The sequence below is a fragment of the Typopeltis vanoorti genome, chromosome 20 (assembly GCF_054136105.1).
Source record: "Typopeltis vanoorti isolate ZY-2024b chromosome 20, IOZ_Tvanoo_1.0, whole genome shotgun sequence".
NCBI classification, from domain to species: Eukaryota; Metazoa; Arthropoda; class Arachnida; order Uropygi; family Thelyphonidae; genus Typopeltis; species Typopeltis vanoorti.
Genome location: NC_143568.1, coordinates 11,931,075 through 12,075,253, shown reverse-complemented (window position 1 = coordinate 12,075,253; position 144,179 = coordinate 11,931,075). Strand labels below are relative to the sequence as shown.

Genomic DNA, 144,179 nt, shown 5'->3' with positions numbered 1-144,179 from the left:
TAGTCAAAAAACTATAGTAGAATAAATCTGAAATCAGCGGGAGAAGAAGAAGAGAACACTGCTCACTGGAAACACGGAAATAGAAGGAGTCCGTAGAAAAGTCATCTTGCTCATGGCTGCTACTAGATAGGACACTTAGTGCCCAAATACGAAGAGCAAAAGAAACAAGCAGAGTGGGAGGTTTGCTGAGAGCGTCTCTGTGCTACCTCTAGGCAAATGAAGTAGAAATGCCGAGAATTGTTGAATTTGTTTCTTCTGATCTTTCGGTGTCATTGTTCGCGGATGAATTTTGCGGAGTTAGGAGATTGCTGTGGATAGCGACTGTCGAAGTCTTTACATGTAGATTGTTAATTATCTGGTGGGCTTCTAACTGATTAAGAAAATGGCTGTAAGTTGGTAAGAATACCCGTTGAATAAAACTATGAAAATTTGGCGGAAATAATTGAATTCTGGGCGCATTTTGTTATATTCTTAAGTTTGACATTGCTTTTACTTTTCTATTTTTTCAGAGTTATCAAAGTCAATATATTTTTCAAGGTTGATGATATTTCGTAGGTAGCTCCCATAACACATTTACGTACAGAAGGAATAATAACTCGATATTACAATGGACTGAAATTACTAAATCATTATTAATGCAAGAAGCAAGTTTACCATCTGCTTGTTCCACTGTGGGTTTGGTTTCTTGTTTCGATGAATAGGAGCGTGCAAGCCAATGCCTGAAGTAGGCAGATGGTCCTTCTGACGTCCTATATTTTGGAAATCAGAAAAATATAATTTGTTAAATATATAATTTGTCAATTATAATTTGTAAACGTAAATTTACAAAAATATAATTTATATTTTGCAAGTGTTAGTGTAAATTTAAATAAATAAAACGCGCTGTTTTTTAATACTAAAAACATAATATAGTACCTCTTTCTATCCAGATGCCATAAAGCAACGTTGGCTCTGACATAGCAGTTTAAGTTTCATTGTCCTACAAAAGATTATTTAACATCAGCGCTTCCTCGTGTCTTCATGCAGTTGGTTACTTAATCATTTTAAGGTAGATTTTTTTTTTACATTAAAAAAAAGTAAAATCACGACGACACAGCTTTTTGTCTATGACTTTCCATGTATTATTCGTGCGTGCGCGCGCGCGCGCGCGCGCGCGTGTGTGTGTGTGTGTGCGTGCGTGTGTGTGTGTGTGCGTGCGTGCGTATGTGCATGCGGAACTCTTTATTCTTGCAAATATTAGATAACGGGGAATGTGCTGTTTCCATCCTGTTCCACCCTTTTTAATTATATAACACACATCAGACATGAAAATGATACAGCAAAATAATAATTAAAAAATACAGAGGAAAGGCGGATCTTTTTTTCAAACCAACCTAGAAAACTATCTCACAATTGAAGAGAATTTGAAAATGTGTTAATCACTGAGACAAAAATATAAAATAAAATTAGCAGTAGAGAGAAATTTGATGTGAATGGGAAGCGTTCACTTATGTTATACAAAGCAAGGAGAAATTATAATGCAATTAGCTTTAATAGTAATAATAATTTAATCATATTCTCGTGAATAACTCCTGATTTGTGGAAGTTCAAGTGCTGAAAGAGACATCAATTTTTCTGCATAAGTCTCAGAATTATTAGCATTGGTGCTGGAGGCAAAATGGAGTCTATTGTTAAGATACATATAAAGGGGCAACTGGATAAATAAAATTCATTCTCGAATAATAGAATGGCTGTGTTAATGATAGTTCTGTTTAACACACTTGATTAATTCTTATAACATCGTCCTAATGTAACAAAGATGGATCAGAAATGAGTAAAGCAATGATTCGAGAATTTTTATATATGTTTAAGTGATTGTTCTTCACTTTGTCTTCTTGCCTCTTTTTTAGATGAAAACATTTTCATCCTAAAAGGGTTTTCGGGAGTCAACTGAAGTTTTTCGATAAAAAAAAAGTTATTTCTGCATGTAATCAATTAAATCAAATTTCAGTTTAAAATGATGTAGAAATGTTCTCTGTGTCCTGAATGGGATTCAAGCCCATCCTCAACGGTTAGTTGAAGCTTGTAAGCGATGTTAATATTCCATTCAAACGCATGACTAAAAGAGTGAACAGTGTCATCAATCTTTTCAACACTGGCGTAGATGAATTTAGAAGTATTACAGCGAATCATGAAAAAAGGGTCAAGCTGTGGAACAATCTGTTATAATCTTCAGCACTGTGAAAGGGTATCAGATGTCTTCACACCGGATCCTTAAGTTTATGATTTAAAGTAGTGCTAAATTGGCATGGTTCCAACAGAGTTTACGAAAAATGTGTAATGGCACTTCATATCAAAAAGATGAGAAAATAATTTGAAAAAAATATATAGTTATCTTTTCTTAGAAACCATTTTTCAAAGACTATTAAAAACGGCATTAATGATTTTTTCGAGATAAAAAAACCAACTTATTTTTTAAGAAGCTCTTCAGATCAAGTTGAAAATTAGCTACAAGACACCGGACTTCGAAACTTAGTTTCAGAAGGCGTTAGAGATGTTTCACTAAATCAAACTGTTTAAGTAATTTTTTTTTAGGAAGAGAAAAACTAATGGAGTATATGCAGGGTGATCAATAATCCTACTTAAGACCTTGTGGAGCGCTACCCAGTGATTCAAATGCTTTGCAAGAATACATTGTGCGTCATCAGGAAAAGATATCTGAGGGGAAAAAAAGTAGTACCAAAATTCACCGCCAGAGGATTTCTAAACACCAAATGCATGGAATTTGCATATCACACAACTCGGCAGGTGCCAGGAGGATTTAAAAAGATGGACACGGGATTTTTCACTGCATTGTGGTTGTTTATATCGTCCGCACTGATGACACTGACCTTGCCCTAATGTGCTTCGCTGGCGAAGCTGTACTATCTAAGCAATTGCGGAGTATTGTTGCTGTACTCCGGGAATTTCGTGTTTGAACAAATGTCAACACGGTCCGCTATCTCCATATGCTCTGCGATGAATAATTAGTCATTTTGAATAAACGGGATCGTTGGGAGTTAGACTTGGCAAAGGGCACAAACCAAACAGTTCACAAGTGAATCAAGTTGCTTTTGCCGTTGTGAAGCAGGTCACGAATAACCGCTTTGGTTCTTTCGGGGCGCGTGCTGTATCATGACCGATGAATGTGCCGTACAGAACTGTCTGAAAAATTCTGCCGAAGACTCTGCATTTCTACCGATTCAAGATGAACTCTGACTCAGGAGTTGCTCCTGCACGACTTTGAAAGTTATCTGACATTCGCTTCAACATTCCTTGAATGGAGTTGGATGCTCCGCAGCCGTGGATGATTTCGTGGGGGAGATGAGGCTCCATTTCACCTGAACGAAGCTGTGAATACCCACAATTGCGGGTGTGGACTACTCAAAACCTGTATGCAAATCAACAAATACCTTTTTATTCACCCAAATTTACTGTTCTCAAGCTGTTTACATCTTCGTTTACATTGGCAATTCTTCTTTGCCAGCTGCATTCAGCGCTGAACACGCCGCGCAAAAGATACATTTTGTGACATCATACTGGGAAGATATATATATATGAGGGCCCAAAATAAGCACAACTGTGTCCGGGTGAAATGGCTGACAGAAGGGAACCGACGTAGTTTGAAAGAGGAGTTGTGATAGGATGCCATCTTGCAGGCTTATTAGCTTTGGAAAAATGTGTTCACAACGTGGGTCTTCACAGGTCAGCAAATCAGGGATACCACACTGAGATGGAAGCGAAGGGAGTTAGCTTCAATTGATGCCCGCAGTGGACGATTGAACATGATCCGCGACTGAACATGATCATATAGTGCTACGTCGGATAATATGCAAAACCTGTCTTTCGTCTGCCGACTTGCTGAATTCGGAGTCCCAGGCAACAACTGGACCACTAATCTACAAATTTACATGGAAGCTCAGAACATGGGCGTCCATGGAAGAACCTCAATATGCAAGTCCCACATTACCAGGACAAACATGCAGCGTCGTCTTTAGATAAATGTGGAACGTGGAAGCTTGTAAAGCTGTGTTATGGAGCGACAAATCAGGCCACAATCTCTACGAGCAGATGGATGGGTGTGGGTGTGGTGGATGTCTCTCAGTGATAATTCTAACTATCAACATCGGAGAAGGCGCTGTGATTGTATAGTTCCTGTTTTTCTTTATTTGTCTTGGACCTTTCTCTTTGTGGTGCAGTCAATTCCGAGAGGAACATGGACATCGTGGACAATGCAATACTTCCTAATTTGTGGCATTTCTACGGAACTAACCATTGTCACTTTCAGCGGGACACCGTGTCATAACCCCGCTGCTTGCGTTGTTTTTGGACACGAACGTCACCACACTTGACTGGCCTCTACACAGCCCTGATCGCAACCCTACTAAGCATCTGTGGGATAAACTGGCGCGTGCTGAGATCAAGGGACATCTGCCCCATAACAGTCCACGACCTCATTACATCTATTGATGACTATCGTACTGAAATGTATGATCTACATCTTATTATGATGGATGCCACGGCCGTTTGTTGTGCACACTATGGTGTTCGCTTGCTTCTTTCCAAGCAGTGTATATAATCCATCGCTGCCACGCTTATTGGTGATCTAAAGTGGCTTGAAGAAGCTTCGTGTTAGGTCCCTAGGTGGGGGATACAGGATGAGCTAAGCTATGTATCTGATAAATATTTTTTATTGAGTAATGCAAACTTTTTAAATTTTTCATCCGGATACTTTTATATGATTGTAACTTTAGAACGGATTCAAACTAGAAGTCTACGGGAATGAAAATGTGGAAGCTTATACTTACGAACAGTTAGATTAACTTGCATGATGAGCATCATTAAAACAATGAATTAAAATGTGTTTAATTTCTTCAATGACAGACGATCGGTTAATAAATTTAAGCATTATTTCAATGGATAATGTGAGTAGAAAACTTCATTTTTATTCTACTTCAAATGCCACTTCAAGTGTAGAAAAAAATCGATGTAACTTCCACAACATCATTATGATCACCTAAAGCAGGTCGGTAATTCTCTTGGAAGATATTCGATCTTATACGTGCCAAGGATGAGTACGAAAAGAGATACCAAAGGGAAATGATAGCTAAATGTCATTTACGGGAATCATCTGTACGTCCTCTTGCAAAAGAATCGGATTCCACAATCAGCAAGGGTCACTAAACTCCAGATACGACCGCATAGGTTAATATACTACTCTTGAAGGCGACGCCATCATTTTGAGATCACATCAAGAAGCATGGAATACAAATTGTCGGTTGGTAGATAAAGCATACAAACACCTGGACCAAGGAGTAATGCAGGTTAGTGTGTGTTCCCTGTAAAACGATGTGTTAGGCTCATTGAGTTGCGTTGACGTATTGATGTCTTGAAAAAGTCCCTTGAAACAATCCCTTACATCTTTCAATATGATAATGTTCTAGGTCACAAAGCCATGACTAAACACGTGACCAGAAAAGAAATGACAAACGAACTGTTAGAATGATATTCTTTATCAGTGGAATTTGCTACTTCAATAAATGAGGAGTAGAACATAATACCACTTATCGTCTACTAGAAATTAGAAGAAAGAGCCTTCGACGACATCATTAATTTTGATCGATGACGACATAGTACATATTTGCGCTAATAAAGAGCAATTGAAGTTGTATTTGTCAAAGCAAGAATATTTAGTTTATAAGCACATGCTTCATGTGCATCTCCATTTGCTCTTTATTTATCACACCGTTCAAATAGATAAAACCCTATACATCTTTGCACTTATTTTATTTTAATTTTCTAGGCTACTCAAATGGCTTGTTTCGGCTCTTGATGTAAACATTCGTACAGTTTTATTATCGTAAACTCGAGCAGAATCTAAATGGAAGCCTCCAATTTATGTAAAAATAAATGAATACCTATTCTAACTAGGAATAAATTGCTTATTTCAGTAGGATGACATGAACACAGCATCTACTTGGCTTCAAATCATTTAATAATACATCCATATTAAGAAGACACGAAATATGAAGGCTAATTCTGCGCGTTAGCACATAAGAAATATGATTAGTAGGGTGCTTAAGTAGTTAACCAACAACCAACTTAATGTAAATGTGGACATTATTGGATAATCGCTGTTGATCTTCCTGTTTTGAGGATTATCTTGTTGTCTATAGATAGTTTAGGTGCATTTTATCTACAGAACTGCATGGAGATGTTTACCAATTGATCTATTTTCATGTTGTGCACTCTGTTGATTTGTGAATAATTTAAAAATTTTGATGCTGATGATTTTACTTTTTAAGAGATGTAGCACTAATTGGTTGACATGATTTTTCATCGATCCTCTGCACAACATCCAGGATCATAAACGAGATAGCTGTCTTAGGAACTGAAGGCTGATCTTTGAGAACTAGGGCCACTTCTAAGGCATACAAAGGAGATGCACGTGACTCCAGCTTATGTAGACGTCGTGTATTGACTTATCAGCTCAATACACGTGTGTTCAAAATCCTGGTAAACCTATTTAATAATTGACTACAGATAGACGTTTTTCCCGTTTGGTGGTTCCTAATCCTGAGTCTGATCTAATCTATATTAGTTTGATGACGTTCATCACGTTCATGACGTTCATTTCAGCTGGTTCTGACATTAACTCATGTTAAACAATGAGGCGCGTGTGGATGAAGTAAGCTTCGATTCGAATGAGAAGTATAAAGCCAGAGAACTTCTGATGAGCTCATTCAGTAAGTGAATCCTGTTTAAATGGCTTTAAAAATCTGTTGTGTGAGACTGTGTGACTCCCAAACTCAGTCAGAAAACGGTAGCCATCCTTTGAATGCGAACTGAGTTCAGTCCTGTTTGAAACGATAATATCTAGGCGATTTCAGATAAATGTGAGTTTAGCGGACGACCCCTATGGTTGTATTAGGGGGCTTTCCTGGCCATAAAAACAAGCCAGTGGATGAACACGGGATTCCAATCAACAGACACAACATTCACTTCACTTTATCCACCTTTCAATGTTAATTTTTCTTAAATATTAATTCATTTAAAAAGAAATTAATATCCATTAATATAAACTAGGTAAATAAATTAAATTTATTTATATTCACTTTTTTCCCCTTCAATTTGAATGCAGAAACTTAAAATTTCAAAACATGCAAACGGTGTTTTGAAATTCTTGAATTCTGTTTCTTCTTATTTTTGCTTATTTCAGGAATGACTAAGAAGAATTTGAAGGCGTCATCAAGCTTGGAGAAAACAATTTTCCGCAAGAGATGCTTCAGGAAGATCAAGAAGTAAATTAACATTATCTTCTGAAGTTGGGAAACAAATCCGCGTTGTTGACAATTCCGTTTACGGCTTGTTCCAGCGTACTTCTTTTCGATGGATGTTAAGTGATCGCTTTGTTAAATATCTTATTGCAGTTGTCATCAAAACCTTGACAGTCACTCTCGTTTGCAACTTTGTTTTCGATCTAAGCAACTCGTTGTATCTGGTATCATATAATGATGTTATGTAATTGAATATAAAAACAAATCCATCAATCTCGTGGTGTAACACTTTCACTTACTATAGCAATGGTTACCTCACCGAATATATGTTAATTGCGAAACTGGCCTTCAGATTAGCCGAGCTGCTGAGTTAGTGCAGTGCTGTGAAACCATACTCACTGAAGTGAGCAGCTCGGAAGTGCTCAAGTGCGATTTTACAATCGAGGACAGTTGACAAAGGGAGAGGTTTTCTTTCCACGAAATCAGGAAACTGTGATGACTTATTGTCTTCAGACTGATGTTTTTATTGCTTTTGTTCATTGACAAACAGGGCTATCCTGATGTCAGTTTTTCCCTCTGCTCCGATATGAAATTGAATAAAATAAAAATGTGACGTCATTTCCGTTATTTTTTACAAAGAACAAAAAAAAACCATCTTAAAGTAATTATTTAGAATGATACAGAGTGAGCTTTTTCGGTAAATACGCTAAATAAATTAATAAAATTAATATTTGCATTATATATTTTTAAAAATCAGATTTTAGGATTGGTTCTTTCCCATGTTTTGTATAAGCACCTTCTATGTAAGGCCTTCTTTACTTTTCGTTTTCTTAGAAGTGGGTAACATATTTTCACGGTCATCTGCTAATCGTATCACCAAAACATAGTAACCCCCCATGTGGATGTAAAAATTACTCCGTTAAAACCACACTGGTCAATCTCTCATCGCTAGTGCTATCGCCTGATTTGCATCTTTCGTTGTGGTTTACATTTGGCAGTGGGAATGGGAGCAGTGGCAAGAATAACTGACTCGCGATGACTGCTTAAAAGAAAAACAGAGCATATCGAGAGCACTCGTGTACTTCCTGCAATTTTTAAATGATCCAAATTCAAATGAATTGGAATCATTTGAATTCAAAAGAATCTAATGAATGTAGATGTAGGTGATACAAATTTCCATTATTAGTTTTTACACACACACACACACACACACACACACACACACACACACACACACACACACACACACACACACACACACACACACACACACACACACACACACACACACACACACACACACACACACACACACACCACAGCTTGGATAGGCGTCAACAGACACCCTCCACGAGCAATGTGCATCTGGCCATGTAAAAAGTCATCACGTGTTTGTTGCCGGTAAAAATTTGAGGAATTTGATACTCCCAAGTCAGTGCAACTGGGTCCAAGTGAAAGGGCTGCAAAAAAGGAACTGATGGATTTCAAAGAGGCATTGAGATAGGATGCGATGCTTCATGACTATGTGTTCGGCAAATAGTTGTCATCTCAGGTCAACCATCAATGATACCATGCTGAGATGGAAGTGAAGAGAGTCAAGTATAAGTGCTACCCTTAGTGGACGAACCCCCACACTTACGGAACGTGATCATAAGGTACTACGAAGGATAATATGTAAACACCACTATTCGTCGGCCGACACTCTGAATGCGAAGTTCTTGGCATCGACTGGAACACGAATCTGTACAAATACATTCAGATCCGAGCTCATCACGTGGATTTCCATGGTAGGACCGCAGTATCCAAGTCACACATTACCTAAACATGCAGCGTGGTCTCCTGTGGTGTGAAGAGCGTGTATACAGTGGGTCGTGAAATATTGGAAAGTTCTGCTATGGAACAAAGAATCGCGCAGATTCTTCTCTGAAAGGTTTAAATCACATACTGATCATGCAGTAATTTGTCATTTCTTTTAAAATGTTTCCACTTTGTATTTATTTATTTATCCATTGGTCACCAAGTGGTGACACATTTAATTACATTTGTTCTTATAAACTTGTATCTTAATCTACGAAAAATAAAGTTGCATTTATGGATTTAATAAGCTATTTTGTGAAATAATGTTTGAGGAAGGAATAGGTAGCGGTGACTACGATGATTCAGTTTGTAAATAAGATCTTCGGTAGGTCATTCCTTAGCGTTCTTTCTTTCGAAAGACTACAGTTACATTCGTCTACAGGAAATGAAGAACGTTTATTAAAGCTTTGTAGATGTGTTAGGCTTTTTCTTCGGGAAAATCCTGTTTTTTTTTCGATAAACAGATAAACCGGACAGTAGAACACACATAAGAGACAGAGAGAGAGAGTAACTTATCTAGTATTCATAACGTTTCTTTGATGCAAATTTACTTGCACGTGACGGGACATTCAGTCTAATGTTTTGAGGAAGATATGACGAATTCGATCTTAATTCGAACACTTTTTTTTATGTCAGTCCCATAAGCGGAATACTGTTCATCCACCCTATTCATAAACACTTTGCTCATCTCATACTGGGCAATGAAGGGTATCCATCACCTAGGATCATTCATAAATATCGTATTGATAGTGTGATTCGAGCCCTAAACGTGTTAGTTGCAAACATTACCCAAACAGCCGACTAAGCTTGCAGAAAATATTGAAACTTGTTAAGATATTTTGCTTGCAGATACTTTATCATCTCAAGCGCTCAAAGATTTTCGAATTCATAAAACCAAGTCTTATTCTTTTCAAATCCCTGAAATATTTTTGCTGCCAGAAACTAAATCCTAAATTTACTTTGTCTATACTCCAATTATTGTTAACAACACTCTACTTTAGGATATAATTTAAACCACACTAGAAGATTTATACAGACGATGAGTTAAAAAAAAGCTATTTTTACAAACATCAATACGATTAGAGGTATGCCTCCTTCACTAGGTAGGCGTTCCTTAAAATGTTGATAAACAGAAACAAGTATTTTCGTAATTTATCTCAGTAAAATATTAGTGAGTGCTCACAGTGAAATTGGTTGCTTTTCTTGACGACAACCAGCTGATGTTTCAATTATTCCCAAAGGCATCGTAGACTTCGGATAGGAACTGATATGTTGTCAAGTCTAACTTTTTACACTCGTATTTCAGCAAATGATGTTGCCGCAACTATCAAAATAAGACATTATTTCATCTTATTGATAGTCAACTAGATATTGGCAACATCGATTTACTCCTGATGTCATTTTTCTCTCTTGGTTAGGAGGAGTCCTATTCTGAACCGGAAGTAAGATTTCCTTAACATAATAAACAGTTTGAAATGAGTACAGTGCGTTATTTTTTTATTAGCAGCAGCGATGCTCAATCACACACATGGGATTGGCGTTTTTCCACCATGCCTTTGCTTTTAATATCCTACTGTCCAATCACTGCCAGTTCTCTACAATGCTAGACCAGCCCAGGTCTATTGTTCAGGATTGCGGTTCGGCTTGCATACAACAAAACAATCGAGAATGAATACTTATTTTCTGAAGGACGAGGTTCCACAATTTCACCTGGTGGAAAGAAATTTCCTAATGGTTGTGAGAATGATGGAATAATCTCATCTTGATTGCGTAAATTAAGTAACTTAACAAGCAATGACAGAACGGTGGTAGAAATTATTCAAGCAAAAGCAGTACTTCGGGAAGATAAAGCTCTTGAAGTAGGTGATATTTGACTTAAATACGAAAGTATAAAAGTTCTACAGTGGCTACACTGCATAATCCAAAAGGTCTGGTCATAGGATTGAATTCTGAATGATTAGAGAACTCGTATAGTTCCCATCTATTAAAAAGGGATCACAGGAATGTGAAAATCTCAGAGGAATTTCCATAGGGAGTGTTCCAGATAAGATGTATGCAAGAATGCTTAAGCAATTTTAGACTATTGTTAAGAATAATCTAAAAATTGTGGAAGCGATTTGGATTCAGCCCAAATAAGGGTTGTCAAGATCAGATTTTCACTTTAAGACAAAGTTTAAGAAATTATTAGAACATAACAGAATATAATAAGGATCTGTATTTACTTTTTAGGTAAAGACATATGACAAGGTGTCAAGAGAAAATCAGCAGTTAGAATTAAAAGAACTACACGAAGATGGTTTGATGTTAAATCAGGTTTGAGACAAAGATGTAACCTACTCTCACTCTTATTCTTCATGTATATGGATCACATTATAAAGGAAAGTAATATTAAACTTGATATTAAACTTGGAGATGTTAATCATAGCTCTTTACTTTATGCAGATGATGTTCTACTCCTAAATAAATCCAGTACACTTCTTCACACTTTGCTAATCACTGCTGTAAAAAATGTATCATAAAATCAGCAATAAAAATACGGAGACTATGGAAATAAGCATAAGCAGTGAAAGCATCAGCGATATCTCGATTGGAGCCTGTTATAAATTTTAATATGTCAAAGATGTGAAGATTTTCGTGGTCTTCTATTAATTTATTTTTGTTAGTAAGCAAAAAGAAATAAAAATCGCCCATGTAAATATAGAAAAATGCAGACACGCATTGGAGAACTAATTCCTTTACAGTCCATTCTTCTTTCTCACACGGATCTATGGAAACAACATTTACTGCAGTAATCATAAATGCCAAGGAAACTATCATAATAGGCATAGAGCCGCTGGAATGAATCCATTCAGAGGGGGGGCGGTAATTGAGGAGGCGTACTGAATATTGGCTTTCCATTTACTACAGTAAACATCGCATTAAAGGACGGTAATCATATGATGAGTATCGATTATGGGTCGTTTAAAGGAATATCATAAAAAAGCACAGACGTGCCAAAAGCGAAGTCGAGCTATATAATCATAGGCAATATAAGCTTCCAGCGCGCACACACATTCTATTTCTGTGAAAGAAATGGTAAGAGGGTTACAAATCCACTTTGCTTGACGCTTTGAAGTCCACTGTTGAAGCTTGATAAGAATATTTGTTCTTTAGACAGCGGATATCCTCTCCATCAGACAGTGGTAAGGCCCAAACATTTTAATCACTTATAAAGGGATCCGTATGAGCTTCTGTGAAAGCATTAATCTACCATCATTTAGTAGAAGTTTTTCCACGTAAAAGAAATTAAGCGATTATAAATCTCACATGCACTCGCTATATTGAGGTATTCTGTAATCACTGGGTATAATGCACGTCTTTTGGTTAATAAACCAAAAGACGTGTAAGAACATAAATAATAAATAAGATCAAATGCATGCGAGAATATAAATAATTAAGATAGCCAGATGAACATTACGCTCTTAGGATGCGGTGCATATCCCGAAGGAGCGAATGAAATTATTTTCACTTAAGGGTAATTTCAATGCTTGATTCACTCGCCCATTGAAATTAATTTGTCTTGGTCATTACGTAATATGCAGTTCCAACAAGAATTAAACTAACTTAACGAAGACAGGAGAATAATATTGTTTTCTAACGTGTTCAAGAAAGTCGAGTTTGCTTGCCCAACACGTTGTGGAAGAAATGACGAAAGCAGGCTAAGAATATTAGTTTGTAGAATTGATATTTCTTAATCTCACACAGATAATGGATATTAAAGATCGAATTTAAAAGTCGAATACATGTAGAAACTTCGGAAGCTTCGAAATATTGACCTGACAGCTTACGAGAATACAATCCTTATTTCAATATTTGAAATCTTTATTAGCATTTACAGTTATTGCGCAGATTTTGTTTAAACGTTTGCTTAAACTAGTTCAATAGATTTTGTGATACTTTCTTGGAGTACTTTTATACTTGTTTGTTCAATGTTCCGGACTCATTTGTTCGAGATGAAATATCTTTAGAAAATATTTTAACTTCCGAGAATGTACTTGAACTGAAATAAATTTCGTACGAAGGAAATGCTGAAATAGAATCCAAATTCATTTTGAATGTTTTTGATGGTTTTTCCGTTAGTTCAATCTCGCAACAATGCACTAGAAGAATGATAAAATATTTACACGTCACAGAGCTTCATCCTTTCCCAGTAGGGGGGGGGGAGGCATTGGCAAAACAAGCGATTACTGTTTAGATGTCACTCCATATAAACGTGCAGAATCACTGCTAATAATTAGAGATAACATCAGAAAAGAACTTTCTTCTACGTTTCTTTTGGTGAACAAAGCAGCATGAAGTAATGATATAAATAATTCCTGCAAGAATATATTTTCCATAAATCATTTCAACGCATCCCTTGCTCGGACGACATCGGATTTACACCAGGTAAGGCTCGTTAACGCTGATCCAGATTTGTGGCATTTTATTATTAGTCTAAAATTAAAACTTCCTTTATTTAGATGAATTGTAAACAAAGAATTTTGTGCTTTTTTGAGCGAGTGAAATCTTGTTCACTCGCTGGTTTAGCTGTAGTGCAACAACTGTTCTTCGCTATATGCAACAATAGACAACGAGACTGAAGTAGCGCGAGGAATGTGTAGTTCGAGCTGGGTTTTATTTTAAAATGAATTTCTCTTTAACGCCACCAAATTTGAATAAAAAAATGTCAAATTCCTGATGAGAAGGGAGGGAGAGTATTCTATAGTCAAAAATGCGAGAGATACGAATAAAAATTAAAATAATAAAATAATATGATGAGACCTCAAAAAAGGTCGAACCCGGTCTGGGTAGTGACTTTCTCTCATAATGTAGAACAGTAATACATCTCCTAGGAGCTGTGTTTTATATTATGGGAAAATACTAAGAACAGTGATCGGAGATTGCTCCACCTTTACTACGAGTTGCCCTAGCATTGCACTACCAGGTGTTGGCTTACGCTTGGTCTCGCCGAACTTTGTATAGTTTTCTATATTCGACATGAAACTCTTAGATTAGACTTTCTATCTTTGAATTTCTTATTCGGCTAAGAAATAATGTGGTATTCAATACACACTTAATTTTGAATGAAATAATATTTCATTATATTATTTTGTACAACACAAAATTTTTTAGTTCATTAAAATGTATAAATTTTAATCTATTTTACATCATACTTTTGCTCATGCGCTGTGTGATCTTTTATGTCCTTTGCAATTTTCAGGTATTGTTGCGTCAATTTCGTGATTTGGTAATAATGGAAATCCTATGCGTGACTTTTGTATTTTGCATTTCTACACAGGCAGAATATATGGAATTTAAATCAATCGTTTTTGAAACAAAGGCTTTTTTTGACACACTTTTAATTATAATTTAACCGAAATTAAATACCAAAACTTAAAAGGTTTCTCGCATCCTAGAGGGCAGTCAAATCGAGGTCTTTTCAACTGAAGTGGAATGTTGTGATTTACCAAAGGGTAAATAACTAAGAAAATAAAATTAAAATCACGCTAAAACGTTTTAGTTTATTATAATTTATAACTTTTATTATATTTCCATTACAAATAAAAACATTCTTATCATGAGTGTTTAACTATTGATTTTTATATTCACAATTAATGCCAATAACATGACTCCCTTCTTTGTTTTCTTAGATCGTGTCACAGTTGAAAGACGATCCAATTGAAGAAATGCCAGGCTCTAAGAAACCATCATATAAAGATGCTGGTGGATTACTCATTCCTGGATACGTGTTTAGCACTGAGAAGTGTTTGCGAGGTCTCCAGTACAAGCCAACAGCGGACGATGTCTTCATCATTACGTACCCCAAAAGCGGAACCACCTGGGTTTCCTACATCTTTTGGGCTCTTGTGAATCCAGATGTTCCTCTTCCCAACATGAACGAAATTGAGAAGAAATTCGTTCCTTTTCTAGAACTTCGAGGTCCAGACGCACTAAATAATATGCCACCACCAAGATTCATTAAGACTCACATGCCCTTCAATCTACAACCCTACCATCCCTCAGCTAAGTACATCTACGTTGCTCGCAATCCTAGAGATGTTTGCGTTTCTTATTACAATCACGCCAAACAAGCGACGTCTTTTGATTTCAGCGATGGCAGTTTTGAAGACTTCTTCGAATGTTTTCTCTCCGGCGAAGTTCCTTGGGGACATTGGTATGATCACGTGCATTCGTGGTTGGATCGTAGAAACGACTGCAATGTGTTGTTTCTTGTTTATGAGGAGATGAAAGCGGATCCGAAGCAAGCCATACTGAAGATTGCCGATTTTCTTGGGGAAGAATACAGATCAGCACTCGATAAAGATCCTCATCGTCTTAAGAAGGTGCTGGAAGTAACATCTTTTCGAAATATGAAAAGCATTGATTTCTACGCATACACACCTGCTTCCACAGAAGATGATTTGGATAAAAACTGTCCAGTTAGCCAACGTGAAAAAGAAAACAATGTCGCTGGAAAAAAATTTAATTTTTTTAGAAAAGGGGAGGTTGGGGACTGGAAAAATTACATGAGTGGGGAACAAGTGAAAAGACTTGACGATTCACTGATGGTCAAACCTCACGCTAACGAAGTGTTGTCCTTATGGAATATGAATCTCAAATCATAAAGTATTATCAAGTGATAACGTGTAATACTTTTAATTTTGATTCTCAGTGGTGTATTTATTTGAGAAACATATAAATTTCAGTTCAATATCTTTTTACATTTTCATGAAAATTTAATATTATTCTCTTAATAATCATGTACTATAAATATATACTAGTAAATATTTAGTACTGAGTCGTATTCGATGTTATGAGCAATATTTAAATAAAAATAGCATCAGAAGTAGTAGAAAGTTTCAAATTAAAATTATTTTATTTCTGTCGGAAATAATAATGCCAATTATATTTTAATTAAATAGATTTCATATAGTTTAAAGTTAGAAAATTCCAAAGAACCTAATATATTACAATATAAATTATAGATTATAATCTGCATTATTTCAAATAGAAATGAAACGTCCACATCATAACTAGTTCACTAAAAGGGCCTAGTAATTATGTATAACCAACCATGTATTTTAAAATATTGTACAACAATTTCTTTTATATACATTATTAAACAATCAATAAATGCATATTTATAACATATATTGTTTAAACCAAACATGTTTTTGTTTTAGAAATATGTAATTCTGTCTCCTTAAACAAGGATACATTCGCATGAGAGAGGTACAGGAAGAGTTGGATCTTCCACACGAAATATTTTGCTCTGACCTATTTTTGAAGCAGGTCGTTTGCGTATTGATTTCATAGAAGCATCTCTCATGTCTCTGGTAGTCTCCTCGGCATCTTCACACGAACACCGAATATTAATACCTACACTGACATTTCCTTGAAAGTTTTCAGTTACTTGAGAATGATTGTACGAATTTCTCTATTTCGAGTGAAGAAACAAATAGCTTAAGAAGATATTTATTTTAAATTATAATCCTGGTGCACAGTTAATGAAAACAAAAGGTTGAGGCAGGGACTAGATTATACAATAAAAATGTTGTATACGAGAACTGACGTGCATTTTTATCGTTAGTTTAAAATATTTTCTCTCTTTACTCATATTAAGTAAGTATTCAACTCATGCTTCTTATGTAGGATTGGTAGACGACATGTTTCGATAAGTGAATTGATAAGAACTCTCAATATATGACTGTCAAAAGATTAGTCTTGTTTTTAATATTGATAAAGTTGTGCAAAATATTGTTATTAAATACGCAACAAATTTCAGATAAAATCGAGAATGTGAAATCACGTGTTTTAATCGTCCATCTTTTCACATTCTTCAGGGATTATTAGAGGAGGATGTTTTCAATAGAAATCTTCACAATCTACACGAAGAAAGAAAATTTGGATGGCGTTGTTTTAAATTACGGTCGAAGGAACTACGTCTACGAGCCAGTTAATTATGATTTCTTTCAGTTACGTGTATTCTTCTGGCCAGGTCTGCATGTTTAACATAATAGAAGCCCACGTTTCAGATAGAAAAAAAGGAAAGAGACGCAGCACCACTCCGCATTCAGGAGTCATCGTAGCTCCATCCGTATCGACGATGCCCTTTGTTTCGCAATATCAGGTTCGAGTCCCTTCTGGGGCGATTCAAAGAACTTCTCTAACGGTTTTAGATATAGTCATAAAGAGATGGCAGGAGTCGTTCATCCGGTTAACAGACAAACTGGCCTAATTAACTCAATACACTGGTTTCCAAAACCTTCGCCGTTTCGGTCGTAACTCTAGCCTCAACAACAACCCCCGCCTATGCATTGACACCACCCGTTAATTTCCTTTCAACTGAAATAACCATATAATTGTTCTTCCTGTCGTATATCGGAAGATATCTTGCATTAACTTCGTTACTGTGCGCGAGGAGGGTGGAATATGCTGATCCTAAAGGGGTCCCAGAGTTCTCTCCAGATCAGTTACCTACGCATCCCTCTCTCTCTCTCTCTGTGTGTGTGTCACGTTAATATTTAACTTCTTTGGATTTAACGGTCTCCATCCAGGTTCCATTCCTCCCCCTTATTCTCTCTAAATCAGGTTTCCCGTATTCTAACCCCCGGTTTGCGGAAGAATAATAATTTTAAAACACCCTCTAGTTACTACGGGTGTGACTCATCAGTAATTAAACTTAAATGAAGCATTACGTTTACTATAATTATTTATCAAATTTATTTACTGGTATGAGTAATCAATGTAACTAAGATTTCTTTGTTTACAACAATAAAATTTATTTTTAATTTTTTATTTAAAAATTCCAATTTTTTTGGAATTTTTAAATAAAATATTTGCAAGTAACCGTTCATTTTCATCATTTTCTTTCCGATAATTTTTATGATGATAGAAGTTCCACAAAAAAGAAATACTTTCGTGTACCGTTCTGTTCTCCCTATTCTCTCTATTTAGGGATTTATGTTGCCATATGGCGAATTCCTCTTAGGCGAGAAACCTTGAAGTGATCAAGTCAGATTTGGTTCTGATTCAGAGCTCTCTGCTATCTCCAAACAGATTACGATTATGTTCGCACACAATTTTTCGCAGTTGGAATTTCATTTCTTGATGTCAAATGTTTGCATCAAACTATGATTAGGATGGGAGGAAATATGAGTGTTATACATCAGAAGGTGAGTTCGCACCTCATACGGAATTTTAGGTTTTTTCCCTGTCGCAAAAAATACAAAATCATATAAGAAAACACGCAGGGATGACATATATTTCAATGGCTATGAGGTCTTAGCTGACTTGACGTACTTAAAATAATAATAGCAATAATATAAACACACAATTTTCGGTTACGTAGATCCCTTATCCCCCCACCCCCCACAAAAAAAGTTTTATCTGCTATAGAGAGACAGAGAGAGAGAGAGAGAGAAAGAGGGGCATTCTTCGTTATAATTTGAAAATAATCCACAAAAAACTACTTACCAGCATCCGTATAGACGAAACTTTGTTCTTAGTTGGCTGATACTTATGGATTTTCGAGAAAAAGACATTTTTTTGAGTCTTTCTATAAAGAAACCTCTATTTGCATATAAAACGACCTGAGCCCAGCAGCACGCGAAAATGTATATGTATCACCACCGTTATCCACACGTACTAACTTAATACTAATGCTTTGTTTTTCAAACAATGTTTTTGTTTTCTTAGTGCTGTCCTCTAACGGACCTCTCTGCAACTATGTTTCACCCTGAAACTAAACTGCATTTTCCCTAGCTGTCTTTTTACAGGATAATTTGGTTGAATTTCGTCCTGGTAAAAGGCGACATTCTAGGATAAACGGATGTAATTTTCATACCAGCTTAAAATACAACTGAAATCAGCAAAAATTAAACTTCGTAGGATCTGGTCTTGTAAATGAGATACTTTGAAAATTGTATACGTTTTCTTCCTAAAGAACAGAATGAGATAATCACAATCACCCCACAGAATAAGCCACCTACATAAGTGATTCCATCTGTCAGCTTTGACCATCTACGTTAGTGTCTTTAATTAAACTGAGTCATAGTAACCAAGATTACAAGAAAGAATTTTGCACTTTTGTTCTTTTTTCATATTTGTTCTTTTAATTCTCCTCTCTCTCTCTCTTAATTTGCTTGCGTTTCATACCTGCAGGAGAAAAAAATCCAATTACTTTATACGTTCTTAATTTGTGTTTGCAGAATTCAAACCAATCTTAAGACAAGATTTGATCTCAGATTATTACAATGGAAACACATATAGCTTATACTTTCGTCTTCTCTAAGACAAGCAGTTAGAATTATTCGAACATGATATTACGTATTATTTCGGATTATCAATATTTCTTGGACTGTATAGACAACAGGACCTGGATACAAAATATAAAGGTTTAAAGACTGACTGAAGAATGTGTTCGAGAAAATTTACAGACCAAAATTTCGTTTGAAATGATTAATAAACAGAACCCATTTCGCCATAATTATTTTAATCAAATTGTAAGGCTAAGAAATCTATTGTAATTAGGGTATTGCTCATTATTTGAGATTTAAGAGAAGAAATCGAAATGAAAATTCATTATTTTGTCAGCTTGAAAGAACATGAAAATAAAAATACCAACTCATCTGTTTTTTATTCACTTAATTTGTTTCTATTATTGAAAAAAAATTGTATGCAGCAATTAGTTAAATGATTGTTGCATAACAAACATGTATAATTGATATGCCATGATATATGCTATTATTCAATAGAGAGAGCTTCTCTATTGCTTGGTCATCCCACATAATTGGCAGGCATGTACTATGTGCTTAATAGTCGACACGATAGTACCGTAACGAACATTCACTTTCGGAGCTATGAAGTAAAGATAAACGAAGAGGTACCTAGAATAGGGAAGTACATAGCCGGCCTGCTTGGCTGAGTGGTTAACGTATCCACTCTCCAGCTAAAAGGCTGCGGGTTCGAATCCCGCCCTGGGCATGGACGTTTATGATTATCTGTGAAAGTACTGATGGTGGACAGTAGATGGTGCTGATTTAGAATTGGTGGGTGACAGGTGGATGAGGTTGAGTGGAGACGGAAAGCTGTAGAGTAGGTGCCCTCCCTCGGTGAGTCTTGGATTCCCTGGAGGTGTCAAATAATAAAAAATATATTTCACGAAACTGATTAAACATTAAGCATATGTTAGAAGCAGTTGTCATAGCAACCACTAGAAGGGGGTCATATTGTATTTGTTTAGTGTGTTATAATTATGAATATCGCTGAAAACAGATTATATCCAGTGCTCTAATTGTTTGTATTTGCATGCGTTTTATTTGTTTGTTTTCTACAATCGTTTTTGATGATCTGAGGAGTTGAAGATCTTCCCATGCGCCAACAACTAAAAATAAATAAATAAAAACTTCTTACCTCCATCAAAGATCGGCTAACTCTGGGATTGAAAAGAGTTTCTTGGCTGTTCACTAAAACAGAACTTGTACGAGACGATAATAGATTTTGTTCTGTAGACATGGAATTTACCATGAGATAAATAAGCCTACCTACGTTTAAATTTAGTAATTAATCCATCTTGTATTTAATGGTGTAGGCTCAATGACTTGTCACAACAAAGCTTCATATAAACCTAATAATGCTATATTAGAGTAATTATTCCTCTTTTCATATTCTTTCTTCTGTCAATCTGTTAGTTCTCAGGCATTAATATTAATCTCACGCACACACCAGCATTTGTAATTACTTTTAGCATACCATTCATGAGTAACAGGTTGAAAAGAGAGAAAGTACAAATTTTTTATTGAACAGACAGATGTTGCATTCCTTGGAGAACACTATTTATAGAAAGCTATTACAGAGAGAGAGAGAGAGAGAGTAGAATCAACTATTACTTTGATAGACGGAATGATGAACTGTAAATGAGTGTTGGCCAACAGCTGGTTCTGTTTTCACCGGCTAAAAGGAAAGTAGAAGAAGAAGAATGTCTGCAGTTAAATAGATTAATGATCGTTCAAGTACCTTTAGAAAAGTAAATGAGGGGGTGGAACATGTGAGATAAAATGACAGGGGAGAGAGAGAGAGAGAGTGAGTGAGTGATTGTGATGAGAAAGGACTCGACAGTAGGGACAGCAAAATTATGGAGAGGATTTAAGGTCTGTGAGAAAAAGACCATCGTGGGACACACTTTCGCTGGTAAGGGCATCCCATAAGAAACCACATTGCACTAGACCAATGGACCACTAGAAGGAAAACCGATCGCCATCTCATAAAGGATTAAAAGGAAAAACACAGTATGATAGTTCACTAAACAGGTTTATATGCCATACGAAAGAAATATCTAAAGCGACTACAGAAGATTTGTCATGCTATTTGCATGGATTCTTTCTAGAAGTGAGTTATTTTGGTTAGAAAAGGATCTTTGGAACTAGAGTGGTGGTGAAATGCATATTTATGATCAGGGCGGCTGGTGCATAGGAACTGCAGCGCCCCCAATTTTTCTCGATATTTAAATAAATAAATTAATAATATAATTATTAATTTATTTATATTTGCTTGTAATATTTAACTTTATCATCAACAATCCCATACAATTCTCTTATTTTGTATAAAAAATAATAAAAATCCATCTTGTAACACTTAGGAGGGCGCTAGCAGCACTGTGTTTCATATTGCTACACGCTCAATCATATGCACGTCATAGTGAGATGCGAGCTATTAGCGTAATGCGGCACTGTCCGTCGCGCAGTTCCACTGTTGTTTATATGCAGTTTGTGCCAGTAGTAGAGTGTTCGTAGTGCTTATCGTGTTTACTCCGTCTCTTTAAATATTTGGACATTACAATAAAAGGATTCAATTGTAATGTCCAAAAATTGTAAATCCATTCCTTTAATTACAATTAAAGGAATGGATTTTATTTTTAAGTAATTTTGAATTATACCAAAGTGTATAATTTTATCGATAATAAACAATATTTTTCATGTTTTTGTTTCTAATTTTTACCATAATTTTGATATTTTATCCAAACACATATGCACTATACTTACAGTATGTATGTATATTTCGAAAGTTGCAGCACCCCCACGATTTCAAGCCAAGCCGCCACTGTTTATGATTATAAACTGATTGGTTTCCTCCAGCTGGCTTAAGGGTTGACGACCTCCTTTATTATATTCGAAATAACTGACGTAAGGGCTGAGGAGATTAAGAACTTTTATTTACATTTTTAAATGAGCTTCCTGCTTCCCAGATCTCGGGTAGATGTTGAATAAATATGAGAGAGCGTAGGGATGATGAAAACTGGATATAAGGTGTGGGTACGTGATTGTTAAAAGAGAGTGGAGATAGAAGAAGGCTTGTTAGTATCTGAGTTATTCAAAATTCTTTGGATATCATTCGGGCGAAGGCCATGTGTGCGACGCCATAATGTTACAACTCTACATATAGTTGGGAAGTAGATTATTTGAGGTAGATAAAGTTTAGTAGAACAATAAACTTTAAAATTAATAATGGATAAGTCGACATCAAGTCAATAAGCAGAAAACCAACAAACTCAATAAAATTACAATTTAAGCCTATTACAGGGACAGCCAAAGCCCAACTCGTGAGCTCCATGCGACTCGCTTGGTTGTTCGCTTTGGCTCTGGAGAAAATTATTATTATTATTACGTGACACCTGCAGGGAGTGCAAAGACTCATTGAGGAAGGGCACTTGCCCTACCAATCTCTGTCTCCACCACTCAATCCACCAACTACAACTAACCACAAACTACACCAACGCCATTTGCCACTGACCACCACAACCACCACTAGTATTTTCACACAAACAATCACAAACATCCATGCCCACGGCGGGATTCGAACCCGCAGCCTTTTGGGTGGGAGCGGATACGCTCACAACTTGGCCAAGCAGGCAGGCTTTTTATTGTGTTTACCATTAAAGACAAAAATATTCATGATACACGTATATTTATCATGAATCATATTTTATATATTTTATTCTATATAGTCTATATTTATATTTGTATTTAGTTATTTTTAATAACTATTTTTTTTTAGAAAATATTTCACGGATCTTGAACATCTAAAAAAAAACGCCATGTTTCGTGCTTGGGTCTAAGAAATTTGTCCACTCCTGGCTTATTATAGGATACAAGTTTGCTGCTTCAGATTGTGGCTAATTAAAAAAATATTCTCTAAACACTCCAGCAAACTTGAAGTAGCGTTGGACACCATCGTGGAAATCTGAATTTGTAGACAAGAGCCTGAAAACGATGGTTGGATCACGACTGTCCGTTACTTGTGCCTGCGGCCACATTCAATATTTAACCATCTCTTTAGAATTTAAGCATTAAATTCTAGTAATTGACTAGTGGAATTTGTTTAAGTATGTTTTTCAATCGATTCCAAAGTCAGTTAATGTTTGGCGCAGTTAAAGTTGGATTCTTTTTTTTCTTTTCGATCTTGAGATCAGAAATTACATTAATGATATGCATTTGTTAGTAGAAGGGAAAGAGTCGCTAACCCCATTAATCACTGCTTTCCTGGAAGTATTGATAGTTCTCAGAATATTCAATAAAATAGAAGAACATTAATTTGACTATGTTTCAAAATCAATATGCTATGGATGACATGCGCTGAATGCAAGCATGTTTTATCGAATATTTGATTGTTGGTCACGCGATGGCTGCATGCTTGATACAGTTAAAGGAAAAAGCGTATTTTTTTTTAATAATTTAACGACACAGTTAATAATATATACACTGTGTTTTGCTAATTTATGTAAGTTGAATTCTGTGTTTAATCACTGGATTATTGAAAATGAACAGAACAAGCAATTACATCATTTATTCAAAATAATTGTAAGGTAAGTTTCTTTCTATTGTCTACAGAAAAATAAACAAACCATGGGCCATTCTTTAATTTTCATTTTCTTTTATACTAGTGCAAGAATGTCACAGCATTCTATGCTTTAATCTTATAGGGTAACAGCCAATGAGAGTAACTACGCACAGAGCTTCTCAATGCAATAAAGGTTGCTAGTTTATTTACTAATGTGTTTGTGCTTTACGAGAAATGGAGTTAGTAAGTACCATGATGAACTGTGTAGAAAGAAACAACGTGAATAAGCAAACTGGATTATGAGAAATTTAATATACTTTTTTTTAGAATGAAAAAGTACAAGTTTAATGGAATTATTACGCATTTTGAAAGTCAAATATAATAGAAGATGGAATAAAGAATCATTGAGAACCATTCGCTCAAATAAATCGGTCTTTTTGGATTGTTTAAGAACTTTTCAACTCTTTAACTTAAGCCTAAAATGTAGGGCCATATAAGAGTTTATATGTCTCACAGAAATAACGCGCGCAAGCACACGATACACTGCCCAAACGAGCAGTGTCGGAATCACTAGTAACGTGCAATGAGAAGCGCAAATGAATATCGGCAAGTCTAGCTGCAATTGACCGAACATGATAATTCCATCACTGCGTTAGTCGCAGTGCATTTGTTTCGTAATCTAAAGAGTTAATCAAACAATTCCAATTATTAACTATTCGATCAATGTCAAAACATAAGCCGTAACCTTTAACATGTTGCATTGCATTTATATAATGTTGTAAGCATTGTTATTGTTTATAAACACAAACAAAATTTAATTTTTTGTTTTGTTTTTTTCCTTGGGAGGTTCTGTAGTGTTGCAGTGTTTATGTACGGGCCGCCACTGTTCCAAAATATACCAAATTATTTAATGCAAATTTTACTTAATAAAAAAACTATGCATTTTATTTCCATCACAAGTAGGTGGAGCTGTTTTATCCCTAAATAAAATTCTGAAAGAGAGAATGATGTTTCTCCATCTTTAAAAACTTCAATCCGTCAATCAATCAAACCTTTTGGAGAGAGCGAATACGGAAGGCAAATGTTCCCATCTCGTTACCCTAAACTCTGGCAATTGCATTATTGTGTGAGGTCTAAGGATAAGTTTTGAGAAGCGGGGTTAAAAACCTCAGATTTTGAGAAGGAAACTGTGCTTGTCCCTGTCAAAAGTGGACTAAGTGAGATGCCACCAAAGAAAGATTTAGAAAAGTTGTAGTTGGCAGCTAATCATTCTTAAGGCAGCCTAAGCCTTATATATGCAAACACTGTTTACACAGGAACTGCTCAAGATGTTTTGCCTTTAGATCATTAATGATCTTCGGCCTGCTATCGGCGATATCAGTGGGGATTGGCTGGCTTTAGAACTTCAAAGATGTCATGCATAAAATGGCCTCGTCTGCTGCCTTTTACTCCCCATAATTAAACATTTACTACTACAACTTAGTTAAATAAATTAATGTTTGAATTAATGAAACTTATAAAGAATATTTTGAATAACATTCGTGGAAATTAAAATTAACCACAAAATTTTCCTCATCTCTTCATTTTGAAAGAAAATGCATTACCAAGTTTGTCAAACTAATGCCTCGTTAGGTTACAACATTTTCCGGTAGATGGCGTTAGTTAAAAGAAAGAAAGGAATGTGTTTCGAGAAAAATCTTAATAAGTTTTTGTTTTCACACAAAGGCAATCCATTTTTATACACTTGTAAGAACAATGTACTTATCTAATGCAATAGGCTAATTAATATTACTTGGTAAATGTTATATTATTTTTACAATACACACCATGCCTGAGCTGCGATTTTTTGACCTTACACAAGCATGTAGGCTCTTAGTAAATCCCTTTACACATTTCTTAGGATGCTAAGGTCTCAGACGTTCAAAAACGCTTCATTGCAAATTTTGTTGTGTGGCAGTCACGTCACTCATTGAATGGATGCATTTATATAAAGCGAATGATTATTTATATAAATATAAAAACCATTTTGAAGGATAAAATATTCATTACTCGTCAGCAGTAAACCTATATTTCTGTCCAAAAAGAAATTGAACTTTTCGAAAATAGAAGAAACTAGTGGCGACACCTGTTGTATCTTTTTGTTGTCGAAAGCGGCAACCTTCATTAGTGTTGTGTCATCTGTCTATGCCATTTGTGTCATTAGAAGCCGAGTTATAGTGCCAAGAGTGACAGTGTGTTTTGATGAACGGTCGGAAAATGAGTTTCAAAAAGAGAACTGCGATTGACTTTTGTATTAAACTTGGTAAACGTTTTACCGAAGCGCATCAAATGCTTCAAAAAGCATACGGTGATGAATGCTTATCCCGTACGAGTGGTTTAAGTGGTTTACGAGTGGTTTAAGCAATTCCAAAGTGGTTGTGAGACGCTTGAGGACGACGAAAAGCCGGGCCGCCCAAAAACTGGACTGAGCGAAGTTAACATCGACAAAGTACGTGATTTTATCAAAGAAAACCCCAAATATTCCGTGAGATTGATTGAAGATGAATTGGGGATTCCGAAATCAACTGAACACAACATTTTGATCGAGAGTTTGGGCATTCGTAAATTGAATTCGCGATTTGTTCTCCACAAGTTGGCCGACGACCAAAACATGTATCGAATTGAACACCGCAAGGACCTCATTAAAATCGCTCGTAAGGAATCAAACTTCCTTGAAACGATTGTTACTGGTGACGAAACGTGGTGTTTTGAATATGAGGTCGAAACAAAGCGCCAGAGTGCTGAGTGGAGACCACCAGAAGAGGGCATCCGAAAAAAAGTTGCTTGGAGAAGTCAAAAGTAAAGAAAACGCTGATTTGTTTCTACGATTCCAAGGGCATTATCCACAAAGAATTCGTTCCGCCTGGCGAAACACGGTTAATGGTGAGTTTTGTCTCGAAGATTTGAAGCGATTGGTAGCGAGAATTCGTCGCATACGGCATGAATATCGTGAGAACCGACCGTTCGTCAAAACACACTGTCACTCTTGGCACTATAACTCGGTTTCTAATGAAACAAATGTCATAAACGGTTGACACAACACCAATGAAGGTTGCTGCTTTCGACCACAATAAGACGCAACAGGTGGCGCCACTAGTTTCTGCATTTTTCGAAACGTTCGGTTTCTTTTTGAACAGATGGTGTAGCATTATTACAGCACACAGAGATTTTCCATTTTTTCTATGACGTCTTGGCATTAATAAGATGTGATTCCAAATAGTATCATTTTCACTTTTTATTAGCAGTTTTATCAGGAAAATGGCCTTATTGACGAATTCTATTGTTAATCTAGAGACTAGAACCCCTGAAATAGCAACATCTCGTGTTGAATGGCACATGGTATGTGTGTGAGTAACAATTGAAGTATTTAGAACACACACACACACACACACACACACACACACACACACACACACACACACACACACACACACACACACACACACACACACACACACACACACACACACACACACACACACACACACACACACACACACACACACACACAATCTCTGTCTGTCTGTCTCTCTCTCTCTCCTAACATGATTCAAGGAACTTACTACAGCTTGGACAGGAAGTTCAAAATCCTGATGTGTCTTTAGGAGATCTTTTAAAAGTCTACAATATGGCAAAACACACACACAATCTCTCTCTCTCTCTCTCTCTTTGTTTCTATGAAGATGATTCATGGAACATACTACAGCTTGGATAGGAAGTTCAAAATCCTGCTGTGGTTTTAAGAGGTCTTTTAACACTTTCATTTCCAAGCTGAAAATTGGAATTTCGTGTGGTGGCCAAATTTTTTTAATTTTTTTTATTTAGTTAGCGACGTCCACGCGATAACGCGTGATCGGCCGTTTGATGAGAGCTCGCATCGCGCGATATCGCGTGATTGGCGATGAACGTGTTAAAAAGTCTACATTACGGCAAAACACACGCAATAATCTCTCTCTCTCTCTCTCTCTCTCTCTCTCTCTCTCTCTCTCTCTCTCTCTGTCTCCGAAGATGATTCACGGAACTTACTCTAGCTTGGACAGGAAGTTCAAAATCCTGCTGTGGTTTTAAGAGGTCTTTTAAAAAGTCTACGATATGGCAAAATCTGAGGTTGGCCTTTTGGGACCTGCTCCAACTTTCTTTATGTTATCATTTGCAAAAACGTAAGTTTACTGAGTTTTGTAAAGTTCTTAACAGCTGATTAAAAATAAGAACCTTTGGTTTGGCTTCATTAAATGGTTTTTATTAGTGTCAGATGTTTCTTTCAGGATTATTTTTCAAAATAATATAAAGTATACAATAAGACTTGCAGGTTTGCATTTTCTGCCTCGGTGAGAATTCCAAACAGCGGCAACAATACCAAACCAGGTTTCTGAAGTTAATTTGTCATTTAAACATCACATACACTTTGGACTTGCGTGATGACGTCATTAGAATTAAGCCAATAGTATTGCAGAATTTTAATGCATTAAGAAAAATTTGGTTACAGTTTGTGGTTTTCATGCATTTCATTTTTGTAAGAGAGAAAAATGCAGATGAAACAGCAAGAAACGTATCTTAGATATAACTCAATTTTTCTTTTACATTATCCTTCCCGATTTTCAAAAGAAATTTAAAAGTAATAAAAACAAACTGTCAAGAAAAAAGTAGATTCTTTCTGATGTACAATTTCCAAACACTCAAGACATTGCGAGAGATGATGTTTCCAATGAGAGCTTACTTTCTTTCTTTTTTAGTTAGGCGACAGTCATTTCGTTTTTCTGTTCTTCTCTCTTGGGTAAGCAATGCACGAAGAGTACAAACAAGCCGACCTGAGGCTATTCACCAAGCGGAATATGTGGATCGCACGGAAGAGAAACACTTTTTGACAGCAAAACAGAAGTTTTTCATTAATAGCTCGAATCGTTTCATTACGTGACAGTTTTCGAAAAGTCACGAAGAAAACTTCTGTCCGTGAAAGAAAGAAAAAAAGAAGCTTCTGAAGACCGACTAATGGTGAAATGATGTATGAAAAGAAGGAAAGAAGATATTCCAAAGTTTTTTCGTTGTAGTCCCTTAAATATGAAAAGGAATATGGAAAACACGAATGAAATACTCGAAAAGATTTTTTTAAAAAATGTATTTTCGTTCCAGTTAGTGGTTTTCACTTACACTGATGAGCCAAAACATTATGATCACCTTCCTAGCAGGATATCGGCCTCTCTATTGGCAGAGATAACTGCTTGCATTCATCGCAGCATCATTAGATCATGGAAGATGAAGTTGAAGATCTATGACCTTCAAATCACGAGAATCGTGCCACCAAGGGAGCACACAGAATATCTGGATATGGTCTTTGAACCATGTTTGCACAATACAAACCTGGTGACGCAAGACGTTGTCTTGTTGGATGAGTCCAGACTAATTGGGCTACGTTGTCACCATGTGAGGCAATACTCGGTCTAAAAGAGCCCTCTGGTAAGAATTAGCGATCAATGTGTGTTTAGTGGAGATGAGGGGACCGAATAATGTTCGTGAGAACAATATTCCTATACCAGGATGCAGCTAATCCACTGTTTCTTTTATGATCGGTAATTCTTTAAAAAAAGGAATGTATGGTGTAATATTAGTTTAACATGGAAGATCAATCCTGGTGTTATTACGTGTTATGTGCAACAGGTGTTCCAACCCTTGTTCTTCAAGATGCCAGAGAACCTTCGCATGAGCTAAGAAACCTGTCTTGAATGATAAGGTGCCCATTTTGACCACGTCATTTACCTTCGTTAATGCTTTATTCGACCAAGATTCCACCGATGGTTGTAGATGTACATATCATCATGTGTAAACCTATATTTCATTATTAATAAAGCCATTTACTCCATCACATGTATCGTTATAATTATTCCGTACTTTTTTTGCGCCACACTGCATTAGATACATTTCGGTGAACCAAGAACATGTATATAACCATGGAGTTGTTGGCTATTCGCTAAATGTCAATTTAGTTTAAGGTGAATCATTTAGTGAGAATATTTGACAAAACGATTATAAACAATAATTTAGCGACTGGAAATCACTGAAACTGAATTAACTATCGTTGTGTTACAGAACATCAAGATACACAGTTGAACATCAAGACTAATATGTTAATTCGTAAAACCTTTTCTAAAACAGAACCTATTATTATTAATGTAGGCTATTTGCCATGTTGTCCTTCCATCCATACAAATATAGCGTACACAAACATGCAACACGACATTAATCCGGTCTCCAGCTTAATGATACTCAAATCCCCATAGACCTAATCAATCGACACTAAGTACTTACAATCCGACTACGTATCTCAGAGGAGGTGCTTTCATTTATTTCATTGAGAAAAATAAGTATGTTACATTGAACTAAGTATTTTATGGGAACAATTCCTAAAAGTTCCAATTATTGCGAACGTTAATACAGTACAATATCGTGGAAGAGACATAAATTATCTATGAAACCAACGTCGATAATTACAAACAAACAAACACTATAGATTAAAAAAAAATAGCTTCTAGAAATTAACCTGCTCGCATTATGCAGAAATATTGCAAGGTATAACAATATGTACATTCTCTGCAGACTACAAACTGTAAACAGATCACGATTAATGAAGTGTTAAAAGGCAAATTGATGATCTTGGAACAAGAAGATGCCACTCCTGCAGATGCAGCAATGATGACGAATAAAGTCAAGATATTTATACCACTTCTACACATTCATGCGAAAAGGGTACATAGATTATAAACCACATTTTAATTGGAACTACATATCAGCCTATAAGAACACGATCATTAAGCTTCTTTAGTTGTACACTAATTCGTCAAGTTGCGCAAGTGATGAGGTCAGTGCTGATCGTCACATAATCCAACTAATCATATTTTCGAAATGAATAAAAATGGAACCAAAGAAGAACAAACACAGAAATTAATTTCACAAAGGGATGATTTATTTAAATCGTTAACGTAATAAAAGTAGTGAAGGTATATTATAAATTATCATGATATGCAATTAAAGAAATTTAATAGTAAAAAAGTAGCAAAAATATTAAACATTAAAGAAATAGAAAATCAAACTAACTTACTGATTCATCTTCGCTACATAGTTGACATTAAGACTTTGGAGTATTCTTACTAATGAAAGGTCCTTATAAGGTCTGGCTTAAAGGGGCGAAGCAAGAATGCTTTTCATCTTCCCCGTTATCTGTAGAGGACAGCGTGGGGATAAGGTGTTATTCAGCTATTAAGGCTCTGATCACGGCAGGAGGGTAACTGCAATAGTCGAGCCTCAGTTACAACTTCATTAGCTACAGCATTGCCATCCATTACCCTCCAAGGGTATTAATCACCGCATCTCACGGTCGATTATTTAATCCTTACCTAATGAAAGGTCGATGTCCTGTATTCTTTACATACTTGAGACTTTTATAAAACTTTGGGAAACAAATATTCGGCTGGTCTCGTTTAACTTAAGCTTTGTCTCGATTCCTAATTTTGTTCATCAGTTAAGCGTTCATTGTGCTTCTGAAATTTCGGCACTTAGAATTTTTAAACACAGAATCATCATCATCATCATCATCGTGTACCCTTCACCGATTTAGGCCTAGTGGCCAGTTCTTCCCCCTCACTATCTTTTCCGTGGTCGTAATAATAATACAGCATTTATTCATTTAACAATGAGTTATATATATTTACGATTTTGATTTTAATATATTTAAGCACTGTAACTACAGCACTTAAATGTGATATATGGATTTGAATTTTTTTTTTATTATTTTTTTTTATTGATCTTGGATGAGAACTAATTTCTCAGCTTTCATCCTCGAAGCTTATTAGTTAAGCTTATCTGAGGATGACACTAGTTAGTTATTATTTATTGGTTTGTTTACTATGTTGGGAGGCTACGAAATGAAATCTATGTGTAATAGGTGTTTGATTTCCACTGCAGCCGTTGATTGAGAAATTAGCGCGCACGCGCGCGCGCGCACACACACACACACACACATATATATACGATAACTTGGAATGTCTTCTTGATGTATCGCTGAACTGAAAAGCCTGAGCTAATGTATTGTGTTTCATTAAGTTTGTATGGTATTTTGGGTGCGTGTTTCTTGTTCATAGTATGTCCTTAGGGCTCTTTTCAGGCTATTGTGGTTTGTAATAATAATAATAATAATAATAATAATAATAATAACATTTAAAAGAAGATGCGTAAGATGAACAATAGCAACTTACGACATTGCTGTAAAACGAAACGAAACAGCTATAACGAAAATTCTCCCTGAAACATTTATGTAACCAACATGATCGATAAAATTGATAAAACAAACTCTAGAGCCAATAATAGACAGCTGAAGATGACACTAGGGAAAGATATTGGTAAGAGGAAAGTGCCATATAGCCTGAAGAAGCTGTCTAATTCTATGATGAAAACACTTGCTGTCCAGTTCTGTGGCTAGCACGCATGCATGCACACACATAAATAAATTAATTAATGCCTATTTTGTTGTGTATACTGAGTCAACATCACTAATTCAAATTCATCTTCAGATCAGTTTCATTCATTCCTACAAAAGATTGAAACAAATATGACACTTTCCTAACAGTGTATCCTCGATTTTCAACTCAATTTAATATTGATAATGTAACCAAAGTCGACATATTTGGCGCAGGAAAGAATGTTCGCTGGTATTGTGGCATCAGCTATAAACTCACTATTACTCTGGTATGTGAATACCGTAGGGAATTTAAAAAATATGAGAAAGGGTTTATTGTTTCCATGAACAAACAAAGAACTATAAGACCTCGTGAATCATCGGACTGGAACTTCAGTCCGATGTATTGTAGTCCTGTCATGAGCTAAATAAATTTTAGTTTCCATGCATATAAAGCAATATTGCATGAAAGATCTCCTCATCCAATCGATGACAGAATTTTTTTCTAAACTTTCATTTATTGATAGCCAAGTTTTCGTCAGAAAAATAACCTTTCACTTATTCGAAATATTTTCAGATTTTTTTCGTCAATGTACGGAACATAGAAATCCATTTAAATGCATTGGATAGACAGAGAGAGAGAGAGGGGGGGGGGCTTATGAGCAGAATTTTTTGTAAACTATTGACTGCATATAAACAGATTTTATTGTGCTTTTTTGTAACAATAGAAGTAAGTTTGATCCTACTGGAATAAATATTAGAAAATAATCTCTGATATTCATTTTAAACAACAATACTATAGAGATAATGTGTCGTACACAAAATGACTTAAAAAAAACAGTTTTTATATTTTTAATTTCTTGTATGCCGATGAATCTTTTGCAAAACCTTAAAAATTTCATTAATATTTTTATGTGACATAAATGGCATAAAAATATTTTTATATTTTTTATGCCATTCACGAATAGTTGTAAGCCTATAGTAAGCCTATAGATCTGGAAAGTTCCGATAAATACCTAGAACAAAAATAATATTAAAGAAACTGATATAATCACAGGAACAAACATACCAGTAGCATAGTTATGAAGATAACTAATGTTCTTACCTTCTTATATCCTCGTATGTTCTTTCTTGTGGTTTTGTCAGTTGTTATTATTATTATTATTATTATTATTATTATTATTATTATTATTATTATTATTATTACATCACACCTCCAAGGTGTCCGATGACACATCTAGAGAGGGCACCTACTCTACAACTCCTCGTCTCACTACTCCACCAACCTTTATCATATAACAACAACGCCATCTACCGCCGATTACCATCACTAGTACTTTAGTACAGTAGTACACCAGTAGTTTTAATATCATTTTTGTTCTAAGGTCAGTTTATAAGAACTTTCCAGACCCCCCCCCCCACCTATTGCACATTAGTGGTGGTGTAAGGATTTTTTTTCTATTTTTAATATGATTATTTTTTATTTTTGTAATTTTATTTATATTTTACATAGTCCATAAACCCTTCTCTATAGATCAAACATGGAACTTTGTCAAGCCACTTCAGGCATCCAGTAAGCAAGTCTTCAATAGTAAACACTTCACCTTCAGGCTCTAATAATATACACTACTTCATAGAAAAAAATTCCTTATCTCATTGACGGTGTTTATGAAGAATAGGTTTACAACCTTGTGTAGACGGAAATCGTAGCAAAAAACTGCTGACGTATCTCATGTAGAATGCAGGCATAATTTGAAAATACTGGGATTAGATTCGTTTGTAAAACAGTCGGACTAGGTTCGATTCTCGTTATGAAGCACAGAATCTTATGGGCTTTTTCAAAGGGGCGTTAATCGGCTTCATAGAAGATCACAGAGATTTTCTTCGGGTTCTCTCTCTCTCTCTCTCTCTCACACACACACACACACACGTGACAGGTCAATTATCAGAAAAGTATGAAATATTATCTGGAAAAAACATCCGAAAGTTTATAAGATTCATCATTCCATGTATTCATTGGGCGTCATCAGATGCCGTATGGTCACTATGTTGCTCAGTGACCACTCTTTACAAGGCGATCCTGTCGTATGCTTTTCTGAAGGCTTCAATATCTTAAAATCAGTCATTCCAGAGACGCCATCCATACATCTCATTATGGGTTTATCTCCTTCATCTTTTTCCAGGAACGTTACCTTCTATTACTATTTTGAGAAGACCTCCATCCTTCCTTTCAATGTGTCCAAAATATTTCAACTTTCTTCTCTCAGTATCCTTAAGGAACCTTAAAGTTCTCCTTATCCTTTCTAGCACGAATCTATTTATCTGACTTTCAGTATACGATATCCTCCACAGCTTTCTGTAACACCACATCTCAAAAGCAGCTATCCTTTTCTTATCTGACTTCTTTAGGCTCCAAGTCTCACATCCATAAGTCGCTTTTGGAAACACAATTACATCCTGAACCCTCTACTTCGTTCGTGTGGAGATAGATCCGTCTTTTCAGATTTTAGACAAGTCTTTGACTGTTGTAGCCATTCCTAGTCTTCTGAACAGCAATTCTTCACATTAAGAATGGCTCCCAGGTACTCAAACTTGCTGATTTCCTCAATTCGTTCTCCATTAAGGTGCACGTGTTTGTCTGGAGCTTCCTTGTATATATTTCCTTTGAGAACGATAATCTTTATCTTGGTAGGATTCTTGAGCTGAAGTCTTCTGTTCTTACTGATCTCATTAACTTTACCAAGGATTTGTACTAGTTCTTCCTTGTCATTACAAAGGGGTATTGTATCATCAGAGTCAGATTACTGATCAATCTATCACCTGTCCTAATTCCTGTCTTAAGCTCATCCAATGCTAAACGCATGATGTCCTCAGTATAGATACCAAACAAGTGAAGAGAAAGTAGGCATCTCTGCCTAACTCCCTTTCCAACCCGAAGCCAATCAGTTAATCCAACACCTCTTCTTACTGTGTCTTCCTACTCACTATACAAGTTATAGTCCGACTACATAAGCGAGAACTGTCGTTGGCAGACTACCAAGAAGGGTCAATTCATGTAGAAGGTGAGAAGGAAATAAGGCGATGTACGAATTGGTCACCAACACGCGAAATCACGTGCTTTATACTTAAAATTTTCCGACTGTTATACAAGCAAAATAGTTATCACTTTAAAAACTAGAATAATCATAAAAGAGAAGTTAATTTTCCGACGTGTAATAATAAACACTCATCCCACAATACGGATTGATTACCCTATTATCGGAGTGGATTCTCCTTCTGTTGACATGAGCAGAAGCGTCCAAAAGTCTGGTATATGTGGGCGTACTATATCTATCAGCCTGATAGTGTGTTCAGGAAATTCACATTTCCTCAACACACTATCAGGCTGATAGAAGTACTGACAGAATAACCAGTTCTTCTGTCAGTACTTCTCAATTCCTGTCTTTGATGACATTCAATTTGGAGTTAAACTTCTACTTTAGGTCACTAACTAAACAAAACATCCTTATGTAATTTTACCTCCTCATCACTCTCTCTCACTCTCTCTCTCTCTTCACATTTATTACCATAAAAATTTCCCTTTTCCTGCCTGATCGTTCTTCTGACTTCTCTATATAACATCGTAAGAAGTTACATAGAGAAGTAACCTCTCTCTTGTAAAACCTTTTTGCTTGTATGTTAATCTGTTGATCTTCTGGCAAACCAGATATAAACGAAACTTGCCTGAAATGTTAATAATCGATGTTGCTATTAATGCAAGTGTATTAGAATGTGGCATCAACCACAGCGCAGCTAGTTAGGTCAGTTAGTTATCGTTCATGCATAATGCAAAGTCTTCAATTGGAATTACTGCTGAAATCTTCAAATATTTTATGTCGCTAAAGAAAATCCATAATGATTTATTCATTAATCAAATACCGAAGGCGTTTTGTGTGAAGAGTTAGGCTGAAGTGCAATGAGCCAAAAAATTACAGATGAAAAGAATAATATTAAATTAATGAGTAACCAGTCTATGATAAATCTTTTATTTGCGACAGTTTCTTTCCAATATGCCAATAGACTGACTGGCATAAGCTAACGCCGTAAGCTATACAGAAAAAATCGACATTGTGGTTGCCTATGGCAACCGGATAGATACTTTCAAATAACTATTCGAGCGATATCTAGCGGCAAAAATGATCAATCGATTTAAAATATGCAACTCATGTATTAAGAAAAATAAAATGTAATGCTCGGATGACACACTTGGTTGAGCATGTGGATCAAGCTGTTGCAAGTATGGAAGTTCTTTATTGTGTCCTTGAAGAGATAATTTAACTATAAAGACCTTTTCGACAAGTTCACGAACTTACGTTGTTTCTGAGAGAACAATATCCTGCACCTAAAACAGATTCCATTATTATTGTTGCTACTACTACTACTCACTGCTAACCGTAGACCAAGATTCATCGCTGGAGACCCCACAATAACGAGTATTCATAATATATCTGTCACATTTCTCCTTAAATCGACTTATTAACAGAGCATTAAGTTTAGTTCTAAAGACTACTTAGTGTGAATTATTGTAAGCTTCCTATAATAGTACAAAATGTGGAACAATCGTAAGTGTAACCTAAGAGCAACAGCTCATCCAGGTTACGATATGCATAAAGTTACAAAGATGTATCTAAGGCATTTTCATTATATACACATATGTACATTCATATAATATACATATTACATAATATTATACTATAATTATAATAATATGTAATATTATTAAAATTAATTAATATTAAACAATTAATTAGGAACAAAATAAAACAAAGCAGTTACACAGCATTTAAATTTTACGTTTTACACATAAGACTGGATCTTAATACAAATATGCTGAAAACCAATAATTTATACAATTATTTTGAACAGAGCTTCCTCATTTCTGTGGGAAAATAAATACTCTTTGATTAGAGTTTTGTATTTGTTTGGGTTAGTTTCATTTCTTATTGTTAAAGGTAGTGTGTGGAATACTTTTGGCGCTAAATAAGTATAATGTTTGTGTGTGTTGCTTCTTTATTTGCTTTTGGAACTAAATATTTCGGCCCTTATGTCTACTAAGGAAAGTATCTTGTTTGATATTTACGTATTTGTTGTCGTTTTTTAGGAATAATAGTACCCTATAGACGTATAAATATCTAAGGGAGAGTATGTTTGGTATGATGTATTTATTACACAGTGCAGTATCCTTGTATTTGTTTCTAGTTAAGATTTTAATTACTTTATTCTGAGTCGAGACTAAAAGTTTCAGAGTAGTGCGATAGATTCCTCCCCAGCTTAATATACCATATTGTAGTGCACTTTGAATCTAGGCAGAATATAATATTTTTAGCATATTTAAATTTAAGAATCTGTTTAGGTAGTAAAGTCTATTTAACATAATCCTTACTTTCTTTACGACATCGGTAATATGCGGTTTCCAGCTTAAATTATTATCAATTTTTAATCCCAAGTAAGTTATTACACTGACACGTTTTCTATTTTCTCGCAGTTGCAATTTGAATTTGTCCTACAATTCCAATCATGCAAAATTAATTGTGCAGGGAAGTTCGTTTTGCCAGTTGTATTTCGCAAGTTAAAATTTACGTATTTAGTTTTTGAGACCTTCAGACTGAGTTTATTTGACTGGAGCCAATTTGTTACTTTCAAAAGATCAGCATTCACGGTGGTTTTCATTTGTTCGGCTGTGTCCATAGAGAAAATTAGTACTGTATCATCTGCAAAAGTATTCATTTTACTGTTTACTTTAAGATTACATAAGTCATTGATTTAAATAAAATTGGTCCCAAGACAGATCTGCGGTGTACCACAGATCCTTGTGGTACACCGCAGTCTACTGTTTTGGAGCTACTACAGTTGTTGTTTATTTTTACAATTTGTGATCTGGCATTTAAGTAATTTTTGAACCAGTTTAGGGCAGTATCTCTTATTCCTATGACGTTTAATTTTTTTTATTAAAATTTCATGTGATACAGAGTCAAAAGCTTTGTGTAGATCTAGAAATACTGCTAATGTTATTTTATGTTCATCAAGGGAGGTATAAACTGTGTTTGTGAAGTTTAGTAAAGCATGTTCTGTGCTAAACGTTTGCCTGAACCTAAATTGATTCTTTGAGAAGAGGTTGTTTTTGTCTAAAAATTTCAAGAGTCTAATTTTTACCAATTTCTCTAATATTTTCGAAAAAACCGGTAGAAGGGAGATCGGTCTGTAATTTATCAAGTTATTTTTGTTTCCCTTTTTGTAAATAGGTACAACTACGGCTTTCTTACAATCTGATGGAAACATGTCATCAGTGATAAATTAAAAATGTACATTAGGGATTCCACAATGTACATTTGGAATTCTTTCCCAATGCTTGTGTTAATACCATCGTATCCTGAAGTTTGGGTTGTTTTCAGGCTAGCGATAACACTTTTGATTTCGTTTTCATAAGTGGGGAAAAGATAAATGGAGTTATCAAGTCTCTTGAGAGTGCAGTTCTGAGGGGTGCAACGTCATTTTTAGCATTTAGCATTTTTCAGAATACTTTCACTGGCCGTGGCAAAATGGTTATTGAATTCTTCAGCTAATCCTCTGTCTCCATTTTCTCTATTCCTATCAATATCTTTAAGTACGGGGAAGATTTGTTTGTGTGTATCTTTGCCGATTAATTTATTCACAAACTTTCATTGTTTTCTGGGATTTCCTTGGCATTTTAGGAATTCATTTCTGTAGTATTCGGTTTTTACTTTCTTTTAATTTATGGTGTATCATATTTCTATAGTACTTGAAACTGTGTTCATAATATTGATTGTGCGGGCATTTCTTAAACTTTTTATACACTTTATCTCTAAGTTTTATGTAGTGTCCGATTTCCTGTGTAATCCAGGGTTTTGTTTCTTTCATTTTGTCTATTATTTAGCTTTAATCGAGTCTTGTATTTTACTGTTAAATATTGCAATAAATTTATGATACGACGTATCATGATTTGTTTCCGTCGTTATATCTTCCCAGGAGACATTGCTGAAGTTACGTTTCAATGGAGTCAGGTCTCCGGTCTGGACTCCGCTTTGGAGTCATGATCTCTTGTTCTTTTCCCTAGTACCATACAGGGTGGTTCAAACTTCCATGTACAAACTTTGGTGGGAGGTAGAGAACATAAAAATCAACCCTATTCACATAGGAAAGCATGACCGGAAACGCCACCGGAAGGTACTAACAGGGACACGAAGATACAGACATAACACAAGGCAGTAAGTAGTGTAAAAAAACTTTATTACGCGTAACTGAACAGTTCAGTAGTAGTTGGATACATAATATGGTAAACGAGGTGCATGTCTGCCACCTCAGCGTTCGTAAAACGACGCATGTTCTTCGTACGAAGTCGAAAGCTTGAATGAGGAAGCCCCAATTGCTCACCTGGAGCGCTGGCGAACAGCGCCACCTATCACTTTCGGGTTGCGTTTCCGGTCATGCATTTTTTATGTGAATAGGGTTGATAATGATGTTCTCTACCTCCCCTCAAAGTTTATACGTGGAATTTTGAAGCACCCTGTATATTCAGAAACTCCCCTATATCCATTCTATAAAACATTTTTTAGCAATTTGATCTTATAAAGAGGGAGAGTAAATTTATTGTCCCTATCAGCGTGTTTTATCCATCCAGTCCGCTCTGCTGTTTTGAATATCGCCTCTGATTCCCCATCAACGATCACTCCGAAATCTCAAGTTTCATGAATATCGGAAATGAAACCGTTTCAAGCTTTATTATACAAATCGAAACCTTTTAAATTCAAACTGCATAAATCTACATTTTGCTACATTGCCCACAAAGTCAGGTTATTCAGGTCAGCCTGAAGAATCTCTGTCTTTTTTATTCACTATTGTGTTCCCCAACTTATCATCATCAGCAATCAACTGAATATCACTCGTTCAGCCACATCCATAATTCATATAAAGACCACGCTACCGATCAGGACGTATATATACATCCAAGTTACCATGGATGCGAAGTGCATATTAAAATTGTAATATAGTTCGCCCACAGATTCGAGACCCTTCGACATTTCTGCGCATGTCCCAAAAAGGAGAATCCATTCCGATTATAGGGTAATCAATTCGCCTTCTGGGATGAGTTTGTTTATTATTACACGTCGAGAAAATTAACTTCTCTTTGACGAACATTGCTGTTTTTAAAGTGTAACCATTTTGCTTATATAACAGTCGGAAAATGTACGTAGAGTATTAACAAAATTAAAAAAGTTTAGCATAAAACAAAAATTAGCAAAATTTATTTTTTAAGAAAGTTTTCTATAAAATTAAAATAATTATACAGAAAAACAGAAATTTTTTCAAATGAACTTAGATATTCTAAACTTACAGTTGAGAGAACTGAGACACTTGAATGTCCTAAACCGATTAATTATTTATGACTCGTTGCGACTCTTTTAACAAACCCATGCACAAAAAAAATGTTGGATAAAAATACCATCATCAAATCCTTTTAATCTTCAGAGTCATCTGAATCGGTGTCCGAATCGCCATCACTTTCACTTAAACTGATCACCAAAGGTTCGCATAATTCTTCGATAATTCCGTCTCAGTCCCAATACATATTTTCCAATGAGGTGAGATGAGAGCAATATTTTCCCCAGTTTTGAACTGTAATATTTTCAGTTGCCTGTTCTGAAAGCTTAAAAAGTTTCGACATGTCAATATCCCCAGTTACGTTGCGATGGCGAATGAAACTTTTCACTTCTGCCCAAACATACTCAATAGCATTAATATAGCAATAGCATTAAAACAAAAAATCCGGTTTCATGAAGTATTTTCCTTAAAGTTTCTCTTTTCCAAGGAAAATTAATTTTTTCTTTAAGCACGGGAATCAATTTCGGAACAGTTGGCACTCTTTTCTCGACCACGTAAAATTCGTGAATAGTTCTTCTTGTAACGTCTACATCAAAATCATTCAACGCTACGGTTTCGATGGTTTTCTTTCTCTTGCGCTTTTTTTTAGGAGATTTAAATTTTGGCTTACCTTCACCTTTTGATTCCCTACGAATTCTTTTAACAGTCGACCCCGATACGCCCGCAATTGCACGTTTTATGACTCGAGAAAGGGGAACAAGAAGATGGCCTGCTGACGATTCTTTTTCGCTGAATGTCAGCACGTTATTCAATATTCTTTTGCAAGAGCTACTAAAACGTTTAACAACAGAACTTGTTGACTGTACTGGATCCATCATACAAATTAATAATAAAAAAATAATGCAAAACAGCAACAACAAAAATCAAGCTAGACTAGTACAACGACAGACAAGAAAGCACGTGATTTCGCATGTTGGCGACCAATTCGTACATCCTTCATTTCTTTCTCTCCTTCAGCATGAATCGACTATTCTTGGCGAAACGCCAAGCAGAGACTTACAAACGGTGGGCGAACAACACCATTGATATTACATTGAAATGTATGATGGATACGAAGCATATGAGGATGCGTATTTGATCCATAATGGACTGTAAGGTGGTTAAACAATGAGCCAAGAACAGATCCTTGCGACACACCAATCTGATTAATTTTTGATTCCTCTCTATACACAAACCTTGTTGCCTGCCATCTCTAATCCATATCACCAACCCCATGACGTCACGCATGCTATTTTAAAACAGATTAGAAATTGTAATTCTCTTTCTCTACCACTTTAATTTTTATGGCAACAGCAATGTGCAAATTTAAAAGAAATACACCCAAGTGAGCATATTTCTTTGTATATTTATGAGTTTTCTTCAATAATCTGAGACTGATATCAGGTCGTGTATAGCATTTTGATACGGTGAAGTTGCATAATGTATTTTTTGTTGTATCAAAAATGGTTATGTAACTTACATTTTACTCATAATGTAAAATTCAGAATTTGAAATTTGGAATATTTTCTAGAATTCTGAAAGCACCGTATATAGCTTTACTCTTTCTATTTCGAATATTACAAATTATGATAATAAGTTCTCAGAAGAACCTCAGCCGTTCGTACTCCGAATGAATTTAATAGTATAATTTGTTTTCATTCATGTCCAATACTCCTACACATTTCCCCATTCGGACACCGAAAGAGCACAATAATTTTATGGATCAATACAATAATGCCATACTCTATTTTCATGCAAGAAAGATGGCGCTGCAGTATAACAACGCATACGTGTACGAATAACTACCCAGAAACTAAATTAAAAACAAGAATCGCAAAAACTGAGTCCTTCTTTCTTGCAAAATAATTTTAAAACTCAAATTCTTTAAGTAATAAATTGAAACATTTTATTTAATATCTAATTTTAAATAAAACGTTTCTTGTGCTATTTTTGTGCTCATGCACACTTTTAAATCCCGATAATAAAAGTATCATAGTCATACCGCCCTCTAGTGGAGAATGACTAAGACTGTGTAAATTTCGAAATACTTGTTCGGAAGCTAAACTTTGCTAGTTTTAAGACTGCATGAATCGAATACAGTTAAAGTTTGCGTTATAAAATAAACTGTTTATCTGGTAGCTGTTCTAGTTTTCCAGCAAGATTAATGAACTCCTGAAAGTTAGAAGCTTTTCTCATGCTTTCTCAGATGTATCGAGTTTCATCATACGCTTTCTTGGCACTTGACGAGAATTATGGAGGGATGTAGACAGTATTATCTCTCTCTAACGTGAGTGCACGAGACTGCTTTCGCCGGAAACATTCTCCGAGTGTAACTGATTTATTTTTTTAAATGGAATATACTCCTTAAAGGTAAGCGCTTCTGTTGAGGATTAAGAAAGGTAATTTGACTGGAAGTTCCTGATTCTAAACTTTCTCGATTCTGGACTTCGAAATTTCCACTCTTCACTTTTCGTAATAAATTTAAAGTCTATAATCAGAAATGTTACAAATTCTATGTGATAAAATCTGAAATATCGTACTGTAAAATTATTAAAATACATAAGCGCCTTCGTAGCGTAGTTGAAAGAACGACGGTACATTGCGTCCTTCGATTGGAATAAGCCTAAGTTCGATTCTCGTCGTGATCGGACGAATCTACATGTGGACTTTTTCAATCGAAGGTGAGTTAGCCGATCTCATACTGAGGTAGCACTGTTTTTTCTCCCAGAAACTCGGATTTTTCATCCCACATACAGACAAATCGGCCCAAATCAGAACACACTCAATTTACAGACAAAAAAAAAAAAAATACTAGTTGTGGTGGACGGTAGATGGCGTTGATGTAGTGATGTGGTTTGGTATAGTGGTGGAGACAGTTGTATAATAGGTGCCCTCCAGCGATGAGTCCTTCGGACTCCTTGGAGGTGTCACGAATAATAATAATAATAATATATACCGTAGTTTGTATAGTTTTAACATATAGAAATAAAATAAATAAAAATGAAAACCAATAAATCTTTTAATCCCTTTGTATTCCTCAAGAAGGGGGAGGGATTTGAAGGAACTCATTTACTCCTAAGTAAATTTTTGAAAATAAATCGTAAACAGTCGGTCTCCAGACATATCCTAGTGTGTATGTGTGTGTTTACCCTTCAATTGTGCCCTATTTTTCACGTGCTGATGTGTTTTATTCTTGTGTTGCGGTGTTTGTTGACATTACTTTGTTCTTTGAAACTGTTTCATGCGAAAGGGGTTTGCTGGCTTTCAAATATAAAATAAAAAAAATAGCACGGACACCAAAAAAGACAATGACAGCTGTATATCGTGACGCACAGCTGCCTGTGCAGTAATGATGGGATTTCATGGACAGTAATCTCAATGGATGAACTACATCCTCCTGTAAGTAGAAAAACAGCTCTGACAAGATGATTCTATCTTTATGAGATCCGCATATCTGGTGAGTTGTTGCTATCTATGAAGCATAAAACAAAGTATACACCCTCAGGACGCTATCAGAAAACATCGGCACAGGTATTGAGCTTATATCTGTATTATGACCATCCATGCCTTTAATGGAAGGTCGAAGAAGCACCTGTTCATACAAATTACATGAAAGGGACAGACAGATTAGATACCTTATAAAGGTTGATCCATTGGGGATGATAGAGAAAAGTTCCCCCTCCCATGTAAACCACCAAGAAATAAACTATAGAAAATATATTTATTCAGAATATTACGAATTGTTTTAATTTTTTTTGTTAATTCCTTTCCATTTACTTCTACAGAATTTTATTTTGGTCGTCTGACATTGATTATAAATTAAGATGCTAATCAATCGTTCGTACTGTTTTTGATATTTGTTTGGTTTTTATCACTCATTTCTTACTCATGTACAGATAATACGATGATATATTGTATTGAAAATGTCAATATTTTTTTAATAGAACGATCAGAGATGCGTTTTATTATTCAAGTTACTTTATCGGCATCATCCATCGTCTACCACATCTCTTTGGTGGGAGCATCGTTGAGTTCATAATATTTTTTGTTTTGTTTCGTAAGATCAATAAAACACAGAGATAAACATTCTAAACTGCAGATAACAATATTAAGAGGGAAATGCCTTTAAACTGATGAAACAATCATAATTGATGAGTCCAACCACTCCTATGGAAGAAAAAGAGAAAGAAATAGAAAAAAAAACTCTTAATGTTCTCTTTCATGTAATACTATTTTTGTAAATTACTATTCATCCGGGTTTTCTTTACTATTGATAATAAAAAATAACGATGCTCTGGCTTTATCATCCAGTTTATTTTATCTTTACATTGTGTGGTTTTATTCTTACATATTCTCTCTATTTATCTTTAAAATGAAATAGTAATTCGTTTTTATCTTTGACATCCAAATTTTTAATTTTATTAATTAGATATTCCTTTACAATATTACGTCATTTTTCATTTACTTCCAGAGGGACAAAATTTCTTCGCATCTTGACTGATTCTTTATGTAATCATCGAGTCTCTTTTCTTGTTCCGTTGTCAAATGATTTTTCCAATCTCCAACTTCCCCTTTCCTCAGAAAGTTCTTTCCACTGGCGGTTTGCTTATTTTCGCTAACCGCAGACATTGGAATGTTCTTCATGGAATCGAACGTTGTCATGGCAACGATGTTATTCAACAATGCAGGATCTTTCTCCATAGCTTCTCTATAACGATCTCCCAAAAACGCAGCTATATTCATGATCGATGCACGATGGTTCGCCTTCATCTGCTCATAGGTTAAGAAAAGGATGTTCGGATCGTATCTGTGGTCATACCAGGAAAGCACATGATCGTACCAATGACCGTACGGAACCGTACCATTAATAAAGTATTCGAAGAAGTCGCTTAATGTTCCGTCATCGAAGTTCATTTGGGCAGCTCTGCGTTTTGTATGGTAGAAATAAGAAACGCAAGTATCTTTTGCATTTCTGGCTATGTAGATGTACTTCGCTTTTGGATGATAGGGTTGAAGATGAAATGGCAAGTGTGTTTTCATATATCTTGGTGGGGGTTGTTTCTTCACTGCTTCAGGATTCATATCCAGAAAGAGGATGCATTTGTGATTCATTTCTTCGATGGTCTCGACAGCAGGTGCTTTGTTTACAATCCCCCACACGATATACTGAGTCCATGTGGTGCCACTTTTTGGGTAAGTGACAATCACCGTGTCTTCTGGATCACTTTGGAAGGACAGCATGCTTCTCCAGGATTCAGGGGTTGCAAGATGTCCTGGAATAGGGAAACCATCGCATAAGGTTACGGTTAGCTTGTTTCTTAAATTATTTTCCATGAGTCGGCTTGTCTCTCTCTCTCTCTCTCTCTTGTTTAATCTGAAAAACAGAAAGGAATCTAATTTTCGCCATATGGATTTATAACAAGGAGCTTAGATTCGAATATTTTAAAGTGGATAATGATGTTCCCAAAGTCAAAGATAAAATCTAATAAAACTCATGGCGTGTGTTCATTTCTTTCTACCTATAAACATATTCGTATTTTCATTGCATATTTTCAACTTTATCAGCTTAAGTATCATCTGGAATTCCATGCAGGCTGTTAAGAGTTTTACACCGTCGTATAAGATTAAAACATGGAATTATACCTTTCTATCATCTCTTAATGGTAAAATAAAACAAGCTTGGATATCCAGTGATATTCAGTCACGTGAAGCGATTAAATAGAACCGATTTGCTAAATTTAAAAAAGGACAGGAGAATTAATTTTCTAAAAAAAGAAATGCTCTTGTTAATATAATAGGTCCTACGAAACAATGTTAACATCTAAATCAAATTCGTTCATTTGATTTACTAAATGAAATGAACGAAATATCCATCACATGTTTAGTTTATTACAGACAGAACTGCAATTTGTGAATCACGCTTTTTATATACGTTCCGCATAGCAACAATTTGGGGATTCATTTCGAACCAACTCTAGTTTCAAAGTTCAAGCGCAGACACACACACACACATAGGCGCTCGTGCGAATGATCTATTTGTTTCTCTCACCAGAAAATGTAGATAATTTTTTATCACTTCCAGATTATAGTTTAACCGAACTTGCTCAGGCAATACGCATAGCTGCATTATAAGTAGGGTGTAGCTAAGTGCTATAAATCCCACAAAGAAAAATACATTTCAGGTAAGAGCGTGTGATAATAGAAGATAGCGTTAGGGAATTTTAAGCAATTTGAAGAAAAAAAAGCGTTTTTTTTTTTACACTCGTTTATTACACTAGGAGACAGCTTGAATTAGAATGGCCTGCATACCTTTAGATGTGGCGTCATCGTATTGCTGTTCATTCTGCTGTGGTTTTTTTTTTAATTTGAATTCAGGCACTAATTATGAGATATGAAGAAATGTATTACATTTTAATGAAGACAACTTCTAATTCTAAACGCAAGGTAAGCTCTAGTATTTTAATGAGTGTAAATTCTAAAGATAGGATAATTGGTAGTATTTGAATCAGTGGCAGCTCGTGGCATGAAATCGTGGGGGTGCTGCAAACTTTCGAAATATATATATACACTGTAAGTACAGTGAATACGTGTTTGGATAAAATATCAAAGTTATGGTAAAAATTAAACATGAAAAAATATCGTTTATTATCGATAAAAGTATACAGTTCGGTACAATTCAAAATTACTTAAAAATAAAATCCATTCCTTTAATTGTAATTAAAGGAATGGATTTAAAATTTTTGGACATTACAATTGAATCCTTTAATTGTAATGTCCAAATATTTAAAGAGACGGAGTCAACACGATAAGCACTACGAACACTCTACTACTGCGCAAACTGCACATAAACAACAGTGGAACTGCGCGACGGACAGTGCCGCATTACGCTAATAGCTCGCATCTCACTATGACGTGTATATGCTTGCGCGCGTAGCAATATGACACTGCTAGCGTCCTTCGTCCTCCTAAGATTGTTGATGATAAAATTAAATATTACAAGAAAATATAAATAAATGAATAAATATATTTAAATATCGAGAAAAATTGGGGGTACTGCAGTTCCATAGTGCCTACACACGAGCCGCCCCTGATTGAATAGACATGCGTTTAGTTCTAGAGATAAGGAAAATTTTAATTTAAAAGAAAGGTGACTTCTTGTATTTGAATATGGGTAAGTTTAGTTCTAAAGGTTAGGTCCTAAATATTAAATACGTTTTTGGGTTAGTTAGAGAAATCCCAGAACTATTCATTTCAAAATTTACAATTTTCTATACTGCTTGTCGTTCTAATTTTAATTCTTAATTCATCCAATGACACTTTCTTATATTTTCATTATCATTTGCTTTAATTTTCTTTTTCGTTATTTGTTAACATTTGAAAATGATTCGAAGTGGAACTTCGAATCATTTTCTTGAAATAGAAATTGCACATATACGTATGCAATTTATTCTAATTTAAATAATCTTTTGGTATTTTTATACCAACTCGAAGACTTGAATCACACGGTAGTTTCAAACAACGCCAAGCATGTTAATTACAATAAATAATAAGTGGATTTTTAAAGTTACATTTTCCCATATAATAATCTCCGTATGGAATCACCCAGACTTTTTTTCACTATAAACTTCATTATTTTATTAAATGTCATGTTTTAATGATGTATTATTTATTAATAGTTTTAATGAAAAATTTCCATTCTTAGAAAACCATATATTTAAATATCTTAATGTATTCTTTCAGCACCAGAAGTATGGAGAAATCAAAAACCGATACTGACTCAAGACATGGATGGGTTTCAAGTACCAATTTCTTTCAAGTTGACACCTGAAACTTGGAGAAACATCTTATCATTCAAATGTGAACCCACCGATACGTTCATTAACTCCTATCCAAAAAGTGGCTCCACATGGATGCAGTACATCGTTTGGGGAATTCTTAACAAGAAGCCTGCAACCATGGATCACATTGAGATGAGTGCTAAGATGGTTCCGTTTCTGGAAATGAAAGATATTACTGTTTTGAACTCATTAATTCGTCCAAGATGCATGAAAACGCATTTACCTTTTCAGCTTCAACCATACCACCCAACTGCTAAGTATATTTACATCGCTCGCAACATCAAAGATGTCTGCGTTTCATATTACCATCATATAAAATGCAGAAAATATGCCTTCAGAATTCACGATATGAACTTAAGTGAATTTTTTGAGTTATTCATTAGTGGTAAGGTTCCATTTGGATTCTGGTATGATCACGTGGTATCCTGGTACGACCATAGAAATGACCCCAATGTTCTCTTCTTAACCTATGAGCAAATGAAGGTCAATCATTCTGAGACTGTGATGAAGATAGCGGCATTTTTAGGCGAGCACCACAAGGAATCGCTGGAGAAAGATCCTTCATTGTTAAATGAAATTGTTGCCATGACAACGTTTGATTCTCTGAAGAAAATACCAGTACGCGTGTCTCCTGATGCTAGTAAGGAAACGAAGGAATACGCCAATATGACATTTTTTCGGAAAGCCCAAATAGGAGACTGGAAAAACTATTTATCAACTGACCAAGAGAGAAAACTTAATGAATATATTAAAATGCAGTCTAGAAGTGAAGAAATCATGTCACTGTGGGATTCAAGTTAATAAAATAATCTGCAATATGCTGGATCTAGTTGTATAGAAATAGTGTCATAAGTTTATAATACAAATGGGAACAGTATAATATATATATACGTTGTTTTAGAAACGATACTGCGCCATAACAAAAGTGAGGTTGCCATGGCAATGTAGATCGCTAAGTCGTTTTAAATAAAAATATATTTCATTATACCAGTTTCCATATTATTAAAATATAATTGTATTTAACAGATAAAATTAAAATTACCCACAGATTGTTAGCACTATTTCACATGCCATGTGGAGATTAAGTTTAGGAAATTTTTAATCATCGTTTGCGATTGGATCTGTATTTTGCATTATCTAAAATTAATTTGCTTCAGACTGCTAAAGCAAATTAATAAATAAAAGCAAATTAAAAACGTTGACAATAACACATTAAATTTATTTTACTCAATTGCGACAAAAATAGCACAATGAAGCTAAAATTGAGTTTCTGTTTTATATGCTCTATTCGCATTCATACACGTGATTCGTTTACATAATCTCCAAGATATACGACGGTGATGGTAATTTATTCCTAAATTAAAACTAAAAGGAGATTTTGAGTGATAAAACCATTTTCATTTTAATTAGTATTTTTCCCTATTAAAGTGTTATTAAAGTGGGTAACATCGATAACAAATGAACGAGGTTCATTTGTTATCGATGTTATCCTTCATTTGCACGAGGTTTGGCATTCCGAAATTCATCCAGTATTCTCACTTGCTCTTCGGAGAGAGGATGTTTCCAGTTTTACCTCTTGATCTATGCGAATATCTGCCTTCTTTCCCTGCTTCATCTCCTTTCCTTTGCAAGTCAGCTACCATCTTATCAAACTATATAGTTCTAATGTCTTCATCAACAGATCTGGATTCATCTGCAGTCTTTCTCTGTAACTCTCTCCACGGAAATCAGCTCATTCTAAAATTGTCTTTAGTTCCCATTTCATATTTCCATCATAATTTTCATCAAGCTCCTGACATGAACCCTCAAGGGGTGTACAGGATATGATAGTACTACATGAAAAAAATTACATCATTACTAACTTCCTATCTACAATTTTCCTCCAAATCAGTCTGTTACTTGTCAAGACTCCAACATTATCAGATCTTATATTTCTATCGTCTAAAGCACTTTGTACCGTATCAATCCACCTATATCTTGGTCTTCCTCTGGGTCGTTTTGTTGCCAACCTGGCAGAGAACACTTGTTTTGCTAATCTTTCCTCTCCCATTCTATTTAAGTGACCATACCATCTGAGATTAGCTCTGCTAACGCATTCCTGGATGCTGACAATGTCAAGTTCTTTCCTAATATCTTCATTTTTAATATGACATTGCCATTGATGCCCTAATCTTTCTCAGGACTCATATCTGCGGTTTTTAGTCTTTGGTCAAGTGTTTTACTTCTGACCCAGCTCTCAGATCCATAAGTTAAAATTGGTTTGAACACAGTCTTGTATACAGCTAATTTAGTGTTCCGACTAATTTCTTTCTTATTCCATATGAATTTATTCAATTGACTTCCCACCATCCCAGCTTTGCTGATTCTGTTGTCTATTTCTATATTTAATTTAACATCTTCACTAAAAATCGTGCCTAAGTAGCTGAAATGTTTTACTTGTTCCACAGGTTCTCCGTTCACAACACAGTTGATATTTTCAGTGATTCTGTCTATTTTCATTGTCTTTGTCTTTTTATTGCTGACCTTCATACCATATCTATTACAACAGCTATTCAGTTTAGTCAGAGAATCTTGCAGACTTGTAGCAGATTTATTTAGAAGTATAACATCGTCCGCATAAAGCAAAATATTCTCCCTTAGTGGCCTTGCGCTTCGCAACCATATGCTTGGGGAAGGAGTGTCCCTGGTTCGATTCCCGTCGAAGAGGTGAGGAACTTGAGGATCTACCTCAGGCATAGCCAACAAGCTGACAAACCGGGCCCGTGAACATACGCTTCTACAGTCAAAAATATATTCCCCCCAGCGGCAGGCTAGGCGACAGGTCGGTTTGGAGTGGTACGGACCCTGCATAGGAAGCGGGAATAACGCGTACTGAAAGAAGAAGAAGTAAGAATACGTAAAAATATAAATTGGTGAATAGAAATATGTGCAAGAATTATACCAGCAGTTTCTAAAAGTATAAATCGTAAGAAAAATAAAAAAAAATTTCTTACGAAAAATTTTTATGGAATCAACTGAAACAAAAATTTAATAACTTATGGAAGCAACCTAGGGAATGAATAAGACCAGTTTACGAAACTTATGAAATTTATGATTTAGAGCAGCGGTTTCTAGTGACGTAAATGTTTACGATTATTTGGAACAAATCAACACAAGACATAAATACGAAAGTTTTCAACTTTTGGGAAGAAAATTTATTCTCCCTCAATGGAAATACAGTCCTTTATAAAAACTGCGATAAAATAGTTTTTTTTTTTTAATTTAGTTATTTTTGAAATAAAATTTATACTAAACTACGAAGTTATTTAGTATTTTCTTAGCCATAATCATATAAAGTGACATACGTATTTTGTTATTATCTCAAGATGATTTGTGTTATACTGTTTTTGTAGCAAGATTTCGTGTAATGTGGTAGCTCTTAAAGTATCAAAATAAAGAATGTTGATTATTACGAAACCAACACTTAGCAAAAAAATTTATCCTGCCTAAATGGAAATCAAATATGCATACATCATCAAACAAATCTTGTATGTAGTGTCCGAAAAAATGCAAAGTTATTATTAATATTGAAATAAAGAAGAAGAGTTTATTGACGTATGGCGATATTGCCTTTTACGTTTTTTTAGCAATCATCATATAAAGTCACATTTATATTTTGTCATATCTTAGGATGATTTATTTTAGACTTTTTTTCGTTTCAAGAATTCGTATAATCTGATAGGCATTAAATTATAAAGTAAATTATATTGAAATTATTTATAAAACTGCCTTTCTTGGATCCAACTTGATATTTTCGTGTTGGCTTGTATGCAATTCCTTTGAGAAACACGTCCTCGTTAAACAACGCACCACGAGTGATAAATTTATTAATGGTTTTAGAAGCTGGTTTTAAGTAAGGCATTTTTTTTCGCTCTTGACACTTGCTTATTGATAAACCTGGAAGATACAACGAAACCAGCCTGAGATCCAAGATTGCTCAACTGATTTCGAGTAACTTGGAACTAAGGCTAGTCTGCAGTAATACAGTATAGCGCGAGCATCGTTCAAGCGGTAGACGAAAAGTATAAATTTTAAAATATAAAAAGAAGAACACAGAATAAAAAGAAACCATAATAACCAGTGAAAAAAAATGTGTAAATAATAACTTTTGAAAGGAAAACCTAGTGGCCAGAGAGACGAATATCATCGATAATCATAACAAAGCTGGTTATAATTCTTGATTGCACTAATTGTGTATTCAAGGGCCAATAATCAAAATGACTTCAAATGTAACAAGTAAATATATGTGAGTATGACGGTCTAATAATTTCTCTATGATTATTTTCACATCACAGGAGATCGTAATACATAAGTAGCATGACACATATAACATCCACAGCATTGCAGTTAATGTCATGTTCATTTTATATAAAGATTACGATGTTATCACATAAATTGAAATATAATTTGTTTTATATTTTAAGACCATTATTGTTAAGTAGCTTGTTGAATTTTAAGGCAATTATTATTAAGTAGCTTGTTTAATTTTAAGGCCATTATTGTTAAGTAGCTTGTTTAATTTTAAGGCCATTATTGTTAAGTAGCTTGTTTAATTTTAAGGCCATTATTGTTACGTAGCTTGTTTAATTTTAAGGCCATTATTGTTACGTAGCTTGTTTAATTTTAATGCAATTATTATTAAGTAGCTTGTTTAATTTTAAGGCCATTATTGTTAAGTAGCTTGTTTAATTTTAAGGCCATTATTGTTACGTAGCTTGTTTAATTTTAAGGCCATTATTGTTACGTAGCTTGTTTAATTTTAATGCAATTATTATTAAGTAGCTTGTTTAATTTTAAGGCCATTATTGTTACGTAGCGTGTTTAATTTTAAGGCCATTATTGTTAAGTAGCTTATTTTATTTTACTTATCAAGGATAGCGTGATTTTATAATCCTCATCCTTCGCCAAACTACAAATTACAACTCTTTAAGCAGTCAAGGTTGTTCATAATTACCGAATAAGGTTCTCCTGCGTCGATATCCTATATTAACATATATTTAATCGAAGTTGCTAGGTTTATGACATTTATGCCATTATATTCCACTTTCTAAATCAGATCGCAATGCTTTTTTTACTTCATCTTCATTTGTCTCAAGAAAGTACGTGTTTTTCATTCATTCGTGGAAGGTGGTAACTATTGCATAGCAACAATGTGTGTAATCCTTTTAACAACGTCTACGTTCAAAGTTCACAAACAAGCATTCAACAGATAACCAATAGATTATCTCACTAGAAGGGTAAACGTAGACTATTTCGTAGTCTTTAGCCGGTCCATACTCGTATAAATGAACTAATCTTATTCAAGGAATACATGAGAAGAGTATAGCTAAGAAACAGAAAGTAGAAAAGCCTACCTTTCATATAAGAATTTGCGATAATGCAAATCGAAAATTTTTAAACACTTAGAAGAAAAATACTAACGGTTTATAGAACGATATTCAAATCACCAAATCATCTCTTTTTAATTATAAATCCTACAACTTAACCTAAAGATTAATTCGAAATAATAATTAAAAGATTTCGTATTACAATTCGAATAGATTGACAGTGTTTGTAGCTATTTTACTTTACATCCTCAATTAAAACACTACAAGATAGTTTAAATTAGAATAAATTGCACATCCTTAGATGCATATCATCGCCCTACTGTTTATTTTGCTGTAATGTTAACTTTGGATATTAAGGTATACTCTGAATGAATTTCTGTAGTGGTTCTAAAGTTGTAAAAAACTGAAACCTTTATTCATAAGAGACCATACGATTTAATGAATAAAATACAAATTGCCAACCAGTTTCACTAGCTACTGTCTAGCATTATCAAGGCGGTACTGGTGTAAATACAAATGCACCAAGTTACATGAATACAGAAGCGTTAGTACCTGTTAGGCCGTTACATTTGATAATTCTCGTTTGGAAGTGCGCATGCGTTAGTCAGAATCCGGTATATGACCACGTGTTGTGTGGTTTTTCGCGAATTGTAGTTCAGTTAAGCCTGGAGAATCGATGAGATTTTTCTATGCGTCTATAAGAATAGCATCCTGATTTCTATTTAAATTGCTGCCTGTGCGTAGTACCACTGCTGATTCTTTAAAATTTCTGTGGGTGGAGTCATCCGCGATGTAAGGCATAGAACTGTTTTTCCAGTCTATAACGTGATTGGATGTCGGAAAATGGTGAGCTAAACCTGATGTAATTATTCTGTTGTGATTTACATCTCCCACATGTTCTTTTTGTCTTATTTCAAGACTTCGAGAGGTCTGTCCAATGTACGATAGGCCACAAGTGTATGGAATTACATATACTCCAGGATGTTTGAAGAATGGGACTTCATCTTTAGGTGATCTTAAGACCTGTCTGATCGTAGTAGTTGGTTTAAAAACCACTCTGATGTTATGAGCTTTTAACATTCTAGCTAATTTTATGGATACTGAACTAATATACGAAATCACTGCTGTGGACACATATTGGAAATCAGTTACACGTTGTTAGAAGTGGTCTTTTAATAGAAATTTGTTTAAAGTTGGTGTATCCATTGAGAGATGGAGTCTTAGCTATCGAGAATGACTGCAGACACATGGAAAAATCTCATCGATTCTCTCAGCGCTTAACAGAACTACAATTCGCGAAAAAACACACAGCACGTGGTCATGTAGCGGATTCTGACTAACGCATGCGCACTTCCAAACGAGAATTATCAAATGTAACGGCCTAACGGGCATGTAACTTGGTGCATTTGCATTTACACGAGTACAGCCTTGATTCGCTTTCACACTAATTTCTTCTTTGGTTATGTTTTATAGGCGGTTTAGTTAATAAACGTTTTAAAGATGCTGTTTCGTTTTTAAGAAAAACAATCTTGAGTTATTTTAACAGTATGTTTTCAGCATTTCAGAATAGATCTGCATGGAGATATCAAGTACTGTATTGACTCAAGTGACTGATGGGTTTCAAGTACTCAGTTGGGCGCTTATCATTCAAATATGAACCCAGCGACGTGATCATCACATCCTGTCCAAAACGTGGTTCCACCAGGATGCATTATATAGTTTAAGAAACTGCCAATAAGAAGCTCGGGAAAATGGAACTCATTCAAATGAACTCTGTTCACATCCTTTTACTGGAAAATAACGATTTTAATGTTCTGAATAAAATCGCATTTACCTTTTTACCTTCAGCCCTAGCAGCCATCTGCCAAGTATATTAACACAGCTCGCAACGTCGAATATATCTGCATTTGATATTATAACCTCGACAAAGGTTACAAATGCGCTTTTGAACATTTACGGCTAGTTATTCGTTAACCGTAAGGTTCCATTTGAATCCTGGGGTGATCACTTGGTATTATCCACAGAAATGGTCCGAATGTTTTATCTTGACATAAGAACAAATGAAAGTTAATCATTCTTAGGTTATAGTGAAGATAGCAACAGTTTTACTGTAGTCACAGAAACAAACACCGGAGAAAGATTTCACATTGTTAAATAAAATTGTTGCCATGGCAATGTTTGTTTCTCTGAAGAAAATATCTTCATGCATGTTCAGGGAATGGACGAAGTTAAGGAAAACGTGAATGTGATTTTTTTACCCCAGTATGGACTGATAGGAGACCGGAAAACTATTTAAGAACTGGTCGAGAAACATTAATTAATTTTCGTATGATGATACAGCAGCCGTGAGTCCCTTTTACGGGGTGTATAACACCATCTTAGTCCCTATAAATTTTATCCGGTTTCCAGAACCAGCATAGATGACGAATCAGGCCTATGACTGGGTCAGTATTCCTGACTGTAATCCGTGTGTGTACACGGGACCGGTTGCTTGCTTGCGGGATGAAAAACCTCAGATAAGCTGTCAAAAAAAACCTGCTCTTTACCCCCGGCTAACTTTGCTATGGCAGATCCTTAAGCTCCTCACGTCGTCGAAGGGAATCGAACCTGGGATACTCCTTCCCCAGGCATATATTTGCGAAGCGCAAAATCACTAGGCTAACCGCGCGGGTGAGTGTAAGTACATATCAATCCAGTGTTTTCGATCTCAAAAAAATGAGACCAAAGAAAGAAAGACGTGGCATACACTGCGTGGGATGTCTCCCTTCGCAAAAGATCGCTGTTAGGAGGCGTGATAGTATCATAGGTACATTAAGTAAATCGTTCGTAATTTGAAATTTTTTCCTCAGTGCACTCAGGATAATTTACGTAAGTCGCGAACTGTCTATCAATGCTTCGTAATCATTAAAATTATAATGACCAATGAATTGTTATTGATAATTCATATTGCAAGTGGAGATGGACAAACAATTAATTTGAAAGAAATTAACACGAGTCATAGATTCGAAACGTTTTTCAATCTTTAGCAAGAAAATTTATTCTGCCTGAAGGAAAATCGCATACACATACAATGCCGATATATCTCAAGAAGATTTATTTTAGACCTCAAGAGTTCTTACAATCTTGGAAGCATTAAATTATCACATACATTATAATAAAATTATATAAAAATAAAGAATGTTAATAATAAGGAATTAAATTCATTTGCCTGAAAGAACAGCAAAATATTACGCTGAAAGGAAAATTAAATTTCTGTTTATATTCCTATTCTAAGACAGGTATTGGATGATAATAGTAGTAAATGTACAGGTAACTCTCGTTATGCGCGAGGGTTGCGTTCGCGATAATTTTCGCATATATCGGAAACACGTAAAACATAACGTTTGTAACATGGGATGATAGAGGTTAAGCTCCCAAGCGAACGAAATTACGATCTTGATTTACAGCTGCAGCCTCGCCAGTTATGTTGCGATTGTAGAGGGCATAGCGACTCTTATAGCGGTCGAACTGCAGCAAAAGGTGTCTTGTATGATCTCCCAAGACAAGGGCATATTCTGCTGGTTCTGAAGCTCCATCCATATATCAAACCGACTCGAACTTCCACCGTCACAGCTGAAGAATGGGATTTCTTAGGACTTTTCTTCACTTGGACTTTATTCACATTCTTTCTGCAGTAGGGACACAGCGTAGATAAATCAATCGGGTATAACAAGAGTTACCTGTATTCTTAATTTCAATTATTTTGAGAAGTGGTACTTTCCCCACTAATGCAGATATGTCTCCCACATGGATAAAACTTCATGAGCACGAGGTTTGGTCTTCAGGAATTTATCTAGACGTCTGACTTGCTCTTCTGAAAGATGATTTTTCCAGTCTCCAACTTGACCTTTGCGAAAAAACGTAATTTCTTTAAAATGACTCAAATCTTCATCCGTTTTTGGTGCTGGAAATCGTCCGTCTTCTTTCGATTCTTCATCCCCCTTCTGGGGCATGAAAAGTGTCATCTTCTTCATATTATCAAACGATATAGTTTCCAATACCTTTGACATCAGATTGGGATTCATCTCCAGCCTTTCTCTGTAGTTATCCCCAAGGAAACCAGCTATTTCTAAAACTGCTGTTCTTGGATCCAACTTGATATTTTCGTAGGTTATAAATAACACATTTGGGTCGTTTCGATGGTCAAACCATGACAGAACATGATCATACCAATCACCGTACGGTAGCTCTCCTGCAATGAAACATTCAAAGAAATCGTCCAAAGTGCCATCTGCAAAATCGTACATACTGTCAATCTGCTGAGTGTGTTTGTAATAAGAAACGCATACGTCCCTTGGGTTGCGTGCTACGTAGATATATTTCGCTTGTGGATGGTAGGGTTGTAAGTGGAATGGTAAATGAGTCTTTATTTTTCTTGGTTTGGAGAGTTTTTCTACGCTTTCTGGACCACTGAATTCCAAGAAGGGAAAATTGTTATCCATCATCTCGTTCACGTGAGGGGGTGGAATGTCTGGATTTAGGATGGTCCAGACGATGTACTGACTCCAAGTAGTTCCGCTTTTCGGATACGAAGCAAGAAAAATGTCATCAGGATTTGGCTTGTATGCAATTCCTCTGAGAAATTTGTCTTCCGTAAATAGTAGACCAGGAATGATAAAGCCATTAATGGTCATCGAAGCTGGTTTTAAGTGAGGCATTTTTCTTTCTGTCTTTCTTTCCCTGGCTTATTGATAAACCTGGAAGATACAACATCGTAAAATTTTGACTTTCAAGTTGTTTACTTGGGATGGGAGAGTGATGTTGGTTTGGGGGAGCTGGTGTGCAAGGAAAGTGAAAATTTAATGAGAATAAGTAGTAATATAAGTGATAATCGAAATGTTATGCAGATATTTTCATATTGTAATAGGAAGAAAAAAAATATATAAATCATGAAGTAATAATACAAACGAGAATAGAAGATGGAATCAAATAGGAGCAAAATTATAAACTAGTCAAAGGAATAAATAAAATACGTGCTCAGTCAAGTAACATAAACATACGGGTTACTAAAAACGTATAAATGAAGACATTATAATGTGAGTATAACGTTATAATACTATTTCTGTTATTTATTTTCACGTATGACATAATAGGCAGCTGTCACACATCACTCCCAACTGAAATACATAAAATTTGTTTCATTTACGTAGCCAATTATTGTAAACATATTCTTTAATTTTATAGTATCAATATGAACACGATATTTTATTATTTCAACTGTTATACAAGAAAAATAGCTACCACTTAAAAACCGTTCATTAATGAAAAGCTAATTTTACGACTTCTAATAATAATAAACTCATCCCACATGACGGATGGATTACCCTGTTATCGGAATGGATTCGCCTTCCTGTGTCATGCGCAGAAGTGTCTCATAGTAGTATTTAGATTAGCATAAAGTACAGATGCCTGAGCAGCAAAAAATAGCATTTTGCTGAATAAGGTTCCTACACAGGTCATTAACCTATGTTAAAAACGGAAGAGGTCCTATCTCAAAGATTCAGTGATGCATGTTTTATTTTATTTTTTTTCAGTACTAAAGTTATCCTAGTTGAAATAACCTTTTCTGATACTGAAAGAGAAATTAAAATAATCATTAATAATATCCCCAGTTTAGCGATATATTTACAGAGGTTTAGATCATTATGTATGCCGGCGAATACTTTGGGCCCATTGAGTAAAATGACTGCTGTACAATTTCCCTCCTTTTTCTCACTATAAATTATTATTATTATTATTATTATTATTATTATTATTATTATTATTATTATTATTATTCTAAGACTAAGAGATCTCCAGGGAGAAAGAGACTCATTAGGGGAAGCCACATATTACTCACACCACCTGTCGTACCTTCTTTTGAATTCATTCACACTACACTACCGTCACTTAATACCTCAAACAAGCCATTCCCATCAAGCCCTGCTCTAAGAGAAAAATCTAGCTCTCATTCCTCTCCTAACGTTTCGGTCGACCATTCGTCGACCGACACGTTGAATGCTGAGTTCTGGACACCACTGAGACATGCATCTGCACAAACACATTCAGAACTGAGGCTAACAGCATGGGTTTCTATGGTAGCACCTCAATATGCAAACCCACATTATCCAAACCAACTTCAGTGGTGCAAAATTCGTGTATAGGTGGACGCAGAATCTTGCAAAGCTGTGTTCGGAGCGACAAAACACACTTTATCGAATACATGGATGGGGTGTAGGTGTGATGGTTGCCCGGTGAACGTCTGTTGCCAGAGCGCGCGACTCCAACTGTGAAATTCGGAGGTGGTGGTGGTGGTGTGATGGTATCGTCCTGTTGTTCCTGGTATGACCTCAAACCTAATTTTGTGGTGCCACGAACACTGAACATCGAGAGATATCTGAACATACGAATACTGAACATTCAGAGATCTCTGGATGTTCAGAGATATCTGAACATTCTGGACAATGCAATGCTTACTCTACGGACCTCACCACAATTGATTGGCATCCACAGAGTCCTGATCTCAACCCTATTGAGCATCTATGGGATAAAGTGGAGCTTCGGGTGAGGTCAAGGGACGTTTGTCCCACAACAGTCCAGGACCTCAATACATACCTACAGGAAGAATGGTTAAAAATTCCGATTGATCGCTATGGTACGCCTATGGTACATGAAGGAGGTTCTGCATGTTATTAAAATGGACGCAATGGTTGTTTGTTCCTCACAGTATGGTGTCCGTTGATTTCTTTCCAAGCAGTGTACATTTCGCAAATGCAATATCATCTTTAATGTCCTTGTACCCTTATACAGTATGTACACGACCTCGGAAACCAAATCTGCTTAAAATAGTTTTGATAATATCGTATCAAAGTATTCTAAAGGAATAAAATTGGTTCCTTATTCTTACACGTCAACGTTTGTTTCATCACTGCAATTATCCTCTGAATTGTACTCGCAGTCTTTGTATATTGACTGAACTTCAATTCCTATCTGCTAAACCACCAAGGTTCCTAGGCTTGTCAGTTTCATCTAGCAAAATCCCCTCAATACAACGCATCACTGGATATCCCATTAGACTAAAGAGCCTTGCTTTACATTATCTGGTGTTGCAGAAAACCTATGCTGTTCACTGCAAAGTGTAGATATTGTGTAAACCGAATTCTGTAATTGATCCCTTAGCAACGTCTTTAATATTTTGACCAACACTCCAGAGATATTGCAGGTCAATAGTTGGATATATCGATCTTCGCACCATCCTTGTGCAATGGAATTATCATACATTATTTCTACTCCTGTGGATTCTTCCTTGTTCTGAGAATAAAATTACTTTAACTCAGTTCAGAAGGGAGCAAATGAGTTCATCTTTCACCAACTTACACTCTGTCCTTCACATGGCAGCTTATTATTTTTTTTTTTTGCTTATATTTCTTACAAGTTTTTGATGGAAACTCTAAATGTTAACGTTGGTACATTTCCCCACTTTCTATTAAAATGTAGGGGCTGTTCAACATCTCGTGATGCTTCCTTTTGTTATTCTTCTTCATAATATTTCAGATTTCTACGCATCTACGATTCTAATGCACTGTTACCCAGTTGAATAATCTCTTATGTGTGGGATTATCATGAAATATTTAAAAAATCAAGCACTAAAAATCTATTAAATAATTTCTTCCTGTAGATATGAAGGTTTTAAGATTTGTCCAGAAAATTTTGGCAGACGAATGTCCAAATTAATTTCTCAGTAGCCATTAGACAACCATAATGGGATCGATAGAGAAATTAGAATTAGGTGATGTGAAGCTTTCTAATTATCAATAAATAATATTAACAAGATTAGCCTCGGTGGAAAGTGTTATGACATGCATTGTGTTCTGTTCCATAATATTAATAAGATGCATGTGACGTCTAAGGTGTGGAAAATTCAATAAACAGCATTTTAAAATAATTAACTTCAATCCTGAGCCCGAGTAAATTCGCTAAACTTGATCTGAGCAATTTTAGACTCTCGCAGAAGCCAAAACGATATTCTGAGATAATTGGATTAAACGTAATGTTTCAAGTCTCTAGATTCTATCGATTTTAATCAATACGTATCAATTCCTTAATTTATGAACTTTCGGTGACACATTTACAACATAGAATTTGTCACAAGCATTATATTAAAGGTAGAAATAAATGATGGTCAAAACTTACCCGGAAACAACACCTCTTAGATGATAATTCCTCTACAATGGCTAACTCGTTTTGAGTGTCCTGAAGACAGCGCCCCCAAGTGACGAGGGCAAAGATCAATTGGGCGTATTAAGCTGGTATCGTTTCTTTTAATCATCTTGATTGCTAGAGCTTTGTGATAAACTATTTCGCTCTACAAGATTAAATTAAAAATATTTGCTAACATATCATATTTAGCGATACGAATTTTCTCTTTGTGTACATGTGAAAGGTGAATCTGTAGTATGTTATTCATAATTTTTGTAATAGTTGGCGATGTAGCACTAACTGTTAGCATTCACAGTACAGTGTGTCGCTTATCGCCACCTTCCACATGGCGTGAAAAAGAAGGAAATGTTATGTAATGTTGTAATCCCAGAATGGTGCAATGTCACGTTTATCAGCAAATGGCCTTGGGGAGAAATATTTGTCATAAACAATAAACTGATATTGCAAGCAAGGTCGCAGAGAATTTCCTGACTGTAGGTGGCGTTGACGTACTTTTTAAGCATAGAAAAACAAAATATTTTACGACATTTAATGCCTATAGGACATAATGCAAATCCTTAAGCGAACGTGTTTCAACACTCATTTGCGTTGCCATCGAAAAGAAACTTTTGCTGCAGTCTTAACTTATTCCATTAAATGCGACACAAAACCCACACACGACCCGTCTGGTGGTGCAACAATACCTAGATCGCTTGAGCTGGACGCAATTACCTCCTTGGGACATAAATACACAAGGACAAACTACGTCAAAGAAAAACGTCACTTGTTGTGACATTCAGGAAATACAAATATCTTCCTCAATATTTCCGTGTTCCTCTGTATATGATCACAATGTATATATATATATATATATATATACATATATATATATATATATATATATATATATATATATATATATAGAGAGAGAGAGAGAGAGAGAGAGAGAGAGAGAGAGAAAGTTTTTTACCTTGGGTGTATTACACGTTAAAGATACCAAGAAATTTTATACTTGGTTTTAATTCTTTTCCCAAGTAAGCAAAACAAAGTTTTGCGCGTTAAATATATTCACGTCTGAGCTACTTGTATATAGAGGCTGATGACTTCATATCACTTGCCATAGTATGTATCCCATAATGCAAAGCACACCCCCTTTCAGGCGTGTATAATGCAAGGCATAATAGGAAGGGTCACGCTGCGTGGGGGATGCCAGTGTCAACTTCCCATCACTCATATCGCTAATGTTTTCTCCGTTGAGTGTATTAACATGGGTTACCATTAGTTGTATAAATATTCGTGTTTATAGATATGTAGAAACCAGTGGCGGTTCGTTGCTCGTTGGGGATGCTGCAACTTTTAAAATATACATACACACTGTAAGTACAGTGTATACGTGTTTGGATAAAATATTAAAAATTATCGTAAAAATTTAAAAAATAATTAAACGTGAAAATATATTGTTTATTATCGATAAAATTATACAGTTTAGTATAATTCAAAATTACTTAAAAATAAAATCCATTATCATAACCTCAATAATGCTCTAAAATAAAAACAATAAAACAAATGTCATGTCTTTAATTGTAATGTCCAAATATTTAAAGAGACGGAGTCAACACGATAAGCACGACGAACACTCTACTACTGGCGCCAACTGCATATAAACAACAGTGGAACTGCGCGACGGACAGTGCCGCATTACGCTAATAGCTCGAATCTCATATGCATATGCTTGCGCGTGTAGCAGTATGACACTGTGGTAAACATAGTGCCACTAGCGCCCTCCTAAGTGCTACAAGATGGATTTTTATTATTCTTTTATACAAAATAAGAGAATCGTATAGGATTGTTGATGATAAAATTAAATATTACAAGCAAATATAAATAAATTAATAAATATATTTATAGATCGAGAAAAATGCAGTGCCTATGCACGAGCTGTCCCTGGTAGAAACATCTATTTTAACCTACAGAGTTTGCTCATGTAAAATCAACGTTATTCGATTATCCTAACCACATAATTGAGTAAAATCAACTATAAAGACTATAAATTACTGTTGCTTTTTTTTTTTTAATCTCTTCTGTGGTTTAGAACGTAATGACTGTTTCCATAAATGTTGGTGAATATGTCTTAATGATAATTTAAAGAAGAAATAATCCGAAATAAAATGAAAAAAAAAAGAAAAGAAAACACAATTACTGCGAGTGCACTAAATTGGATGAGTTTCAAAGAAAGTCCAGTTCATTTGCTAATTATGCACCTTCATTTAAAAACTAGCGACTCTGTAATTAAAAAATAACAAAACCGTAAGCAATTACTAAATGAAAATTGCTTTTATATTTTAATAGACGTTTGGATATTTTAGTTCTCCTCTAGCTAAGGAATAATTCTTGCCATTCATACGAAGATTGTGTCTGATTCTTAGCATCATTAAAGCTAAGGGGAGAAGCCTTGACATCCAAAGGAATTTAATCTTTGTTAGTCGATTACTGTCTCGTTCAAGAATTAGAAGTTTTTCCTTTCAATCCAGGAAAACGAAAAAAAGCAAATAATTTATAATTCCATCAGAAGAACATAACAGATTTGCAACCATGGACATACTATTAAATAAAAAATCTTATTTTAGAGTTTATTATTATTATTATTATAATTATGTGACACCTCCAGGGAGTCCAAGACTCATCGAGGGAGGGCTCTCTCCACAACGCTCTGTCTCTACCACGCAATCCACCAACGCCATCTACCGCCCATCACCACCACTAGTATTTCCACAAACAATCACAAACCTATTTTATAATTATAAGATATTTATTTTATAATTATTATATATTATATTATATTTATATTATATTATTATATTTTATAACAACTTTATTTGTGAAATTACAGAGATATTTAGTCTCTTAATTATTACTTTAACAAAAGAAACTTGTTTGTTTACCAGTTGGCTGGTCACATATACGAAAAATAAGAATCCGAATGATGGTAGTCCGGAATATATCGTTGACAAATGTTAATTTAAAAAAAAAAAGCACTCACCACGCATATTGCACTGGTATTCATTTAGGTCGTTAAAAACACGGTCAGCTATTGGAAAAGTCGCCGATATCATCGTTGACGAAGAATGGTCATCGCATCCTTATTATTCTTTCTCTAAGCAAGCAAAGACATGGATCATCCCATAACGAACGAAGTCGTATTGCTGAAATGGCTGAATTGGAGTCATTGTTTCAGTAAAGAGTGGAATGTCAGTTGATGAAAACAAGGGTATGAAGAAATATTCAGCATCGCCAAAACGTTATAAACAGAGGACACATCCTTCTAAAAGAAGCAACTAAACGTTTCGTTTGCAGAACAATATTTAATACAAACGAAATCGTAGGCTCCTAAGTTGGGGGTTTCAGGGCAGAAGCAAGGAAGTCTGTGAGCTTTGTTGCTTTTGCCTTATAAGCGTGCTGTTTGTTTTGCGAGAAGAAATGCTCTTTCCCCTGCGCATGAAATCAGCTAATTCACCCTCCCCTGCAAGCCCTTCTAATAGTTTTTCGCGTCCTCCGCTTAAATTCGGACGCAAGTATGCCCAGTCCGTCCTAGTAGGCAGATTAAATATTCCAATGCACGAATATGGGTAGAAAACACACACACACACACACACACACACACACACACACACACACACACACACACACACACACACAATAAAATAAAATAAAATAAATAATAAATATTGATAAAGACTAAACACATTCCAGCTGGATTGAGAGACACGGTCTCGGTATTTTCACCCCTTAAAAGTAAAAACAGTTTTAAGTAGTAAATGTTTTTAAGTTCTTAGAAACAATCTTTTGAAATAATTCTATTTGTGTTGAATTTTTCCTCACTAATTTAGTCATATTTTCTAAACTTCTCTGGTAAACATATCTTCTTTGAACCTTCTTTTATTTACATGTATTATAATGATTGCTCGAGTCACCGTAACTCAGTCGGTTTCTGAGGTTTTCCCAACTGAAGGGCATTTCTACAATGCCCTTCAGTTGGGAAAAAAAAAAACTGGGTTTTAAACTCTTCTAGCATAAACGTTCTTCGCATGCTTTTCAACATAAAATGAGTCCGCCTTTCTCATACGGCCGTAAAGGATTTTACTCCAAGACACTCGGGTTTTCCATCATTCAAAACACGTAAACCGGTTAGGAGAACACACGCAATTTGCATACACACTAACGACCTCTTTCTGGAATCACGTTGCAAAATCCAAGGACACCTTCCATGATTAGGGACAGTTAAGGGCCCGTTAAGAACCGTAGAAAAAGATAATCGTGTACTCTGTTATTTTTTTCAACGAATAGTGTAATATTGTCAAGTAATTGTTAAAGATCAGAAACTGATTGTTGTAATGATTTTCAACGAATAGTGTAATATTGTCAAGTAATTGTTAAAGAACAAAAACTGATTCTTGTAAATGTTTTCAATGAATACTGTAATATCGTGAAGTAATTGTTAAAGAGCAGAAACTGATTGTTGTAATGATTTTCAATCAATAGTGTAATATCGTGAAGTAATTGTTAAAGAACAGAAACTGATTGTTGTAATATTCTGTAATATCGTGAAGTAATTGTTAAAGATCAGAAACTGATTGTTGTAACGATTTTCAACGAATAGTGTAATATTGTCAAGTAATTGTTAAAGAACAGAAACTGATTATTGTAATGATTTTCAATGAATAGTGTAATATCGTCAAATAATTGTTAAAGTAAACAATCAGTTTCTGTAAACTGATTGTTGTAAATGTTTTCAATGAATACTGTAATATCGTGAAATAATTGTTAAAGATCAGAAAGTGATTGTTGTAACGATTTGCAATGAATAGTGTAATATCGTCAAGTAATTGTTAAAGGTCAGAAACTGATTATTGTAAATGTTTTCAATGAATACTATAATATCGTGAAGTAATTGTTAAGGATTAGAAATTGATTGTTGTGACGATTTTATTCAGGAAAAAATACAGACTAGATATCATTTATATCATTTTTATGAAAGAAAGTCATGCAGTAAGAAATTCCCACAAAGAAGAAGGAATTAAAACGAATTCTTAATAGATATTATTTGATATTTCACATTTTGGTCCACTGGGGTGGGATGGGAGCTTCACCGATCCGTTGTGAGGAATGAACACTTAATAAATGGATACGTTCTTCAGAATTCCAACCGAAATGATGGCTTCATTTGAGCGTTGGAAGAGTCGCTTTGGTTGGAGTTGGATCTTCATCGTTCGTACACAAAATACAAAAAGCACGCCTGAATTCTCTTCGGAATTTTCCTGAAAAAAAAAAAAAAAAAAAACGAATACGAAATTTATCCAAACTGCGTATGATTGCTAAAATAAAGTAGTTTAACGTAAATAATTACCCATTATCTCTAATGAACACGAAATTAACTCACACGCTAACAGCTGGATGTTGTTTTTGGCATTCTGCCAACTTCAAGCACTCCGATGGTCATTAAGTATCTCAAAATCTTCCTGATGTCATAAAGTTGTAAATCACCCAAAGTTGGGCCTTTTAAATGACACCAAGAATAAGCTTGTGTAAATAGATGGCGAAAGGCAGGCATGAAGCCCTTCACGTAATCTACCAAACAGCCGCATTTCTCTGGAAACCTGTAAACAAATAAAGTTATTAGGAAGATAGAAGACAGCTCCAGCAATACACTACCATAGAACTCCTGCACTTTCGTCAAAACATATTTTTCGTTGCGCTTTAGAAGACAGTGTTTGTGACAAGCAAATCCCTCGACCACTCTTAGTACGCTCAGAAGTTATGTGTTGTTTGTATTCGTGCTTCATGGCAGTCTATTATTTATCTTAAAGGATATAATGAAGAATAAACGAAATCTCTTCAAGTCCTACATTTTATGAAACTTGGATATATGTAATTCTGAAATATTCTCTCAAAATATGCTTACATTTACAAAGTATGTAAAGTTTTTCTCTACTTTTCTTTCATTTTACTTCAATATGTGCCAAACAGAAATTTAAATTAGTTCACCGTGAAGAAAATTGGGTAGCGAAGTGTAAGAGGTTTGATGTTCTTGATAGCTTCAATGGTCACCCGATGTACTGTCTGCCTCGAGGCACTTTTGCTCGCTTAAATGCATACGGCTCCTATTAAATACAGCGAAAGAGCATTTTATAATGCAACCCAAAGATTTTTGGAACTGCAAGAGCGTTCCAGTGAGTGCGTCGCGCGAAACATTCTGTCAGTTTCAACAAACTTGGTCAACAATGAAAAAATTGCGCGTGCGGCATAACAATAGAGAATGATAAAACAAATTGAGTAATCGTGGATTTTAATATGTGTACATTTATTGGCAAAATAATTGGTAACACTATGATAAAAACTCGAACTTGGTAACAATATAAATTACCAGTTGTAAAACAAAAGAAAAAAAATCTATTCTTACCTTTGTATATAATGTAAAAATACAGATAGACTGTCATAGGAAAAATGAACGAAATTAATTAATATGCTTTTTATTTTTTTTCCTATTAGCTTATGGTTGACAAGTTATTTAAGATTATTCATTATTTAAAATCGTATTTGATACTGAAAAAAATGCATGTAAGAGGAGGATAAGTAATGTCTTTATTGATATATATTAATTTAAAAGTAAGAAATAGGCTTCCGAACTTTTGATTTCAATATGAAGAGCCATCAGCACTTTCAAGCACATTCAGAAATACAGTATTTGCTGTTGCTAATGATCTAAGAAAAATTGTCCTTCTCCCAACAGAAGGTGGAATAATCTTCATTATCATCCTTAGATCGTAACTTGTCCAAGTTTTCTTTATACGAAGCATTCTTCAACTAACCGTTCTCTTTACGTCCTTTGCCATTGCAATGGCACTAAACGTGATAACCTTTTGCAGTACCGACGACAGGGTATAGCAAAGAGGCTGCCTGCCTCACGGCGCGGCTTGATAAGAACTCTCGTTCAACCATATTGCGGTAAGTGCTGTCGTAACATGTACAATCTTTGGCTTTCTTTATCACGAACTAAGTCAAAGCAGTTTAAAAAAGCACATTTCAAGTTCTTCATTAAAAAATGCCTCTATCTTCGCACATCGTACATGACTTACATTGCAATATGCATAATAAAAATAAATAAATAAAGCATCAGATATCCAAATCTAACTTTGTAAATGCGAAGTAGAACCGAAGTAGAAATGTAGAACCACTTGCCTCTTGCTGATTGACCCTGTGGTTCTCTTACTAACCAACTGACTGCAGGGTCGAATCCCACCGTAAGCACAGATGTTTGTGAATGTCTTTAGGTGGAAAATGAATCCATCGCCCGGCATGAGATTATTTCCAGGCTTATTTAAAGCCTGAAGTAACTTGAAAAAGTTCCACGTTTGGTTTTTGGAACATGGTTTCCGTACTATGTAAATATCAATACAAATAATGTTAAGACATCACAATTGTCGAACATCGACAGGTTTGGGTTATCGATATCGCAGTACCCAGTGATAACAACATTAACAACAAAGAACTGGAAAATAAAAATAAATATCGAAATCTGGCAATCAAAGTTGGCAGGCTGTGACTTAAAGACACCAAAGTCATCCCAAAAGTTATTGGTGCAATTTCAAAGAAGCTGTCCAACTATTTACAGCAATTAAACATCAACGAAATGACCCCCATATGACCTACAAAAAACAGCATTACTTGGAACAGTTCATATTTTACGACGCTACCTGACGGACTATTCTTAGATTCTTGGGTAAAATCTGAATTGGTCTGTATCACCAGTCAAATTGTTGTTTAAACGATATCTTGTTTTGACTGTGTATCAATTATGTGAATGTAATAATAATATTAATAATAATAATAAATCTCACTACGGTACGAATGTACTATAGCTTAAAAAAAAGTTCGTGGCTGGAAGTCCAAAAAAGGAACCGATCTTTTCGAAAAATAGAAGAAACTAGTGGCGCCACCTGTTGTATCTTTTGGTGTCGAAAGTAGCGACCTTCATTAGTCTTGTGTCACTGTTTATGACATTAGTTTCATTAGAAGCCGAGTTCTAGTGCCAAGAGTGACAGTGTGTTTTGACGAACGGTCGGAAAATGAGTTTCAAACAGAGCTACGATTGACTTTTGTGTTACGATTCGATAAAAGTTTTACCGAAACGCATCAAATGCTTCAAAAAGCATACGGTGATGAATGCTTATTACGTACTCAAGTTTACGAGTGGTTTAAGCGATTTCAAAGTGGTCGTGAGACGCTTGAGGACGACGTAAAACCGGGCTGTCCAAAAACTGGACTGAGCGAAGTTAACATCCTAAAACTGATTTCTTCAAATAAATTGTCCGTGAGATTGCTTGAAGATGAATTGGGGATTCCAAAGTCAGCTGTGCACAACATTTTGACCGAGACGTTGGGCCTTCGTAAATTGAATTCGCGATTTGTTCCCCACAAGTTGACCGACAACCAAAAAATGTATCGAATTGAACACTGCAAGGACCTCATTAAAACGATCGTTACTGGTGACGAAACGTGATGTTTTGAGTATGAGCCCGAAACAAAGCGCCAGACTGCTCAGTGGAGACCACCAGAAGAGGGGGATCTGAAAAAAGGTCGCTTGGAGAATCAAAAGTAAAGACAATGCTGATTTGTTTCTACGACTCCAAGGGCATTATCCACAAAGAATTCATTCTGCCTGGCCAAACGATCAATGGTGACTTTTATCTCGAAGTTTTAAAGCGATTGGTAGCGAGAATTCGTCGCGTACAGCATGAATATCGTGACGACCGATCGTTCGTCAAAACACATTGGCACTCTTGGCGCTATAACTCGGCTTCCAATGAACCAAATGTCATAAACAGTTGACACAACACTCATGAAGGTTTCCGGTTTCGAAAACAAAAAGATACAAGAGGTGGCGCCACTAGTTTCTTCTATTTTCGAAAAGTTCGGTTTCCTTTTGGACAGGGAGTACTGCTTTAATCTTAGGCAAAGCGATCCTTAGTAATACCTCGAAGAAAATTAAGGGATTGTATTGTCTCGGTAGATATCAACGATCACTTTGCCTAAGGCTATAGCGGTATGGAGATAATAAAGAGAGAAAGAGAAGGAGAAAGTGTTCAGTAAAGCTAAAAATTAAACAAATGAACCATAATGTATTAATACCTCCTGTAATAAACAAAAATGTGAACAAATTACGAATTTTCTTCTCAGTCTATAAAAGAATTGAGAAAAGCGTACGCAGACTCTCAAACATTATTAAATTGATCCTGTTTTGCATGCAAACCTAATTAAGGCAAAATAAACGGAAGGGCTTATATGAAATTAATTTGAGCTATTGTTTCTGTTCAGTACTCGATTTAATTAAATTAAATGTACACTTACCGTTCATGAAGTTATATATTACAGGATTGACGGCGCTATTGGCGTAACAGAGCCAGTGGGAGATGAGGGACGCCACAGTAGTCGCGTGAGTTTGAGGGAGACCAGTGGTGTACCTGGGGAAGAATCAAAGGACGTATTATTCTCAACCGTCTGCTTTTTCCTGTACACTTTTCACTAATCTTAGAAGGAAGAGATAATTAAGTTTCCAATAGTAGAAAACCTCGTTCAAATCAGAGAAAAAATCACTTTTGGACGATTTGGAGCTTCGTAGATTTGATTAGGGCAAGAGCAATAAAGGTTATTGGATTTGTCCATGCGATCGAAGTTTTCAAAATTGATGTCCTAATCGTCTGAGGTTTGATTAATGTTCAAAAAAATGAAGTTAGTTCATCACTTTGGCTAAATAATTGCATCGAATTCATTTGTTTTTGTTAGGTTTATTTTCAATATTCTTCTCGGCACGCAATTATTTGAAAAAAAAAAAGAAAAGAAAAAATATTTGTCACGAAAATGAAGTAAAATGTAAATAATGAATGAAGCTCTGTAAAAAAAAAAAAAGAAAAAAAAGAAAAAAACCTTCCTGTTTTGAAATAACAATCGACTGTATATTAATTGGACCACAACTGTACAAAAAAGTACAGTTGTGGTTCAATTAACGTTCAGATTTTATTATTTAACTTCAATTCAACTTCAATTTAAATTCAAATTAATTAACGTTCAGATTTTATCCTTCTTTCTATTAATTTATTAAACCTATGTCGGTTGTGAAAATAAAGCGCGCGCAGTTCCAAGAATTCTTAATCATAAAACTAATGACAACGAACGCTAATAAGAATTTAAAATTACAGCTGACAACGAAAATCAATAATTTCCTTCAAAATACCCACAGGTAGTAAACTCCGAAAATGGAAGAGTATATTAGTTAAATTCCAATTCGTAGATTAATTCATTAGGTCTTTTTTTAAAAAAAGGCAGTCCTAAGTGTTTACAACAGAAAAGATAATTAACATTGTAAATAATAAAATACAATAAAATTGTTTGGTTAGAGATCGTTTATAAATTAATAATTAATTCTTTGTCCCTGTCTCAATAAGAATGTTTCATTAGGAGCTGCTATGCCATGTTCATCCAACAGTTTCGGCGAGAGATTTATGTCTTCACTAATTTAAAAATTATCGTAATTAATGTATTGAAATTTTATTTAAATGACATTGTCTTTTCCTTCTTTGGCACACATTAAATAGATTGCGCAAAGCTACTTGTTGATTTAAAACAATGGCACGTAAATCTATCCAATGAATTTACAGAATTGTATTCAACTTGAATTAGATTTATATATTGTTGCGTAGATACAACAATTAGCATTATATGCATTTCATGATTCAACAATAGGCGAAAAAATTCGTTTGTTGTTTGTGCCAAACAATGTGTAAATTTCAATTAAAGCTCCAATCGCGTGCTGTGATTAAATCAAAAGCGTCATATTAAAGTGATCTCTGTATTATTTCCAACTTCGTTCGTCACGCCATCTTTTAACAACTATTAAAACATTCAACACTAACGAATTAGACAAATAATACTGACTAATCAAATTCATCTAAATTCAAAGTAAAAAAAAAAAAAAACGTACAAGATTCGTTTATAGTTCACCTGAGAGTGTTGATGAGATGCACTGGGAAATAGCACAATCCAAATAACACGACGACGGCTATTAACATCTTAGCTGCTTTTCTTCTTGACCTGATCTGACCCTCGAAGTTTTGACTACCGGCCGAAGTGAAACGAATGGCTCCGTTTCGACCATTTTTCTGAACTGCAATTGAAGCAATTCCAGGAAGGAAAAAAACAAAACTCGTTAATGCATCTTTTATCTTGGAGATGCATAAGAAGTAATTAAGAATCCATCGTCCCTCTGGATTAACAATCTCATCTTAAAAACACACAAATAATTGATTCGTAACAATTTTTAATTAATAAGATTTGATAATTTTTTAAAAATTAATTTAATTTGAATACAAATTGAAAAATACTTTAGAAAAACCAACTTAGAATGAAAATTTTCACAATTTCTTATGTAATCAAAACTGTTTTATTTAAAACATAAAATTAAATATATAAAATTAAACATTTTATTAATTTAAAATTAAATAATAAATAATAAAAAGCTAACGCATTTTTATTCACTTATAGCAGGCGAGGCCATTATATCCTATCTAACTTTTGGGGAAGTTCAATCTCCACCGGTAGCTAATCAGAGATAGCTGGCCCATGATTATCACTAATTATAAGTTGCCACCGATGAAGAGACTGGCAAGAAACTGCTGCCATCTCTTGGTACCTAACTTTAACAGAATATGTTACTGTCTGAATTAATGTGGGTGCTACGGTCAATTTTTTTTGAGTTTCCCGTGCCAGAGATCGACTAACGCGGAAACCGCTCGAAAATAGGCTTAGAAAAAGTTCCTCCAGTTAGCGACTAGACTCGAACTTATAAGAGTATCTTCGTGCGGTCAAGCGCCGTGGTATGCCCTATCCACTGAACTACACAACCCTCCAATTTAAAATTTAAAATTCAAAATGGAAAGTTACAGTTAATTTTATTTTTTAATATTTAATATTAACTTAATTTTTTTAATTTATAGTTTACATTTTTAAGTTTAAAATTTACTTTTTACCTTTTATGTTTACAATTTACTTAGAAATATAAATGTGTAATTTACTGTAAATTAAATACTAAATCAAAATTGATGTTTTATCGATTTTTTTAAAATTTAAAAACACTGAATAAATTTAAAAAAATGACAATTACCTGGTTTACCAACAGACTGAGAAGTCTCTGCTGCTCCAGGAATGTTTTTATTCCATAGGACCTTGGCGATCTGGTAGTACGCTACGGACATCAAACTAAAAGGTGCCACATACAGAAGCAGTACGATAATGAGCTGATATATCCTGGTGTGTTCGTCACTCCACGTGTAGGCACAGTCTGTGAAATAATGAGTGTCTACTTGAAGGTCGGGATTTTGACGCGTGTCCAAAACGATCACATCGGGCAACATCAGCAGAAGAGAGGTGAGCCAGATCACCACGATGGAAGTCTTGGCCTTCCCTGCGGTGCTTTTAAATCTCAATGGATGACAGATGGCATACCAGCGGTCGATCGAGATGAAGGTCAAGGTGAGCACAGACACCGAGACGGACACACTCTGCACGGAAATATAAATCATTTAGATAAATGACCAATCCTTGCCAAAATCTAAACGAATCTTTTACGAAAATAACAGCGAAAGAATACTTGGTTTGTGTGTAAATGGTTCTATTTTAGTAACAAATTACTTACTATCTCTGTGTCGACTAAGCCGTTTGGGATAGCTGAAGACAGCATAGCGGTAATGAAGAACAATTACGGCTCATCGGACGAACCTCCGATGAGTCATCGGTCCGCACATTATGCGGCGTTGGGGATTTTATCTTCGGTTCTTGGAATGAGATATCCGCTTAATGAGTAGTCGTTTGTTTCGTGTTCCTCGATAAACGTGCATCTCCGATGGACCATGGCCGACTCTAGCACGGTAGCGGCAGTAGGCGATTACCTCCGATATGGTCCGCAGGGCGGGTCAAAACCAGCAGGACGCTAATTGATAATGAATGATTCTTTAAATGTAATTTGTCTGAAGCAGGGATTGCTTCGCAGACGGTAAGAGCTAATTTAGTAGAAAGAAGGGGTCTTTTACGTCTTTGTGGTGTGAAACGTCGTCATTCTGTTTGCTCGAAGACACGTTCAATCATATTTAATGAACATTTTGCCACAAGCGAAAGCAACTGCATGTAAATGATGACGCTGGCGAACCATCGTCATCAGTGAATGCAATATTTATTTTTGAATTAAGTTAGCTAAGAAGGCAGATGGCGCTCCAGCTAAACAATATGCAGTCAACTGATTACATATTTGAATAATAGATTTATGAGAATTTTTTTTTTCAAGAGAAAGTTGCACAAATAGTTTTTTTGTTTTTTTTTAAAGGGAATCTGTATTCAATTAGAAAGTCGCATTCAAATAGTAAGCTTTTTTGGAAGAAAATTTAAACAGAATAGTAGAAGGTTTAGGAAGCATAATTGAAGATGATGCCACATTTAAATATGGAAGAGAATGCATCATTTGAAGTAAACGATGCTTTTTATTTTTCATAAATGCGATGACTTGAAATCATACAGTACAAGATAACAAAAACGAGGTAGGAACCAGTGGGAAAAGCAGATTTCAAACATTTCCACATTAACATACGGATTTTATCGTAGCAATTAAATGTATGTCATTTCTTGTCATAATTATGGAAAATAAAGCCAGTAATTCTTTTTTTCATCATATCCGTCTATATAGCTCAGTAGAAGTGCACTCTACGGAGCTTGACTGCACGACGAAAGGCGTTCGAATCTAGTTGCCGCCTAGAGGAACATTTTTGTAAGCCCTTTTCTCGGCCGGTTCCCGAGTTAATCGATCGTCGAACCCACACTATTTTCAGACATGAAAAAGATTGTGTTAGGTTAGGGACCACGAGATGGCAGCACTTGTCAACTGCCTCTTCACTGCGTGCCGATTAATTAGTGATAGCCTTGGGCCAGTGATCTCTGATTGGCTGCTATTGGAGATTAAACTGCCCTCTCAGTCTCCAGAAGTTAGATAGGACTAAAACGGCCTCGCCTACTCCCTATACGGGAACAAAAAGGTTAGCTTATTTTTTTAATTTTTTTTATTTTTCATCATATCCGTTCTGTCTGTTAATTCACTTCAGGGCATTTCAAAACAATCGCATTTATTTATTCATATGGAGTTTCCTCCCCCATCCCTATTGGGGTGAGTTGAGCCCCCTCATGGGGGTTAAGTATTTATGGCTGTAGATCCGTGGATTCATAGGGCCGGTTTGCTTGCATTGTGGGATGAAAAACCCCAGATGATCTGGGAGAAAATCCTTACTGTCAACGCCCAACTTGGCTATGGCTGAGGAAGATCCTTAAATTCCTCACGTCTCCGATGGGAATCGAACCTAGGACACTCCTTCCCCAGGCATATGGTTGCGAAGCGCACAGCCACTAGGCTAACCGCGTGGCTGCAGTTCAACAACAATAAAATAAAACTGGACCAACACTAATTCGATTAGGATAGGATTAAAAACTGTGTGAAAAGCAAGTATTCGCATAACACTAATGTCTAGCTCTTAATGTAACGGTAATAATAAACGAGTCCACTATCAACTGAAATTAAAGTATTCTCTTCAGTACCTAATTTAGAACTATTTTCACCTGCTTAGTATTTAAACCTACGCGTTAAAGAAAGGTTAAATAAATTATTTAAGCCGGCCTGGTTGTCCTAGTGGTTAGCGCATCCGCTCTCCAGCCAAAAGGGTGATGGTTCGAATTCCGCCGTTGGCATGGATGCTTGTGGTAGTGGGCGGTAGATGGCGTTGGTGTAGTTGGTGGAGACAGAGAGCTGTAGAGTGGATGCCCTCCCTCGACGAGTCTTTGGACTCCCTGGAAGTGTCACGTAATAATAATAATAAATAATTATTTTCTATTTGAAACTTAAACTTTCCACTGTTCAGTGGGGGTAACCATGACAACAAACCGTTATCAAGTCAATTTTTTTTTTAGATCTGTTGACAAGTTGTTGTGTCACGTGTTTTGGTCTTTATTACTAGGAAAATGTAACCCAACCTTAATGTGCTTAATTTAACGAATAGTCTAAGGAATCTCGGAAGGAGATTTTAGAAAACGGGAGATTTGCTACAGATATTCGCTTCCATTGTACTTACGATTTAAGTAAACAACCCACTCATTAAAACGAACGCATTAAATGCGTTCTTATTTCTCCATTACTTATAAAATATGAAGCCACGCGGTTGATTGCCTCCATTTCTTTCTTTGCTTATTTTACTTACTAATCCTGGCTCATCAGACGACGAATAAAATACAGCCATTTATCAGCGCGTGCATTCAGAGATTGCAGGTTGTTTACGTTGTTATCCGAGCTACTTGGCCAACCTAAATGCCCCCTAAAGGCATTCAGAAAATTACCATTGCCCTGTTATCGGATGTTGGGAAGAACACAGTCAGCGTGCAGGTTAAAATTTATTGCCAAGTTTTAAATCGTTTATTATAATAATTTTCTTCGCGTATCTGTGAGGAAAGATAATTTGAAAAGAAAGAAAGGAAGATGTTTTAGGTACCATTCCTATTATTTTAGCTTTATTCATCCTTCTTTCTCTCCGTTATTCCTGAATTTTGATTGCAACTGTTTTCATTAAAATTTGATAGTTCACGATATTTGTCGAATATTTTATTTTTACCTAAATTGGACATTTGAGTCTTGTTTTGCGCAGACTGACTACAATATATAAGCCAAAAGATGCTAAGTTGAATTGTTGTAATATTGAATGACGTCACAATGGAAATAATGCTATTGTGAAATGCACTTCTTTAGTGATTAATACAAATGTTTCTTCTATTTAGAAGTTCTTCAGTTAATTTTCGGTATTTTGAAACCACTAAACATTTAGTCTCAATGAAATCTATAAATAAAGGTTCTGTTTATTCTGTGTATTAAAGAGGGCGCTTTAGCAGCAAGCAGTCGCAACGCTATTTCGATGCTCCCATATTTTAAGTTGCAAAGTAGATCTTTTCTTGTGAATTAAAATTTAAAGTACATCAGTGAACTCCGTTCTTCAAGACGAACATATAGATGTAAAAACTGTAAGTATCTGTTCAGTAATAAGTAAAATATAAGTATTCAAAGTTCGAAGTATACGTTGGTCAACTACGCGAGAAGAGAACAAAGGAAGTCGCCATATTACAAATTACAGCAAGATCGTCAACCAAGAAATATGAAGTGCTACAAATGCCAAGAAGACTTAACGGGGGAAGAAACCCACGTAACATGTAGGAACTGCGAAAGAAACATCAATTTTTTATGTTCAGGATTGTCCGAGACTACTTGGCAGCGAAAATCAAACAAGAATCGTGACGAGTGGAAGTGTCCCCATTGCAGAGACAACAAAGGAATGTCGCCATCGACCGCAGGCGGAAAACAGCACATGTAAAAAACAACCGCAGGCAGTAAACAGCTATCAACAGCAGAGGGAATTAAAAACAAAGAAAACAACAACGGAAACACAGGTGAGCCATCTTTAAATGCATTACTTGAAAATAGATTACAAAACCTAAAAGGCTGTTTAATCGATTTTGTTGGAGAACTATTTAAAAAACATACCGCACAAATTACAGAAAAATTCAACCAATATGAGGAATTTATTAAATTTAATAATAACTCAATAGAAGATATGTTACAGACCGTTAGAGAAATTAAAAACTGCATCAAAGAGCTAACTGAAAGACAGCATAATTTAATTAAAGAGACAACGGACCTACGCCTAGAACTAAACTCTCTAAAGCAACAGTACGAGCTCTCAAACCAACAGCAGCACAAAAATGACCTCCTCATAAATGGTCTCCCAGAAATAGCTACGGAACCTCTAAGAGACACCGTAATACAACTAAGACAAAAAATTGGCTCCCACATTGAATCAAAAGACATCCAGTCAGTGCATCGGTTACCACAAAAAAGGAAAAGAGAAAATAATACCGTACTTCTCCCGTCGTAGTGCGACTCACCAACAGCCTAACAAAAACTACACTTATAAAAGCTAGCAGGATTAAAAATCCAGTAGTAGAGGATCTGAAAGGAGACCACGACAACACCCCAATAACTTGTCTGAATACCTTACTCCACACTATCAGAAAATATTCTACCAAGCAAGGAAAGTAAAAACAGAAAACAATTACCGGTTTATATGGATAAGAGACAGCAAAATATTCCTTAGAAAGACACAAGACGCAAAACCAATCGAAATAAAATCCGTAGACGACCTCAACAGGCTGCCACATTGAAAAGAATATTGACAACTCGTAAAGAAGGAACAGCACACCAACCAACATGAATGCACACCATCAAGCAGACGTAATCACCCCGGAACATGATAATTGCCACATTCTGAAATCAATATCAGAATGGAAACAACTGACAATCCCCAAAAAAGGACTATCTATTCTCCACATCAACATCAGAAGCATTCAAAACTACTGGCTGACCCTGCAAGCTTATCTGAAGGAAGATATAGACGAAATAAACATTTTAATACTGACTGAAGTATCTACGACAAACGAAGAGGCAACCTCCTACCAAATGCCACACTTCCAACAACACAAACACTGCAGACAAACAAAACGAGGCAGTGGTATAATAATATTTACCAAACATAAACTAGAAGTAACAGAAATAAACTATAAATTAGAATACGCAGAAAACATATGCATCGAAATTAAAAACATCAAACAAGAAAACTCCCTGATATTAAACGCAATATACAGACCACCCAACTTAAGCACCACAAAATTCCTAGAAGAACTAAACAGATGGCTTTCAGCCACGAAAGTAGGCACCTCAAAATAATTGATAATAATAGGAGACATTAATATAAACATTAGGAACATAAATAACAACACAGAACAATACCTAGACCTATTATCGGCCATCCATACAGTCGTATACAAGAGAAGAGATAGCCGGAAACACAACAACCTCAACCTGCATTGATCATATAAATATAAGGGCCCCTCCAAACAGCCACACAGCAGCCGTCATAACATGCAAACTAGCAGACCACTATTTCACAGCATTGCAGTTACACACTGAACCAGAACCCATAAAAATCACTGAGACTACAAAACAGTATCATAGCATTGTAAACGAAGCAATAGTGAACGATGAAATCAGAAAAACAGACTGCATGCAGATAGCATCTCTAGACTCTGCTGAAGCTGTATATAATAATCTTAAACTTGCATTTAACAAAATATATAACAAAGCATTAACAAAAATAAAAATACGCCCCCAAACGAAACAAAATCCATGGATAACAGACAACATACTAACAGACATACAAAGAAAAGATGCCCTATGGAAACAACTTAAGAAGTCACCGAACAATATCGCTTTAAAAGCTGAATACAAAAGAAAACGGAATCTCCTAACAACCCAGATTCGAACGGCAAAAAGAAACTATTACAGCAACAAATTAACAACAGCACAGAATGACATAAAGGACACCTGGCACCTGATTAATGAAATGCTGGACAATATACACAGAACCACTGCCACAGAAACAATAAAACACAGCTTTGCCTGCGACCCCAAATCCCTCAAACAGTTGGCAAACAACTTTAATCAGCACTTCGTGAACTCTGTCCAAAAGCTACAAGAAACAACCTTTCCTCACACATACGAACATTCTCCACTAGGTCCACGAGCAACCCAGTCGATGTGGTTCCCCACAGTAACAAAAGAAGAACTATCACTGGCAATTCAACAAATTAATCCTAACAAAGGACCGGGGATAGACGGAATCAGACCAAAAGACATCAAGAAACACTCAACCGACCTACTTCCAGTTATACAAAAACTGTTAAATAAAATCTTCGAAACGGGACACATACCTGAAACACTGAAGACTGCATTAATCACACCCATACACAAACAGGGAAAAAGAAACGTAATAAGTAATTACAGACCTATCGCTACGCTTCCTGTAATCAACCAAATCATGGAGCGCATTGTACATCAGAAACTCTCCACTTAAGTTGAAAAATTTCAAATCATACCCAAAACACAATATGGCTTTCAAAAAAATAAAGGAACAGCAACACTCCTGGAAGATTTCACAGATCTAATAAACGCTGCATTGGATAAAAACAGAATAACATTAGTGGTATTCATTGACCTAACAAAAGCATTTGACACACTAACACACAAAACCTTGTTAACGAAACTAACCCATATCGGAATTGGAGGTCGTCTACTCCAGTGGTTTAAAGCATACACGAAAAACAGAAAACACACCACACGTATAGGATCAACACACAGCAAAGAGGTACATGTAACCTGTGGAGTACCGCAAGGAGCTGTCCTATCTCCCATTCTGTTTAACATATACACACACGACATAAGCCAACTCCCCCTAAAAAGTAAAATCTTCCAGTACGCAGACAACACGGCCATAGTATCCATTCACAACAATGCAAATATCGCTTACACAAATATGCAACACGACATCAATAAAATCACTAACTGGTTAACCGAAAACGGCATATATATAAACCCTGGAAAAACAAAGCTAATGATATTCAAAACCCCCCAAACCCTGTCCATAGAAACTAAATATCTCACTATCAAACATTCATCCTCCTATACACAAAGTGCAGAACCTAAAATCACAACCATCACACAGGTGGAAACAACACACTATCTCGAACTTCACTTCGATGCTGATCAAAGTTGGAATAGCCATACAAACTACCTACATACCAAGCTTAGGATAATAGCAAGCAAACTATACAGATTAAAAGACATTGCCCCAACCCACATAAAAATACTAATCTATAAAGCATTATGTGAAAACATTTTAAGATATGCAATCACATCATATGCATTCTGCGCAGACTACAGACTTAACAGGCTACAATGGTTGCAAGATAAAATGATAAAACTGATATTCTGGGAACAACCCACTCTTACGCAGGAAGCATGGACAAAACACAAAATATTCAAGGTGAAACACTTACACCACTACACATTCATGTTAAAACACTACTACAGCCCAACATATAGAGTAACCAGAACAACATATCAAATAACAAGACCACAGTCAACAAACTACATAACATATAAGTACAACAATCACCACCGCAAGGCCACCCGAAACTTCTACGTAAATGACATGATAAACAAACTGCCGTTCGACAACAGAAACCTAGGAACATACAGAAAGCTGAAACAGGCACTATATAAATATTATAGCGAGAATTAAAATTAGAGCAATTCTTGTCTCTCTCTCCCCCACCACACATGCACACACACACACAAACCTATGACAACCCCCCCCCCCCCTCTCAAAAACTATCACTACAAGAACACAAAGAAACAAACACACCATGTCTAAATCCAACCCTATTTTCACAAAAAAAAAAAAAAAAAAACTGTAATAGCAGTCGAAGTCTTTCAAGCACATACCAACAAACAGTAAAATCAACACCTGGCTTGTGACCACTATAGGAACACAACCATGAAACCACCACCCTCTGTCATCTATTATCTTCCTCAGATAAGCTCTGCTAAGCTTCGAGGAAGAAAATTACTAACTTGCAAGAATCTGTTATACACACTTGTAATGCGTTATAAATATTATATATATATAATTACTACAGCAACTATGTATGCAATACATCTGAGACATAAAAAAAATGATAATAATAAATAAATGAATAAAATAAATAAATTATTATTATTATTATTATTATGTATATTCTAAAATCAAAAATTCTGTATAATCCTTATAGTAATTACTGTAAATATTATTATTGCATGTAACTTATACTGAGACATAAATTGTTTTTTTTTTAAATAAAAAAAAAATTAGTACAATTATACTCAAGATAACTATTGTATATATGTATGTGTAAATATTTTAGCAGGGAACAAAAATATTATTTATTTAAAAAAAAATTATTATAATTTAAAAATATTAATAACTCGCCAGTATTTGTTATTCACAATTGCAATGTATTATAAATAGTATGTATATATATATATATATATATATATATATATACGTGTATATAAAACTATTGTTGTATCTATGTATATAATTTATCTGAGACAATAAAATGTTAAAAAAAAAGGGTATTTTTATAAGGTACCTGGTAAAAATGAAAATTAAAGAAAGGGTATACGGATATCTGAAGTTTGAGAAACACTGATCTATCCAAATATTTAGTCTGAAACACAAATGTATATTACGCTGTTTGTTTTCTTTAATTCCGCTTCGAATTTGGATAGATGAAACAGCGTGATATGTACTTCTTACATTTTTTTCAGCGTCATTTCAATTCTGAATGTGAAACATATTGAGTGTATTGTGTATTCTGTGTTTAAGTGACTTTGGACAATTTTGGACTTTGATTTTAATTGTGTACTTATTTTTTCGATTTTTGATAGACAAATAAAATGTTTAAAAAAAATTATTATTATTATTATTATTACGTGACCCCTCCAAGCACTCATCGCAGAAGGATACAAAACTCAACTTCGCTACACGCACCTCATTGTCTCCCCCTATTACTTATTTCTCCCAAAACACAACTACAATCAACGCCATCTACCGTCCATTACCACCAACCATAGTATATTTTGTCTGTAAATTCTGTGTGTTCTGAAGGGCAGATTTGTCTGTCCGCGGGATGAAAAACCCATGTTTCCGGAGGGAAAAAACCCTGCTACCATCGTATGAGATTGGCTAACTCACTTCAATTGAAAAAGTCCATATATAAATCAAAATAAACTGAATATTTATGCATACATTGTCAGCACACTCAAGCCTGTTTATATGTCCGTTTGTTTTATTTTGTGTAATGTAATGTTTTTACGTACAAAACTTGCGTATTTCCCACGGCTTTATCGCGATTTTCAGAAAATGCAAACGGCTTTTAATCCACTGATTATGGAAACTTCATTATGAACTTTGAGAGCCGAAAAAGAAGTTAACGTGCTCAAAGATACTCTCAAGAGCTTCTTTTATTATCGGCTCTTTTCATCATTCCTTTTTGCCGTAGAGTAGATAAAAGAAAGAATGTCATTAGCTATTTAAAAATTCAAGTCTGTTTTAAACTCGTAGAATGACCAACAAAAGAACTCTCTCCCACCCCCTTTTTTTTTTCTTTGTTTCCACGTGGGTTCCGAAGTTGATAATTAAATTGGGTAGGTAATAACACACACACACACACACACACACACACACACACACACACACACACACACACACACACACACACACACACACACACACACACACATTCAGTATTATGTGAAATCTTCTAAAACTCCTATCCACTGTAGCGCCGATATCATCGTAGAGGACTTTGTTTAACTTTAAAGAAAAATTACCTTAGATAGAATCGGAATATTTAATATGAGCAGCAGTTACCCTCCCGACCCCCCCCCCCCTTTTTTTTTTTTTTTTTTTTTGGCATTGCCATCCTTTGTTGTTTGAATGTGAGATAATTTTAGAACCGCTGAAGTGGTCAATTGAAGATTTTTTTTTTTTTTTGTCCTCTGTAATCGTGGAATATTTTTAATATCCGTCCAAGGAGCTCTTTGTCCGATCAATAGCCTCTTTCTTTTTCCCATAGTTTAAGTCTTTCTTTCTTTCTAAGTAATAATAAGCACCCATTTGAGGTCACCAAAAATAAAAACGCAACTTTGATGGGGGTTAACTTAAATGGGCAAGTGAACTGAAAAAAGTGCCAACTGGCTAATCTCCAGTCTTTTTAATGTCAAAATCTGCCTGTTTATCATTCTACAAATAATGAAACTGTTGAGATTTTACAAAAAAAAAATAAAACTGCGTTGACAAATATAGCATCTTTTATTGTGAATTAAAATTCTTCGCAAAAGTTATCTTTCTAAGATGACCATGTACCCTCTTTCTTTATCTTTGTATCTTTGTTTTCCCCTCATTATTGGAGTTTATTATAGTGCATTTGCATTACTTATCTTGAGGTAACAGAATGTGTAGAATGCATTTTTGCTAGCAGTATGCAGTGAAGATTTGGAGGAACTTATTATGAAAGTTAAAGAAGAAAGTGCTAAATATAGTCTTAAACTTAACCTCAAAAAGACAAAAGTTAATGCAACATGTGAACTTAACGATTTTGAAGTAGATGGGGAGAAAATGGAAGCAGTTAACAATTTTGTGCTCCTAGGATCCCGAATTGATAGATGGTTATTGTACCGAAGAAGTTAGAAGATTATTACTCAGAAAGAAAGCAACGACAAATTTAAGCAAGATCTTTACCTTTAAAGATCTTTTGCAACAAAACAAGCCTTGAAACAAAAATCAGAATCGTGAAAATTCCCTCTGGTACTGTATGGATGTGAAAGTTGGATCCTGAGAAAGAGTGAAAGAAGGAAGGTAGATGCATTTGAATTATGGGTTTGGAGACACTAACTAAGAATACCATGGACTGAAAAGCAAACCAATAAATCGGTGATAGACAGAATAAAGCCAGATTACTCCCTCGAAGCTCTGATCACCGAGCAAAAATTGTCATACTTTGGGTATGTTATGCGAGCAGATGACAGTACGAAGATGATGAGGATGATGCTTGCTAAAGTCGCCAGATTAGATCTCGCTCTGAGGCAAACAATTAAATATCGCCCCTGATGAATTATAAGACAAAAATATAAGAAAATCCTCAAATGCTGTTTTGTTTTCATTACAAGAGAAACATTAATGCAAAACGATCAGATAATATTAATTAAATGTTTGCTCTACGCGGATATCGCCCAATAAAACTGTTTCTAAGCTCCTCTAACTTTAAATTATAAGCTGTGTCCTCCTCTATCGATACAGTTGCTAGACCAACCAATCTTTTTTAGTTCACTGCTATTCGCAAATGATTTTTAATCAGTTTAAGCTTGGAAAAACGGCTGTCTGCATTTGCTACGCTAACAGGAATTGTTAACAATATGCTTAGGGCAGTGGTTACGTTGGAATAGATTTCTACACGATTTGGGGTATATATATATATATATATATATATATATTTGGCTTTTCTTTTAATTTTTTTTCATGGCTAATGCGTGCCTAACGTGTTAATGATAAGTGGAAAATTTTCAGGCAACAGCAGTGTTTCCAAAACTTGCAGTACCTGCGTACCCGCTTTAAAACTTTCAGTAACAGTAGGGTACCCCCTCTCAGTCAGAGGGGGTACCCTAGTGTTACTACATTAATTTATTATGGATTATAATAAATTAATGTGTCGCATTCATTACTTTCGTTACAAATATTTGGTTTTGATGCATCAGCGTGTTCTTTCTTGAGGTTATAACCACGATTTTAACCACAGATCCTGATTAAAGATTTTTACAAGAAATGCTAAATAGAGCTACTAATATAAGTAAATATTTTTAATATTATCATTATTAAAATTATTAGACGGCGCTTTAGGACCAACAACGCAACAACTAAAAGAGTAAACGTATTATCCGCGTGCATATAAACTGTACATCAGTCACAACTTGGGGTACAAATTCGATCAAACGTACACATGCAAGTACGGACAACATCGCGTACTTCGAAAACTATTTGAATTGAATCTTTTAATGTGAAAAGTTAGAACCACGCGTTTGGAATGCTGTCCTGCCGTCAAGAAGATTTTTCAATTATTGAAACTTTTTATATGCGACAAAAATATAAAAGTAAAAAAAAAATAATCGACTTATTGAAAGTGCTTTGTATCCCCCTTAAAGCTCTTTTGCAAAAGGGCATTACGGGAGAGGTCTTTGTGCTGTTGGTTATGATCAAATCTTGAAGCGTAGTCTGATAATTTTAATAATAATATTAAAATATTTATTTAATATTAATAGTTCTGATTTACAAAAGGGCAGTACGGAGTCCCAGAAAGTTCTTTGGATAAGTGACGAGTACAAAATTATTTGGTAAAATGGTAGAATGAAAACTACTGAAAATTTCTACAGATTTTCAAATTTCTACAACCTTGAATAACTTGAGCACGTATTCCAATCTCGATAAACTCTGATCTTTTATTAACGACAATGCGCCCTCTTTAATCAATAAACCTAAGTTGCGACTGGAAAGCATAGAACGTTTATGAGGGTAACAACTAAAGAGGAGTTGCCCGTCAAGTGTGGAGGTGTCAGGATGCTTCCTCGCAGAACTCGGAATTTACATCCCGCAAAACAGGAAAAGTGGCCAGAAGAAAACACCCGCAGTCAACAGCCGTGATGCACTTATCTTGTCGACTGAAATGCAATGGCGGCTCGTGGCTTGAAATTGTGGGGGATGCTGCAACTTTCGAAATAGTGTTTGGATAAAATATCAAAATTATGGTAAAAATTAAAAAAAAAAAATTAAACATGAAACAATATTGTTTATTATCGATACAATTATATAGCGTACTATAATTCAAAATTAGTTAAAAATAAAATCCGTTATCATAACCCCAATGATGTTCTAAAATAAAAACTATAACAAATGTTATGTCTTTAATTGTAATGTCCAAATATTTAAAGAGACAGAGACGGAGTAAACACGATAAGCACGACGAACACTCGACTACTGCTGCGCAAACTGCATATAAACAACAGTGGAACTGCGCGACGGACAGTGCTGCATTAAGCTAATAGCTCGTATCTCACTATGACGTGCATATGCTTGCGCGCGTAGCAATATGACACTGGTAAACACAGTGCTGCTAGCTCCCTCCTAAGTGCTAAAAGATGGGGTTTTATTATTTTATATATAGAAAATAAGAGAATCGTATAGGATTGTTGATGATCAAATTAAATATTACATGCAAATATAAATAAATTAATAATTATATTTATATATCGAGAAAAATTGGGGGTGCTGCATTTGCGCAGTGCCTGTGCACGAGCCGTTCCTGCTGAAATGTCCTGGCGGTAATTCCAAAACTGTCCAGTGTAGAGTTTTGATCATTTCTCTTTGATCTCTTTTATGTATACTTTCAAATTACAGTCCCAAGGGAGAATCAGTGAGCGTGAACTATAACGATCTTAAGTAAAATTACTCACAAGAGAAAAACAAAAATAAAAACAGATCGCTATATAAGAACTGACAAAGCTAATTTGTGAAGAGAAAGCCCTGCCATCCCTATCTAATTCTTGTTCAGCTGAAAAGCCATCATAAAGATTCTTATTCTTAAAGCTTTCAAACGAAAGGACATCGTTAATACGAACTAAGCTATGGATGCGGAAAATTCAAGGGATGCCTCTCACGTAAGACGTGCACCTTTAGCACTTGATAACAGATTTGACAGCATGACGTCAATGATTGAAAACCCTATGAAAATATAAAATAGCTGCATTTGCTTAAATCCATCCTAATGATATTTTGGAATGTTGCAAGTTTGTATTTTACGTAAGTCCACACAAAAATTCAGGCTAGCAGTCGTAGCTGAACAACTATTGTCAATTTTTACATCTTCAATTCTAAAAACATGCTTTACCACTTTCATGATTACAATTTATAATATACCTTATTTGTTCAGAGAGTTTGTTTCGGCTTAAATTGCAAAGAAAACAAACAGCATAATTGTTGACAGATTTTGGCTCCCTATGTTGTATACTATTGTTTCAAGCGCCCTCTGGTAGCAATTCTCTAAACTAAACGGTAAAAAAATATCTTTGATTTGTCTTTTTTGAGAGTTGTTGTTTTCATTAATATTATTGAAATCTTTTGTGACAGAAATACGTAAACCGGCTTACAAAATTCCAGTAAAAGTTTGAAATGTGTATAATTAATAAAATACATAAATTATAAAAAAAGTAATATTAATGTCCCCTGAGATTATGTTTATTTTTATTTCAAATTACAATTTGAAGAGAAATATTAATAAAATATAAATAAATAAATAAATCTTTTTTATATTATATCTTGTTATATTATATTTATATATTTTTGTATTTTATATTTTATCTCTTAGGGTATAAAATAAGTAGATAAAAAAAATATTTTTATTTAATTATATCGCTGTTCTCTTAAAAAAAAAATTGCGCGTTCTAACTTACATCTTTAAAATTTCATGAAAAACACACACCAGCACGCTGGAAGCGTTCCACTTCAGTGGAGGTTTCACAAACGTCCATGCCTCACGCGAGAATTCGAACTCGCAACCTATCGTGTTGTACTGGGAAGTCAGGAAGCCATTGTTTTAGCTTGAAGTAGCAGATTATTTGTCCTAACCATTTCACAACACAGACCAGCAATAATAATGCTCTTCATTTTTAACAACAATGAGAAACTCTTCAAAGAATGGTATAACAAAACAATTCTTTCACAATCTGTTTCACTGAACAGCTACAATTGTTGTTCATTAAATGGACTCTTTTCGATACCGACTGAGCTTAATAGGCTTTTCAAGCAAATATTCTGAATCGTAGTCCAGGTTGCTTAGTTGAACCCAAACTTCTCTTGTGAAGATCAGACCCCCCTCTTACTCCCAAACTCTTTCCAAAAACAAAGGAAATGAGATCAGAGTTGAGGTGGTAGTGATAAAAATAACTTTTTTAATAGTTTAACGAGAGAATAATATAGCTGTAAGGAATAAGCTATGGCTTTGCTTCTGAAGCTAGTAGAATTCGCGCAAAAATTGAAATCAGTTCTCACCAAGAGCGAACGGAAGGCTGTTTTAAAAGGTGTTAACATTGCTTCGGTATTCACCGTAACGGCATCTGCAGCTTCTACTACTCTTAAATGCAGTTGGTCTTGCAGAGGATCCAGGACCAAATGGGTTACGCATTTGCAAACCTTATTCAACTCACCAAATGCCGCGAGGTGTCATTTTGTTCATTTATTTTATTTTATTTTATTTTTTGAATGTCATTTTACTTTTGCTACGTATACACCCTCTGTCCAAAAAGAAAGCGAACTTTTCGAAAATAGAAGAAACTAGTGGCGCCACCTGTTGTATCTTTTTGCTATCGAAAGCGGCAACCTTCATTAGTGTTGTGTCAACTGTTCATGACATTTGTTTCACTAGAAGCCGAGTTATAGTGCCAAGAGTGACTGTGTGTTTTGACGAACGGTGGTCGTCGCGATATTCATGCCGCACGCGACGAATTCTCGCTATCCATCGCTTCAAAACTTCCAGATGAACCTCGCCATTGACCGTTTGTCCAGCGGAACGAATTCTTTGTGGATAATGTCCTTCGAATCGTAGAAACAAATCAGCATTGGCTTTACTTTTGACTTCTCCAAGCGAGTTTTTTTTTTTCGGATGCCCCTCTTCTTGTGGTCTCCACTCGACACTCTGGCGCTTTGTTTCGGGCTCATACTCAAAACACCACGTTTCGTCACCAGTAACGATCGTTTCAAGGAAGTTTGAGTCCTTACGAGCGGTTTTAATGAGATCCTTGCGGTGTTCAATTCGATACATTTTTTGGTCGTCGATCAACTTGTGTAGTACAAGTTGATCGAACGAAGGCCCAAACTCTTGGTCAAAATGTTGTGCAGAGTTGATTTTGGATCCTAACTTCATCTTCAATCAATCTCACGGACGATTTCTGGTTTTCTTTGATGGAATCACGCACTTTTTGGATGTTAACTTTGCTCAGTCCAGTTTTTGGACGACCCGGCTTTTCGTCGTCCTCAAGCGTCTCACGACCACTTTGAAATCGCTTAAACCACTCGTAAACTTGAGTACGGGATAAGTATTTATCACCGTATGCTTTTTGAAGCATTTGATGCGTTTCGGTAAAACGTTTACCAAGTTTAACATAAAAGTCAATCGCAGCTCTCTGTTAGAAACTCATTTTCCGACCGTTCGTGAAAATACACTGGCAATCTCGGCTCTCTCTCTCTCTCTCTCTCTCTCTCTCTCTCTCTCTCTATATATATATATATATATATATATATATATATATATATATATATATATATATATATATATATATATATATATATATATATAATGAAACAAATGTCATAAACAGTTGACACAACAATAATGAAGATCGCGTTTTCGTCAACAAAAAAGATACAATAGGTGGCGCCACTAGTTTCTTCTATTTTCGAAAAGTTCGCTTTCTTTTTGGGATATAATTCATCCTACACCTCAGAGAGTTTAAGAGTTTAAGTTAAGAAGACACCAATACGCGCGAATACATCTCAAAACTATTTGTTAGAATTTAAAAAAAAAAAAAAATATACAAAATAAGGATGCTAAGTAAGGAGGGAAAATTGAAATAGTGAAGTATTGGATTTGAAGGAAATTATGCTGTAGAATGTAAGCTAGTCTATAGCCTATAAAGTTAATCAGATACAAAGTCAATCTTGTGCACTAAATATCTATTTTATTGAAATTCAGTGTCACAGTTATGTTCGTAGATCTTCGCCAGTGAGAAATATATTCACATGTCATCACATTAAGGAATGCACTCAAATGCCTTCTGTTCCGCAAAAGCAGTACGACGAACTCCTTTAGATCTTAAGATGGAAAGCAGACTTTTTCCTTCGAGCCTTCCTTAATAGTGATCTTGGGATCAATATCACTGAAGACTTAAAGCTATCTATGAACCGAAACTGTTTAAGATAAATAAATAAATAAATAAATAAATATATATATATATATATATATATATATATATATATATATATATATATATATATATGTATATATATATATATATATATATATATATATATATATATATATATATATATATATATGTATGTATATATATATATATATATATATATAGAGAGAGAGAGAGAGAGAGAGAGAGAAATTCTATCATGGATCTATAATATTTTGAACTGATTTTAAGTTCGATTTATTCCTGGTTTCCCTCGAAAAAATCTTCATGCAACCGCACGATGAAAGACTTTTTGAAGCTCCTCTGGATCTCAAAGAAAACCGAACGTATGGCAATCTTTCTTTAAGTGACCTCACGCCATGCTTGGAAACCTCATTTTCACAGTGCTACTCAGAATGATAAATGTGCTTAAAAATAATTTGATATTTAGTTTTTGTTTCCCACTGATAATTAAATTTAGAAAGTCAATTTTTTTTCAATTCCATAGATCTCCTTGTATAATGAAATATTTGAGTTCATGACAAAACATTCAAATACCCCCCCCCCCCCACACACACACACAGTCAACAGACGAGCTACATCGCACTGTTAATACGCCAGGCATTTAGTTAATTTAATGTAACTCTTTACAAACATGTTTTATCATGAAAATAAAACTCAAAGTCTGTAGAGGCCACGAATAAGCAGATTGATGGTCACATGACGGGCGATAAAATCTGTCATCTAAGACCAGTGAGCAAATGATTTAGAATACGTAGATTATTTTTATTACAATTGAAAAAAAAAATTCTCAATCATGTATATATATATATCTTTGTATAGAATAATGATTAACATTTCCATGCAATAATGACAACATGCAGATCGTTATCAGTAGACGAGCTGCATCAATAGACGGTTTCGACCTCAGAAGCAATGGAGAGGTCATATTTATTTATACGAGTTGCCAAAAGGTGTCTCACCTTATTATTAAATTACTCTGGATTTAGAGAACGCTGTTAGAAGTTTTTTTCCACTTGGTCAGACTATAATAAAAAAAAACTTCCAATATATTTTTATACACACAGACGCAAATTAGTTTTCACTACCAATCATAAACTGGTCACCCCTTTAAAACCTAATTTCGCTCTCACATGGAAATACTTGAATACCACAACGTGGTATACAAATTTCCTTGTCAACGTGATTGCAAGGTTTCTTATACACGATTCTTAAAGACATCGCGGCTAAAAGAATATTTTCGCGAATGCAGCATACCCATTCCTGAACATCTAAGCAATAAAAAGAACAAAAAACAAAACAATAATAATAATAATAAATGAATCAAATGCCAGAGAAATTGATATCGCGATCCCCTCGTTTTAACAGAACCACATTTAACAGAACCACATTTCCCAATGTGGTTCTGTTAAAACAGAACCAGATTGGGAAATGTGGTTCTGTTTTAACAGAACCACATTTCTGTGGCCACCATACTTGACCGTCAAAATAACGAAACCATGTTAAGAATTTCAGAAACCATGGCTATTAAATAGGAAAGTATTTCCATACACGTTCATCGTTGCTACGTGATTTCAGAGAACTGGAAGCTCCAGCGAATTCAAATTAATCAAAGATATCCTTTCATGAGTTCGAGTCATGATTTTATATTTGCCATCGATCTCATCAAAACTGATGTTCTAATAAATATTCTAACAGTTAACAAAGTCAAGAACAACGAGATCTTCCCCAAGGTATGTTTGAATACACATCGGTTGTGTTTTAATTTTTATTCGTAGAAATTAAAAAAAATCCAATGTTTTTATACGCGTGGTGCCTCTTAAGATTGCAAGCAATTGCCGTGAAAAGGTGACGTGCTATCATCTATTAACATGTCGTTTAAGAATTACGTAAAGCTAGGTATGTCAATTAAAGACATTCGAATGTCTTCTAATCTTCTATGGAATATTGGAAATCTTACGTCTCCGTTGGCTACTTAAAACTATTCGTTTTTTGCCAAATATGAAAATTTAAGAACTGGTTAATATGTTTGGAAATAACGCCATTCTAGATGTAACACATTCACTCCGGACATCGTACAAACTGCATGGTTTGACACTTAGGATGCAATAAATCATCCGGGATGATTTGTCGTATTTATTAAATCATAAATTATTATTTTCCGGTGTGACACCTGGTACTAAGAATGACGAGACTTATCCGGACTTATATTTGCTTCCATCTCTTAACTAAGAAAATGAATATAATAATTTTTCAAAACAATTTCCTGAGTATAGATCACGTTTTAAAATCTAAGAGTGCATCCATAGCGCTAGGCTTCCCGAGGAAAGATCATTACCGATTCCATTCTAGTCAACGACTACCGTTTGTAGCTTGCTTTTCTTCGGCTGGCTGTCCGAATTAGTCGATCATTAGCACAACAACGTAGTGATTTTTCTTCTGTAAACTCAGATTTTTAACCCAGCATATCAAAAGTCCATCGTAGATCTCAGGCTATTAACGATAATAATACGAGTGTTGGGATTTAGGGACATCAGATGGCATTAGTTGCCTGCCGTTCTTTCTCTCCTGAAAACCATTTATCCATCGATAAGCAAATCTTCATCCCTGAAGGCTTTATGGATGGAGATCGGATCAGATCTCTTCAGAAAGTTAGCCACTCTTAAAGAAGCTCTGAGTACTCCACATCAAATACAAGTATCTATTTATCTTTTAAAAAATAAAGTCGAATGAATCCTTCCAAATTCTGTTTTAAAGCTTTATTATTTTTAAAAGATTTCGTCTTTTTTTTTTAAATCAAAACACTAAGTAGGAAGAATGCGGTTCAACCCAGATTATCGGCTGAGAAAAATTAGCCAGAAGTTTAGGCAGCGTCCATGTGAATGCCAAATTTCCTTTTGGACTTGGCGTGCGATAACATTATAACAAATCGCAGCCAGTAAAGCAAGGGTTGTCATGGCAACTACCATTAGGGAAGATATCTGGGCCTTACGTTCGCCGTTACGCTAAAACCATTGTTTTACATAATGAAATGTGAACCAATTGAGTTCTGCCACCTGTTTAACGCCACATTCTAACAAATACATAAAAGTTGTCACTTGAAATGTTATCTATTGTTTTAAGGAAAAAGCCTTTTAAGCGAAGAGTCATTAATTATAGTAAGAGACTCCAGGAATTCCATTTATTTAGACAACTCACTTGAACAATCAATACGTCTTGGAAAGAGTACAAAAATCGTGGCTCCATCTGGTAATTGACAATATAATTAAAATTAATTACCAACCACTTCGCAGAACAAATTGCGGACTTCGCGTGGGTTTTGTAGGAGAATAGAAATGTAGGGCGATGGATGAGTTGGCTATACTGCTCGATTTCAATAAAATCTCTGCAGCAACTTCTCTTGGGAAGTAGTCACATGACTCTTGATTAAATGCGACGTCAAAGCTGGAAATTCAAGCCTTTATTTGTATGCGTGAATAAATATCAATTTTTACGCCTATTTGGAGCTGAGAAAAATCATAAATCGTATTATTGTAGATGGCCAATGACCAAATAAAAGAGTGGGGAGATACAGGGATGAAGTATTGTATTAGCGGGCTGTTTTATACGTTAGAATAGCCAGAGGGGGGGAGAGAAAATTCATAGGGGGTTTGAGAATGCGTTTTCAGAGTAAGTTTAATGCTGCTTTCGTGATATATATTTCATCGCTACCAGCTTTCCGATATTACAACAAATTCCGTAGAGATCTCCTTTAGATACCTTCTCATATATTCTAGAATATACGAAGCAACTATTCTAAATTGTCTTCCTTTTCTAGAAACTTTTCTTTCGTGTTAACTACAAAGAAAATTGCTTCTGTATTTCGTCTTGTATACAAGAAATTTTAGACTCTCATAAAGAGAAAGGTGAAGGCAGTTTGAAAAAAGTAAACACGTTCGTACTATAAGGAGTTTATTCTGTGAATATCAACAACTCGAGTAAAGAAGACGACACTAAATAAGTGTGGATTTTATCACGGGAGAAACTTGAATGCAAAAGAGACTCAATAGACCTGTAGCCATGATGGCACCGAAGCATCCGTTTTTGACTGCTTGTTATTTGAATGATAAATTGATGGTTTAAGACGTTTTCCTTTTGTATTGCAGTCTGCAGACTTTGCTGACGGTAGTCCGAACTCGAGTTTTTTGGTCGCTGTGCATTAATATAAATCTACGCAAGTGATATTGATAATAATTGCTTTTATCTTATGATAAAAATAATTGTTATACAGAAGATTCAAATATAATCCTTTTTAGCTAATAAATTTGTATATTTTCATCTGTAAACTGAATAATTGTAGAAGTAAATAAGTTAAATTTTACCTGAATTTGGAAATATATGCAGTATGTGTCTTCTATTATAAATATAAATACACTTGTAAAACTCCTAAAAAATTTTGTCTCGATAAGATATCACTGTGAAGGAGAAAAATGGAAATTTAATACCACAGATTATAAAATGCGAAATAACAATGGAAACCTCTTTTATATACGGTCACGTGCATTGATAGATTTCATATTAAACACCACTGGGATATAAGAAAGTAATTAGATAATGTAGCGAATATAGCTGCATTTTGAGAATGGTTAGACAATGTAATTGGGGATCAGCGGTTTCTATAAATAAGCGTTCACATTTATAAATGCTTGGTTGTACTACTTTTGCATTATTCCAGTGGATCGCTTGACTAGTGTCAATTCCATGTTCGGCCACTCCAGATTTATGACATTTAATTCATTGATTATAACTTTGGTCTTCATAAATACGTTTTTTTAAACTGATCTACCTGTTTGACCGACTAGACAAGTTGAAGGAATGCGGGGCATGAAAACATTACTGGCAACAGTAAAGGAATGTTTTTTTTGGGTGAAGGTGAGAGTTCACGTACGATTTCACGACTTTCACTGAACGATTTATACGATACGTCAGTCCTTGAAATATGTAACGATTAAATATCTGATACAATAATAAGGAACAGTGCAGATTGCTATGTAGAAATACTAGGGGGATCTGCCCCCCCCCGGTTCCGGGCTTGGTCGACAATGAGTTTGATTGTTGTAATCCTGAAGCGATAACAATAAAAATAAGCACTAAAAATTGTTGTCTCATGAAGGCAAACACATTGTTGGACGTTTCAAAACAATGAAGAGACAAAAAACGTGACATAAAAACGTTTCAAATTTCGGCTTATCTTTATATATATATATATATATATATATATATATATATATATATATATATATATATATATATATATATATAAGAGATTTATAAATATGAATGTAGAAAAACGGACCCTGAAAATTAGGAAATTCCAAGTTTGTAACTGTGATACATATTTTTGTTAGTTCTTATTATTTTTCGTTTACAACTTAGCACGAGACTTCACATCACATAGATTTCCATTTTTAAAGCACGATTTGTTTAATCTGTTCTGTTCGAATTTCCGTTGTTCTCTTTAACGCCGAAATTGATTTAAAGAGATGTAAAATGAAATATTTGATATTAAAATAAAAATGGCATCAATGTGGCAGTTTAAATTAACTTAACGAAGAATAATATGTATCCATTGTTTTTACAACCAGTAAGAAATTTAAAAGTTTCAAAATTTTCGGAAAGCTTATGATAATACAATCATCGGCATCGGAGTTACTTTGGTTTACTACTTAAAAGATACAAACTCTGACAGGTATCCTCGTGTTCGTCTTTTATTAGTACGATGATTACGTTTCACTGGCATGACAGCTGTTGTTTCGAACTGTTGGTGCTCCTCAGAACCCTTTATACCTCTTAAGAATCCTCTAAAGAACCCTTTAAACCTCTTAAGGTATCTCTGATGATAAGATGGCATGCTTGCGTCTGTTTTTCTTAAGGGAACATCCTCCATCTCCAATAGAATACTGGCTAACTCAACTTAAGTTGAAAAGCCCGCAGAGAAGTTTTTTCGGAACTAAACGAGATTCTAATTTAAAAAAAAAAAAAGAAGAAGAAGAAGAATCTGAACCAAAGAAGCTTCTCTGGCGTTGATATTATCGTTCTCTCCATAAATCAGTTAACGAAGAACAAAAATTCATTCAAAATTTCTATCAATGTTTGGTTGCTCTTGCGATTTAAGATCAATATTCGTAAACTTTGCTTAACCAGGAAATTCGTGTAAAAAAAATAAGTAAACGAATGTTCTCTGTGGAAGCAACTCATTTTTCATTTCCGTTAGTGTGTGTCGAATGGAAATAATTAATCATAACATTTATTATTAATCATATCACTTGCATGCATATTTTATTTTTTTGTAAAAACTGCGCAGTTTTTGAACTAAAACTTTCCGATCATAAATCAGAAGGACATAAACAAAACCATTGCTGCAGAAACCGAAGGAGTTTTCTATATGCATACACCCCTATATGAAGACACGATTTATTGTAAAACTAACCTTTTATATTTAACAATTATTAGCATATTTGTACTTTCTGAATTGAAGTTAAATTACTGAAGCAGTTAAAACGAAATTATAGAACCATAAAATTAAATTACGTAACAATTCAGCTCGTGCTGAAACTAGAGTAACCACGGTCAACTATTTTGTTGGGTTCGCTGGAACTCATTGTTAAATCTTGGCTTGCTCACCAAGTCCATTGTCATTAGGAGACACGTTTCACGTACCACCATTTCGTAACAATGAACTTCCTGAGCTCCACAACAATTCCCATGTTAATAAACTGGCATCGTGCCCTGATTATCATCCAAGACAGCTAAGGCTATAAAATGTTGGTAGGTATTTGTCTGTCAACTGCAGCTACTATTTTCAGCCAGATTTATCTATTATTGGAAGTAAAAACTAGTTTTGGAGGATAGAACAGCGCCATTTCTATTCAAGACCATTTAATTGAACATCGTTAAAATATCTGTCGATTTGAATTCTGTTATTACAGTCGTTCAGTAAAGAACTGTGATAATCTGTTTTTCTACTTGGAAATCCGTTTAGACTGAGTTTTCGCAATCTAAACAAAATAAAAAAAATACATTTTCTGTTCCATGTTTATTTTTAAACTTCATATACAATGGCCTACTCTCTCTCTCTCTCTCTCTCTTTCATACATAAATAGATCTTCTCGATATTGCTAGGATAACGTTGAAAGTTCCTCAGAAAATACTAAAAGAAAACGATACGATACGATCTTTCCCCTTATTTCCCCTCGATTGCAGATAAAATCTATCCTTTCTTTTGCTTGCAGTGAATACGCCAAAACCGATACTCATAAATCTCAGGATTATTGAGGCTTTGTCACTAGTAAACAGGTAACTAACCGTTGTGGACAGTCATTATTTTATCAAATATAAAATCAGGACATTCTTACACATAAAAACTAAATTATGTTTACCTGTTATCAGTGGGAGTAGAAGATTATACACACGGAGCTCATCTCTGCAATCAACAGCAAAAAATATAATGCAGAAAGTAAGAAAAATATCACTGACTGTCTCAGGGCTGCGAGTCATCATGGAAGACATACGTCTCCCCTCTGCCCCATGCTTTTAGTTGCAAAAATAGATGATTTGATAAGCACGTTTTTATTTTTAGAAAGATAATTACATTCTTTAACAAGATTCAAACTACACGAGTTGAGATGAGTTGATTTGTTCATCATCTGAGTCCATAAACCGCCGCTTGCGATACCAAGCAAATCTTTATCGCACTGATTATAATAAAAAGTCCTAGTTGATTGACAGTCCAATTAAGAAGAGTGTTTGTCCATTGCAACCCCTTCTTACATAATGCCTTAAACACGGACGTCATTTTTAGATTGGTTTATGATAAAAGTATTGAGAACAAAAGGCTTGATACTGATGCCCTCTATGAATATAAAAGTTTTCATTCAAAGATATTTCTTAATGTTTTCGAGATAATCGTACGTGTTTTTGCTATTATCAACGCACGAAACACATTTTGGTCAAGTTCTTTAGTTTTACATACGGATAGGTTATAATAATAGACTGAATTCATTATATGTCTTTGCATGTTCACCCTGCGTGCATAAAACTGTCATCAAGAAATCATTTGTGATCGCGATCTATCACTAAAAAAAGAAAGAAAGAAAGAAAATTATAAATATTTCTACACCACGGAAAACTGTCATAAATCTTCCAAGTTCTGTCGCTTAATACTTTGGTATAGCATTATTTCCTTTCCTAATAATATTCAGGAAAAGCACTTATATTATTACGATAAATCTAATTATTTTGAAATTAAAAAACAAAATGACCTTAAAAGATCAGTGCAGAGATTTGAGGATTTTTGTCGCAAATTTATAATTCCTTCAGACTGACGTAAACTTCACACAAAACATTTTCCTGTGAATTAATACGATGCGACGATTTGTGTAATGGTACTTGGAGATACTTGAAATCTTAAATTAAAGCCTTAATCGCGTAGCATGCTGTGTGTGTGTGTGTGTGTGTGTGTGTGTGTGTGTGTGTGTGTGTGTGTGTGTGTGTGTGTGTGTGTGTGTGTGTGTGTGTGTGTGTGTGTGTGTGTGTGTGTGTGTGTGTGTGTGTGTGTGTGTGTGTGTGTGTGTGTGTGAAAGAATCAGGCAACTGTTTAAAGCATAACTTGATAATAAAGCTTGAAAGTTACTGTCATTGATAATTCGGTCCTTATTCATCGCTTTATGCTGTTATTGTTAATCAATACTTGTTATTTTAATCGATGCTTATTGATATTGTTAATTGGCACATTGTTAATCAGTCCTTATATTAATCGGTACTTTTTGTTATCGTTAATCAATCCTTATTGTTAATTGACACATTGTTAATGAGTGCTTATGTTAATTGATACTTGTTATAGTTAATCACACTTACTGCTAATAGGTACTTATTTTTATTCAGTACTTATGTTAATCGATACTTATTCTTTTAGTACATCGGCACTTATTTTTAATAAATCGGTCCTTATTGTATTGCCAATCGACACATTGTTAATCAGTCTTTATATTAATAAATACTTATTCTTATAGTATCGGCACTTATTTCACTGTTAATTAGTACTCATTGTTATTGTTAATCGGTCCTTATTGTATTGTTAATCGACATTAATCAGTCTTTATATTAATAAATACTTATTCTTATAGTATCGGCACTTATTTCACTGTTAATTAGTACTCATTGTTATTGTTAATCGGTCCTTATTGTATTGCCAATCGACACATTGTTAATCAGTCTTTATATTAATAAATACTTATTCTTAGAGTATCGGCATTTATTTCACTGTTAATTAGTACTCATTGTTATTGTTAATCGGTCCTTATTGTATTGTTAATTGACACGTTGTTAATCAGACTTTATATTAATAAATACTTATTCTTATATTATCGGCACTTATTTTTACTGTTAATCGGTACTCATTGTTATTATTAATAGGTCCTTACTGTATTGTCAATCGAGACATTGTTAATCACTCCTTATGATAATCGGCACTTATTGCTATTGTTAATCAGTACTTGTTATTATTGTTAACTGGTAGTTATTGTTTTGTACGTATTGTTACTAATGTAATGTTAATAGACAGGATTCTATCTGGCGTGTCTTTACATCATTATCTGCCCTTCTGAGGTGGGAGCCTTAGTTAAAGGAAGGCAGTTGAGCGAAGGTTAACATCGTTAATGCGACAGCTGTACGATACGTCAACTTAATCATCACAACTGTTCACTCTTATCCTACGCACCGCTGGATGTGTGATCGCGGAATTTGTAAGATATCGTTGAACAATAACATCCCTTTTGGTAGAAAGATTATTCGGATTCTCCAAACAAACTAACTGAATACTAACTCACGGTTAGTGGAAATCAATAACTGCAATTAATCTCTTTGGCTGTTGTATAAGTCTGCGAAATGGCAGGGAAAGTAACATGCAGATACGCTTACGCAAGAGTCTGATTTCCTTCTATCTATTGGAAAGAGATAATATCAGCAGTTTATGACGTATGCGATATAGTTCAGCTTGCCGGTAACTTAATTGTCACCAGAGATCTTGTCAATGCAATGTTTGGTAATTATCACGGAAATTCTTATATCATATTAGAAGTTGCACTAAAGTTAATAATGAAGTGTTCGACATTTTTCGTTTCATCGTAGTGTGCACAGTATATAACCAAATAGTGATGAAGATTTCTACCGCTAATTCAACTGCTATCATATTAGCAGCGTAAATCCTAAATATTTTACCTACAGAAATTTTAATTAAACAGCTTAAACGTATATTAAGATTTACGAGGTTAAAATAAACTCGTAAATATTGACTTTTGTTATAATAGAGCCTCGTAAATTAAACAGCATACAATGAAGGATATTTCAAACTAACGGAAAAATATTTACATTTAGGAGTTATTATTGAAGCCATTTCTAGAAGTGGGCGCTTCTACGGCAATCGATTTGACACTTTACTTGTTAATGTACCACTTGGGTACACTTGTGCGCCATATGTCCCACCTGTGTACCATGGCTGTCACTTTTGTGATAACCATTAAAAGTTCGAATATAAACGTTAAAATTCGTAAACCTTTTATCTTCGAGTTCAGAGAGCGCTAATTTACAATTAAAACTTTTAGACAATAGTAATTGTGCATTACACGTAAAACTTATAAGTGCTTTTGAATTAATTAGGAACCAGGTATAGTTCTTATTTTACGAGTAAAAGGAAAAAAAATAAAATTAGAAAAAGGGGAAAAATGCATATTGATGACGATACATTTCTAAACACTCATCTTTCTTCGCTTGCTTTTTAAGGGAAATTAATTAATTAATTATAGTATAGCATAACCTACAACTTCTAATAAACGTACATAATATACCTTCAAAAAAGTCAACATTATTAGTGTTGTCATCATCATGTATTTCAAGGATTTATGCCTATAGTCGCCTGTTCTGGCCTGAGAAGCCATCGTTGAATCTCTTAAGAGGATGTCCTGGTTTACGTTTTCCTAATGGTTTTGATTTAAGGCTTCTTTTGGTAATCTTTCTGTTTTCATTCTTTCAACGTGTTGCATCCATTTATGTTTATGTTTTTTAATTTTTTCTATTACTGATTCCTGGTTTAATACTTTCATAATTTCTTCATTTCTTTTGTGAACGAATAGAGTATATTTTGCAGTTTGTCTCATAACAGTATTAATTTCTCAATGTTTTTTTCCCTAAATATATAATACCAACTGATGCACCTTATTTTACTATGCAGTTTATTGTAGTTGCTTATGGTTAAGTATCCAACAGATTTATCAAATATCTATGAAATTACTATCGAGTTTCTACGATGTTTACAGAAAAATGTACTATGACTAAAGATGAAAATACAAATTGAGATAAAATAAACATATTGTATAAAATATACATGCGTTTTTGTGCTGAAAATCTAAAAATAAAATATAATTTTAACAATGAATACTCTCGTAACCAGCTCTCCTCTCTACTGGCATTTCTATCAAGACTGGTTTATCTTTCATTGCATTAGGTTTTCTATTTATCCAAGATTGTAAAAGACTCATTGAAGACTGGGGACCGTATATTTAACAACTCCAAGACTCCGACAAATCGGATCTTTTTCAAACAAATGCTTTTTTGCATCTTTCTTGAACATCGGCATTCCTAATTTCTTTAGCATCGATTCAATTGCTTATTGATGTTTTTTTTTTTCAGAAACAAAGATTTTTATATAAATTCAAAATAACCAATAAAACCCTAAAATCGTTTTCATCTTTCGTCCACCATTTCCTACCATCGGAGCAGCTCAGACAATGGGAAGGTGCTGCCAACAGTAAAAGATATAAATTAGCCACTTTCATGAGTCCTGCTGCTAAAATGCTCTTAAAGTGGAATAACTGTAATGTATCTTAAAGATTTTAATGTGTGTTTCACGAGCGATGTGGTTTCTTTAAGAAAATCAAATTAACTTACATTTTAAACGAAGTTACCTTCCATTTACAGCGCACTGGACCAGAAACTAGAAAATATGCAGCCAAGTAGATCTTCACTTAACAATCAAAAGCAGTCGAATTAAACAATGGAAGTACGGAAATAGCCAAGAAGCAAGCTATTTGCGTAGAATGCAGTTGCTAATACACCAAAAGGAATTTTCTGTTGCAAATACAAATAATGAAGAAAATAAAAGCGATTAATGATGTTCCAAATTACCCAAGCGTGTACAAAGTAATTAGAAGAAAGCATGGGAAAAAAAGAGGCCTCAGCACACTTACGGAAATCGATGATGGATTTTGAATAGTAGAGACGAAAACAAACAATTATTTTAAACGTAAAAAATTTTAAAAATTGTACCGTAGCATTATTAATAATATGACGATTAAATTTAGCCACACGTGCTTGAAATGAACATCAAAGAAGATTCACAAGAGTCTCCTTTGAATATTTCTTAAAAAAAAAGATTAATGAGAAACGTGATTGTTTAGTGGATTTAAATAGCTTTTAGAAAACGAGAATCATTCGCTAAAACAGGTGGATGGTGATTTATGTTTGAAAGGTGATGACAAATGGTTTTTCCATTAAACTGCTTTTAACATCCGTATTTTGTAATTTGGCGCTTACTCTATCAAACGATAAAATGAACCAACATTTTCTTTCTTTAAAATGGGTAAGAGTTCGGAAATAAGTTGATAACTGTACTTCTATATTATTCCATTTTCTTCTTAAATTAATTGGCTCAAATCTCTATAAAAAGCGCAGTTACTTTATTGTCATTAGCTTAGCAGCTAGTTGTGATTATCTAAATGCAACCTTTTGGTACTTTGTTATGTTTAGATTCTGCCCAAACCGAATTTGAAAATTAAAGTATAATTCGGTCAATCAAATGAGAAATTTATTTACTGAGTAAAGGTAATAACCAAACATCGCACGTATTCATTTACTTCCTGAGTACTTCGCGATTCAAAAACATACTCAGAACAACTGAATTTCCCTCGAAACGGTCCAAAAGATAACTAGAAGTCAACGAAACATCGAGTTCTGATTGCAACTTTCACAAAAGGTTTTCCTCAGTAAATTAATACGCGAAAAACCAGATTCTACACCCTCTTTCCAAAAAGAAACCGAAGTTTCGGAAAATAGAAGAAACTAGTGGCGTCACCTGTTGTATCTTTTTGCTGTCGAAAGCGGCAACCTTCATTAGTGTTATGTCAACTATTTATGACATTTGTTTCATTAGTAGCCGAGTTACAGTGCCAAGAGTGATGGTGTGTTTTGACGAACGGTGATCGTCGCGATATTCATGCCATACGCAACGAATACTCGCTATCAATTGCTTCAAATCTTCGAGATAAAACTCACCATTGACCGTTTGGTCAGGCGGAACGAATTCTTTGTGGATAATGTCCATGGAATCGTAGAAACAAATCAGCGTTGTCTTTACTTTTGATTTCTCCAAGCGACTTTTTTTCGGATGCCCCTCTTCTGGTGGTCTCCACTCGACACTCTGGCGCTTTGTTTGGGGCTAATACTCAAAACACCACGTTTCGTCACCAGTAACGATCGTTTCAAGAAAGTCTGAGTCCTTACGAGCGGTTTTAATGAGGTCCTTGCAGTGTTCAATTCGATAAATGTTTTAGTCTTCGGTCAACTTGTGGGGAAAAAATTGCGAATTCAATTTACGAAAGCCCAAACACTCGGTCAAAATGTTGTGCACAGTTGACTTTGGAATCCCCAATTCATCTTCAATCAATCTCGCGGATGATTTCGGGTTTCCTCTGATGAAATCACGCACCTCTTGGATGTTAACTTCGTTCAGTTCAGTTTTTGTGACGGCCTGGCTTTTCGTCGTCCTCAAGCGTCTCACGACCACTTTGAATTCGCTTAAAACACTCGTAGACTTGAGTAAGGGATAAGCATTCATCACCGTATGCTTTTTGAAGCATTTCATGCGTTTCGGTAAAACGTTTACCAAGTTTAACACAAAAGTCAATCGCAGCTCTCTGTTTGAAACTAATTTTCCGACAGTTCGTCAAAACCCACTGTCCCTCTTGGCACTATAACTCGGCTTCTAATGAAACAAATGTCAAACAGTTAACACAACACTGATGAAGGTTGCCGCTTTCGAGAACAAAAAAGATACAACAGGTGACGCCACTAGTTTCTTCTATTTTTGAAAAGTTCGGTTTCTTTTTGGACAAAGGGCGTAATCCTTAGAGAGGATTGAAACTCACCCGAGATAATAAAACGTGTAATACCAACACTGCCCTACTACTGTCATTATTGAAATATAAGGTTCCTTATTTAGCAGAAATAACGATACGTTTCTAGGTAATCTTTAATGAGCAAGCAGTCAGTTAATTATCAGAGTCTACGTTACCTGGATACAGAGAGAACCAGATGAGAAGTAACAGGAAGAGAACGTATGCAGTGAACGCGTCTCGTGCATAGTAATCAAATCGTGCGAATATTGTGATCCATTCCAGAGCTCATCTTTTCTTCTAACACAATAATGCCAGCACATCAGAAAATTACAGTCACTAAGCAAACCCCACCGAACCCCACTTCCTAATAGCTTACGTTATTCAATATTTTATTTTTCCCGAGTCAACTGCGTAAGTTATCCTATTGAGATTTAAACTTTTAATCCTATTTTTAGCACACTAGTGAGAACTAATTATACGAATCTGTAGTGAACTAAGTCAGTAAGTAATTATTAATTAACTTTACCGAATGAAGCTAACCAAGCACGCTATTTTCCAATGAGAGATTCTATGGCTTGTTGATAGAAGTTCCTTCATTGTTCACTAGGACGAAGTTTCAATAAGAATGAAACCTCCGATTGTTTACATTATAATTTTATATTTATGTGCTCATTTGGTGCGGTTCAACAATAGAACAATAGAAATCGAATAATAATATAGACATATACGCGCTTCTGTTAACAATTTTCATAGAATTCGCAAGGTAATAATGTGAACATTTTAATTGTTGAACTAAGAATAGTAATTGTTAATTACTATTCTATGTTCAACAATTAAAATTTTCACATTATTACCTTTCGTATTCTTTGAAAATTATTAACAATTAAATAATTAACAATTATTATGGGCTACAGTTAAACTATCGTGAAAATGCTAATAGAACAAAAAAGAAAGAGTGTTTTTTTGTGTGTGTGTGTGTGTGTGTGTGTGTGGACAATGTAAAATATTCGACAATGTATTCTTTGTTTATATTCTTTATTCTTTCTTTATTTTAAATTCTTTATTTTAAAATTCTAAATTTTAAAATATTAAAATATAATTAAAATATTAAAATTTTAAAATATTCTTTATTTTAAACGAACGTAATTTTTGACTGTAGTAAAAAGTCAACATATATCAACATCCATTCTAAATTATTCTGCTTGCTAAGTAATTTACATTTACTTAGTTCGCGTTACCAAATAAAATTGCTCCAGTTTTCTTTCTGAGAGATATTTTATCTTTGGGAAGTAACCAAAGCTGTTTTTAAACGGTCGATAACTTGGAGCAAAGAATGTAAGACTGGACAATAAAAGCAGACTCTAAAATTTACTACAGAACAATTGAGAGAGAGAAGTGAAATATCAGGAATCTGGGTCTCTCCGGAAGGAAAATTGCCGCAAGAAAAATTTAGTTGAATGCTATTATTGTGTTTGGTTTCGAAAAGCGTGTAATGAAAATGCTCTCAAATACGTTGAGTGCATGTCACAGGTTTCTATGAAAAGCGTAGACGACCTCATATGACTTCGCTAGTGAGACACACGCTCTTTTATATTTCTTCTAGAACCCTTCACTAGAATAAAATTATTAATTTTATTCTATTGAAGGGTTTCTCAATTACCGTGTTCCGATGCATTGGTGCATCTTGAAGGTATTGAGATTACACCAATAGAGAAGAGGCAAACGTAAGGAAGCGATGCGAGAAAATATTTTTTAAAAATCAACATTTTATGTCAGTCTTGGCCAACTTCATTACATACGAGGGCCAACATATGACGAGTGGTTGCGTCTTGGGCCACGCACTTTTAGACAGAACTTAAAAATAAACATCGCATTTTTTCAAGGCAATACTTATATGTTTGGAATTACTCTATTTGTTAAATCGTTTTACTACTGGGAGAACAACATAAAATACTTGATTTATTTAAATATAAGTTGTTAAATTAAATTTAATTACTATTTCTGGTTTTTTTACATGTAACACAACTTAATGAGAACACTGTGGGCGTTCATGTGCAGCAACAAGTTCATCAAAGTCAATTTTCAACAATGACGATATTCGTAACAAATCCTGAAGGTGGTCATCAGTCAGTCGGCTTCTTTGTGACGATTTAACTGCCCTCATAGCTGAGAAAGTGCACTCACATATTGAGTAATCTTTTTAATGCAATTTTGATTGCAATGTTGAGAATATAAATTGTTTCGGTCATCAGAAATAATGAATATAACTAGTATATCGATCACAAAATCTGCGGTCGAACCTAATGGCTAAATTGATAATACATGTAATTTAATAAAGTTTTTATCCTGCCACGGGCCGCACAAAATCACGTTGCGCTCTGCATGCGCCCCTCGGGCCTGATGTTGGCCCGAGGGGCGCATGTTTTATGTTTTATGTGAAATATTGATCTTGTTTTCATTGTTCAGCATAATGCAACAATGTACAACCTTGTTGCGCACTAAAGCCTTGTTGCTGTTGAACGATGGATATATTTGTGATATTACCAATTAAAAGAAAATTTAATCGGAGCAATAAATTGAAATTATCCAGAATAAAAAAAGAGCAATTTCTTCCAAATTTTATTATTATTTTTTGTTAAAATTGGCCAATAATAATTACCATTTTAAATATCTGTAAAACAAAATACAGTTTCCACACTGTGAGTGATAAAATGGTAAATACATTTATTGTTATCCGATTGTTCTTTAAATAGCAACAATGAGTCTTCTTCATACTCTCGTTTGCTATGAGGCCGAAGCATTGTTGTCTTTTGTTGCCGCTCAGTACATAACTTAATATATTAGACACCACAATATTATGCTATATGCCCCTTTCGTAACTTATTTCTGAATTAGTGTGAACTAGAGAGGGTTAAAATTTCTCGAGAACAATGTTTTGGAGTTTCAATCACTCTTTCTTGTGAAGCGATAGTAAACAGACAGCGATGGGGCGCATCTGTTCTGTCTATCTCTCCAGCAGTTTCGGTCAGTTAAATAGCTTCATGAATATTGTAGAAAATTAAATTTCTTAGTTAACTCCCACGTTTATTGAATACGCGTATTAGCATCTTACCTTCAAGAGCCCTACTAATTAATCTCACAGTTCAATCTCTATACGAAAACACTTATTTAGAATCGCTATTGTGCGCCAACCCGTTTTAATTGATAACCCTGCGTCTAAGTATTCATTTGCTGAGTATGTCGTGCACCGAATTTTAGATTGATGTTCAGAAGTTCGTCTTAGCGGGAAGAATATCTTATGGATGGCTGTCACTGGTTGTTAATTCACTCTATAAACCGAATTGTATAATCTACAATACTTTTAACAGTCACTGACGCTTAACGAACCTGACGAGTTCTTTCAGAGCATATATTTCGCAGAGCAAAACTTACGGAGCACATATTTTCGGCCTTTAATTAAATAAACTGATAAAACTTTAAATTTAAATTAAACCTGAAAGATGCAGTAAAGAAAGATTTTAAAGTATTTTGCCTCGCATAACCTAAATAACTCAGTGGGCTCGACGAAGGTCAAACCCACTAAGTTCGGTTTAAAGACTGTGATTCGAATCCTGTCTAGATTGCTAAGATCTTTTAGCGATCTAGACACAATTCGAATCACGGTCTTCAGGAAAGATAACCTTCGTGGAACCTAGTGAGTTATTTAGGCTATGAGAAACATTTAGCCGATTTCTTGCAGAGTTCAAGGAGTATTTCTACTGGGAAACTTGAGTTTTTTTTTTCTTTTAAAACCAGAAATCAGGCAAACCGACTATGAGGATATATTCATCATCATTATCATCGTCACCATCATCATCAAATTCCTGCCATGTACACTCAAGGAGTGTACAGGATATGATAGTATTACATGAAAAAATTACATCATTACTAACTTCCTATCTACAATTTTCCTCCAAATCAGTCTGTTACTTGTCAATACTCCAACATTATCAGATCTTATATTTCTATCGTCTAAGGCACTTTGTACCGTATCAATCCACCTATATCTTGGTCTTCCTCTGGGTCGTTTTCCTGCCAACCTGACAGAGAACACTTATTTGGCTAATCTTTCCTTGCCCATTCTGTTTAAGTGACCATACCACCTGAGATTAGCTCTGCTAACGCATTCCTGGATGCCGACAACGTCAAGTTCTTTCCTAATATCCTCGTTCTTAATATGATATTGCCATTGATGCCATCTGTTCACGCCTCTAATCTTTCTCAGGACTCTCATATCTGCAGTCTCTAGTCTTTTGCGAAGTGTTTTACTTCTGACCCAGCTCTCAGATCTATAAGTTAAAACTTTGAACACTGCCTTGTATACAGCTAATTTAGTGTTCCGACTAATTTATCTCTTATTCCATATGAATTTATTCAATTGACTTCCCGCCATACCAGCTTTGCTGATTCTGTTGTCTATTTCTATATTTAGTTTACCATCTTCAGTAAAAATCGTGCCTAAGTAGCTGAAATGTTTTACTTGTTCCACAGGTTCTCCATTCACAACACAGTTGACATTTTCAATGATTCTGCCTATTTTCATTGTCTTTGTCTTTTTATTGCTAACCTTCATACCATATCTATTACAACAGCTATTCAATTTAGTCAGAGAATCTTGCAGACTTGTAGCGGATTTATTTAGAAGTATAACATCATCCGCATAAAGCAAAGAGCTGAGATTAACTCATTAAATATACTAATCAGCATATACTTAGATATAACTAAACAACTTATACTAAAATTATGGTAACGAGGCAGTTCATAGACTTTAATGGCGTGTACGTACCGTTGATTATTGTTAGATGCATTTAGTAATTGCACTTAATGACTATTAAGGGATGTTAATAATATTCCTTGTAAATTTTGTTTTGGGGGTGGGGGTGGGGATCTTTACTGAAATGTCTTCATTCACTCGAAGTATCAAGTGTGGTTAAAAATAATCGTTTTAGTAGTAAAGGATTCTAAACAATACGAAATTACATGCTGTACAAATGATACATCTGATAAATCAATTAATGTACATTATGATGAGCCAAATACTCAGGGAGGTTGAGCAGTGCAGAATCGGGGACTAATGTAACTTATATTACAATAACGCCAGTTTGTAATAATTAATGGTACTGTTGCTTCTATTGTTATGGGACTGCACGAATTTCGGAATCTAATTTTCAATCTCAACAATTAAAACAATAATGTCAGCCAAGTAGTCGCTTCTAAATTGCTGCTTACTAATACTTGCTTTAATTGTATTTCGCTGACATTTTTACCTATGATATTAATTTTAATTTTACATCCTTTCCGAGATGAAATGAGTAAATTAATCAACAAAGAAAAAAAAAATTTTTAGAAACAGCTAAATTCTAAATTTGGTCGTACATGGTCGAAGTATGTGACCTATACAGGTGTCAGAGGTAAGACAGACGTCTCCAGCAACAAACCTCCCTCTTTTATGCTATTCTAATTACGCTGTGTTCTTTCCGAATTCCTTCAGCAACATACAAAATTTCGTTGATATAACGGTGGACTCGTAGAAACGTTCATGGAGGGAACTAAACTCCTTATTACTTCCCCATAACGTTTATAACGATTAACGAAAGAGTGAGGAGTTACGTCCTTGGCAGACACGACTATAGGTGAAGTAACATCATTCAAATAATTTGGACTTAATTAGCAATCTACCTGCATCTGATATCACTAAATATCCTGTCGGTTGAACGCAGCAAATTCAGATTTGATAGGCTGTGTTCTTGAACACCTCTGTACTCCACAGAAGACTAACAGAAGGTCGAATTTTCGTGATGATTCTAGTAACAAGAGCAGCTAATGATTCAATACAGAATTGGGCTGAAGAATCACCTCCGTCACTTATGATCAATTATTTACATTACACAAGACATAAAACATACGGATTTCTATTCAATAAGAAAATTATGAAACACATTATTTACAAATATTTCGGTTTTATTTTCGTATTTACTGTTTTTATTGCATTGTGCAGTGTCTTTCATCAATTACCGGAGTAAACAAGGCAAATTTCGTGTTCATGTGACATGTAATCGTCTCACCACTCTAGACGGAGCATTCTTCTTCTTCTTCCATGCAAAATATTAAATTTATTTATTTCATAAAGGGTCCCTTTTCCTCCCTCGTCCCTTAGGACGGGTTGATCCCCCTAATGTGGGATTAACTATATTTTATGACTGTAGATCCGGGTATGTTTAGGGGGCCGGATTGACTGTTCTGAGAGATTAAACCCTCTACTTTATTCGGGGTTTAATCCCTCATATGAGACCAGCTAACTCACCTTTAGTCGAAAGATACCAGATAAAGGTTCCTCGAGTCATGGACCTGAATCAACCGAAAAAGATTGAGTACACTGACACCTCAGTGCGCGTTAGGTACGATCAGATGAGCATACCGCTTTGCTGAATGCCTAGGAAGAACAAATGTGGTTGTGGTGGAAAACAGAAATCAATGACAATCATTGCCTTTGATACTTGAAAACAGCATGTAAAACAAAATCAGAAATTCAACACCAAATTAGTCAACTTAGTTGTCTTGGTGTATAATTTTGGGAGTATAATTTTTGTCTGTATTTCCCAGTTTCTCTTCAAATACACCAAACCAACAACAACAACAAAGAAATTATTTGTATTATCGAGTTTACTCCAGCAAACAGTACAAATAAGTAATTCATACTATTTCCGTTGTATCCACCATAGACGGAGCGACGTCTTCTCCTGCGGGTGAAATAATAATGATGTCATGACATAATTTAAAGAAGACAGTGGTGTCTTGCAAAACTCTAAGCGAAAACAAATAATATCATAAATATTTCGTCATTATCTTAAGCTGAAATAACGATATCAAGAAGAAAATTGTTTTTCCAAGTACATTAGAGGAATCTTTATAAGGATTTTTTGCCATCGAAGATGAGCTACGCTATCCCACACTGAGGTAGCACTTTGCTCCAAGAAATTCGGGGTTTCATCCCTAATACAGGCAAATCAACCAATGAACATGCGCAATGAACAGACATATTATTAAGGGAGTGCGTTAGACTGTCAGTTATGCAGTTTACAGTGCCCTCGTGCGATGAGTCACATGGAGGTTGCCACATAATAATAATAATAATATAATAATAATAATAATAATAATAATAATAATAATAATAATAATAATAATAATAATAATAATAATAATAATAATAATAATAATAATAATAATAATAATATTTCTTCATGGAAAGCGGTTTCTAGATAACAATAGTGTATTACTCACTTCGAACTCATGAAAAATCTTAAAATCTTCGAACGTTCAATAGACATCGAATTCTGAAAATTGTAAAGAAATTGTCCGTTTTCTTTAAGAAGTATTCCACTCGACAAAAGAATTCTCAGTCTACAAAAAAGATATCTTCAACGGGATTCTCTTCAAATAACATTTAAAGCTCAATTAAATTTTTTTTTTGGGATCTCATTCTGAATTTCTATTACAAGAACACGTGACTGAAGCGTCTATGGATTGCATTCATCGGAATGGAAGTCACGTATTCGTGGAACTAAATAAGATCACAACTTTCTTTTCTTCTGCAAAAAAGGCATATTTTTTTCTTCTCCCTAAGCTCTTCTTTTCTCCAACCTGGCCATGTTCGGAGATTGCTGCTCTACAGATTATTCAGTTAGCTCATCAGCGTTGATGCTGACATCAATACAACACAGAAAACCTCAATTTCTCTCGGCTCAGGGGTATGTAGACGAAAGAAAGCCACTGAAATATTTGTAAGCTTAGGTTTATACGTGCCAGTAATAGAAAGATATATAGAGAGTATGAAAGAGAAAGGATGTGTTGGATGTATTTATTCTTTCAGTTAGTAATCCGCATTTTCAAGATTATTTCAGTTCACCGGTATTCTGATTACAACGTTAATTCGTTAAGCAATTTGAAGATTACATTAATATTAATTTTAAAGTTTAGCAAAATGGAATAGTAGAGGAGAAGTCAAACTTCATTAATAATTAAAAACATTAAAGTGAATCATTAGAATAATTTTACGCTAATTCTATTTATCTGACGCTAAGCATACGAGATAAAGATGTGTATCTTATGAAATATATGAGTTGATTAAGCAGAATGTTCGGTGTGTGTGTGTGTGAGCGAGAGAGAGAGAGAGAGAGAGAGAGAGAAACATAATTTTGAACTTTCCAAAACTCTGGGACACAAATCTAAGCCGAAACTGGAAATTTATGGAAGAACTGCAACGTAGCTAATTATGTTTCTTGAAATAGTAATTTGAGTTTCTCTGTAAACAGAATAATAATTAAGAATAATTATTACGTTTCTTATTTTGTACCGTTATTTTTATTTAATAATCATTATTTTTACTATTATTATTTATTTTATTATTATTACGATAGAGTATAACTACGATGACACACAAAAAGTGGAAATTCAAAACTTGCATCATTGGGTTAAAATATAAATCCAGATGTTGAAAATAAACAAACAGATGTCACGGAATGGATTACAGGTAGAACCTAAAGTGAATTCGAATTCAAGTCAGATGCTGAAATTATAAATATGACTCTACAGGATGAATTAGAAGACCATGATGACGATAAAGAACGCGAAGGTCCTAGATTCGAGCACAGGTCCTTGATTCGTCTATCCCGAGCGAACTATAGAAGCTGTGCCCCCAGAAATTACACGAAATATTCATAAATGGATTGGGCCCATTACTCCAGAAATTGTCAGCCAGTGAATTTAGACGCGTTAGTCCATCTGAGAATCATGCTGTAGGGAAAAAAAAAAGGATATTTTTCAAAACATTCCACGTCTCCAATAAACGGACGGACCCGGAGATGGAATTCATCTACTGCGTAAAAATATTCACTGCTGTGAATCTCCATTATAGGCAACAAAATTCTTCAGAATTTTAAATACACGGTTATGTTAATTTCATGTACATTAGGACACGAGTCTTGAAGAGAAACGCATTTCCTTTCACGCATTTCATAAAATGGAGCGCCTATTTTATGATTCGACACATCATCCCCGAATATCTTCTGAATGATGTTTTGCTTGGACGCATCCGGTCTTGCATGGAAACAGAGACAAAGTACATTACGCCATGAATACCCTCTGTCCAAAACGAAACCGAACTTTTCAAAAATAGAAGAAACTAGTGACGTCACCTGTTGTATCTTTTTGTTGTCGAAAGCGGCAACCTTCATTAGTGTTGTGGAAAACGAAACAGCAAAAATTCTCTGGGAGTTTCGAATGCAAACTGATCGGCATTTGGAACACAATAGACCTGACATCACAATTATCGAACATCGACAGGTTTGGATTATCGATATCGCAGTACCCAGCGATAACAACATTAACAACAAAGAACTGAAAAAAAAATTACTAAATATCGAGATCTGGCAAACGAAGTTGGCCGACTGTGGCTTAAACACACCAAAGTCATCCCAATAGTCATCGGTGCACTTGGTGCAACTTCAAAGAAGCTGTCCAACTATTTACAGTACGGATGCACAGGCCGAGGCCCGCAGACCGCACGCGGCTCTTCGTTGATTTGCTGGCGGCCCGATTCACCGTGTACTATTTTAACTTTAACAAGTTACACGATAGGTAATTTTTAAAAATGGTACATGCGCAAAGCAAAGTAGCTGTGACGTCACGATTGCTTGTCTACTTACGATAATCGGTTAGTAATAATGTTAACAAATTTTATAATTCGTCTATTTGTCCTATGAGTATTTTGTTTTCGTAGGTGTGCGGTTGCTACAATTAATTGTCACCCCTAGGAAACGATAAAAAATAAATTCTACAATGGATAAAGCAGGGCCAAGTAGGAAACGCAAACTACAGGATGAAAAGAGGCAATTTCAGGATAGCTGGACCGAAAAATATGGTTTTGTGCAGTCGTTTAATAATACCGTGCGCGTGATTTGCAAAAGTGCTGTAGTCCTACCAAAAGAATACAATATAAGGAGACACTATGAAAGTCTGCATTCTACAGTTTCAAATCTACCCGAAGAACTACGTAAACAAAAGATTTCATTTTTGAAATGAGAATTGACAGGTCAGCAAGGGATGTTTACAAAACCTATTCAAGATTCGGAAATCGCAACAGAAATAAGTTTTGAAATATCTCGCCTTATAGCGAAAAGGTGCAGACCATTTACAGACGGAGATTTCGTTAAAGATTGCCTTGAGATAGCTGCTGAAAAATTTGTCCTGAATCAGCCAAAAATGTTGAGAAAATTCAGTTAAACAAGATGACTGTTCAAAGAAGAATCACTGCAATGTCGGAAAATGTAAAGGACCAATTAACATCTTATTCAAAGAAATTTGCCTATTTTTCATTAGCTATTGATGAATCAACTGACATTACTTCTACAGCTCAGTTGTTAATACTCGCACGTGGAATAACGCAAGAGTTTGAGGTAAGTGAGGAGCTGATTGGAATGAGTTCTTTGTCAGATCAAACGAAAGGTAATGAGATGTTCACTGGGCTTTTGGAACAGTGTTCCAAAATTGATTTAGATCTGACAAAATTATCAGGTATCACGATTGACGGAGCTCCTTCCATGATAGGAGCTAATTCTGGATTGGTAACATTATTGAAACATCATTAAGATGATGTTTATTATTTTAACGGTATAATAGAACACAGAAACTAAGTAAATAATTAATTTATTGACTTGATGCTGATATTTCGCTGGTATTATAACCAGCATCTTCAGAGCACAAAAACACTGTTTGTCACAATACGCGAGACTAAAACAACATGGTGTACTTAACCAAAATTGTAGCAGCAACACAAAGACTAGAATCCTGATTTTGGCGCCCTCTATCTGAAAAAAAAAAAACCGCTATCATATATTACTAGAGTCCTAGAAAAGTGCTAGTTTTTTCTTAATATGACTGTCACCCAGATCTTTGGCAAGTTAATACAGCCATATTTGTTGAGATTTGGAGTGTGTTTTAGGGCTTCTGTCGCCTCTAAGAACAATCTCTCTGATTTATATGGGTTTCTGTGTAGTACTTTTGTGTTTTTCCAGTTGATCCTGTGTGCAGGGGTATCCAGAGCATGGTCTGCTAGGCCCGACTTCCCATAATGATATTTCCGGACGTATCGTTTATGTTCGCTGATGCGGATATTCACAGTTCTTCCTGTTTGACCGTAGTAGGCTTGATTGCATGAGCAGGGTACTTGGTAGACTCCTGGATGTGATAAAGGAGGAATGCTGTCCTTGGGTGAGCGGATGAGGGTGGCTAATTTGCTACATGGTCTGAATGTGGTGCGTAGTTTATGTTTATTGAGGATTCTTGAGATCTTTTCGGATGTGCCTTTAATGTAGGGGATGGTGACTGTTTTGTTGTAGTTCTCTGTGGTGGATGGTGGGAGGGGTTTCTTAGGAGTGTTTAGTATTTTGTTTATTTTTTGTGGATTGTAGCCGTTGGCCAAGAAGGTGTGGCGTAAGTGAGTCAGTTCAGCAGTAAGAGCCTTGTCATTTGAACAGATTGCTCTCGCTCTATGGGTTAGCGTTTTTAATATGCCATATTGTTGAGAAGGATGATGGTGTGATTGTTTGTGTAAGTATCTGCCTGTATGTGTGGGTTTTCTGAAAACTGAAAATAATAAGGAACCATCTGGGAGACGTGTGATGAGTGTATCCAGGAAGGGCAGACAGTTGTTGGCTTCCAGTTCCATAGTAAAGTGGATTTTTGGATGTTGGCTATTTAAATGTGCTAAGAATGTTTTCAATGTGTCAGGGCCATGTGGCCAAATAGCAAGCACATCATCAACATAGCGTAGCCAAAGTGTTGGTTTGAGAGTGGCTGTATTGATTGCTTGTTTTTCCAGGCGTTCTATGTAAAAGTTGGCTAGAGGGGGAGAAAGGGGGGGGGGGCCCATGGCTGTCCCATCAATTTGTTTGTATATTTTCCCTTTCCATGTGAAATATCCTGCATGTATTGTGAATTTGAATAGTTCAAATATATCAGGGGGGAAGTGTGACTTCAGTAGATTGAGGGTTTCTATTAGTGGTACATTTGTGAATAGTGAAGTGATGTCAAAACTTACTATTAAGTCTGAGCTTTTTAGGGTGAGGTGTTGTAAGATGCTTTTTAGGTGTGCTGAATTTTTGACAAAGGAGGGAGAATTGTTAGTGAGAGTGGCTAGTAGCTTCGCTAAATGTCTAGCCAGTTTGTATGTGGGACTATTTGTGGCCAGTTTGTAGGGGTGTGCCTGGTTTATGAATTTTTGGTGATCCATAGATCCTCGGTGTTTTAACTCGGTGTTTTTTTTTCAGATAGAGGGCGCCAAAATCAGGACTCTAGTCTTTGTGTTGCTGCTACAATTTTGTTTAAGTACACCATGTTGTTTTAGTCTCGCCTATTGTGACAAACAGTGTTTTTGTGCTCTGAAGATGCTGGTTATAATACCAGCGAAATATCAGCATCAAGTCAATAAATTAATTATTTACTTAGTTTCTGTGTTCTATTATACCGTTAAAATAATAAACAACATGTTCGACGAACACATAAGTCTGTCCACACGATCATTAAGATGAGTTGATACAATTCCACTGCATAATCCACCAGGAGAGCTTGTGCCCTAAGAAACTTGGATTTGAACATGTCACGAAAGTTGTGGTTTCAACGATTAATTTTATAAAATCCAGTGGCCTTAATCACCGACAATTTAAAAAGTTTCTTGAAGACATTGAAAGTGAATATGGTGACTTAATGTTTTACACAGAAGTGAGGTGGATAAGTCGTTGACAAACATTGGAGCGGTTCCTAAATTTAATTGATGAAATTGAAATCTTCATGACTGAAAAAAACAAAAACGTCCCTGACATAAAAATTCCGGATTGGTTATGTGACTTAGCCTTTCTGGTTGACATTACTAATCATTTAAATACGTTAAATAGGCGATTTCGGGGAAAAGATCAATTGGTTACTCCACTTTACGGCCACATTTTGTCTTTTCAGTGCAAGTTAAATCTATTTCAAATCCAACTGAAGGCAGGGAATTACATCCGTTTTCCTAATTATAAGAAAGTTTCTGAAAAGTTCAATGTCAACTTCAAAACCGTGTATGTTGAAAAGATTGATAACTTGATATCAGTCTTCAAGGATCGGTTTTCTGATTTTAAAAAAGTGAAGCCGTTGCTAGATTTATTTAGCAATCTTTTTGCCATTTTGGCCGAAAATGCACCCGAATCGGCACAGCTTGAACTCATCGACATTCAAAACGATGAGAGCCTGCGAAATAAATTTAACGAAGGCAACTTATTAAACTTCTATCGTTGTGTCGATAAAAACAATTATAAATGGTTGCTAGATAATGCATTAAAATGTGCAATCCTCTTTGGCTCACCATTTTAACAAATCGAAAAATAGGAACCGCTTGACTGATGAAAATTTAGAATCAATTTTGCGGTTGGCAACTACAAAACTCGAACCAAATATCAAAACAATTGTCAAATCAATGCAATATCACGCATCAAATTAAATTCACTTATTTTTTATTACCTTTTTTGTAACAATTATGATAGGTATAAATAAAATAAACAATATATGGTAGATAACTTTCAAGTTTTTTTTTTTTTTTTGGCGGCCCTCCCATAAGTAACAGTGGAACTATGCGGCCCTCGGCCTTAACAAGTTTGTGCATCCCTGATTTACAGCAAATAAACATCAACGAAGTGACCCCATATGACCTACAAAAAACAGCATTATTGGGAACAGTGCATATTTTACGACGCTACCTGACGGACTATTGTTAGATTCTTGGGTAGAATCTGAATTGTTCTGCATCACCAGTTGTTGTTTATATGATATCTTGTTTTGACTGTGTATCAATTTTAATAATAATAATAATAATAATCAATGTCGTGCATCGCCCTCTGCGAAGAAACTCTGTTTAAGTATAATATGTTTGCTGTTTGTCAATGTTTCACAAAACCTTGTAAACTACATGAAATAAAAGTACGAAATTCGTTTTTGCTTAAATACGAGTATTTTGATTACAGGAATAATAAATGCAGTGCCAATTAGTAAAGTCAAAATAAAGGTAGATCCACAGAGTAAGAGGGCTTTAGATATCGATAAGGTTAGGCTGTTTATTTGACTTCCGGAACAGCTGGAATAAGTCTCTATTAGGAGATTTGCACTAAAGGAAAACATGTTCAGAGCATGTTCTTAGATGCAGAAGCACGAAGAGTGTACCGATACAAACTTTCTGCATTTCATATGTTATTTCAGTGGGAATATGAACGGTTGTAAACAGAATACATAAGACGTATTGCATTTACTGTGTGTATTACTACTAAAGGGTGTCCCAAAATTCACGCAAGATTTAAATTTAGCGCCATTTGTGCGGTAAAGTGTCCCCAACGAGAAAAAAAAAGACAGCTGACAGTTCAGGGTTATTAAAAATGGAGCGCTACACGAAAGAACAACGCATTTTCATTGTTGAGCAATATTTTAAAAATAATGAAGGTTTGGCAGCTACAGTTCGCAATTTTTGTACAAAATATAGTCGGAACAGTGATTTAACTTCATCAACTGTGAAAAGATTAATTAAAAAATTCAAGGAAACTGGATCAATTAGTGATCTTATACACTCTGGCCGTCCTTCAACAAGTCGTTCAACAGAAAACATCGAAGCAGTTCGTGAGAGTGTTGCTGAGAGTCCAGGAACATCAATTCGGCACCGTGGTCTTGAATTGGGCATTTCGAGAAGCTCTCTACAGCGTATTCTCACGAAAGATTTTCATCTTTATGCTTACATAGTTCAATTGACTCAAAAACTGAAGCCTACTGACCACACACAGCGAAGAGAGTTCGTTGAATGGATTATGGAACAACAACAAGTGGATGCTTATTTTTCGAACAAAATCATCTTCAGCGATGAGGCTCATTTTCATCTTGATGGCTTCGTTAATCGACAAAATTGTCGCATTTGGGGTGCAGAAAATCCACGAGTGATTGTTGAGAAACAAATGCATCCACAACGTGTCACTGTTTGGTGCGGATTTTGGGCTGGAGGCATCATCGGTCCATTCTTCTTCTAAAATGCGGCTGGTAAGGCAATAACAGTTAATGGTGCTCGCTATCGCGACATGATAATCCAGTTATTTGTGCCTAAATTGCAAGATATGGATGTGGACGACATGTGGTTTCAACAAGACGGTGCCACATGCCATACAGCCCGAGAAACAATTCAATTACTGCATGAGTCATTTCCTGGTCGTGTAATTTCCCCAGAATTGGCAGCCCACATCATGTGACTTAACGCCGTTGGACTTTTTTCTTTGGGGTTTTTTGAAGTCTAAGATTTAGGCTAACAAGCCCACGACCACCCACGCCTTGAAGGAGGAAATTGAGCGCTGTATCAACGAAATTCAGCAACATTTATACAAAACGGTCATGGAAAATTTCGACAAAAGAGTGCGTATGTGCCAGCAAAGCCGTGGAGGCCATTTACCCGATATGCTATTCCATGCATAACCCTATACTGTATACTTTATGAATCAATAAGAAATTACAATTTTTAATTAAAAACCTGTGTTTTCTATCAAAATTACTTCTTGCGTGAATTTTGGGACACCCTGTATTGTTGAAAATAGCGACAACAATAAATAAGCCATTCTACCTGTTAGACACGATATGGACACGAACGACGTTGAAAAATACCTCGCCGTTCATAATTCAAATATTTACAGTAAAAAGTAAAGCATATTCGTTCATACTAAAACTCTCTCTCTCTCTCTCTCTCTCTCTCTCTCTCTCTCTCTCTCTCTCTCTCTTAAATAATCAAACCAGAGATGCATTATGCACTTTCGTTGTCTAAGAGTCTTCATATTTATTCAAACTTATTTGCGTTTAATTTATATTAGCTGTGATACTAACGCTGTTGTGTTCTCTTTCAGATATTTATGAAATTAGTGCGTGGATGTGAACCGTTCTTTGATACTGAATAACAATATCTTGCACTGAGTACGATGTCGAACTGTTACCGTATTAAATTCATGAAATACTCGGAAAATTATTCTTATTTCGTGTTCTCTATCGACTCGCTTGTTATGATCGTCATTCGCGTGTAAAACTTAAACTCTAAGGATGAAATCAAAAAAAAAAAAAAGTGAAATATTTGATGTGGGAAAGATACTTGATTTCTAGAGGGATTCGTAATATGTTGCCCATACTGGTACTCATTCTTTGATGCATGAAAATTTACATCCATACGAACAGACTTCATTTGTCTGATCAACATGTCCAATGATTGTTTATCTCATCTTCCCTTTTGTGTTGGATTCCTTAGCCTATCACGGCCAACTATCCTGGATTTATTAAAATAAATAAACAAATTTGCTTAGTGTTTATGATAGAAGGGATTAATCTGCATTTTCTATTATGTCTGCAAATTACGTGTGTTTTTCGGGCCGGTTTTCATTTTTTTAGCAGGATTTAAAACCCCAATTTCCAGGAGAAAAACCCACTCTTCTTCTTCTTCTGTAGCTTTTCCCATTTAAACGGGGCCGCTGTTTTTGGTGAGTCTCCTCCACATCCTCCTGTCTTGGGCTGTATCCAAATCAAAATTCTTCGTCCTCAAGTCCTCCTCCACTAGCTCCTACCATCTCTTCTCTGGCTGTCCGCGCTTCTTCCTCTTTCTCTGCACATCCATCTGCATGACCTTTCTTCCCACACATTCGTTCTCCCTCCTCATCACATGACCAAACCATCTCAACCTTGCTTCCTGTATCTTCGCTCCTAAGTTCGTAACTTTCAACATAACGGGGAAAAAAAAACCACGATTTGATCAAAAAAGATCCAATAAAAGTTTGTCTCTCCTACGAACGATTTTGCTTGGATCTTTCCAAAAGAAAGGCATCGTTGATACAGACTGAGCTACGGAGACTGCGTATCGCCAATATGATTTTCAAACAATACATCGTTACCTGATACACGAAGCGTTTTAAGTTAGCTATGGCAGTATCCATGTTAGCAGTATAACGCTTTGTAAAGATTTTTATACTGTTAGTTTCAATGTAGCACAAATGTCTAATGTAAATGACATGTGACTGGTTTGTGGAGTGTTGCACGTTTGCTGTGGAACAATATGGCGGTCAACTGCATGTATACAGTAGTATATGAAATTAGCAAGCAAACAGTGAATAAAGTTTGAACATCGAGTAGCATTGCGACATGGTCCGGAGAAAATTGTATGGAAGAACTTAACTATTAATCACCACTTAGCGGAGCACCTTTTGAAAAGAAGTAGAACTTCGAGTGTAGACCAGACGAGTGTTTGACCATCGTGATGGTTATGTTGGAGCAAGAAATAATACCTAACCGATATTACACTATTACAGGCGTGTGGAGAGTATATGTTTAGAAGGACAAAAAGTGTGATCATGATCGAAATAAGGGTTCACACACTATCGTCATGTTTGCAATTTAAGTTTATCTGAATATTATTTCCCAATACTTATTTCTGTGTGATACAAATTAAAACTTCAAACTTTATTCCTTGAGTATATCAATGTTTCATTTTCCACATTCCTTTCCAAAAATTGAAAAGTCCAAACCGACTTTATTGGTAAAAATGTGTTAACTGGCGTTTCTTTAAATCCAGCGAAAGCTAGTTTAGACAATCAGTCACATACGGAGTCAGTTTAATGGTGTGCGTTCTCCGGCTGGTTTGTCTATTTTGAGGGATGAAAAAATCCTTCAAATTTTTCGCTTGCGGAAGAAGAAGAATCCTAACTCCTTTGTAGAACTATCTAACTCACGAATAATAGAAGGGAACTTTATTATTACAAAATGTCACTGCACTGTGCAGACATGCTGTGTTAGGAGAACGAATACAACTGTTTAAATACCCACTTCATGTGTTAGTACAGTGCTGGCATTATTGTAATCCCAGCCATTCAGAATTACATCAAAAGTGAATTTACTATTTATGGTTTCTAGTAATCTGATGAATCAATGCACGAACAAGTTTCATGGAAAATGAGCTTCATTATTTATGCTTGATGGAGCTAGGTGGAACTCTGTGCATTAATAACTGAAACATGGAAACGTAAACACATCGTAGTTATCAACTGCATGCCCTCTTAGGCCTGTATAAATTTTAAAAACAAAATCAAAATAAACTTGGCCACCTTCGCTGACACCAACGTACGCTTGAAACGTCTACAGAAAGATTGCTGACTACTTGTGATTCAAGTTCTTTCGGACATAAAATGTGAGTTGTCGTGGCATCGAGACAAGTTGACATTGATCAGCGTATATATGTCTTGCCGATTTACATCCAACGGCAACGTAAATCGGGAGGACATTTCAATCATACAGAGAAGTATGCAAATCCAACGATCAAGTGGTAACCAGACGAGAACATTGGAGTAGAAGTATAAAGTAGGATGTAAAGAGCCAACCAATACAGGACTGGATAAATCTACGAAAGGAGACCAACGGAAAAGACGGAAATCTTTGGCGCAAACTGAATGTCAAATCAGAGATAGCTGTATTCGTCACAACGAAGTGCTCATGGACTGGGAAAATAACTATGCTAAAAGCCTGTGTGTGTGTGTGTGTGTGTGTGTGTGTGTGTGTGTGTGTGTGTGTGTGTGTGTGTGTGTGTGTGTGTGTGGAAGATGGAAAATAGATATAAAAGATGGAAGACAGAAGCAAATAGAAAAGTGAAAAGTGTGCATTTAATAGATTTGTATTTTTACACGCGCGTCAAATTTTGCATTTCCAAGTCAGAAACTTTTGTAACAATTCAAATAGCAAATTGGCTGGAACTTGGTTTGCAGCAATATGACCTTTGTTGTCTTTGCGCTTATAAATCAACGTAGTAATAATATGTTCGTATTCCGATAAACGGACGAACATAATGAATCCAACAGATGCTTTGTAAACTTTGTAAATTAAAGTTTACAAAGGGATTCTAGGTCATTAAGAATCCTTCTTTGATTTGTTTGATTTATTCTTGTCGTGCCAAATAATTGTTTAGTTTGATTAGAGCCTGTTATTCATCTCGAGTTCGATGTGTTTGTGTTTATTGTCGTAACTCACAGCAGTGCGATATTCATTCAAAAGAAAATGCACTCTATTTAAAATATCCTTTCGCTTAGTGTAATCAACTGTAGTTTGTCCAATACACTCTCTTCGTCAAGTGTGTTGACGCTGTCAGCGTTTGTTTCTAATCCCGAGCTAGCTTCAAAGTGTTCCTCAATATTTATCGTTTCACTTACTGGATTACTCAGTTTGAAATAATTTCAATTTCATTTAAAATATTTAGATAAATGAGATAAATGTCATTTATCACATCTGTTTAACTTATCGCAATTATTTTCATCAAATAACAAAAACATCTCGGAAATTAAAAACTCAAAATGTTAACTATACCCTCTGTTCAAAAAGAAACCGAACTTTTCTAAAATAGAAGAAACTAGTCGCGCCACCTGTTGTATTTTTTTTGTTGTCGAAAGCGGCAACCTTCATTAGTGTTGTGTCAACTGTTTATGACATTTCTTTCATTTATTTATTTATTCATATGGAGTTTCCTCCCTTTTCTCCCCCGTCCCCATTTGGGCGACTTGAGCTCCCTCATGGAGGGTTAAGTATTTACGGCTGTAGATTCGTGTGTTCACGGGGCCAGTTTGCTTGTTTGCGGGATGAAAACCCCCAGATAATCTGATGGAAAAACCCTGCTGTCCACGGCTAACTTGGATACTATGGCTGAGGAAAATCCTTAAGTTCCTCACCTGGGCAACGGGAAACGAACCCAGGACGCTCGTTCCCCAGGCATATGGTTGTAAAGCGTATAGACACTACGCTAACCGCGCGGACATTTGTTTCATTAGAAGCCGAGTTATAGTGCGAAGAGTGACAGTGTGTGTTGTCGAACGGTCGGAAAATGAGTTTCAAACAGAGAGCTGCGATTGACTTTTGTGTTAAACTTGGTAAAAGTTTTTTACCGAAACACATCCAATGCTTCAAAAAGCATACGGTGATGAATGATTATCCCGTACTCAAGTTTACGAGTGGTTTAAGCGATTTCAAAGTGGTCGTGAGACTCTTGTGAACGACGAGAAGCCGGGCCGCCCAAAAACTGGACTGAGCGAAGCCTGAAATGGTCTGTGAGATTGACTGAAGATGAATTGGGGATTCCAAAGTCAACTATGCACAACATTTTGACCGAGAGTTTGGGCCTTCGTAAATTGAATTCGCGATTTGTTCTTCACAAGTTGACCGACGACCAAAAAATGTATCGAATTGAACACTACAACATCTCGTAAGGACTCAGACTTCCTTGAAACGATCGTTACTGGTGACGAAACGTGCTGTTTTGAGTATGAGCCTGAAACAAAGCAACGAAGTGTCGAGTGGAGACCACCGGAAGAGGTGAACCGAAAAAAGTCGCTTGGAGAAGTCAAAAGTAAAGACAATGCTAATGTGTTTCTATGATTCCAAGAGCATTATCCCCAATGAATTCGTTCCGCCTGGCCAAACGGTCAATGGTGAGTTTTATCTCGAAAGTTTGAAGCTATTGATAGCGAGAATTCGTCGCGTACGGCATGAATATCGTGAGGAACGACCGTTCGTCAAAACGCTGTCACTCTTGGCACCATAACTCGGCTTCTAATGAAACAAATGTCATAAACTAATGAAGGTTTCGCTTTCGACAACAAAAAAGATACGACAGGTGGCGCTACTAGTTTCTTCTATTTTCGAAAAGTTCGGTTTCGTTTTGGATAGTGGGTGTATAACGCGTGTAAATTGCTAGTTGTCATACGACTGGACGAAGCAGCACTTCTGTTTTCTGTCATGAATTACTCCGTTTCTTTTTTACAATTATTATGTTATTCAGAATGCAAAAGCGATGCCGCAGTGTTGCTCGGGTTATTTAACTCGTTATGTTGTATGAGCCATGGATAAGTAGCGATAAACTAATTTATTAAGAACATGTCGTAAAAGGCCTAATTTCATCATTTATTTAGTTAATTAGAATTTTATAATTTCTTAACTTCGTTTGAATACTAAATGAAATTTTTTCAGCTATTTCTTAATGGATTAATCGACTCTGAGTTAGATGCGCCATGTCGAACGGTAGCTAACTCGTATTTCTACGCCCTGTAAAATTGACTGCTAAACGCGGGCTAGCAAAAAAGGCCGAACCGATGTCACAGTGTGTGTGTGTGTGTGTGTGTGTGTGTGTGTGTGAGAGAGAGAGAGAGAGAGAGAGAGAGAGAGAGAGAGAGAGAGAGAGAGAGAGAGAGAGAGAGTGATTGTCTCCACGTGGGAGACGAATTTCATCGGTCTATGTGAGAGTGCCCCTTATTTGATGGAGGGCTGAAGTGGCTTGAAAATTTTCCATGTTTGGTTTTATAAGCAAATGGAAAGTAGCCCTCTCAGGATACTAATAGACAATACTCAAGGCTTACAACAGCTCTTAAGTAGAAGTCTATTAGATTAAATGTTTTTGAGATGTAGTTTCCATTCGAAATAGAGAAGTCCGTAGTTTGTTAACTATGGACAAAACAGAAAACCTGCCCAAATCAGTCAACTAACAATAATTAATTATAACGCTATTTTTCTAGCATATTATTAACTTATTTTTCACTTATTAAATTAAAAATATAAAATCATGCTCAGAATCAATAAGCTAACGCAAAAATTCTTTCGGTGTGGGAAAGATTTTCTGTTTTGTTTTGGACACTAAAGTTTTATACCCAGTGTAAGCAACCATAATCCATTTATTTGCACATAAAAAACCTCAATCTGATTACAGAATTCAATTACATCTGCTCTCGATAAGAAAACAAAGAATTATATTCAAAGAAGTGGGTTTGGGCAACCTCTTTCTTCACTATTAGCGAAAAAAGTAGTCCAAGTACGTAATATTTTTGTTAAGTTAATTAGCATAATAATTTCCGAAAAACACAATATTCCAATTTCCTGTCTGGATAATAAGAAACACTGAGCTTAACGTAATCAATGCTTTACATTATGAACATGCGCTTTTTAGGTTCTCAGAGGATGATAATCTGACTGAGGATGAATACTGAAAAGGTTACGTTATCATATTAGCTATGGTAACGGGTGTATTATATCCGTATCATGATATGCAATATATAAAGGCCTTCGTATGTTTTTCATAATTTTATAAAATAGCTTAAATTATTTAAAAGGTCGAATTATATTCAGCTGGATAGATCTTTTCTCCCATAGACTTGATCATACGCTGTCACCTGTTTAGTCTCCCTTGGGTCAGCGTACAGCATCTCACTCAGCGATCGCTAACGCATGTAGAGAATGATGGAGATTACATCGAAAAATGACAGAATCTCGCGAAAAATGAAGTACTAATACATTAATCTATTAACCTATTGTTATATAAATTATAGTTTCTTATAAAAATAAGGAAATATTACTTCGGTTCCATTCCTGGTGTTATTATTAAACCTTCGTATCATTATCATTATAAAATAACACAACGTGGATACTTCTGCGTGATAAAATTTGCATTTTAATGCAAGTTTTCCATTAAATAAACGTTTTTGATGACCTCGCTTGGAAATTATAACTAAACGTACATCGAGTCCTGTATTATACTCGTTCTCTCAATATATTTTCCTAGAGAACGCATCATCCTCTGCTCTGTTTAACAGTAATTCATTTCGCGGAGATTAAGTTTCATATTTGCTACGAAATGCATCAAATAATGCACTGTAGTTAAAAATAATCCCGTTGAATTAACGTACAGTATTAATATCTATTCCGAAATAATATTGTTACCGTATGAAAATATGAAATTCTAATTATACGTAGCTAAATGGAAATTGCTTTCAATTCCTCATTTGCCAAGAGGAATACTATTAATCTAAGTAATTTAGAAATCTGAAGGAAGGTGATTGCGTGATGGGTACTGTTAAGTAATCTTAACTGAATCTAGCTCGTCCAATGAGTTATGTCTAGAAAAAAGAAGAATAAATAAAAACAAAATGATAAATTCGCTAATGCCTTTTATTATTCAAAGTAAGTAGAAGTGGCCGCTTAGTCCTAGCTTTTCGAAAGCTGTGGCAACTTCACATTTAGCTATGTTCGGTGGTCCACCATCCACATTATTATTATTATTATTATTATTATTATTATTATTATTATTATTATTATTATTATTATTATTATTATTATTATTATTATTATTATTATTGGGAGTGGAATATTAATATTTATCAATTTAAATGCATCGCAAGACAATACGACAATCTTTCTATCTGAGTATTTAACACCTTTCAATCAGAATCTATTGAACCATGCAAGAAAAAAAAAACAGAAAAAAAGTATCAATTTTTGTGGATCAAAGACGGCAAAATATTCTTGAGAAAGTCACAGCCAGAGTGAAACAAAATACTCCAACTTAGTTCAATAAGAAGATCTGAACACAACAAAAATGGATGTGAACCATTAGATAGATGTAATTACACCAGAACACATCAGTAATTGTACTTTCGAATCGCTTGATGCATGGAAACAACACACAGTACAAGCAAGAGGCCTGTCAATCTTGCATATTAACATCAGAAGCATTCGAAAATATTGGTTATTGTTACAGGCTTATCTGAGGAATTACTGATATTATTGATATATTGATTCTTACAGAAGTATCCATAACTAATGATGAAGCGACTGCTTTCCAAATTCCAGGCTTCCAACAACATAGATCATGCCACCAAACAAAAAGAGGAGGTGGAATATTAATATTTATCAAACATAAATTAATAGCAAAAGAAACGTCCTATCAGTTTGAGCATGCTGAAACCCTTTCCCTCGAAATCACTAATACCACCAATAGATAGCATCCCATAATACTAAATGCTATTTACAGGCATCCAAACCTAAACAATATAAAATTCTTGCACGAACTCAATTGCTGGCTTTCAAGCCAAGAAATATGCTCAACCGAACACCTAATGATAATTGGTGACATAAAAATAAATATTGCAAACGAAAACCAGAACAACACTGTACAATACCTAGACACGCTATCCATGTATAATCTAATACCAACAATAACATCATGTACTAGAGAAGAAATATTCGGAAATACTATCACTGCTTCCTGTCTAGATCATATAAACGTCCAAGCACCACCAAATAGTTACACTGCATCAGTCATAAAGTGCAAAGTAGCAGACCATTACTTCACTGTTCTAAACCTGCACACCAAGACAATATCCATGCAATGTCCCACAGAAGAACAGCGACAGAAAACAATAATAAACGAAGAAATAGTCAACCGCGAAATAAGAAAAACAGACTGGGAACACCTGGCATCAGATTCAGCAGATATCTTATACAACAACATTAAACTCACACTGGAGGAAATATATAAGAAAGCTACAAAGAAAGTCCGAATTCGTTCAAAAACAACACAAAATCCTTGGATAACACAAAACGTAATCCTAGAAATACACAGAAAGGACGCTTTATGGAAAGAATTAAAGTGATATCCAAATAACACAGCTTCAAAAACTGAATATAAGATAACAAGGAATCGCCTTACAACACAAATCAGATTTTCAAAAAGAAGTTACTACAGCGACAGACTAATCTCTGCACAAAACAACATGAAACAAACCTGGCATCTGATCAATGAGATGCTAGATTGTGTTCTCAACACCACCGCCTCCGAAACCATAAAACACAACTTCATGAAAGACCCAAAACTTATCAAACAACTAGCAAATGACTTTAACCAATACTTTGCAAACTCCATCCAAGAACTGCACGAAAATATTCCCCCAATCACAAAATGTGATCCTCCACTTGGACCACAATCAAAACAGACACTATGGTTCCCAATCATAAAAGAAGCAGAACCTCTCTCTGCAATACATCAAATCAAACCAAACAAAGGCCCAGGAATACATGGTATCATACCTAAAGATATAAAGCAACATGCAGCTTGCTTAGGTCCAATCCTACTAAAATTAATAAATAAAATATTTAAAACAGGAGAGATACCAAGTATGCTAAAGACCGCTATAACCATACCCATATAAACATGGAAAAAGAAATTTAATCAGCAATTACAGACCCATAGCAACATTACTAATTATCAATTAAATTATGGAGCGCATCGTACTGAAGAAACTCACAGCATACACTGAGACCTTTCATATTATCCCCAAAACACAATATGGTTTTCAGAAAAATAAGAGAACAAGATCTCTCTTGGAATACTTTACAGACCTATTTAATACCGCCTTAGACAAAAACAAAATTGCCATGGTAGTCTTTATTGATCTAACTAAAGCATTCGATACACTCACACATCAAACCTTGTTAGAAAAGCTGAGGCATGTTGGAATAGACGGGCCTCTTCACAGGTGGTTTACAAACTACCTTCAAAATAGAAAGCATATCATACATATCAGGTCAAACCGAAGCAGAGAGCTACCAGTAACCTGTGGAGTACCACAGGGAGCTGTACTCTCCCCAACTCTATTCAACATATACACGCACGATATTAATCAGTTACCACTCAAAGGTAAGATATTCCAATACGCAGACGATACAGCAATAATATCCATCCATAATAACGCAAGCATAGCCTAAACAAATATGCAACATGACATAAATCTGATCATAGACTGGCTCACGAAAAACTCCATACACCTAAACGCAGAAAAGACAAAATTAATAATATTCAGAAATCCACTACCTTCACCAGTTGATAACAAATATATACCCATCCAACATCCACTTTCCAACATAAAACATACACAGAACAGCGAAACCACTACAATCACTCAGGTTGAAACGATACGATACCTTGGAATTTACTTCGATGCAGATATGAACTGGAACAGCCACATAAACCATCTACACAACAAACTCCGAACAATAAGTGGCAAACTCTACAGGTTAAAAGACAGAGTTCCTATACGGCTAAAAACTAATATACAAAGCACTATGCCAAAATATACTAAGATACGCTATAACAACGTATGCTTTATGTGCACCCTACAAATTAAATAGATTAATTTCACTACAGTACAAAATGATAAAACTGATCTTTTGGGAACAAAGAGAAAATAACGACTTTATTGTCTCTATACGTGGCACCACCTGTTGTATCTTTCTGTTGTCGAAAGCGGCAACCTTCATTAGCGTAACTGTTTATGACATTTGTTTCATTAGAAGCCGAGTTATAGTGCCAAGAGTGACAGTGTGTTTTGACGAACGGTCAGTTGTCGCGATATTCATGTCGTATGCGACGAATTCTCGCTATCAATCGCTTCAAAAGTTCGAGATAAGCTCACCATTGACCGTTTGGCCAAGCGGAACGAATTTTTTGTGGATAATACCCTTGGAATCGTAGAAACAAATCAGCATTGTCTTTACTTTTGACTTCTCCAAGCGACCTTTTTTCGGATGCCCCTCTTCGGGTGGCCTCCACTCGACACTCTGGTGCTTTGTTTCGAGCTCATACTCAAAACACCATAACGATCGTTTCAAGGAAGTCTGAGTCCTTACGAGTCCTTAATGAGGCCCTTGTAGTGTTCAATTCGATACATTTTTTGGTCGTCGGTCAACGTGTGGGGAACAATTCGCGAATTCAATTTACGAAGGTCCAAACACTTGGTCAAAATGTTGCGCACAGTTGATTTTGGAATTCCCAATTCATGTTCAAGCAATCTCTCGGACAAGTTCGGGTTTTCTTTGATGAAATCACGCACTTTTTGGATGTTAACTTCCTCAGTCCAGTTTTTGGACAGCCCGGTTTTATGTCGTATTTTGAAATCGCTTAAACCACTCGTAAACTAGAGTACGTGATAATCGTTCATCACCGTATACTTTTTGAAGCATTTGATGGGTTTCGGTAAAACCTTTACCAAGCTTAACGCAAAAGTCAATCGCAGCTCTCTGTTTGAAACTCATTTTCCGACTGTTCGTCAAAACACACTCTTGACACTATAACTCGGCTTCTAATGAAACAAATGTGATAAACAGTTGACACAACACTAATGAAGGTTGCCGCTTTCGACAATGAAAAGATACAACAGATGGCGCCACTAGTTTCTTCTATTTTCGAAAAGTTTGGTTTCTTTTTGGACAGAGGGTGTACATCTTTCCATTTATTATCTATTAGTAGTATATTAATGGTTAGCATTCTGAATCTTTGCGTGTCGATAGTCACAAATACCAGGAGTTGGACTGAAGTTCGTCTTATCAAGAATTAGTTACAAATAACTTAGTGGCATAGTTCGTAATGTTACAACAGCTTATAATTCAGTTTACGATTTCTGTGAGTTCATTCGAACTCTGCAGTAACGTCATCTGCAAATCTTAATTAATATTTGTGTACACGGAAAGGAACATGGTGTACACTTACAATCAATCGAATCAACAAACCAATGTTAACACGCGTTGTCATTAGGAAACGAATCCAAAGAAGTTGTTACCAAGACTTTGTTAACTTCGCGAGGAGCGTCTCTGTTCAGACATCATCACAGTTACTTAAAAGGCCGGTAATGCGAATGAATGACTGCCTATTGGGCTTTCGCGCCAAGAGAAAGGATACGGAGTGTCTTTGTTCTACGCTCCTCACACTCTGATGGGTCATCAGGGACAGTTGAGCCTTCTCCATCAAAAGTTTTCGTTAAATCTCACATTAGAGTTTCTGCGTATTTGTTCTTGTTAGAGGGGTGTTTATTGGCTCACTTAAGTCTTCGAATGGTTCGCTGGTTCCTTTTGTATTTGAATTGAAAACGTGTTCTCCAGGCAGTTGCGTTATCTATTCACTTAGCATTTAAGGAAACTACAGCGACTCTGTCGCGAGAGGGAATTATTTTCCATATCCTAGTTACGTAAATTTTTACGGGATACTCCTGTATTTAGGATAATAAGAAGGAAATATATGGAGAGATAGAATTTAACACGCAGTCTTGCTTTAATCTCCTCTTAATTGTCTGTTTACACAAAGAAATAGAGGTTTAAGTCATAATGATGGGAAAGTATTACAAATCTCCCCTTGAGATACTAGTAAATCCTCAGAAAATTTAAATATCTTGAAATAGTATTCTTCTGGAAGTACTTTGCTACTGATGCGTTTCTTGCTGGAAATTTTCAAATGTCATTTACGCTTCATAAAGGTTCACGCTTATTAAACATATACGCAGGATTTAACAAAGGTATCAACGATGAAGAATTAATGCGATGCAGAAGATGCAGTAAACAGAATCCGCATAAAAGGGAGCAGGCAGATGCGGTAGAAGATGCAGAACATAATATGAAGACTGAGAGGAATATTGTTGGTAGAGAACGCAAGTGGCAAGAGTCTATTACATATCACACATTAGAATTATATACAAGAGCTGCCCTTCTTCATCCATGCTCAGGGGTAAGAAGAGGAGTAGTGGTAGTCTGTCCCTTAACGGCATCCAAGGAAATACCTACAGAAAAGACATTATGCACAAATAGAGGATTTCTAGGAAAGCAACTGGAGCAGTCAGTAAGGGAAAGATCATTCTGTTAAGCGAACAGCTTCCTTTGGATAAAATCTCGAATTCTGAGGGAAGCTTTTGATGCGCCACCCCCACCCCCCAAATGTGAATTTATAAAGTGTTAGGAGTTTAATAGAAGAGAATTAATGTTTAATACGAAAAAGATTACCAAGGGATTTTGAAAGCCCAAAAGGCTATGTGAAACGGTCTGTTTGTACCAGAATAGCTTACATAAGAAAGTCACCACCCCCTTAAAAAAAAAAAAAAAACAGACCATTTCACCAAACAGACCAATCCTATTGGATATTAGTGAGAACAATTCACTGACGAATAGGAGAAAGAATCCAAGTGAAAGAACACATCCGTAGTGTGCTGTGGTGAGAGGAACTCGTTCACAAGGTTACTGAGGAATTTACTAGTCATTGATTAATAACAAAACATAAGTGCTGAATATTCTGGGGATGCCTAACTGTTGCACATAAGAACTGAATGTCCCTTAAATTGTGAACAACCAATATATAATTTTCCGGTCAATATTTGTTTCTTGGCTATCTTGTTCTTCGTCATTTAAATTTCTTTAATTTCTTTAATATCCCAATGATTCTTCAAACTCCTGCACGCTAGCATCCTTTACTCGTACAGCAAATCAAATTTATTTCCACAACAGCATCCGATCCCAGGTGACCACTTTGAAACTCGCTTGCTGCACAGAAGTTTAATTGATGACAAAAGATCTTCGCTATACTTTCTCAAATACTTCGTATTTTCTGTAGTAAGCGAAGATCACGTGTTTCTAATTTATGCAATAAATTTTACTTCAATTAATATTACCTAGAATAGGACACCTTCAGGAATAGTGGTCTGTTAAAAATTGTACACTATTGAGTCGTAAATCTCTCGTTTTAGTTGCGGGTGTAAAAAGTGTGTACAGAAGATTAAGGCCTGATAAACCATATTGAATAAATAATTCGTGTCTAAATAAAATTCATCTTTAATTAACTATAAAATGTTTGCTTCTCTGATGTAAGAAATACATACAAATCTAAATAGTCGAATAAGTGATGTTGATTTTTCCATTTGGAAAGTTAAGAATAGGACGAGGCTTCTAATTTTCTAAGTGGAGTGTTAACTAAAAATATTAAGCAATGATTTCTAGATAAACTGCATAATTTCAAAGCCAGATACTAATATATCTTCCTTCCACCATAAGCATAAACTTGGGAAGAAAGCAATCAGCTAGAGATAACCGGGAATAATTTGGAAAATATGATTTCATTGATAATATAATAGTAGAAGATACGCTATTTAACTTTCATACTAAAACTCAGTGTAGATATACCTCATGAAGTTCTTATAAAACGTAAATAATTCTATGACGCCCTCTCTCATAACTGTTCTATTATGTTGAATTTAATCAGCTATGAAAAATTCACCTCTGTTGATAAAGAACTTGGTATACGTTACGTACTGACATTATTATCATTATTATCATTATGTTGATGCTAATGTCTTGAAATTCAATAATTTATGAAATATCATAAAAAAAAAACCTAGATTTTCTTTCCTAGTTTTTGGCAATGGATTTCTGCAATGGATTTCTGATAGAAGATTTTAGAAAATCAAAACGACACCATTAAGAACAAACGCGCAAGCGCGCTGACTAGCATTTATTATACACCATCGCCTTGGACCCACAGAAAATTTCATAGTTACTTAATATTACATATTCTTCCCTATGAGTTGATCTACATTTACAAAATTAGCTATTATATGATATTATATCATAGTTGAACCTGTTTTGAAATGATTCACCAATAATTATATAAATTATATACAACAGTCCGCGCGGAACGCTTCGCAACCATGCGCCTCGGGAAGGAGTGTCTTAGGTTCGATTGCCGTTGACGACGCGAGGAGCTTAAGGATCTTCCTCAGCCATAGCCAAGTTAGCCGGTCTTGGGCGTGGACAGCAGGGTTTTTTCCACTAGTTTATCTGGGGTTTTTCATTCGCAAGCAGGCAAACCGGCCCCCCTGAACACACAGGCTACAATCATAGGATACATCGGGAGGCATTGGGCAAACCACCTTATCCTCAGGACGGGTCCAGCTTAGAAGAGCTAAGGATAGCTCCGTAACAGGCCACTAGGCCTAATACGTTAATTGAAAAAGAAGATATATAACACATTTTAAATATTTTTTAAATATTTACAATATAAAGTATAGTGGAAATAGATTAAAAAAAGTAAAATTTATAAGTAAATCTAGCAGCTAATCTTTTTAATTGTTCCTCTGAAGCCAAAAATGGCCCATTGGAGATGTTTTTATAGATATTCAAGATGCGACTTCGAGAACTTTTCATGTAGCATCGACTGTTCCAGACAGACTGGCAGTACAAACTACCAAACCACACTCAAGGGGAAGCAATAAAGGCATAAACTAATGCAATTAATAATTTCCTTGTGTTTTAATATCCTCTACTTCAGTTTATAAATAGGTCTATCGATTTTTACCCAAATTGCTGATGGAAACAAATAAAATCAAAACAAACTTATGTGACTTTCTATATCACATTTGTGTGGTCTTCTTCGTTTTGCACAGCGTCAGTAGTAATCACCAGTTTGACGACAACGATATTCTTTTTCTCATACTTATAAATGGAGACTGAGTGTCTTATGACGCACAAGATAAGTGTATAGAAAGTTTAATTCTTTCCTTTGTTTCATTATTCTGTGAAGTGTAATAGTTTAAGCTATTACTACAGTCTGCGCTTTAAGAGTGCTTTGTTAGTAATATCATAGAGAATAAAAATAGGACAGTAAGATTATCGCAGAAATTTTCCTCACTAACAGAGCGTTAACAAATGAGAATTGACATTTAGCAAGTTGTACGTTAATGCAAACCACTCTAAACAAGTGCGTTTTTACAATTTTTCCCGATAATTCTTGGAAACTTCAATTAGTAAAAGCTCAGCATAATTATTGGTTAGTGAGACTTCTCTGTATTAAAAGATATTTATCACATTAACGTCTTGCGTATTAATTAAGGGTTATACTCCAAGGATGTCGGTATGCCTTGCTCATTGAAAACAATTTTATTTATTCAAATTAAATGGATATTGAATCCAACATTGCTCCTGTCATGAAAGGTATGCTTACGCTTGGATCCGCTGAAACGTTCATAGTTTCTCTATTCGGCATGAAACTCTTGTAGTTTCTCTATTCGGCTTTGAAACAATGTTGGATTCAATATCCACTTAAGTTGAATAATTTTACATCACCGAAGTGGTTTTCAGCAATTTTATTTATATTGTATAATTTTACAGATTGTTAATGTTTTAAGCATGACCCCCCTTCTTTTTTATACTGCAATTTCGAAGACAATAATGTGCAAGTCAGTCATTACATACTTTTTTCTTTCTAGGGAAAAAAACACGAGATATTTAACCTCGCAATTCAACAACCAATAGACTATAGAACACATGCACTCCCTTTCGAATATATAATATACTAGTTAGGATGAGGAACATCATCTCTTATCTAGTACGCCGTTGGAATGCACTCAACGTCGACAATGGTGAAAGAACAGCATCGCTGCTTGCTGATTTCCAAAGAGAAAATCGTAAAATTAAAAACAAATAAATATGTAAAAACTGAAGCATTAGCTGCGCTAATTTGCTATTTTAAACAATTCCTAAGAATTTTACAACCTACTTTTTAAGTTGACCGATCATCATAACCTTTCTAACATAGAAGTTAATTCGTGTACACCAGTTTAATTACTTTGCTCACCCCCCCGTCCCCCGAATGTAAGCTGCAAAGACTTATTTTTGGAATATGCAATTCTTTGACTTCACATCTTATTCGTTTGAGATGCATTCTCAACATCTGGGAATAAAATATGCTAACTTAGAATACTTTCAGTCAGCGAAAAACTGCTAATCATGTTAGGAATAAAAAATGAGCGGGGTCATTGTCATTGAGAATCTAATTTCTATTTAGTTTTTCATTTGCCCATTAGAATTAGCTGTCTGTTAGTCTTTTGGAATATATTCATAATATACAATACCACATTGATAAAAAAAGAAGTGTAATAACAATAATAATAATAATAATACATTTTGCACGTGTGAGCTATAGTTTTTACAAATTTCTCACGAAATCGAATCACACGTCTTAGAGTTAATATACGAGAGTGGTCTGACAAGTTCTTGGCCTAACAATGAAAAAACGAATTTATAATTTCAAAATTATTTTTATTTTTCAACATAATCTCCCTTAAGACTAATACATTTATTCCAGCGATGCTCCAGCGCCATTATCCCGTCCCTGTAGTGGTTCTCAGTAAGACCTGCAAAATACCAATCTACAGCTGCAATCACCTCTTGATTCGAAGAAAAACGCTGTCCAGCGAGGAAGAGTTTTAGTTTTGGGAAGAAATAGAAGTCTCTTCTGGGGAATAGGGTAGATGTTCCAGCAATTCACAGTGCAGATCCCTTAATTTTTCCCATTGCCAAAACACTTTTGTGCATTTTCCTGATGAAAGATGATTTATTTCTTCTGCAAACTGGGTCTTTTCTCACGAATTTTTTCGTCTAGTCTGGTTAAAAGATCGTAATAATATTCCCCGGTTATTATTTTACCCTTTCAAGATAATTAATAAACAAAATGGCTCCAGCATCCCAAAACACCGGTGTCATGATCTTTCCTGCTGATGGAACCGACTTTGTATTCTGTGGTGCTGAACAACTGGCTTCTGTTTTGATTGCTGTTTGGATTCTTTTGTGTATTGGTGAATCCAATTCTCATCCATAGTAATAAATCGACGCACAAAATCAGTTTTATTCTTCTTAAAACCCTCCAAGCTTAGTTCAGAAATTTTCATGCGAGTACGTTTTTGATCTGCTGTGAGCAAGCGCGGCACCCATCTTGCGCAAAGCTTTTTCATATGCAATTCTTCATGCAAAATATATCCTACACGTTCTTTTGAAATGCCTATAGTCTAAGAAATGTGACGTACCTTGACTCGCCAGTCATTCAATACCATATCGTGCACTTGATCAATGATTTCTGGTGTTGTTACACTTGTTGGATGTCCTTCATGTGGATCATCTTCAAGGTTGGTACGGCCACGTTTAAACTCGGCAGCCGATTTCTTAATTGTCGAAAACAAAGGAGAAGAGTACCCGTAAACTTTTATCAACTTCCAATGAATTTCGTCTGGCGTTAAACATTCTTTTACAAAGAATTTTTATAACCTCCCGATACTCCATTTTATCCATTTCAAGAGAATCAGACAACACTTTTGTTTCAGACAGCTGTATAAAATAAACTACTTGATAGAATGACTTGCAATTTCATATGGATGCTTAAGGCGGATGTACCAACTTAGAAAAAAAATCTTTTGACGAAAGTGTTGCCATCTATGGTCGAGGCCGAGAACTTTTCAGACTACCCTCGTATTTTAATAGTACTGCCATCGTGTTGACAAAAGCAATGCTAAAGATTGTAAGCAGATAGTAATGCCTGTAATCGTACATAATGTACAGGTAATAGTAATTCACAGTAGTTGGAGCTTTTAAGCCCCAGGACCTGCTAAGTATATTTGTCTTTCGGAATCATAATTTTAGGATAAAGTGGTTAGTCTTATGCCTAAATACTTCTATATGTAAACTGTATTTTCCTTGATCACTTGCAAGACCAAAATACCGAGCAGGGAGGAAACATATCCACCTGCATATCAGACCGGCTAACTTACTTTCATTTGAATTACCCTAGTAAGGGTTCTTCGCGATTTATACGGGATTTGAACCGTGTCTTTTCAGCCATAGTACTTTGTCGGAACTAAACCGTTATCCTTTCTCATTAATGAAAAACAGCATCGGTTAGAGATTTCTTGTATAATTTTTTATGAAGTATGGTTTCTACTTTCAGCATAATGGGGAAGGCAGTGGAAGGTTGTAACTCGATTCCATGGCTGATAATCTAAATGAAGTTGTTGAATAACAAGAAGAGTTGAGTGTTTTTGCATGAGTAAGAATTTTGGATAACAAGATTAAAGTAGCGATCTGTCGTACTTAATTCTGACACGAGACACTAATACATCCTTTATCCACAGTGGATATGAAGTGTGTGTGTGTGTGTGTGTGTGTGTGTGTGTGTGTGTGTGTGTGTGTGTGTGTGTGTGTGTGTGTGTGTGTGTGTGTGTGTGTGTGTGAACATTTAAGTTGGGACAAAGGTCTTTTGTTTATCATGCATGGAAGCATTCTAATCACAAGTGTAATTAAGTGTCCTTTCTCTCTCGCAGTTTATAATTAACTGATGAAAGTTTCCCTGAGAAACAACAAAAACTCTAATAACAAAAGCACGCGGTGAACTTTTAATGTCATCACAATATGGCATCTACTGCCCCGGATGCATAGTTTGACAACATTGTTACTCAACAGCAAGATAACCCGCATGCACACACACACATGTTACACACACAAAAAGGTAAAACTAATTAACGTCAATTGTTCTCCAAATTAATATTATTTATTGAATTCAGAAGCATTTTATGGTTAATTATAGCAACGTTTAAAACATTTCTTGACCGTTATGTAAATAGACTCTTAAATCGCGCGCGTGTTTTGAAAAAAAAAGTATGAATACTTTCAAAAAATATACTGCAAAAATTAACAATTGGGTTCAACTCACCTGCAAATAAAGAACCAATTTACACAGCAGACTACCAAAGAACCACGTTTCTGTTACATCCCATAATACAGACGGTGGAAGGCAAATAAGTATCACCAAAAAATCAGCCATAGCCAAATTCACGATAAAATAATTAGTCACAGTCCTCATGGAATGATTGCGATAGACAGAAATGCATACCAGAGCATTACCCACCAGCCCCACAGTGAACACAGTAATGTGCAATGCTATCAATACCCATTCATAAGGAGTAGGGAAAATGTAAGCCTCTATCATCTCGATATAGTCTTCATCCGGAACACAGTACTCGTTTGTACACACAATAGATGTATTGGAGCTATTTGACGTGACATTCTCCACTTTAGGGACGTTCCATGCACTGCTGTATTCGTCTAATAAATACAAATCATCCATTGTGAAGAGGAAAAAAGTTTTCTCTGTTGGTCTTTATAAAATATCGTGCAGAAAATACTGATCATTCATGAACCACTTGCAACTGCAATGATCTCGGTAGGTGGCGTTGCAGTCGTAAATAATTGAAGTGATGGACTTTAAATATTCATCTAATGATGTAAGAGAGGCTTAAGTAAGTAGATCTTTCTGATGACCGCTTTAGTAACGGTAGTTGCCCCTGGAGATAGAGAAAAGTCAACGAACTCTGCACCTGGAAAAATAATAATGGAATATAATTACTAACAAAGTCAATGACCGCTTTTGTTTCAGAAATCACTTTTAATAAGTTTTGAATTAAATATTATTATATTTTCATAATGTCTGGTTTTAAGCCATACGCTGGAATTTGTACTTCAAGCAGAGAACGAAATAACACATCAATCAGCGAGCATCCTCTGTTGAAAATTTAATGTCGAGTGCGTGTTGGTATGTATGTGGTAAATCGTGTTGTTATTTCTTATTCAAACACGCATAACTAAGAAATGAACATTTTGTCGACTTTTACAGAAAAAATCGTTTTCATATTTGCACGCAATAAATATAATCAACTTTTTTTTTACCTTAATTCATCTTGAAGAATGAAGAAACAGAAAAAATAATGTCACGTAATGTTGCGTAGCTCTTACTTCCCGATGAGGAAAAAAAACGTTGCATTCCAGAGTTCGTTATGAAGGCCGCATATTAATAAGTTTTACACTTTTCGTATGACTACTAGCGAAGTGTAGAACTCATAAACGTTTTATCAACTTCTACGAGTTCTTGTCAAAGAATATAAGACAACATAATTCTTTGATAAAAGAATTATGTTGTCTTTGTACTGGAACCTTCAAGAATTTCAATAGACCACAGAAAACTCAAACGTTTTTTGATTGTATTCTCAAAGAAAAAAAATCTTCAGGTCGAGCCTCAGGCGATGTAATGTGTATTTTTACCCAAATTACTTACATTATACATTTTATTTCTATTATAAATAATAATGCAACTTATATTTCAATTAAGAATTTTATTCTAATAATTCAAATAGGAAATATTTTTCTTGAAATCCTAAAACATTGGAATAAACCTTTAAAAACTCCACATAATATTTATTAAAATATTTTGATTTGATGCACCAATTCAATACCCTTGGAGGGCAATAGATGGCAATGTTGTAGCCAATAAAGTTCTAACTGAGGCTCGGCTATTGCTGTTACCCTCCTGTCATGATCACAGCTTTAAAATAGCTCAATCACATCCTATCCCTACACTGTCCTCTACAGATAACTGGGAAGATGAAAAGCATTCTTGCTTCGCCTCTTTTAGCCAGTCCTTATAAGGACCTTGGGCTTTGCAGAAATGTTCCCGAGATAGTGTGCATTGACAATTTGTAACATTCATTACATATGATATTATATTTGATAACACTGTTTATTTCATTTTATATATTTTATTATGTCTTCGTTCCAATAGTTAGTTGGAATAGTGGGAGAATAGTGACAACCGAACAATGTGGTTTCACGTTGCCTTCTCTGCTCAAGCATTTTACGCCTATAGATATGAGTGTTCACTGGGCCCGTTTTCTTTACTTTAGGAAAAGAAAATCCGTACTCACTTTTCATTGAAAAGTTCTGATAAAAGTTCTTCGCGTTATAGACGGTATTCGAACCCAGATTTTTCCAACCAAATGGGTCAAGGACTCTCTTTATAACGCAATATAAGAGAAAAATTCAAGTCTACATCCATCCGTGATATCATTGATTTTATACGGGTTATAATATCAGAGAATATTCCATTTCAGTTGACCTTATACTGAGGTTGGAGGGAATAGCCTGAATAAATCGGGACTGCGAACGCCACCAGAGAGGCAGTTCCCTGCTGTGTTAGTGCTGGATTTACTTAAAAATAGAAATAACAAAAGCCTTAGCTGAAGATATAAAAATCAAAGCGTGTTGATGTTGACATTATATGAAAATAGTTCAGTTAAGCTTCTCACAGTAAGGATTTTAGCACATTCGTGTCAAAGGAAAAAAGTAAATCATAAATTTAATATTAGTGAACTTCAACGGTACCCACAACAAAATAGTAGTAAAAACAGATATCAATTTAAAGAAGCGAACACTAAAACTTCAGTAATATTTCAATAGTTCTTCAGCATCCAAATGAATAGCGTACGTCAAGTCCATTTTGGTCATTTATTTTTCCTGACTTCCATATTTCTTCCTTCTTCATCAATCACTTGAAATCACCTTCGCGTTGACAGTACAAACTTCAGAAGCTTCCCAA

General features: G+C 35.3%; 5 protein-coding genes across 6 annotated transcripts; 2 read left to right on the top strand and 3 right to left on the bottom strand.

The window, feature by feature from the left end:
- Positions 1–382: 382 nt before the first annotated feature.
- Positions 383–15,796, top strand: LOC150095233 (sulfotransferase 1E1-like). The gene is made up of 3 exons (XM_090410626.1): positions 383–388; positions 14,822–15,610; positions 15,662–15,796. The coding sequence occupies exons 1-3, from the start codon at positions 383–385 to the stop codon at positions 15,794–15,796; spliced, it is 930 nt and encodes a 309-aa protein (XP_090266752.1).
- A 27,175-nt stretch (positions 15,797–42,971) lies between these two features.
- On the top strand, positions 42,972–50,080 carry LOC150095232 (sulfotransferase 1 family member D1-like). Of its 2 annotated transcripts, none has more exons than XM_090410719.1 (2): positions 42,972–43,281; positions 48,652–50,080. In XM_090410719.1, the coding sequence occupies exon 2, from the start codon at positions 48,696–48,698 to the stop codon at positions 49,548–49,550; it is 855 nt and encodes a 284-aa protein (XP_090266845.1). In that variant the 5' UTR covers positions 42,972–43,281; positions 48,652–48,695; the 3' UTR covers positions 49,551–50,080. The 2 variants fall into 2 exon arrangements, with proteins under 2 accessions (XP_090266845.1, XP_090266847.1); XM_090410721.1 differs by lacking the exon at positions 42,972–43,281 and adding an exon at positions 46,758–47,093.
- On the bottom strand, positions 45,213–53,869 carry LOC150095231 (sulfotransferase 1C2-like). Its single transcript, XM_090410718.1, has 2 exons — positions 53,743–53,869; positions 45,213–46,285 (listed from the first exon to the last, which is right to left on the bottom strand). Exon 2 carries the CDS (start codon positions 46,243–46,245, stop codon positions 45,373–45,375), a length of 873 nt encoding a protein of 290 aa, XP_090266844.1. The 5' UTR covers positions 46,246–46,285; positions 53,743–53,869; the 3' UTR covers positions 45,213–45,372.
- Positions 53,870–57,134: 3,265 nt separating this feature from the next.
- LOC150095230 (sulfotransferase 1C4-like) lies at positions 57,135–62,647 on the bottom strand. Its single transcript, XM_090410717.1, has 2 exons — positions 62,327–62,647; positions 57,135–58,851 (listed from the first exon to the last, which is right to left on the bottom strand). Exon 2 carries the CDS (start codon positions 58,810–58,812, stop codon positions 57,880–57,882), a length of 933 nt encoding a protein of 310 aa, XP_090266843.1. The 5' UTR covers positions 58,813–58,851; positions 62,327–62,647; the 3' UTR covers positions 57,135–57,879.
- A 4,902-nt stretch (positions 62,648–67,549) lies between these two features.
- LOC150095229 (orexin receptor type 2-like) lies at positions 67,550–141,878 on the bottom strand. Its single transcript, XM_090410625.1, has 5 exons — positions 141,465–141,878; positions 74,541–74,943; positions 73,388–73,550; positions 71,738–71,850; positions 67,550–67,647 (listed from the first exon to the last, which is right to left on the bottom strand). Exons 1-5 carry the CDS (start codon positions 141,876–141,878, stop codon positions 67,550–67,552), a joined length of 1,191 nt encoding a protein of 396 aa, XP_090266751.1.
- Between the last annotated feature and the right edge of the window lie 2,301 nt (positions 141,879–144,179).

Coding starts and splice junctions, on each gene's coding strand:
- LOC150095230 (XM_090410717.1), bottom strand. CDS start 58,812: ATGCCTCACTTAAAACCAGCTTCGATGACCATTAATGGCTTTATCATT.
- LOC150095229 (XM_090410625.1), bottom strand. CDS start 141,878: ATGGATGATTTGTATTTATTAGACGAATACAGCAGTGCATGGAACGTC. Junction 71,851..73,387: donor CATCTCATCAACACTCTCAG/GTGAACTATAAA, acceptor ATTCTTCCCCAG/GTACACCACTGGTCTCCCTC. Junction 67,648..71,737: donor AATATATAACTTCATGAACG/GTAAGTGTACAT, acceptor TTTTTTTTTCAG/GAAAATTCCGAAGAGAATTC.
- LOC150095231 (XM_090410718.1), bottom strand. CDS start 46,245: ATGGAAAATAATTTAAGAAACAAGCTAACCGTAACCTTATGCGATGGT.
- LOC150095232 (XM_090410719.1), top strand. CDS start 48,696: ATGGATGGGTTTCAAGTACCAATTTCTTTCAAGTTGACACCTGAAACT.
- LOC150095233 (XM_090410626.1), top strand. Junction 15,611..15,661: donor ATTTGGATAAAAACTGTCCA/GTTAGCCAACGT, acceptor AAATTTAATTTT/TTTAGAAAAGGGGAGGTTGG.